A 140,903-nucleotide genomic window follows, 5' to 3' on the forward strand; every position below is an offset into this window, starting at 1 on the left:
TGATTTCTGCAGGCGAGTGTTGGCAGGTCAGTGGTTTCATGGACGCCCTGGGAGCCCTAGGGAGAGGAGAATTTAGGAAAAGGGGTAGTGACTGGAGAGGAAAATGTAAGAGTCACCGTAGAAGTCCTACGGCCAACCTATACCCGCCTGACTGAGACGCCATGGCTTAAGGATGGAACCCAGGGCCTGCCATGTGAAAGGCAAGCCCCCTACCACTGAGCTATATATACCCCAGCCCTTGCCCCCTGGTTTCTTCAGTCCTTACCAGATACACAACCTCTGCTCTTCTATTGCTGGGTGCACGGGGCAGGGACTTATTCTCCAGCCTCTTCCTCTTTTTATTCAACTCTTCTAAAAATTCATGTGATTAATAGGGGTAACACTGACAGCCACACCGGTCCCCAGGCATGGCCAGCAAGCTGGGCTCTAGGACAGCACTCACAGCAGTCTATCAGAACAAGCCACTGGGGTTGGGTACCTAGTCCACACTGAGATGTTTGACTTCTTGGACCAGGTGTGGTGGCCTTTCATGCCAGCACTTGGGAGCCAGAGGCAGGTGGGTCTCTATGAGGTCCATGCTGGCCAGAGATACAGAGTGAGATCTTGTCTCAAAACAACCACCACCACCAAATTCCCCCAAACAACAACAACAAGGAGATTCTGACTCCTTCTATCCCCTCCCCGAGTCTGTAATGCTAAAGACAGAACCTGGGGCCTGGCACATGCTTGGGCATGCGCTCTCCCGCTAAAGTGCAATCTTTCCCCAGTCCTGAAATCTGACTCAGCATTTCTACAGCCCGGAACAGCATTTCTACCCACCATCACCCCATGAGAAAGAAAATAAAGTTTTCTAATTGGTTCCCTGGGACCCAGGTGGGAGACAGTGTGGGGCTGCTGTGGGAGCATCCCAGGCCGAGCTACAGCCGTCCCAGAGCCCTCCTTGGGGCTTAGGATGGTGAGCGGAGTGCCAGCCTCCTCGTTCGCGCTCACAGTGCACCACTGCTCACCCCCCTGCTCCGGGGCATGGCTTCTCTGGTATCTGAGCCCAGCCTAAGCTCTATGGGAAGTCATGGGGACAGACAGCTGACAGAGGGTAAGACATCCCCTCCCCCACCCTCTTCTGCTGCCCAGGAGAAAAACACACAAAGCTGGTTCTTCTTCTCCTTCCCCTCTCCCCAGGGCAGCCCTGAAAGAAGCTGGAGGGATGTCAAGTGACTGCCTCAGCTGAGCCCAGGGTCCCATCTCGGCCAGTATGGGGCAGAAGGGAGCAGGATGAGGGGGGATTCCGTATCCACAGAACATACACACACACACACACACACACACACACACACACATATATGGCAGTCAGGGTCACCTCCCTTACCTCCTTCCCAGCTTAGGGACAGCGAGACCTAAGAACCAACTGTAGCCCAACAGGCAGGCTCGGAGTAGTGAGACGGGCCCAGGGTGGTGAGGCTGGTGGTCATGGGTATTTCTGGCCAAGACTTGGCTTGTCCAGGCTTGCATGTGACCAGTGATGGGACACACCTAATAACAAACTTGGCATGGCTGTCTGAGGGCTGAAGGACCAGACAGACCCAGGAGGGTCACAGGTCACAGGTCACAGGGTTCTATTGAACAGGATTGGCTCAGGGCCTTAGGAACAGAGAGTCTCTCCCTATTGTGTGCTTTCTTGGGAAGAAACAAGCTAACGAGGCGCTAAACAGGGCCTTGGGTGAGGGTTTCCTGTAGCCTCCAGCGTGCCTGGAGGTCACTTCTCCATGCCCAGGAGAGGCCAGGGCATGCAAGGTCGGTGTCTCCTGTGTCTCCTGTTTATTCTCACCGCCACCCCCACCACCCCCAACTTCCGACTCTTTGCAGGCCTCTCCAGAGGACGGTCACCTTTTGTAGAAGGAAGCCGTATGACTGACTGCTAGGAGCGCTCAGGCAAGATGTGAAACACATTAGAACTGGCAGCCCCTCCAGCAAGCCCCACCTAGCCAGAAGGCCTGTGCCACGGGCTGCCAGCCTTGCCAAAGCACTGGAACCCACTGCTTTTGGATCTCTCCTCTCTCACTCATTTTCAGCACAGGCCCTTTTGACAGAGAACCTTGCTCTCTGGGCAGGCCTGTGGGAGTCCGGCTGCAAAGCCAGAGCTGTGGCAGCCTGAGCCCAGGAGAGAAAAACACACTGAAAGCTCTTTAAGAAGGGTAACGGGGGCCAGGCCCAGGGGAGGCAAAGGTGGATTGGGACTAAGGAGGTTAAGCCAGCTTCATGGAGGACACGGCACCCATGCTTCCCTCCCTCCCTCCATTCAAAAACATTGATAAGGGTTGCCGGTGTGCCAGGCATTGCTCTGGAAGCTAAGGTACAGGAGAATAGTCTTACTCTTGTTTTGTTTTTCAAGACAGGGTTTCTCTGTGTAGTTTTGGAGCCTGTCCTGGATCTCGCTCTGTAGACCAGGCTGGCCTCGAACTCACAGAGATCCGCCTGGCTCTGCCTCCCGAGTGCTGGGATTAAAGGCGTGCACCACCACCGCCAGACTCAAAGTTCTTCTCTTGTGTGGCCATATTTAGGTGAGAGGAGTGAAACAGTAATCAAAGGGACAAGTCAACACACAGGGCACATCACGTGCTGTCACCTACTGCTGAGACTAAAGCTGGCCAAGGGGAATGGGAGGGCAGGGCCGGGGACAATGCCATACGCAGATGAGGCGGTCACAGCGGCGCAGGGCGGGCCTCCGGAACAGGTGGATTCGGCGGAGGTAGAACGGTTTGGAGGAAGGACTGGCTGGGAGTGTTTGACAAACGGTAAAGTAGTTCCTGTGGCTGAGCAGTGAGCAGGGCACAGAGAGCCAACTTTACCAGAGAGTGACATGTTTCTGATTTTTTTATATGTAATTTTGGCTTCTTACAGTTACTGTGGGCCTGCTCCTGTGGGGAACTCAGAGGACAACTTGCAGGAGTCACACACTCCAGTTATGAGGCTTGAAATCTTGTTCACTGAGCCCTCTCAGTGGCCCATGATTCTGACTTAAACCAGCAGTTTCAACTGAGAGTACTTAGGGATGCTGCCAGCTGCGGCTCCCACAGCCCAGCTCAAACTGATCCAGCTGTGTATCCCATAGCCCAGCTCACACTGATCCAGCTGTGTATCCCACAGCCCAGCTCACACTGATCCAGCTGTGTATCCCACAGCCCAGCTCACACTGATCCAGCTGCGTCTCCCACAGCCCAGCTCACACTGATCCAACTGTGTATCCCACAGCCCAGCTCACACTGTTTGATCCAGCTGTGTATCCCACAGCCCAGCTCATACTGTTTGATCCAGCTGTGTATCCCACAGCCCAGCTCACACTGATCCAGCTGTGTATCCCATAGCCCAGCTCACACTGATCCAGCTGCAGCTTCTACAGCCCAGCTCACACTGATCCAGTTGTGTATCCCATAGCCCAGCTCACACTGATCCAGCTGCAGCTCCTACAGCCCAGCTCACACTGATCCAGCTGTGTATCCCATAGCCCAGCTCACACTGATCCAGCTGCATCTCCCATAGCCCAGTTCACACTGATCCAGCTGCGTCTCCCACAGCCCAGCTCACACTGATCCAGTTGTGTATCCCACAGCCCAGCTCACAGTGCTGCCTCTTCATCTAGGCCACAAACAAAGGGTTCTTTACTCAAGGGTCCTCATGTCGGGGCTTTAGGCCACCCTTGACATTGGGTCAGTGGACCCTACCGGCCCAGACAAGAGCCTTCCTCTTTCAGAATGGTAAAAATAAAGTTCACCGGGAGGACAGTGGATTTGATCACATGGCAGGGGGGAGGGTCAAGAAAGATCTCCTGGGGATGGGGCTGGAGAGATGGCTCAGTGGTTAAGAGTGCTTGCTGCTTATTGAGAGGACTGGAGTTCGGTTCCCAGTGCCTTTATCGGGTGTCTCGAAATCGTCAAACCCCCAAAAGGAAAGAATGTGAAAGTGTCTCGCCTCCCCTCAACAGGCAGGCTCTCCACAGAGCTCTGCTCTGCCAAACCCTCTCCACTACCACCGAGGAGGCAAAGGCGCAAAGGGAAACTGAGGCTGATGCAGAGGCCCGAATGAGGGAGTCTTATTCTCCAGATCACAGGCTCCTTAGCTGCACCCTGACACCCCCGGGAGCTTGTTATACCCTACCCCTGCCGGTTTGAACCCTAGCTCACATCTGTTCACACGGTCCTGTCTCCTTCTGGGCGGTGGGGTGCCAAGCCCTGAATATACTATCCAAGCACCCCATTGCTAAGATACAGTCTTAGCCTAGGAGATCTTTCACTCTTTTTTTTAACGTAATTTTAAAATTTTTATTTATGTGTGTTGGTGTTTTGCCTGCATGAGGGTGTTGGGTCTCCTGGAACTGGAGTTACAGACAGCTGTGAGCTGCCCTGTAGGTGCTGGGAATTGAACCTGGGTCCTCTGGAAGAACAGCCAGTGCTCTTTACTGCTGAGCCATCTCTCCAGCCTCACATCTTTCTTTCTTTTTTAAAGAGTACTTTTGAAAAAATTTGTGTGTGTGTGTGTGCGCGCGCGCAGTGTATACACAGTTACTCAAGGAGGCCAGAAGAAAGGGTCATATCCCCTACTGCTGGAGTTACAGGTTGCTGCCTCACTCTGAAGGTTAGCTGAGGAGAACACTGCCCACATGCTGTTCCCAGGGGTGACTACCAGTCCTGACCTGGGTCAGCTAGGCGTTATGGGATGAGAGAGGGACATAGCATTTCCTGGTGGTGGTCGGATAAACTTAGAAGACAGGTGTGAGAGAACTTAAGTAGGACATGCACCCTCCCTCCTGCCTGTCACAGGCTACCACACAAGCAGTTGCTACCATTTCCAGATCATTTACATGTGGGTTCATTCAACCTTCACAGAAGCCCCCGAAGGCAGACACTCACACCATTCCCCATTTTGCAGGCGCAAACAAGCCAGGCTCAGGAAGGTTATCTGCCCAGTGCCATGTGCTCAGTAGACAGCCGAGCCAGGATACAAACGCTGACTTGTCCAGCCATCCCATCTCCCATAGGCTTAGCTACTCTGTACCCTGTTTCCCAGAGCCCCCAGTGCATGTGCCTAACGTCAGCCCACATCTGGTGGATCTCCCCTCAGCTGAGCCTAGTTATTCTCATCCCTGCATAATGGTGGCTACTGAGGAAAGCCTTTTCTAAAATTAGCATGACTAATGATGACATGAACAGTTCCTCTTTCAGCCACTGCTGAGGATTTCCTCATGGTCCTCCTCACCACATCTTTGGCTTATGGAGGTATGGACTCCTCCTTCCTACAGGCTTGGAGGCACCTCAAAATAACACCTACACATTCGCCCCGTTTCCTGCTTGTACCCCTGCTCCACTCCGAAGGTTAGCGGTGTCTCCCCTCAAGGGACTGCACTGATTGTTTCCCAGACCACAGAGCAGCAGGGTCTGGAAATCCTATTCCAGGCACACCCTACTGCTCTGCAAATTTGGAAAGTTGATTCTAATGCAATCTGGAAATGCAGACAAAGAAAGCCCCATAGAACCACTGAATTCTTTAAAAAAAAAAAAAAAATTTTTAAAGATTTTACTGTGGGGGTTGGGGATTTAGCTCAGTGGTAGAACACTTGCCTAGCAAGCGCAAGGCCCTGGGTTCAGTCCTCAGCTCTGGGGGAAAAAAAAAAGATTTACTGTGAATGGGTGTTTTGCCTGCATGTATATCTGTGCACCGTGTTTGTGTCCGGTGCCCTCAGAAGTGGGTGTTAAAGCCTCTGTAAGTGTAGTTATGGGCAGTTGTGAACCACCATGTGGGTGCTGGGAACTGAGCATGGATTCTCTGCAAGAGCAGTCAACGCTCTAAACAGCTGAGCCATCTCTACAGCCCAGAACCACTTAATTCTGAGTGTGGGTGGTAGTGCACACCTGTAATTGAGCATGGGACTGGGGTAATATGGCTGGCTGCAAACTTTGAAGCAATCCTGGGACATAGCAAGATCCTACCTTTTTTTTTTTTTTTTTTTTAGGTTTTTCGAGACAGGGTTTCTCCGTGTAGCTTTGCACCTTTCCTGGAACTCGCTTTGTAGACCAGGTTGGCCTCGAACTCATAGAGATCCGCCTGCCTCTGCCTCCCGAGTGCTGGGATCAAAGGTGTGCACCACCGCTGCAAGATCCTATCTTAACCCCTAATAATCTCCTCCCCACCAAAAAAAAAAAAAAAAGAATGACAAAGAAGCTCCCCAAAATCAAAATTAAGAGATTTGAAAAACTCCCAAATCCCAAGTCTAGAAATACTCAGACTCTCATGTTGTGATACTGTGATTATTGGCAGTCTGATCCCAGGAATTCTGATTCTAGTTCCTTATGGAAACTCCCATTTTGCCACTTCCTCGGGCCATTTGTATGACTCCGGGCATAACAATTTCGGATGCTAAAAATAGATTTAAAATCCTTTCTCTAAATAGAGCTACGTGATCCTCAGGAATGTTGTGAAGAAAACTAAAAACCCAAACCAAAGCAAATGCATGCACACACACGCACATGCACACATGCACATGCACACACGCACATGCACGCACACACGCAAGTGCCAGGGCACAGCCCCCAAATCTAGTGACTAGGGGGTGTACAGATCAGTGGTGGAGCATGTTTAGCATTCCTGAGGCCCGATCTCCAGTGCCAACCAAATGACAAACAGACCAAACAAAATAAAACCTCTCACCCCCTCCCAGAATCCAGATACAAATGACAATGATAGACAGTTGCAACCCCTGGCCTGTACACACTTGTAAAGACAGCACCTAGGAGGCTAGAGGGTCACAGGAAACCAGCTTGGGATACATAGGGCGGCCGTCCTACCAAGCTAACCAGCTAAACAAACAAAAACTGACACTCATTACTTAATGCTTTTTACAAAGTATTGGTTTGAGCACTATCTAGACTCTGTTCTTCAGCCTCCGGGGCTTTTATATCTCTATTTTTAGAGACTGTGAATGGAGCCCTGAGCCTGAAGTTTTGGGGAGTAGCCGAGGTAGTCTGAGGAGGGAGGAAGGGTGAATTGCACAATGTCTTCTCTGAAGCTCAGAAATTCCTAGGCTTAGGCCCTCCCAGCAATCCGGCCACGGGCCTCCATTCCCATCCTGAGATCACTGTCCCGTAAATTGCGGTTTGAGGTCCTGCCCGATAGACGGATAGACCCTCGGAAGCTTGTCTTCGGGTTTCTTCCCTGCTGCTGACTGCTACGGAACAGTGATGATTGTTATCACTTTTGCCAGGGCCCCTTAAAGGAAGGGACAAAGAGAAGGAGGAGAGTTGGCTGGGAAAAGTCGCTGGAGGTCCGTGGCTGGCAGTTGGGTCAAATTTCACAGCCGTGGGCTTTGGGGGCCGGTAGTGAGAGGCAGAGGCAAGGGCCAGATTGACCTACAGAGTTGAACTTTGCAAGGGACAGAACAATCTACCTAGAGTTGTGGAGAGTTGGGTGATAGGCAGGACAGGGCACACGGAGGAAAGTTGGACGTCCGGAGCATGCTTTTACCCTTGAACCTGCCACGGAGCCCTATATGCTGACCTCTGCCCTGCGGCCAGGTGCGAGCTCTTCCTGCACCAGTTCCCGCACTCCCCGCTTTTCCGGCTCCTTAGGCTCCAGCGTCTTACTCGGCGCTTGTCTCTGGTTCCCCTACCCTGCTTACACTTATCTGCGCCCCTAATCCTCTTTTCCCACCCGGCCCATCCCAATTCTTCAGTCCTCCAACTCTTTCCTTTCCTCCCTCAGCACGAACTCAGGGGCTTCTCCAGCCCGTTTCTCTATCCTTCTGCTCCGGTTTAGGACCGCCTAGTCCAAGCCACCCTAGAACCCCCTTCCGCATCCTCTCTCCCAGCGTGCCCGCCTTCTGGAGCCTTGCACGGATCGGAGCCGGGGCACTAACCCGATTCGGAAGAGCAGCCGCTGGCTGCGCGTCATGAGCAGGCCGTGGAAGCCCCGCCGCGCTTGGCAGCCGCGGGGACTCAGGAGCAGCACGAAGGCGAAGAACAGAAACCCGCAGCCGGAGACCCACAGCCAAGGCGCGGGCCAGCTCTGCCAAGCCATGCTGGGGGCCGGGACCGGGGGCGGGGCTGAGCGTTGCTAGGCGACGGTCCCCGCCCCAGCCCTCACGCGCGGAGAGGCGGGACTCCGGGCACCTGCGCGCTAGGGGGCGCGGACACTTGGCTCCTCCCATTACTTCGCATTCTGACCCGCCTCCTCGCCAGCTGTGGCTTGGCACGCGCTTCAGATCCCTAGTTTAAAGACAGACTGGATCCTCCCCTATCTGGTGAGTCTATAGGCGGAGCTCGAGCCGGCTTAACCGTGTGCTAATCAGGGTCCTCAGAGGCTAAGAATCCTGCGAGAGGACACAAGCCAGACCGCCCTCTTCCCTTGCAGGGGACTCTGGGAGAGGCCTTGGTGTGGTCCTCCTAGTGATGAGAAACGTTAGACTCCTTAACTTTATCAACTGGAAGGAACCCGGGAGTTCATTGCATCTTCTTCCGTTCATTTATCCATACACTAAATTAAAGGCATTGTGCCAGGCTTTGAGGTAGTCAAAAGGCACGTAGAGGTCAGAGATGGGTCAACGGATAAAGACACTTGCTGCCAAACCTGACTGACCTGAGTTTGAACCCTTGGACCCACTTGAAAGGAAAGAACCACTCCCCCCAGTTGTCTGCTAACCTTCCCAGAAGTACCATGGTGCTTGAGCCCACACAAATACACAGTATCCAGGCTGGGCAGTAGTTTGGTGGGGTAGCATGTGCCAGACCCTGGGTTTAATGCCCAACAGGGAGGGTGGGAGCATTCCTGGAGCCTACTCTATGGAATACGGTGACGAGACTAAGTCGGCGGACAAATAATTGCATGTATATGTATGTGCGTATGTGCTCACAAACGTAGAGAGATGTGATGAGAAACTGTGGGGCTGACAAGGAAGCCAATGGGGGAATCACTGATACGGGGCACAGAGGACACACTTAGATGGGGAGGGCACGTGACACTTCACCCGTGTCTCAAAGATGAAGAGGCCACAGTCCACAGAGACTTCATCAAGGTTATGCAGCCATGGCTGGCAGAGCCAGGGTCTAGACATCCTCAGGTCCATGCCCGACCTGATTTCTACATCGATGTCTCCTCACCCTGTTCCGACTGCCTTCCTAATGACTTCTAGAAGCTGTTCTGGTCAGCCGGGTGGAGGTGGGTGTGAGGAGCAAGTGTGGTGTAATGTACAAATGGAGCCAGGGCTGGGCTGTCTGGATTCGGTCCTGCCTAGCCCTCTAGCCCTCTGCAGGAAGGGAAGGAAATCCTGCAAAGCTCCTCATCACTCCCACTGGGAGACAGGCAGGGGGAAGCAGGTGAGGCAATACTCTGTTTTCCTCTCTGCTTCCTGTGCTCAGCCTGAGAGCCCCAGATAACCAGACCCCCACATCACGTTTTCCATCGCCCTCTGTGGGAGTCGGTCTCAGTGCCCACTGTGCAACTGGGGGTTCCTGGGTACAGTCCATACACTCATTAACAAATTTGTAGATAATAAACTCAAGACGCTGTTTATGGAATCCTTAGAGTCATGGCAAGGCTGGGGATAGGGAGTGAAGGGGAATGTCTGCGCAAACTCATGCAGGCTCCGGGAGTCATCCTCTCCTACTCTGGACTGTTTGGGAAGATATTCCACAATTGCTCCAAATCGGCTGTGGTTCTCTCTCCTGCCCATGAGAATCTGCTGTTCTAGCAAGCTAGATGCTATTCACGCCTTTCCTGCATTCGGCCCTGCCATGTCTAGCTACTCGTGGCTTCTAGAACTCACCATATTGTTTTGCGCTCCCACGCTTTTGTATGCACTATGTTTTCTGCCTGGAGTGCCGTTCATTCTTTGTTCCATAGACTCCGATCTCACGTGCTTTCCTGAACAAGCACACACTTGTGCATACAAGTGCCCTTCGGTACAATACTAATGCCATACCTTTCCACTTGCTGACTCTGTCAGGCTGTACTCTCAGGCTTCTCTATCCTTCTTCAGAGTGGAAACTATAATTGAATGTATTCATCTGCAGCTTGCCAGCGTCTGGCATATTAAATACTTACTAAATGTTCTTTGAAATGTCAAAGTCCCATCACAGCCCACAGGGCCTCTGTTCAATAGCTGAGCCTGTCTTTAACCTCCTCCAATGGCATTCTTCCCCCCATCACTTTGCAACAGCTCCCTGGTCCCTCAGATGTACCAAGGTCATTACCACCTCAGACCCTATGAAAGTCAATCTCTGTTGTCAACTCTGTGAGTTCTGGAACCACCTGGGAGGTGGACCTCTTTGCCTGTGGGGGATTGTTTTCGTTAGGTTAATTGAGGTGAGATGACCTGACCTCTCCGGGCACATGTGGGTGGGTGGCATCATTCCCCGGGCTTCAATCCTAACTGTAGAAAAAGGAGAACAGGCGTTCATCACCCTCTGCTTCCTGGTTATGGATGCAATAGGACCAGCTGCTTGCAGGTTTCTGCGATCTTAACTTCCTTGCCACGATGGCCTGTTCTCTTCAACTGTGAGTTAAAATGACACCCCTCCTTTTTAGACTCAGCATGGTGGTATATTGTTTTGATCTCAGCCCTCAGAAGGTAGAGACAGGCAGATCTCTGTGAGTTCGAGGCCAGCTTGGTCTCTATAGTGAGTTCCAGGCCAAGCCAGAGCTACATAGTTCAGACCTTGTTTCAGAACCAAAATAAAACCTTTCTCCCTTGAGTTGCTTTTCTTGGGGCGTCTTTATCACAGCGACAGGAAAAGAAACCAAGACAGGCCTTTTGCAGACAATCCTTCCATTTGGAAGCTGAGAAGTAATCCACATCTTGAGCAGAGGGGTAGCTACATCCTATCCACCAGGGCTCCCAACTACACCTGGGTGGAGAGGATGCTATAGCATCTTGAAGTAGATGCTTCAGGTCCTGATGAAGTCCTGCAATACCTAGGACAAGTCCACCACAAAGACTTGTATGCCCCAAGATGACTGTAACACAAAGCCTGAGAATGGGGCACCTACAAATGTAAACTCACTGTTAGGGTGTAAGGTATGCAGAACAACAGTAGTCCTCCCAGAGGCCTCTGCTGCCCCCCCCCAACACTCTATTATACCACTTACATTATTGTGGTGGTTCCAATGAGAATGGTCCCATAGGCTCACATGTGTGAATGTTTGGCCCCCAGCTGGTGGTACTGTTTGGGAAGGATTAGGAGGTGTGGCCTTGTTGGAGGAGGGGTGTCACTGGGGTTGGCTTTGAGGATTCAAAAGCCCACGCCACCCACAGTTAGTGTTCTCTCTCTCTCTCTCTCTCTCTCTCTCTCTCTCTCTCTCTCTCTCTCTCTCTCTCTCTCTCTCTCTCTCCACCTCAGGGTTGTTGTTTCAACATGTAAGCTCTCAGCTATTGCTCCAGCCCCATGCCTGCCTGCCTGCTGCCATGCTCTCCACCATGATGATCATGGACTGACCCTCTGAAACTGTAAGATAAATGCTTTTGTTCTATAAGTTGCCTTGGTCATGGTGTCTCTTCACAGCAATAGAAAAGTGACCAAGATAATTACTCATCTATTTCCTTCACCTTCAAAGCACTTTTCACAATTGGACATGGTCTTGTGATTCCCACTGCCATGCCCTTTGGGACATAAGCCCCATGAGTTGGTGGTATGTATAATGCTGGCCCAGAGAAAGCATTAAGTTAAGCATTTGCTGAATGAATGAACGAATGAATGAATGAATGAATGATAGAAGCAAATAATGGCTGAATGACAATTCATTGCTGCAGAGCACTGTGACAGTCAGGAGACCAGAACTCTCCTGTCCTGACCAGTAGGTTTGGTCCCTGCAGCACAGTTGTCTCCCATACAGAACAATCCACGTCAGGAAGCTGCAGGAGAGCTGTCTCTGAGGCACTCACACACCCGGGCCTTCAGCCACACAATCCTTCCTCCTCGAGCAGCTCAGAGGTACTGCCAAGGCTAAAGTTTGCCTCTGTGATTCTCCAAGAGAGGCCCATTAATAATATAAAGCACAGCCATGTGTGATGGTGCACGCCTGTAAGTTCAGCAAAGGAAAGGCTGAGGCAAGAGGTTCATGAGTTCAAGGCCAGTCTGGGGTACATAGTAAGACCCTGTCTCAAAAGCAAACAAATGCATGCCCCAAACAGCAACAACCAAAGACAGCTAGGCATGGTAACCCCTGTAATTCCGGCACTAGTAAGTCTGAAGCAGGATTGTGAACTCACAGGCTAGCTGTGAATTCAAGGCTAGTCAGTCTACACAGCAAGACCCTGTCTCAAAATGAAAAACAAACAAACAAAAACAAAACGAAACAAAAAAACAAACTGGGTCATGGTGACACACACCTTTAATCCCAGCACTTGGGAGGCAGAGGCAGGTGGATCTCCATGAGTTTGAGGCTAGCCTGGTCTACAGAGTGAGTTCCAGGACAGTTAAGGCTACACAGAGAAACTCTTCCTCTGAAAAACCAAAAATAAATACAACAAACAAACAAACAAATAAATAAATAAGAAAAAAAAAACAGATAAAACCCAAACCACCAAACAGGGCTGGAGATATGACTCAGTGGTTTAAGAGCACTGGTTGTTCTTCTAGAGGACCAGAGTTTGAGTCCCAGCACCCACATGGCAGCTCATTCTGTAACTGGAGTCTGTAACTCCAGTCCCAGGAGACCCAACGCCCCCTTCCAGCCTCTCCAGACACTAGGCCTGAAAGTGGTACACAGACATAGACGCAGGCAGAAAACTCATACACATAAAAACAACACAACACACACACACACACACACACACACACACACACACACACACACACCCCAAAAGGCAACTTTTCTTCTAGGTTCCAGGGATAGAGGCAGATGCTCTCATGTTCTCATGTCCATTCCTTATTCCAGGGGCCAGCCAAAGCTGTGTCCCTTGGAAAGGCAGCCTGACTTCACCTTTGCATTCCGGCTCAAGCTGGACACCTGGTGCACAGCTGACTTACAGGATATCATGGATTTGTGATGATCATGATAATGATGACGTCAATAACACCATTGTGGAGGAGCTGTAGTAGATGGAGCTGTTTCAGTGTTAAAGAATAGAGTTATCAGGCCGGGCGGTGGTGGTGCACGCCTTTAATCCCAGCACTCGGGAGGCAGAGCCAGGCGGATCTCTGTGAGTTCGAGGCCAGCCTGGGCTACCAAGTGAGTTCCAGGAAAAGGCGCAAAGCTACACAGAGAAACCCTGTCTCAAAAAAACCAAAAAAAAAAAAAAAAAAAAAAAAGAATAGAGTTATCAGCGGGCATAGTGGCACACCCTTTCATCCCAGCACTCAAGGAGGCAGAGGCGGATCTCTGAGTTTGAGGCCAGCCTGGTCTACAAGAGTGAGTTCCAGGACAGCCTGAGCTACACAGAGAAACCCTGTCTCAAAAACAAAACAAAAGAATATTTGTCTAAGTTTGGGTTTTCATTGCTGTGAAGAGACACCATGACCACGGCAACTCTTATAAACAAAACATTTCATCGCGGTGACTCAATTACAGTTTCAGAGGTTCAGTCCGTTATGATCATGAAGGGGAACATGGCGGCATGCAGGTAGACGTGGTGATGGAGCTGAGAGTGTTACATCTTGCAGGCAACAGGAAGTCAACTGACTGTCACACTGAGGGAAACTTGAACAAAAGAGATCTCAAAGCCCACCCCCACAGCCACACACTTCCTCCAATGAGGCCACGCCTCCTAATAATGCCACTCCCTTCGGGGGCCATTTTCTTTCCAACCACCACAATATCTTATTGGACCAAGTGGCAAAGTCGATTTTGTTTAGAAATGTTGACCCAATGCAAAAGTGGTGGCTGGACACTCTGGCCAGCCCCACTGTCACCTTGTCACCAAGAGCTCACTGTGCCCATAGTGACCTTCCCTCTGAGCCACTGTGCTGCACATTCTGAAAACGTGGTTTGCTTGGAGGGACTTCCCTGCGGTGTCTCACCTGCCCTGTCTTGACGTCGTCTGCCTCGTGTTTCCTATTCTTTCCTGTCCATCCACAGACCTGCCTTCTGAAGGAGAACCTTCTGCCTTTTCCTAGCTCCGGGTTGGGTATGGCTGTACTATTCCTGATCAGCACAAAGGTTTTGACTTGCTCCCTTTCCAAGCTGGTTCCATTCACCCCTTCTTAGGCGAGCTGGTGGTCCAGATGCCAGCAGACCACCATGCTAATACTAAACTTGGTGCAGATACCTAGTCAGGAAAACACACTAAGGCCAGAACTGCTGAACTCGAGCTATTCTCCTGTCTCAGCCTCCTGAGCAGCTGGGACTACAGGTGTGCACCATCAGACCTGGCTTTTAAGCATCTATTTTATTCTTTTTGTCTGGTTTCTGCCCCTAGGTCACCAACTATCATGGCCCATTTAGCATCTTAACTCAGCAGTTCTGGAGCAATAGGGGGCCTATGATCCACTCTGGGAGCTCAAAAAACGCAGACTGCTACCACCTTCTGTTCTGACATTCACACATAGTAGGTCCACTGGGCCCAGCACCCGGTATTTTGCACTGGTGATGCAGAACTCAGCCTTAGCCTCCGTCCTTGACCTCAATTCCAAGGTCTCCAATGTAGTTCAGCAAGGGCCTGCTCACGGGTCATGACTTTCATTGATCTGGACCACTCCGACTCCGAAAACCCCAACTCTGGTGTCTTCTTCCCTGGCCCCTCATCCCAGTACAACGTCCTCCAGCTCCTCAGATCATCCAATCCCTCCCAGCCCTTCAATCCACTTTTCAGACTGTATCTCTTCCCTCCCAACATTTTGTTGTTGTTGTTGTTTTTCAGTACTGAGGATGGAACCCCAAACCCGGTACTTGCTAAGCAAGCACTCTGCCACTGAGCCACACCCACACCCTCCTTATCTGGTCTGAGGTTCAGCCCCTTGAAACACCCACCCCTATTCTATTCAGCCTTAGCCTATCAGCTTCCTGACCCACAGGTACAAACCTAGTTTCCCCGCTTCCCGTGGCATGGTTATAGGAAAACACTGTCCCCTGCAAACCAGGGCTACTTTGAGTCACGCCTCATGAGAACCCCAATATCAGTGCTTAGTGGTACTTGCATCTTGCTGAGGTCCCATCTTGATGAGGGCCTTTCGTATTCCGCATTAGAAAGACACACTTGTACCCCATATCATACAAAAGCATCTGCATGTGCCTGTCATTCCCGGGTTAGCACGTCGTTCTATTAATGGTTTGCTCATTCTGAGTTCATCCCCTCTCAGCCCAGATGCCCCTGGAGGAGTACAACAAGGTTGACACCAGCAGAAGGCAATGGAACGGCGAGATTCCAGCGCCTTCACCCAAACACGAACAGAATGATGGAAGTGTGAAGGGGATGATAAAGAGAGAAGTACAGAAATCATGGGCCTCAAAAACGGGGTTCACCACCTGACCCGAGGGGAAGCAGTGAGCTAGAGAATGAGGGACGGATTGGCTGCCTTTGTCCCCTGGTCTAGTTAGCGTTCTATTGCTGCCATAAACACCATGATCTGAATCAACATGGGGACGAGAGGGTTTATTTCATCTGATCACTTATAGTCCATCACTGAAGGAGGTCAGGGCAGCAACTCAAGACAGGAACTTGAAGCAGAAGGTGTGGAGGAGGACTGCTTACTGGCTTGCTCCCCATGGCTTGTTCAACCTGCTTCCTTATACCTGGCCTGGACCATCAGCCCTGGGGTGGTATTACCTATAGTGGGCTGGGCCCTTCCATGTCAATTATTAATCAAGAAAATAGGGGGCTAGAGAGATGGCTCAGCAATTAAGAGCACTGGCTGCTCTTCAAAGTGCCAGGGTTCAATTTCCAGCAACCACATGGCAGCTCACAACTGTCTGTAAGTCCAGTTCCAGGAGATCTGACACCTTTACACCAATGCACATAAAATAAAGTTAAATAAAAAAAAATTTAAAAAAAAAGAAAAGAAAAGAAAATGCCCTATGGCCAGGTGGTGGTGGCGGCAGCGAACGCCTTTAATTCCAGCACTCGGGAGGCAGAGGCAGGCGGATCTCTGTGAGTTTGAGCCAGCCTGGGCTACAGAGCAAGATCCAGGACAGGCTCCAAAACTACACAGAGAAACCCTGTCTGGAAAAAAAAAAAGAAAGAAAAAACAAAAAAAAAACAAAAAAAAAAAAAGAAAGAAAGAAAGAAAAGAAAAAGAAAATGCCGTATAGACCTGCCTACAAGAAAATCTGATGAGACATTTTCTCACTTGAGGTCTCCTCTTCCTAGATGACCCTAGTTTGTGTCAAGCTAATAAAACAACAACACAACATCACACAACACAACACAAGAAAAACTCAACCACTTTCCTTCTCTCTACAGCATCTGCTGGCTGGGATGTAAGGATGACAGGTTTTCAGGATGTTGATCTGCTCTCCTCTCAGACTGCTGGCTCCCTGAATCAAAGCACAGTTCTCGCGGGTCTAGTCCTGTCTCCTCTCAGTGACCTCGGCAGGCACCGGCCAGTGTTGAGCTCCAGTACTCCCACCACACTCTCACCACCCACAACTGTCCATCTGGGGGTTGGGGATTTAGCTCAGCGGTAGAGCGCTTGCTTAGCAAGTGCAAGGCCCTGGGTTCGGTCCTCAGCTCCGAGAAAAAAACCAAAAACAAAAAAACACAACTGTCCTTCTGAACCTCAGGCCCCAACTTCATTCCTTTGCCTTCAGCAAATGTCCTTCAAGAACACCAGTTCTGTGGCCACTCAGCCCTCTACACGTGGGCTGCTTACACTGGACTCCTCAGAGGAGTGCGGTGACCCTCTCGTTCATATGTTTGAAAAGTGGCCACCACTTTTCTCACTCTAGGAGCAAATTCAAATTAAAACTTCCCTCAAGCTTTCTGCTGTCCACTCCAGGCTCCTCATGTGGTACTCCGCCCGCCCCCCGCCCCCCCAGCCCTGGCGATCTGACCATGGTCACACTGAGGGTCCATCCTGAAGCCTAAGCCAAGGTGGATGTGTTTTGTGAAGACCTGTGCAGCAAGGAAAGGCATTTGATTATGACCCCATCCTCCTCCACCTCCTCATACAGACAGAAAACCTGCTTGGAGGCTATTTTCCCAAGAAGATCTCAGAGCTGGACGCGTTCTTCAAGGAGCCAGCTCTCAATGAAGCCAATGTGAGCAATCTGAAGGCTCCATTGGACATCCCAGTACCTGATCCAGTCAAGGAGAAAGAGAAGGATGAGAAGAAAGGGGGAGATGATAACAAAGGTCCTCCCTGTGGCCCAGGGAACTGCAGTGAGAAGATTGTGGTCCCCCTGCAGCACCTGAAGCCTGAGATCAAGGATGCCATCCAGCAACTCCATCAGGTCACTACCTGGTTTGTAACGACAGCTACCTCGGAGAGAGGATGGGAATAATTTTGGAGTGGCTGTCCAGGAGAAGGTGTTTGAGCTGATGACCAGCCTTCATACAAGCTGCAGGGCTTCCACACTCAAATCTTGAAGTACTTCTCGGAGAGAGGTGATGGCAGTGAGCAAAACAGCCCCATGTGGGTGATTATTAGCCGCTGTGCATGAGCTGGATGAGACAGAGTACAGATGTCCTGGATGAGCCAGGACATCCGGCTGATGGTCATGGAGATCCCTAATGTTTATGCGGTGTTGTATGACATCAGCCTGAAGAACTTCAAGACGCTCAAGAAGCTCCATGGAGAAACAAAGGGAATGATCTATCGAGCCCCCTCTCTTGTTCTCTGATGGGCACAATAGAGACCTTCCTGCCTTCACCAGGAACTCTAGTCCGGACCCAGTCTTCTTCCTGCTGGGGTTTCTCCCTTACTCTGCCTCCCAAGCACAATAAATATATGGTTGCTCGCCAAAAAAAAAAAAAAATCCCCTCAAAAGTTTAGTACAGTGGTGCATGTATTGTAACACCCAGGAAGCTGAGGCAGGAGGATCTCAAAGTTCAAGGCTATACCCTATGTAAAACAACAACAATACGCCCCCCTGGGGCGGGGGAGTGGTATAGTTCACTGGTAGAGCCTAGCATATACTAGGCCTTAGATTCAATATCTAGTGCTATATACATACATGCACACGTTAATTCATCAATTAAAAACAGGGCTTTGGAGATGGCTCAGCATGTGTACACACATGGAGATGGCTCACATGTGTACATGAGCGTGTACACACACGTGAACATACCTTCATACCACACAGATACACAAAATAAGAAAGAAAAATTCTAATGTCAAGCTAGGGGCATAGCCCAGTGGGAAGAGCAAGGCCCTAGACTCTGTCCCCAGAAAAACAAACAAGAGAGAGAGAAAGAGAGAGAGAGAGAGAGAGAGAGAGAGAGAGAGAGAGAGAGAGAGTTAGAGAGAGAGTGAGAGAGAGAGAGAGAGAGAGAGAGAGAGAGAGAGAGAGAGAGACTAATTCTGTTCAATGGGGTCTTCTCTAAAGGCATAATTTGAAAGGCATGTAAAGATTGAAGGCCACAGAGGCTCAGCCAGGAGAGGGTGAGGTGAGGCTCTCATCAGCCCAGAGGTTCCTCAGCTGGAGGTTCAGCCAAGCCTCTGAAGAACTTCAGAAAGATGTTCATCATGAAAATGTGTGACTGTGGAACCTAAGCCAGAGAAAGGGACCCTATCTCAACTGGGAATAGACCGTACATGAATTACTAGACTTGGTCAGTGTTAATTTCCTGGACTTCACGCTAATTTTATAGTTAAGAAAAATGTGGAAGTTTTAGAAAAGAGAATGACAGGTACAGGATCTCCTGTACTTTTTCAAAAATATTCTGTAAACCTGAGATTATCTCAAAACAAAGAGTTAAAAAAAAGTGGAACACACACAAATAGAATTGTGTTCACAAGCCGGGCGGTGGTGGTGCACACCTTTAATCCCAGCACTCAGGAGGCAGAGGCACGTGGATCTCTGTGAGTTTGAGGTTAGCCTGGTCTACAGAGTGAGCTCCGGGACAGCCAGGACTGTTACAGAGAAATCTTGTCGTCTCAAAAAAAAAAAAAAAAAAAAAAAAAAAAAAAAAAAAAAAAAAAACGAAAGAAAAAAGAAAGAAAGAAAAAGAAAAAAGAATTGTGTTCCCATGTTGAAATAGGTTTGGCTTTTCTTTTCCTTCTTTCTTTCTTTTTGAACATGGGCATGGCAGATTCTAATGGCTGACTAATGCCCTTCTCTAACCACTCCCCATTTTTTTCCCCTCGTTAACTTCTATTTTGCCCAGTCTCCTTTCAACAGCTCAGGCTTTAGCTCTTCTCCAGCCCTGGTGGGTGGGTCTTGATTAGTCTAAGCCAATTGGTACCCTGCCAACGATTGGTTAGACCCAGGAACATGATGCAGTTCCTGCCATGAGATAATAATAGCAAATATTTATATAGCACACAGCAAGTGCCAGGCACTGTTCTCAGCACTTTAAATAGGAAAAAAACCCTGGGCTCTCACTTGACCCTATCAATCAAATACCGAGAGATCAATTCAGTGACTCCAGGTCACACAGCTGATGAGAGGTGGGAGAGATAGGATGGGGACCTTCTTAAAAAGTTTTCATTGTTTGTAAAAGGGATCTAGTGCAGCTGCAGTGTTTGTGTTCCTAATCAAACCCAGGGTCCTTTGTAGACTAGCCATGCTCTCTACCACCGAGATGCATCCTGTTCCTACTGGCAGCTTTTTGTTGTTGTTTGTTTAAGACAGGCTCTCCTGTGGTCCAGGCTGACCTCTTGATTTGCACCAGGGACTGACACTGAACTCCTGATCTCGCTGCCTCCCCTTTCCTGAGTGCTGGGACTACACGTGCTCACCACCCAGCTCAGCTCTGCTTTCTCATGTCCCTTTTCTTTCTATAAAGAAGCCACCTTTGGGGTTGAGGATTTAGCTCAGTGGTAGAGCGCTTAGCCCTAGGTTCAGTCCTCAGCTCTGGAAAAAAAGAAGAAGCCATCTTTACTGCTCCAGGGTGCTGTCATCTGCTTGTGATGTCTCGTACCCCAGCAGCCATTTTGGTACCATCGCAAAGCAGCCAGGCGGCGGTGGCACACACCTTTAATCCCAGCACTCGGGAGGCAGAGCCAGGCGGATCTCTGTGAGTTCAAGGCCAGCCTGGTCTACAGAGCGAGATCTAGGACAGGCACCAAAACTACACAGAGAAACCCTGTCTCGAAACCATAAAGACCTGGAGGTCTGTATAGATAGGCAGGGACAAGGAAGTGAGGTGACTGGGCTAAGAGCCAATGAGAGGGCAGAACAGCAAGGCAATAAAGGCGCGGGTAGACAGGAAGTAGCTCTTTTTGGAAGCTATGGCATGCTGAGTTAAGGTTAGCTGGTGGCTCTCACTATTACCCTGATCTCTGAGGCTTTCACCCCTAAAAAAAAAAAAAAAGCAGGACATTCCAGCATGGCCAACATGGTTCAGCTGGTGAGAGCACTTTCATGGCCAGCCTAACAACCTGAATTCCATTCCAGGATCCCAGGTTAAAGGAGAAAATTGACTCCAAAAAGTTGTCCTCTGACCTCCACATGTACATTCAGACTCCCAAACACATCACACCCACCACCACCACCACCACCACCACCACCACCAATGCGATGTTCCGGAACGCTGCAGATGGCAGACCATAAATAGAGACAGAACCTGTACCTCTGAAGACCTCGTGGAAAAGTGGGCATGGTAGCTCACACCTGCTGTCCTAACATTTGGGAAGATGAGGCAGAAGGGCTATGAATTACGGTCCAGCCTGGGCTACACAGACTCATTCAGTTGCAAACAAATATCCGAGTCTGGAAATAACCAGTCCCGGGGTTTCTAGCCAGGTGTTTCCCTCTGCCTTTTGTTTCTTTCGTGTGTGTGTGTGTGTGTGTGTGTGTGTGTGTGTGTGTGTGTGTGTGTGTATGTGTGTGTGTATGTGTGTGTGTGTGTGTGTATGTGTGTGTGTGTGTGTGTGTGTACACGCACGCGCACATGTGTGAAAACACAAACCTTGAATGTAATCCTCAGGAACACTTTCCACCTCCTTTGAGACAGGGTCTCTCAGTGGCCTGGAGCTCACCAAGAACATGAGTTCCTGCCTTGACTTTCCTGCAATAATGGAACCTGAAACCTGCACTAAAATGAACCTTTTCTCCCTTAAGTTGCTTTTGTTTTTTGTTTTGTTGTTGTGGTTTGAGACAGGGTTTCTCTGTGTAGCCCTGGCTGTCCTGGAACTTGCTTTGTAGACCAGGCTGGCCTTCAACTCACAGAGATCCGCCTGCCTCTGCCTCTTGAGTGCTGGGATTAAAGGCGTGCACCACCACTGCCCAGCTCCCTAAGTGGCTTTTTGCCAGAGTATTTTCTCACAACCACAGACATGAAACTAGGGCAGAAACTTTGTCCATATGCTATTGGGTATCACTAACTTTGGTTCTTTTGCCTTTCAATTCGCCTATGACCTTCTACCATGCGATGCATCTTGATTATTTTATTAGAACAGAAATCTTTCTACTTTTCCCTTTCGTTTTACTCTCTGCTCATGATCTGGACATTGCCGTCACCTCTCCATCCCAACAGGCTGTGTCCCTTGAAGGTCAAACCCACTCGTCAACGTTCAGTCCTTGTCCTGAGCCCCCAGGGCAGCAACTGAGGCAGGGGAGCATGCCTCATCCCCTTCTTGTCCTGCCCTGGCAGTCCACCGTGGTTCTCTCTCCTCTCACACGTATGACCAAGGGCCGCGGCCTCCCAAGTCTGGGATGGGTTACAGGTGCAGGCTGCCATGCCTGGCCGACCCTTCTCTGTCCAGTTCTTGCTTTCCCAGATTTCAAGCACTGCCCACACGCTCTTTGCTCCAAAGAGATATGTCCATGGACCCCCTGGTGAGTGGCCAATCTCAGTGCCCACTTTCCTGCTGGTCACCTCCATGTAGATGCTCCAGGGGCCTTTCCACATTATTTGTCCAAGGCTGACCTCAGCATGCTCATACCTCACCCCACTTGCTTCTTCAATGTCCTTGTGACGCTTAATGTTGACTTTGTCAATGCAACAGGACTGAAAATTAATTAGGAGATGAACCTCTGGCCAAGTCTGTGAGGGAGTTCCTGCACTGTGCTAAGAGAAGATGGAAGTGCCATTCCATGAACTGCGGCTGGAGGCAGAAAGAAAAAGAGGAAGCAAGGACTGGGCATGGTAGACCATGCCTTTAATCCCAGAACTGGAGAGGTGAAAGCAGGTGAACCATTGTGAGTCTGAGGCCAGCCTAGGTCTACACAGGAAGTTCCATGCCAGCCAAAGCTGCATGGTGAGACCTTGTTTCAGAGAGAGAGAGAGAGAGAGAGAGAGAGAGAACTAAGTCCAACTGTTCATCTCATCTCTCTCTGCTTCCTGTTTCCTGGTTATGCGTGCAGTGCGACCCCATGTTCCTGCCGCCATGCTGTCCCTGCCATGTTGGGCTGTACCCTCAAACTGAGAGCCGGAATACATCTTCCTCAAGTTACTTTTTGTCAGAGATTTTGTCACAGTTAGGAGAGACGTGGCTAATACTGTTCCCATCCTGGGAAATGTCTAAGTCACTTTTCTATTGCTGTGAGGAGACAGCATGGCTAAGGCAACTTAGAGAAGAAAGAGCTCATCGGGACCCAATGCCAGGAGCTGAGAGTCCTTGACCCTCGTGGTGGGGAGCATGGCAGCAGGCAGGCAGATGTGGTGCCGAGGCAGTGGTTGAGAGCTCACATCCTTATCAGCAAGTAGGAGGCAAAGAAACTGGGAATGGCGTGGGCTTTTGAAACCTCAAAGCCTGCCCCCAGTGACACACCTCCTCCAACAAGGACACACCTCCTAATCCTTTCCAAACAGTTCCATCAACTGGTAACCAAACATGCAAATATATGAGTCTGTGGGAGCTGCTCTCATTCAAACTGCCACACGTACCATCCTCCTGTTTGTCCCATGAGCAGGTTTTATAAGGCCACACATGTCAGAGTCTTGGCTCCAAGACCTGGCTCTGTCACTCCCTAGCAGTGTGATGTCACTTCCCTGGACCCCGCTTCCTCCTCTGTAGGTCAAATGAGAAGAGTTTACTTTCAAGGGCTTCTGTGGAGCTCAAAGGACATAACAGCTGAGCTCATTCTGCAAAAGGCCTGTCACATGGACACTCAAGAACTATTGACTTGCCCAGTGGCGGTGCCGCACAGTGCACCTTTGATCCCAGCACTCGGGAGGCAGAGGCAGGCGGATCTTTGTGAGTTCGAAGCCAATCTGGTCTACAGAGTGAGTTCCAGGACAGCCAGGGTTACACAGAGAAACTCTGTTTCAAAAAATCAAAACAACAACAACAAAACTATTGACTTGAAACCGAAACCTTGGTTTTCCCATGTGTCCAGCTAGTTTCCTTGTCCCGGGGATCTTGTAGTCTTCCTAGTCACTGAATTGTTCTCTTGTTCCCACTCACTGCTTTTGGCTGTGTTTTTAAAGATTTCAGTTTCTTTCATCAGGCTTCCGTACTCCACAGGAGGCCCTCCACTGACACTCTAACTCGTGAATCTGCAAGTGCATTCCTCTCGGTCCCCAGCGTGCCCCACCCCCTCCTCCTGCATCCCTGGAGGACTCCTGTCTCTCCTAGCTGAGGCCCCAGTGACACTGACTGTGGCAAAGAGCTTCCTCTTCTACCTCCGCACCTGTTTCTGCTTCTTTCTGGAAGCTTCTTCTCCTGCCCGAATTCCCAGCGAACGCCGAACTCACCACCTCCCACGGCTGGAATGAGCCCTCAGTTCCTCTACCAGTCAAGAGTATGCTATGCTGCAAGGGAGCTAAAGACAGGGTACTCAGAGCAGTGTCAGGCAGTGAGGAAGACAGCCTGTGGCAGGGGGCCCTTCCCAGGACCCGGGTGCTCCTCAAGAGCACAGTCCCGTCTGTCTGTCTGTTGCCAGCTGCACTCCCAGTCCGGAGATAGATGGCCCCTGGCACACAGAGTCCTGAGTATGTATCTGTCAAATGGTACACGGACTATTAGGCCAGCTCCCAGAAAAGGCCTCTTCTATCCTGACTCTGGCCTAGGTGATGATGTCCCCTAGTTCCGTGTACTCACTTCTCTGTCACTGGCCTCAGCAGGTTGTGCGGAGTCCCTGGTGCTCCTCAAGGACACCTGGAGTTCCTTGTGGGAAAGGCAGGCGCCAGGCCGACTGGCTGGACTGCTCATTCCACTATTTACTTGGTACCTACTTTGGTTGCAATTAAAACATTATTTTTATTTTTAATTCTTTTTTCACTTTTATGTGTATAAGAGTTTGACTAACTTTTGTATGTGTACCGTGTTTGTGCCTGGTGCACAGAGGGTGTCAGATCCCCTAGAACTAGAATTATATACAGTTGTGAGCTGTGGTGTGGATGGTGGGAACTGAGCCTGATTCCTCTTCAAGAGCAGCAAGTGCTCTTAAGCACCCAGGCATCTCTCTAGCCCATGGTGACAATTTTTAAAAATCTTGTGTGTGAACTGGACATGGTGGCCCACGCCTTTAATCTCAGCACTCAGGAGGCAGAGGCAGGTAGGTCTCTGTGAGTTCAAGGCCAGCCTGGTCTACCAAAGGAGTTCCAGGACAGCCAGGGCAGTTTCACAGAGAGACCTTGTCTCGAAAAACAAAAACAAAACAACAAACAAACAAAAATCCTGTGTGTGCATGCATGTGTGCATCTGTGTATATGTGTGTGTGTGACGTTTGTGTGTATTTGTGTGTCCCCGTGCTTCCTCCAGCCAGCCTGCACCGCCTGCTGCCTTGTGTCTCCTGCCGCTCAGCCTTGGGAGAAATCTTTCTTTTCTTTGAGACAGGCTCTAATATAGCCTCAAAGCCCTTATGTAGCTGATGATGACCTTGAACTCTCGATCCTCCTGCCTCCCCTTCCCAAGTGCTGGGATCCCAGGAGTGGCTACCTTGCCCATCTGAGAAATCTTTTAAAGGAAATTTCTTCAGGTCCCGGGTGCCTTCTGCCCAGCCCACCCATGGGATATGCTAATACTCCCAGGAGGAATTAAAGCTAATTAAAGCCCCAGCTCCCAGTCTGGGGAAATCAAATAGACTGGGTTTGTGTGTGTGTGTGATTCAGTCCTCAGGGAAGCTGCTGTGCCTCTCTTGCAGCTGAAAACAAAATCAACAGGCTGAGGATGCTGCTTGGCTAGCAGTAGCACACTTTCCTGACACATAAATGCCCCGGGTTTGATGCCCGGCATTGCAAAGTAAAGAAATTCAACTTCCTTCTTGAAGGTATTTCTGGTCACAAGTGTTTGGCTGATACTTCATGTCCACCTGGGGAAAGTGTCACGTAATAGTCAGAAATGAATTGTTTGAAAAGTTGCTACTCTTGACCTTGAGGTTATGGGGGAATTGAAGGGAGCCACTGTCGCCTAAGTTTGGAACCTCCCTCTCTGTAGGCAGGAACCATGCTGCATGCTTCTTTCCTGGTACCCACCTCACCACACCCCCAGCTCCCACCACCTTGCTCAACAGAGTGTAATGAATGTTCAGTTGTGGGAAGGGAAAACCAAGGGTGTAGACTATGCTAAGTGGAAGGCCTGCATGAAACCCTTGTTTTTCATCACATAGCAGCTCTGTAAGGAAGAAAATGGCCTCCTCTCTTTTAGAGACAGAGCAAGCTGAATCTCAGACAGGGTAAATGACTTCTACAGGGCTAGAAAGTGTCAGAATCAGAATTCAGTTCTGTTTTGTTTTGTTTTTTTTTTTTTTTGGTTTTCCGAGACAGGGTTTCTCTGTGTAGCTTTGCGCTTTTCCTGGAACTCGCTTTGGAGACCAGGCTGGCCTCAAACTCACAGAGATCCACCTGGCTCTGCCTCCCGAGTGCTGGGATTAAAGGCGTGCGCCACCACCGCCCGGCCAGTTCTGGTTTTACTGGACCTGAAATCTGTACTTTCCACTCACACCATGCTGGCAGCTGAGCCACCATATGGGTGCTGGGAATAAAACCTGGACAGTCCCTTCAGGACCATCTGATAGACCGCTTCCTAGACATGGTAAGTCATCTAGCCTCTGATCCTCCAATATATTGAGTTCAAGAGTTTAAGGTCACCCTCAGCTACATAACAAGTTTGAGGCCAGCCTGGACTACATGAGTCCCTTTTTCAAAATAAAAGCACCAAGGGGCTGAAAAAATGGCTTAGGAATTAAGAGTACTTGCTCTTGCAGAGGGCCCGGGTTTGGTTTCCAGCACCCACATGGTGGCTCACACTTACCCCAGTTCTAGGAGGATCCAATGCCTTCTTTTGACTTCTCTGGGTACCTGGCATACATGTGATGCTACATATATACATATACACACATGCAGGCAAAACACTCATACACATCAAGTTAAATAAATAAATAAATAAATAAATAAATAAATAAATAAATAAATACAAATAAAAACATCAAACCAAACAAAACAACACAACCCCAAAATAAAAATCAAAACGTAACAGACGAAGAGCTGTGTGGAGACAGCACCTGCCAGGAACGATGCCTTTGGACGATGGGATTCTCCATGGTCTGAACCCAGTGAGAGCTGGAGGACCAAGTGGCCACTGCGGTGTCTGTGTGGACCAGCTCCAAGCACAGTGGAGAAGGACAGAGTGGGTGTGACAGACGGACAGAAGGAATGCAATGGCAGTGGGCATGTTTGACTCTTCAGAGTGGGAGCTGGCTGCCACTGCCTTTTGGCCTGTGACGACTCAGTTACTGGATTTCTTGCGCTCAGGCTCTAGCCCCCCACCCCCTAGTCACAGCTTAGAGTAGCTTTTCCTGAGGGGGGGCCCATGTTTATGTTCTCTCATCAAGGACCTCTCCCTAAAGAGACCCATGAGGTCCAGAGACCTGGCCCTAGCCATGCCTGGTGCCGGATCCTCTCTTTGAAGTTTCTGGAACACTCAGGTTGTCTGGAACACTAGCTTCAAGCTTATCTCTATCACCTTCGCACATCCTGGACCCTCACTAACACCTTCAAGAATGGGGACCACATGCTCATGTGAACACACAGAGAGATCACCCCACCCCACGGCCACTTCTTCTCCAGTCTCGGGTTACCCTTACATGCTATATTATCATAGAAGCTTTCCCTGAGAAACCCATTTAGATGAAGTCCCTCTCTTAGCATATGTCCATTTTTCTTCAGTTTCTTTTATAATTAACTTTTTTTTCTTTTTCTTTGGTTTTTCAAGACAGGGTTTCTCTGTGTAGCTTTGCGCCTTCCCTGGGACTCACTTGGTAGCCCAGGCTGGCCTCGAACTCACAGAGATCCGCCTGGCTCTGCCTCCCGAGTGCTGGGATCAAAGGCATGCACCACCGCCCGGCTTAACTTTTTATTATGGAAGTTTTTCCTCTCTACAGACAGGGCTCACTACCTGGCAGACCTAGAACTTGATTTGTAGATCAAGCTGACTTTCAGTTTACAGAGATTCACTAGCCTCTGCATCCTTAGCGCTGAGATTAAAGGTCTATGTGACCATATCCAGCGGAGAATTTATTTATTTGCTTGGTTGTTTGTTTGTTTATCTTTGGTTTTTTGAGACAGGGTTTCTTTTTTTTGTTTGTTTGTTTTTTGTTTTTTGTGGGTTTTTTTTTTTTTTTTGAGTAAAACCAAAACTTATTCTAAGCCACAGTCATCCTAAGGTCCCCCCTGCCATATAGCCTCCCTGGTTCTGTGGGTTGCAGTCTGATTGTTCTTTGCTTTGTATCTAGAATCTACTTATGAGTGAGTACATACCATGGTTGTCCTTCTGGGTTTGGGTTACCTCACTCAGGATGATATTTTCTAGTTCCATCCATTTGCCTGCAAATTTCATGCTGTCATTGTTTTTCTCTACTGAGTAGTACTCCATTGTGTATATGTACCACATTTTCTTAGAGACAGAGTTTCTCTGTGTAGTTTTGGTACCTGTCCTAGATCTTGCTCTGTAGACCAGGCTGGCCTCGAACTCACAGAGATCTGCCTGGCTCTGCCTCCCGAGTGCTTAGATCAAAGGCGTGTGCCACCAGCGCCCAGCTCGAGAATTTATTTTAAAGACAGGATCTTACTGGAAGCTCAAGTCATTTTCAAACTCATGGCAATCCTCCTGCTGTAGACTCCGTGTTGTGCACCACTGTGTCTTGAACCGCCCCCCTCCAGAATTTAAAGCAGCTAAAAACAGTGAGAAGTCACGACTGGTGACAAAGACCTATGATCCCAGCTTCTAGGGAAGCTGAGGCAGGAGGATTGCAAGTTCAAGGCCTATGTGGCCTATAGATGGGTTCAAGGCCATTCTGCACAATTTAGTGAGATCCTATCTCAAAATAACACAAACACAGAAACAAACGGAGCTAACCTTGGTTGCAAACTGGACACCCTGGGAAGAAGGAACCTCAATTGGGGAATTACCTCCATCTGATGCCCATCCTATGGGCATGTTTCAGAGGCATTTTCTTCTTCTTTTTTTTTTTTTTTTTTAAGATTTTTTTATTTATTACGTATACAGCATATATAACTGCAGGCCAGAAGAGGGCACCACATCTCGTTACAGATGGTTGTGAGCCACCATGTGGGTGCTGGGAACTGAACTCAGGACCTCTGGAAGAACAGCCAGTGCTCTTAACCTCTGAGCCATCTCTCCAGCCCCGAGGCATTTTCTTGATCGCTAATTGATGGAGGAGGGTCCAGCCCACTGTGAGCAGTACCATTTCTAGGCAGGTGGGCCTGGAGTGCATATGCAAGGTAGCTGACTTCTCTGAGCTCTGAGCTGGCTTTCTGAGCAGGAGAGCTAGTTGATGAGCAGGATTCCTCCCTGGTCTCTGCTGCAGTTCCTAGCCAGGTTCCTGCCCTGATGTCCCTTTCCTCCCCAGGTTATTTTGGTCATGGTGTTTCTACCAAACAACAGAAAAAGCAGGGAAGAAACCAAACAGGCTTTCATATACCTGTCACCTAGCTTCAATGTCTCATCTGCAGCTAGCAAACCAGAGTGATTTTCAACCTTTTTGGCCATGGATCTCAATAACACACATGTTATAGGCTATCCTCCCCCTACTCTCCCCAATAGCTTTAATTAAAAAATTAAGCCAGACAAAACCCAGCCTGGAGGGGGGAGGTAGATATGCAGTCCCACTCCCAGCTGAGGAGTTATTGGCAATTGATAGCAGCTGAGAGAGCCGGGCGGCAGTGGCACACACCTTTAATCCCAGCACTCGGGAGGCAGAGACAGGTGGATCTCTGTGAGTTCGAGGCCAGCCTGGGCTACAGAGTGAGTTCCAGGACAGGCTCCAAAGATACACAGAGAAACCCTGTCTCGAGAAAAACAAACAAAAAAAGAATGTCGCTCCAGGTAGACAGGCCACACTCCAGTGGAAGGCCATGCATCTAAGAGAATACAGGCTACACAAATTGGACTTGATAGGTTAGAAGAAAAAAAAAAGGAAACAAAGTTGGCTGGATAGGGAAGTGGGGATGAATCTGGGATGGATAAAAATGATCACAACACATGAAATCCTCCAAGAACTAGTAAGAAAAGAGAAAAACCTATGTAATGTGTGTGTGTGCTATGTAGTGCGAGAGCGTGTCCCGTGGGCCACAGTGCTCCTGTGGAGTCAGGGGACCACATGCATGAACCAGTTTGCTTCTTCTAGCACGTGGTTCCAGGGATCAAACTTTGGTCGAGGTTTTGCAGCAAGCCCTTTACCTGCTGAGCCATCTTGATGGCCCCTTGTAGCTTTTGAACATGAATCTCCTCCCAATACGATGCTCTGACAATGTTTGGATTGAAGGGGGAAAAGTTACACTTAGATCCACACTAGACATAGAGAGTAAATAAACTAGAGATGAAGTGACACTGAGCAAGACTCCCACCTTATTTAGTCTGTTTTATGATATTATATTTGCTCATTCTGGCTGCGATTCCCTAACTGATGTTGGACACAGCATCAAAAGCACCGAGTTAATGGTCTTCCACCCGCGTCTCTGCCAAGTTGCTGGAGCCCACTTCTTGTCGAGCATTGATAGCCAGATCACGCCATCTAGTGGTCATGCCTGGGATTTGACAACGCCTTTCTCTTACCTAGATGGCAGGGGTGGGGGGTTGGGGGTGCTCATGGGAAAGACAGCAAACTCAGTAAAAAGCACTGGCACAGGGCTGATCCAAACCAAACAAAAACAACAACAACAACAAAACGCAACAACTCCAAACTACTGGCTCAGTTCTTTCTTTAGCTAGCTACTCTGGAGGGAGGCCAAAGATGAACTATGACCTACACCCTGGCCTCCAGATTTTTGTTCTATTTTTATCTAATTACAGATCAAATGATTTTTTTCCCTCCGAGACAGGGTTTCTCTGCGTAGTTTTGGTGCCTGTCCTGGATCTCGCTCTGTAGACCAGGCTGGTCTTGAACTCACAGAGATCTTTCTGACTCTGCCTCCCGAGTGCTGGAATTAAAGGTGTGTGCCACCGCTGCCTAGCAATCAGATGATTTTTTTGAGAGACAAAGAAGAGGTGCTGAGGGCGTGGTACAGCTGCGCAGTAGATCACTTGCCTGGTTTGACTCTCCAGCACTGGGGGAAAATGTGCTATGATCAATACATCATTGATTCTGATGCAGTCACACAATTGTCAGAGGCAGGGTCCCAAGAGCTGGAGAGCTGGGAGATGGTGGTAGGAACTTGGGATACCTGGAACATGGTGCCGATCTGGTAATGTGAGGCCTGGCCTGTGGTAGCTACCCACCAGGCTGGGGGTGAGAAGTAAGTGAATATTGACTCTTCTCTTCTCGGGGAGCAAATTTCTTAGATATACAGGAAAAATGTAAGGGGGAGCTTCTTGACCGGGAGGCTGAGGTCGGGGAGAGGCAGGAGGTGGACAAAGTCCATCCATAGTATAGGGGCAGGGGATGGAGTGTGTGGTGGGGTGGGGGTGGGGGATCAGATGCTGAACTCTCCAAACAGGCCAGATGGCTCAAGAGGCCAAGGTACAAGGTGGCACTGGGCATGGTACAAGGGTCCAGTGTGATCCTGGCCCTCCTGAGAATCCTAGCCTGACCAAATTCATCCCTACAGGTCCTGTTCACTACTGAAACACGAGGCTGAGTTCAAGTTCATCTCTGAGTCACTGGGCTGCTGGCTCCAGACCTGTAACAACGGACTTTTTGAAATTTGCCCCAAGCACTGACAACTACTATTTTTAATCCTTACAAACAAGATCTATTATTACCTCCCTTTGTACGAACAAAGCCACCAAGGCTCAGGGTAGTTAAGGACTGTCTCCAAGGTCCCCCAGCCATGAGAGATTTGAACTTGAGATTGCTAGTGGCTCTTTCTGGGCCTCAGCTTACAGCTGGCTTCCAGGTCTGAAGGGAAATATCCTCCCAGAGGATCTGCGCTTTCGTTCACAAGCACATCAGTTGATTTCAAAGGTCAGAGGAGACGGACAGGGTGCCCAGGCCCTGAATGTGCCTTGGTGGATACCGAACAGATTCCAGCTTCCTCATCCCACAACTCACTTCTATTTCCAGTTGGGTCTGGGGTACACAACACCACAGGGCTGTTTCTAATGCCTTTTGTATAAATGGAATCACCTAAGGCTTCAATAACCAGAGGGGGAAAAGCAGTCTGGTAAAATCCATTTGTAGATGAAGGGGAGCCGGGCCTAACAGCCCTGTAGGCCAAGCCTGGAACCAAAACTCTCCCTCCTGGAGGACACTCTCTAGTCTTCCCAGTCCGTTCTCTCTCCCTCCTTCCTTCTTTTCTCCTCTCCCTCCCCCCACCTCTCTTTTGAGACAGGGTCCCGTGTAGCCCACACTGATCTAACGCACTGTGTAGCCGAGGATGACCTTGAGTCACAGATTCAGAACCTAGGGCTTCTCGAGTGCTAGGCAGGTACTCCCAGAGCCACATCCTCAGGGTTTCCTTTTTCAGAGTCTCAGTAACGCAGGCTGGCTTTGAACTTTTGATCCTCCTGCCTCAGCAACCCTAATACCCGGGACTGTCAGTGTGTGCAGTCTACTATTTCGTTAGGAAAGTGGGAAGTAATGTTTATTACCAAAAATGTTAATCTTTTGTGGTTGTTTTTGGAGACAAGGTCTCTCTATTTTGTAGCTCTGGCTGTCCTGGAATTCAACATGTAGACCAGGTTGGCCTTGAACTCATAGAGATCCCCTTGTCTCTGCCTCCAATTGTAATTTCTAACTTACAATCAATGCAGCTTAAATTTTAAATTCAATGAAACCTGACCTGGAAAATTGTAATTTCTAACTTACAATCAATGCAGCTTAAATTTTAAATTCAATGAAACCTGACCTGGAACCTGATATGTAGACCAGGCTGGCCTTGAACTGATACAGATCCACCTGTCTCTGTTTCCTGAGCATAAGGATTAAAGGTGTGATTTATTAACAGGATTTTTCCTTCTGTTCAACATGGAGTGATCACTTTCAATTAGTTCTGACGTCTAATGCCTGTTGTCTACTTGCTAGGATGCACTTTTTTTTGTTGTTTTTTTTTTGTTTTTTTTTTTCGAGACAGGGTTTCTCTGTGTACTCTGTGTAGCTCTGTGCCTTTCCTGGATCTCCCTCTGTAGACCAGGCTGGCCTCGAACTCAAAAAGATCCACCTGCCTCTGCCTCCCGAGTGCTGGGATTAAAGGCATGCGCCACCACCGCCCAGCTAGGATGCACATTTTTATCGTCACCTGACATCAAACACTGCCTGGAACATAATAATTGCTCGATAGACATATTTTTCTTTTTCCTTCTTTTCTCCCCACCCCCATACCCCAGACAGGGTTTCTCTGTACAGCCTGGGGTGTCCTGGAACTTGCTTTGTAGACCAAGCTTGCCTCAAGCTCAGAGATCTGCCTCTGCCAGGATTAAAGGGTTTTTTGTTTGTTTGTTTGTTTTGTTTTGTTTTTATTGAGACAGGGTTTCTCTGTGTAACTGTCCTGGCTGTCCTGGAACTCATTTTGTAGACCAGGCTGGCCTTGAACTCTGAGATTGCCCTGCTGGGATTAAAGGCATGCACCAGGATGCTTGACCCTAAAGGTACTTTTTGTGAGGTAAAACCCAAGGCTAATTTGTAGGAGAAAGACCCTCACCGTCCCTTCCACCCCATTTCTCCTCCTCTCTGCATCATTTACGCTTGTGCTTCTTCCTGCCCCACCTAAGAGCTGCAGGGCACTCTTGGTCCTTCAGGTGATGGGGCAGGGCCGGCAGGGTAGAGGAGTGGCCTCGTCTCTAGTCGGGGAGAAAGTGGAGTGTTCTCTCCATCAGATAACTACAAAGCCCTTTGGAGGAAGGCATCTTCTTTGAGGAAGTAGCTAGAAATACCAAAACCAAACATCTCACAGGGGTGGAAAACTTCCGGAGATCTGCCTAGGTAACCACAAAGCTATGGAAGGAATTTGGGAGCCTGAAGCCAGGCTGGAGGGGGCAGAGCCAGAGTGAAAGTTGTGGGCCCACCCTTCCATTCCTCCCTCCCTCCCTCCCTTCAGGTCCCCTGGAGCCTCCCCTCCCTACCAACCTCTGGGCTTCGTCCGTTCAGGAACTTCAGCCCGATATCTTTCACTCTCCACCCTTTCCTCTCTTGACTTTCTGTTCCAGTAGGATTGTGGGGTTACCAGAAAAAAGCCAGACACTGGGTGAGTTTGAATTCCAGATAAACAATGAATACTATTTTTAGGGTATTCCAAAATGTTGCCTGGGACACTGGGGGCATACTTACACAAAACAGAATTATTTGTTATTTTTGAATCTTTGTCTCTTTTTTGTTGTTTTGTTTTGACTTAGTTTGCTAGGTAGACCAGTCTAGGCTTGAACTGTCTATGTAGTATAGGATGACCTTGAACTCCTGGACTTTTCTGCTTTCTGCTGGGTTTACAGATGTGGGTGGGTCACCTATCCAGCTCTCCACCAATGGCTTTTAACCAAGAGTCTTGCTTTTCCAAAGTCTGCAGCCTTGCCCCAGGGCACAGCAAAAGCCCCACTAGTTTCCTTATGTAGCTGAGGCAAATACACACACACACACACACACACACACACACACACACACACACACACACACACGTCTGTGTAGCCTTGGCTGTCCCGGAACTCTCTATGGAGATCAGACTGGCCTTGAACTCGAGATCCATCTGCTCCTGCCTCCTGAGTGCTGGGATTCAAGATGTTGCCTGCCAAACCTTGCAGGCTGCGAAACTCACGTAGGATCCTATCCTTGTAGCAAAGGAAAGACCAAAACTGGGCAACAGAAATGTGCTTTTTCTGGTGAATTCTTCTTAGGGGAGGAGACTTCCTCAAAAGAGGCCTACAGGCAGTGGGCACTTGGAGTTGGAGTAGTCAGTGAAGCTAGCCCAGTCCTCCTATGTAATTTCCATCTAAATTATACCTTGCTATACAAATAAATATGCATACTGCCTGTGTGAGTGATGTGTGTGTGTGTGTTTGTCAAATTTATTTTATTTTATTGTGTGTGGTGTATGCATGTGTGTGTTGGGGTGGGGTGCACTTTCCTCTGGGCTGATGTCCAGTGTCTTCCTCTATTACTCTCCACACAGAGAGACACAGACACAGAGACTTTTTTTTTGGAGACCGGTTTCATTCTTCTGGCCTGTCTCCACCTAACCAGCCACACGGTTATAGGCATGTGCCACTACAGCTGGCTTTTATGTGGGGGCTGGTAATCTAAACTCCATTCTCACGTCTGTGCAGGAAGCACTTTACCCACTAAGCCCTCTGATGTGTCTTTAAAGTTGACTCCAGCGGTGGGGAGACGGCACTGGTGGTATAGTGTTTGGGATGCTAGCATGAGGGTCTGAATTTAATCCTAGTGCTGGGGAGGTGGAGACGGGTCCTTGGCACCAGCTGGCTATGCAGCCTAACCTACCAGCAAGCTCTTGCCTAAATGTTGCTCTAGCCAAGGGTGGGGTGTGCCGGGAGACACAGTAATTGAGTAAGAAATGCCTAATGCTGGCGGTCAGGAGCTGCTCCTGAGTGCTCAGTCTCTACCTGACTCAGTTTCTAGCTGTGCGTTCACACTGTAATCCTTGTCTGTTCAAACAGTAAAGCTGAGTCTCGGGTGGTGACACATACCTGCAATCCCAGCACCTGGGAGGCGACGGTGACTCCTTGAAGTCAGTGGAGGTGTCACGTGGCCAGCAGTCATACACACACACACACACACACACACACACACACACACGCACACGCACACGCACACGCACACGCACACGCACAGACACACACAAAATAAATAAATGTAATAAAAACAATTTAAGGGCTGGAGAGATGGCTCAGCAGTTAAGAGCACTGACTGCTCTTCCAGAGGACCCGGGACCCACATGGCAGCTAACAACTGTCTGTAACTCCGAGATCTGACACCCTCACATAGACATCCAAGCAAAACGCCAATGCAAATAAAATAAAAAGAAATAAATTACTAAAAAAAAATTTTAAGAAGGCTGAACCGGGAGGTGGTGGCACACACCTTTAACCCTATCACTTGTGAGTTTGAGGCCAGCCTGGTCTGCAGAGCGAGTTCCAGGGCAGCCAGAGCCATATAGTGAGGTCATATCTCAGAAAAAAGCAAAAATAAAAGAAACAACAGAAAAAAATTAAAAGGGGAAAGTATCAACAAGCTGTGAAAAACACTTAGAGGTGATGTTGATCTGCAGCTATTAGAAGAGATAAGCACTTTAAACATAGGCACTCTCTTACCCAGCAGCCTTTGTGCCTGCAGAAAGTGGACTTTGGAACCACACAACCCAGGTAGCTGCTCCATATAAAATGGAATACTACTGAGTGGGTTTTTGTTTGTTGTTGTTTTGTTTGAGATAGGGTCTCACCACGTAGCTCTGGCTGGCTCAGTACTTCTATGTAGACCAGGCTCGCCTCAAACTCACAAAGATCCACCTGCCTGTCTTCTGAATGCTGGAATTAAAGGCATACACCACCACACCTGGCCAATTGAACTTAAAATAAAACAAAACAAACAAATAAAACCCCTCTTTAAATCATATTAATTAACTGATTGATTTTGTGTGTGTGTGTGTGTGTGTGGTGTGTAGTCACAGGACAACTTACAAAGTCTGTTCTCTCCTTCCTATAAATGGGTCCAGGGTGTTAATCTCAGGTAGTCAGACTTGGTGGCAAGTGCCTTTACCCACAGAGCCATCTTGCCAAACCCCTTGTTTTTCTGTTTTTTTCCCCCTTGAGACTGATTCTCACCTTGAGGTCTGGAACGACTTCAGGCTCAAATTTAGATACTGCCTTCTGAGTGCAGGGATTGTAGGTGTGTGTCACTCAGCCTGGCTTTTGCTGCGTTTATCATGAGTGATAAGGGCTGGAATAACAGGAGCTAAATCCCCAATCTAGCAATATCAAAATGTAACTGCTATGTAAGTGGAAGGCATTAAGATTTTACACCAGACGGGCGGTGGTGGCGCACGCCTTTAATCCCAGCACTCGGGAGGCAGAGCCAGGCAGATCTCTGTGAGTTCGAGGCCAGCCTGGTCTACAGAGCGAGTTCTAGGAAAGATACAAAGCTACACAGAGAAACTCTGTCTTGAAAAACCAAAAAAAAAAAAAAAAAAAAAAAAAAAAAAAAGATTTCACACCCTTAACACAGTAGTGGTGGCTAACACCTTTAATCCCAGCACTCAGGAGGCAGAGGCAGGTGGATCTCTGTGAGTTCGAGGCTAGTCTGGTCTACAGAGTGAGCTCCAGGACAGCCAGAGCTGTTACACAGAGAAACCCTGTCTCAAAACAACAACAACAAAAAGACTTCACACCTTTTTGAAGTGCAGCCGTACACCACATAATGAGGTTGAATGGGCTGAATATATGGTGGTAGGCCCATGAAAATCATTTTTTTAAGAGGGGGGTTTCTCTATAACTTAGGCTGGCCCCAGACTTGCTGTGTAGCTGAGATAATCCTGATCCTTCTCCTTCTGAATGAAAGTTCCTAGAAAGAAACTCCATGTTCCCCAGAACCTTAAGCAGGCTGACTAGAACTTCAATGACTGTGTAGAAACTTCAATGGCTGTGTAGAGGTTGGAATGTTGCCAGGCCAGAGCCTAATTACAATTTCTCTTGTTTTATCTTCAGCCCCCTGAATAGCCATCCCTTGCTTAACCTCTGTGTCTGACTTAACATTTAGTGACTAACAGATAAAACCTTTCTACCAACCCAAAGGCTGAGTGCCATCAGAGAGGCTCTGAGGCCTATAGGGGAGATGTCTACATTTTGCTGTAACTGCCTGCTTAGTTTTTCCCACAATGCATTTGAAAAGTGCCTTAACTTAGGACTTCTTTTTTTTTTTTTTTTTTTTTTTTTTTTTTTGGTTCTAGCAGTATAAAAACTTCATCAAGCTTCATGTGATTGTGCATACCCTTAATCCTAGCACTCCAGAGGCAGAGGCAGGCAGGTCTATGTGAGTTCCAAGGTAGCCTGGTTTACATATTGTATTCCAAGCCTACCAGAGTTACATGGTGAAACCCTCAGAACAAAAACCAACCCCCCAAAAAACTTCATCAAACTGTTACCATGTTGGAACATGGGATTTGGATATTCTAAATCTGTGTTCCCTGACCATGGTCTCGTATTTGGCTCCTCTTAACCCCTTGAGGGAACAGTTATTTTAGTGTTGACATCCCCAGAATATCTGGTAACACAGGCTTACACCACTTCACACTGCTTACGCAGTGCTGGGGGCGGAACCCGGGCCTTCTTGCATCCTAAGCTGAAGTAAGACTATTTTTACTTTCCAGTGAATCACAGTGAGTAAATACTCCACGAGGAGGATTGCACAATACCGAAATTCCCTAACCTAAGGTGTCTCTGTCATTAAGGGACACAAGACTGATTCCAAGCCAAGCTTCTGAGTCCCATGTCTGTTTGTATATTTGAAGTTTTAAAATTGAAAAGGGCCTATTTAGCTTAAAAGCACAGAACTGTCAAATATTTATCACAGATTTGTTTATAACCAAAAATGATCATGTAGGATGAAATTGATGTAAACAGCACAGCCATGTGATACAATATTGTGCGTCACTAAAACTATTTTTTGTTTTTGCTGTGCTAGGAATGAAACCCAGCTGGGTCTCTCACACAGAGAAGGCCAGAGGTCTACCAGTGAGCTAAGCCCCTGGCCCTAAAGCTGTGCCGAAGACCATTTAGTGACAGAAACAAACAAACACCCACACCCACATCCACACCCACTCTCTCTTCACGATAATACATTAAGTGAAACCAGGGTGGGTAATTGCAACACTCGGGCTGAGGCAGGGTGACAGAGCGCTGGAGGCCAGCCTGAGGTACTTAGCAAGATCGTCCTTTTCCCCCAGAATAAAGCAAACACAGACAAACAAACAAACAAAAGCGGCAAAAAGCAATAAACACAACTTTTAGGACGACAGAAATCGCTCTAAAGCCCCTAGCGCTAGGCGCTGATACACAGGCGCATCAACCCGTGCTTCCTGCTGGGGTGGGGTCTGAAACTGGTGGAGGGAAGTTATTTTCTTGCAGTGGGTTTGGGTTTTGTCCACGTCCGCGAGCCGGCGTTGCTTCCTGTAAATGTGAACCACCCACACCTGGCTGGTGGTCGGGGTCTGGGGCGGACCCCGGGGCTTTCTCCGGCCCGGGGCCGGGCGGCTCCTCCCCACTGGGCGGCCGAGAGAGGCGGGGCGGGCACGGAGTCCTAGCGCAGCCCGGCCCAGCCCAGTCCTCGCAGCCTCCCAGACCCAGGCGGATCGACGGTCCCCAACAGCGCAGGCAAGTCCGGGGGCTGCGGCCGGCGGAGGTGGGGACCCGGGGCCGGCGGGGACTGGGAGCGGACTGGGGCGGCGCTGCGCCGGGCTGCTCAAACTTTTCTGGCACGCGCGGCCGGCCGGCCCGCTCCGGTGGTGAGCCGGGGCCAGAGTGGGGTTCTTTCGTCCTGTGGTTCCGAGTTTGGCTTTCCCTGGGCGCCCAGGCAGGGCATGTGGCGCAGCAGCGTGCGCTGCGCACCCGAGAGCTGGCCAGCATCTTGCAGGGGGCCCCTCTCAGTGGCTGAGAGGCCTGTCTGTCGCAGGGCGTGTCCCCCCACTTCGGGGCCCCAGAGTGTCTGTGCGGCGAGTGAGATGGGGGCTATCATGGTCCTCAGCTGGGAAGAGGAAGGGAGGGAGCCAGCCCGGAGCCTGGTACCCACCTGGAGCTGCTCCTGTGTATCCTGGCGCCGCCAGGCTGGGCACAGACAGGTGACGAGGATCTAAGTGGGGGGTGGGGTGGGAGGAGGGAGCCCCTAGCACAGTGACTAGGGTGGAAGCCAGTGGGCCAAGCCTTAGGTCTAGAGAAGAGCCCATTCCTACCCATAACCTGTTCTGCTCCCCAGTCTCTGCTCCCTTGTTCTGTGGTTCGGGAGCCACCCAGGAAGTACCTTCACAAACTCATGAACTTTTTTTTTTTTTTCTGACGATTTCACTCAGTCCAGTGTAGCTTTGAACTTGCTGCAATACTTCTGCCTCAGAGTCTAAGTGCTGGAGTGTAGTACAAGTGACAGCTGTTAGGCCTGCCGCTCATGACCTCTTTAGGTCTGAGTAAAAATAAAAACAAAATAGGGAAATGGGAAAAGGGAAAGCGGGTCAGGGAGGACTGGGAATGAGCCAGAACACGAGAGGGAAGGAAGGCTGTCTGCCAGGTAGAGCCTGGACTCTTCACCAGGACCTGTCCTTTGGGTACTCCTTCCCTGCCACTCACTCCACTGTGGACTGTGCGTGGTATCCACGAGGCTTGGGGGTCAGCCTGAGTACCCTCAACACAGGAGAAGTGGGGAGAGCTGTCATGGAAGGTCTGTCCGGTCGGTGTCTGGTTCTCTGGGACTCTGAAATATTTATCTCAGTGCTGAGCTTTGGTTTCAGAGCTGGTGCCCTGGGCCTGGCCAGTGGTGGCAGGGCAAGGCAGGTGCTTCTTGGGGCCCCCACACTTCCTCTCCATTTCACTCACTTGTTCTCCTTACCTCTCCTGGCGTGGGGACCTGGTCTTGGTTCATAGTTTCAAGGGAAGTGAGGCCAGTGCTTTAAGGGCCCTGATTTCCTGTCTGACTTCAGGGCTGCTCTTGTAAAACTGGGCAGATCAGAGGGGTAATGACAGGTTAGTTGAGCACCAGGAGAAGCTCATGTCATCGGCTGGGTAATAGGCATTTGGACTCGGCCTCTTCCCTGAGCATGGGGGAGCCTCAGCTAGGAACCATCTACAGCACAGCACCCCTGACCCCAAGACCTCTCCTGGGAGAGGGGCTTAAAGAGTAGAAGCACCAGGAGTGAATGTGTGGTGTGCATGCCTCTCATGCCAGAGGCTGAGTGGTAGGTTCAAGACCAGCCTAAGCTACAGGGGAAGGCCCTGCCTCACAAAACGAAATACTCACAGCACTGGGGCATGGGACCTCGTTCTGCTTAGAAGACAGGAGGATTGCAAGCCAGGCTGCAGACTTGAGGCCAGCTTGGCTCCAGAGTGAGACCTTAACTCAACAAGCCACAGTGAGGGGACAGGCATTGTCTTCAGAGTGCCTTCAGTTCTCTGGGGAATGCTGAAGAAGAGCTGACCTTGACAGGGTCTTCCAGCCCTAGCCTGAGATTTGGGGACTTGTTTTGAAGTAGGAACAAGATGCAGAAGTCCACAGGCCTCTACTTGCCCTGGACTTAATGCATTGGTTAGGGAGGAAGGTAAGACTTTCTTATCTAGGGTGATTGGTGCCCCGCCTGTGACACAGGGTGATATTTAGAGATGGTTCTGTGTTGGCTAGAGATTTCCTCCATGCCATGCAAAAAGTCCCACCATGGAGGTTCCAAGAGCAGCTGGAACTAAGAGGAGGGGAGGGCCCTCTGGAAGATCCTAGCACTCAGCTGATTGCCTGAGAACTGGTCCCCCTACCCACAGGTTCATCTTGTGGCCCTAGTCTTGAACTTGGCATCTTCCTGCTTCCACCACCCCAGTGCTAGGATTACAGGTATACACCACCATGCCCTGCTCTTGTGTGGTTCCTTTTAAAAATCCTATTTACCTGATTGTGTGTGAAAGGGAGTGCATGCCTGTGCAGGTCAGGTCAGAGGACAACTTGCGGGACTTGGTCCTCTCCTTTACCACGTGGGTTCTAGCGATCCCACTCAGGTTGTCAGGCTTGGCCGCAAATGCCTTTACCTGGGGAGCCACCTAAACCTTCTGCCTCATTCTTAGGCAGCTGTTCTCTGGAGCAGGCTGGTGGGAGCATAGAGCTTTGAGAGATGGGTAAGGGAGATGGGTTTTTCTTAGGGTTGGGTCCCTGTGTGATAAACAGGTGGAGTGGAGGGCCTTATGGAGACCTTAGGAGAGAGGGAGTGAATGGCCCCTTCTTGCTAGAACATGCCTCTGCCTCTGTATATGTCTTACCCATTACTGGAGGCACCCAGTATGTAGATTCCTGGGGCGGGGCTATGCCATTCTGCTCTGAAACTTTCTGTTCTGTTAGCCTGTTTGTACAGAATCAGACTGGCAGGGCTGAAGTGGATTTTCACCTTTCAGCCCAGGATATACCCATCTAACAGATATAAAATAGAGTCTGGAAGTGGGGAGTGACCTACCCAATTCATGTACTGGAATCAGTGCCAACGGAAGGATAGGAATTAGGTCCCTGCTCCTACACTGGAGACTTGGCAAAGATGGGAAAGGAATCCATATCCACTGTGCACTCAGATTACCAACTCCCCTCAGCCCTGTGCTGCCCCCACCAGTGAGGGTGCCTCAGGTGTCTCCCCCAGCAGTTGTAAAAGCACCCCAAATCAGACATCAAGTTTAAACCATCTCTGCTGTTTGCCTTCCTTGGGCCTTTTATTATTATTATTATTATTATTATTATTATTATTATTATTTTGTTTTTTCCAGACAGTTTCTCTATATAACAGCCCTGGCTGTCCAGGAACTTTGTAGACCAGGCTGGCCTTGAACTCACAGAGATCCGTCTGCCTCTGCCTCCCAAGTGCTGGGATTAAAAAATGTGTACCACCACTGCCTGGCTGGGCCTTTAAATTCTAACGCCCTCCCCAACCCCACCCATTTCAACTTTTTTTTTTTTTTTTTTTAAAGATAGAGCCTTGATCTGTAGCCCTGGCTGGCCTGGTGCTCACTGGGTAGCGCAGGCTGACTTTGAACTTGAAGCAATCCTGCTTTAGCTTCCTGAATGCTGGCTTTACAGGTGTGCGCCACCATTCCCGGCTCTCAAAGTTAGCATTTTTATTGGCAGAGTGATCTTTTGTGAGCATCAAAGGCACCTTAGTTACATTTGGCTTAGTTGCTCTCTTAGGTGGCTCTCTTCCTTCCCCACCCCTCTGATTCTCCACGGGGGGCCTGTTTAATAGTCCTGTTCTCCTGCTGACTCCCCTCCTAACCTGGGCACAGGAGAGGTAAACACAGAGGGGGTAGGTAGGGCCTTCCGGTCAGAAATGGCAACAGCCCTGTTAATGGCTTCCTCTTTTTGTTGTTGGTTCTGTTGTCTCACTAGATAGCCCTGGCTGTCCTGGAACTGCCCTGTAGACCAGGCTAGCCTTGAAACCAGACTATACCTGGCCCTCTTTTTTTATATGCGTACCAGGCCACCCTGACTGGTGACGTAGCTGGGATCTCTGAGATTACAACCCCATGACATAAGTCTGTCCTCGGAGATAAGGGTGACGGACAGGCTGCAGGACCAGGCCTTCCCATACTTCCCAGGACTCAGCCTTCTGTTTCTGTGGCTCCAGAGAGAGGGACTCTAGGGGTAGGTGGGACCTGCGGAGTGGCCTGGAACCTGGGAAGAAAGTAATGGGTGGGACAGTTGAACAGGACATCATGGGGGAACTGGGGATGGGTGGCTTGTTCTGACACCTGTGCCTCTCCTGCTGAGTTCTCAGATACTGGGCCAGGCTGGGTTCTAAATTATTTAAAAAAAAAAAAGTTTCCCCCCTGAGATAGCAGCTCACTGTCATTCCCTGGCTGGCCTGGAACTATGTAGACCAGGCTGGCCTTGAACTCACAGAAATTGGCCTTGAACTCACAGAAATCAGCCTGCCTCTGCTAGAATTACAGGCAGGAAGCCCCATACGTGGCCCAGAAGTTCCAAATTCTTGGCCAGGAGGACCTGTCATGGGCGGGAGCTCTCAAGTTTCCTGGTCCCAGCTGACACTTCAATGTTTGGACCCCCTGTACTTCACCTCTTAATCTTTAGGCCAGACCACCCTAAGAGTGTGAAGTTGATTCTGGGTTCCCTTTTCCCAGAATCCAGCCTGGTGGCCGGCTTAGATGCTCTTGGTTGCTTCCTTTACTTCTGTGTCCTGGTGGCTCTGTGCTGTGGTGGGAGGTGTTTTCTTGAGAAGAATTAGAGGGAAGAAGCTAGGCCTGGAGACCTGGGGGTGGAGGTGGGGCTTCCTGAGATGCTCGCTGAGCAATTCTTTCCATTCTGGTCTGGGCATGGGTTCCTGGCAGTCGGGAGGGCAAGCTGCCTGGACCAGTCAGCTGCTCTGTTCTGTCCTTCCCTCCAACACACACCCTGTTGCTGTAACCCCAGGAGCTCAGCCTTTCTCTAGAGTCCAGAGTCTTAACATTTCATACAGCCCAGGAGAGTCAGAGCTAGAGTCTAACCTCAGCAGGCCAGGTACAAAGTTGCCCCCCTCCCATACAACCCAGGGGTCAGTGGGGAACAGCGTCCCCAGAGTCTACACTGAAAACCTTGGTCACCAACAAATCCTGCTGTTTGGGCCCAATACACACTCCTGCGGCCACCATGACTGAGCCAGGGAGAGGCTCTGGGACTTTCCTGGGATTGGATGGATTACCTGAGAGAGGTACAAGCTGAGACATGGAAGGCCAGGGTGGGACAGAGTCTGGTGTTTGCTCACAGAGAAGCTGGATGCCTCCCGATCTTAGGAGAATGCTCACAGTTCTCTGTAGCCCCGGGATGCCTTGAAGACCTCACAGGCACTGGATAAGCCCAGAAGACCCGAGTTCGTAGCTTCAGGCCACATCTGTGCTCAGTCTCCTCCGCTCTTTTCTATCCTTGTCTTTGGTTTTTCTCTAGTCCTCAGACCTCGACCTGGCTAGGAGAGTGGCTGGCCACTTCCCCTGGGGCGATGCTAGCCCAGACCGCAGCCCTAGTGGAAGGCTTGGTGGTAGGATCCTCATGGAGGCCAGGCAGGAGCTGGGGCCCAAATAGACGCCAAGGCGGGGGTTCTGGGTTCCAGAGGTTCCTGCTGGTCTGACAGGTGTTGTCCTTGCCATGAATGTGGCAGAGGTTGGCAAACTCCCCTGCCCCCAGGGTCAGACAGCCAGGACTGCAGTGTGGCCTAGGCTCAGCTTGTTGTAAGTGGGTGGGGGTCCTCTAGATTCTGACATTTTGAGTCTCCTCCCTTGTGCTGATGAATGGGGCTGGAGCCCACTGTGGGGAGGCTGAAGGGTTGGGCACCCATTCCTGTGTAAGCCCTGCTGCTGTCACTGCCGGAGGATTTGAGACCAGAGCTGTGGTAGATGGATGAGAGGTGGGAACAGACTACCCAAATGAGGGACTCAGACAGAAGGTCACCAGAGTTGGCCTTGAGGGGCAAGCCTTGACTGCATCATACCCAGTGAGGTATCCTGGCCCACCCTGCACTCTCCTAAGCCTCCGAGTCTCTGTAATGATGATGCTCACCTGCTGGGCTACTGTAACGAGTTAGTGAAATCACAGTTAGGCTGGGCATTGTTCCAGAGCTCAGCATGTCCGGCTCTTTTCTTTTTACAGTTCCTGGGGAGGCACCATCACTGCTGCTGAACCCATTTTCCAGGGGAGGACACTGATACATAGCAACAGCTCTGGTTCAAAAGGGCAGGTGGCTAAGGACGCAGACAATTAATTATACTGGGATCAGGCAGGTCCACTGTTAAATTCCTCTGACCACAGCTTGGCAGGGCAGGGCCAGGGAGGGCAGGAGGATGGCCCATGAGTCAGCAGCTGAGCTACTCTAGACCCTGGAGCCCCAACCCAGGCAGTGAGTCACACTTCACCCCCAGATCACTGCAGCCCCTCACTCAGGAAGTGGGAGGGGCAGCTGTCTGCTCTTTCCCGGGGTCATAGACGGCTCCTAGAGCTATCACTGAATCACCCATTTCAGTATGCCTTGTGAAGGGAGGGCCAGGTCATTGTGACATTATGGCTTGGTGGCACTGTTGGGATAGCAGGGCCTTTCCTGTCAGTGCCTCCTGGGACTGTTTAGCCATCAGCCCGAATCACCCCGCCAATGGTGGGTGTCAGACAGACCAGGGTCATTGAGATGAGGGCCGTAGTGAAATGACAGGTACATCTCCACCAAAGGTAACCTGCTTCGACCTCTCCCGTCCACTGGGATGCCATCTTTCTGTGGAGTCAGAAGGGGACCTTGGGAGGGGAGGGAGTAGCGTTTAGGGGAAGAAGCCTTTTGTACAGAGGGTGGAGCAGGAAAAACTGCTTCTTTTAGCTTCCTTGTGATTATTCTGCCCTTCCTTAGCCTCAGGCCTCTCCAAACCAGGTCCAGTGGCCGGGTCTTAAACTCACTCTCCACTATTGGTACCCATCTTCCCAGGTGCCCTGCCCTGCTCACTGCCCGCCTCTCATGCCTGCCTGCCTGCCTGCCTGGCTCACTTCTCATACCCTCACTGTCAAGAAGGGCTTTCTTCTCTCTGGCTTGACACATTCTTGCTCTGGGGAGATGAAGAACAGCTTTCTTCCATGTGGCCAGCTCAGAGACCTGCCCTGTTACTCGATACTGACCACTTTCCCTTGTGAATAAGTCCTGTTGTCCTGAGAGATGATGAGAGGGTCCTCTGTCTGATCTCTGAGCTGCACTGGGTGCCCTGAAAAGAGAAGCCAGGACTCGAGCTTCCAGCAGCAGCTCTGAGGGTGCTGCTGGCCTGGATTTGGGAGTCTTGTCTGTAAGGCAGGGGTAGCTCTCACGGGGTATGCACAGGAAGGGGTGGTTCTCTGAGGGAAGTAAGTACAGCCCTTCCTTAGCTTGTGTGTCCTTGTCTCCACCATCTCAGAGGCCCCACAGGCTGTGAAGAACTTGGCAGAGGAGGCCTAGAGGGTACAGCCTGACGCGAAGGACATATACCAAGACCCCAAAGTGTGACTGTGACACACACATTCAGGGTGTGCTCCTAAGCTGTGCATCTGGGACTGTGGGAGCCACTTCACTGTTGGGGGCCTTCATGCTTGAAGTGAGCCCCGCACCCGGAGTGCCTCTCGGCCTGACTGGAGCTCCCACGAGCTGCAGGGCTCTCCTGTCAGAGGCACTCTGTGCTGTGCCTCCTCAGCTTGCTTTCCTTGACCTTGCCACCGCTGCAGGGAAGAGCCCAGAGACCCCCTTTCCAGGGAGTTCTGGGACCACATCTACTCGGAGGCCAGGCCAGTGAAGGTGCAGCAGGCATAGGCTGCCACGGGCCTCTGGTGGGAACCCGAAAGTCCTGTCTCCTGCCCGGCCCGCCCCTCCCTCGGGGCAGTTCTGGTATAGTGGTGGGATTGTTTTCCTTCCTTCTTGCTCAGCTTCCAGCCTGGCTCCACCCTGTGTCTGGCTCGCAAGCTTGCTGCTCCAGCCAGCTGCTATGGGGGCTGGGCTGACCCTTCCAGAGGGTCCCAGCTGGCCAGCCCTGTGACTCACCAGGAAGCTCTGCCAGGGGCCATTCAGCTTCTTCCCTGGTTCTGCTGTCCAACCACCACGGCAAGGTTTACTTAAGGGAGAATGGGGAGTTCCCAGGCTGCCGTTCTGGTCTGGTCTGTTGCTCAGCAGTGACTACTCCCGACTCCTACTCTGCTGTGGCCAGGGAGCGGGGCTGGGAAGGGAAGGCCTCAGATAAAGGCTGCCGTGAGACAGTCTAAAAGCCAGGGGCTGGCCCAGTGGGTGGTGGCCTGTGGGCAGTGAGTGGCATGTGTGATCTAGAGACACAGCCTGTAAGGGGCAAGGGTGGAGTGAGCGGCCAAGAACTCATGACTGCTTGCTTGTTTCCTATTGCAGGTCCCAGCCGCTGGGGTTTCCTCTCAGCCCTTGAGTGGCTATGTCCAATCCCACTGCCCCACCTCCCTATGAGGACCGAAACCCCCTGTACCCTGGCCCTCCACCTCCTGGGGGCTACGGGCAGCCATCGGTCCTGCCAGGTGGATACCCGGCCTACCCTGCCTACCCCCAACCTGGTTACGGTCACCCTGCTGGCTACCCACAGCCAATGCCGCCCATCCATCCAATGCCCATGAGCTACGGTGAGTCCTGGAGGGTGGCTGGGACAAGGTAGATAGACTTGGGGCCCAAGGAACCCTTGCATTTCCTTCCTCCTGCTATCTCCTTTTCCTCTTCCTGTCCCACCTTCCCCTTAGCCTCTTGTTCCTCCCCCTAGCCCCTTGCTAACCTAAGTATTCAGTATGGAGACTGAGGCCATAAGACATATACCAGAACTTACACCCGGAGAAGGTGGCCGGGTGAGTTAATGGCTTCTAAGTGGTTGTCTAAGGAACCATTTCTGTTCTGACAAGGCTGTTGCCACTGTGTGGGCACCATGTGTTCCTTAGGAACCCTAAGCACTTTTTATTTTTTTTTTAATATCCTAGGGCTGACACATCTCCATCCTTTATTTACAGTCTGATTTTTGCCAACAGTCAAAATGTCATGGTTTGTCAGTGAAGGTGAGGTTAGACTATATAGTAAGCCTCCTTTCCAGGGGGTGGATTTTGCATTTCTTTTTGGTATGGGAGACTGAACTCAAAGTCATTACATGCTAAGCATGTGCTCTGCCTATGAGCTATACCCCAACTCCTTCTGGGTAGATTTTGGAAGCAGTTCTCAAAGAGGCATCCATGGAATGTTGGTGGCTTGCAGTAGCCTCAGTGTCCCAGAGCCAGTAAGGGTGTGGCCAGCTCCTATCTGGACACGTGTTCTGAGGCAGATCTTAAGATATCACTCACAGGTGACAGTTCACGTGCATTGTGAAGCCCGCTAGAGACCACAGACCGTGCCCTCCTGTACCCACTGTCTGAGCACGTCTCCCCTCCTTTTCTCTGGCCCTCTGTCCCCAAGGCTACTGCTCTGCCAGCCAGTTCTACTCCCTAGATGCCAGCTGCTTCCCTAGACGGTGATGCCACTGTCGTACCCCCAATGATGGGGGCTGGGCACAGAGCCGCAGCAGATGCCTGGTGACAGGACAGCTCTTTCTGACCTAAGCCCGTTGGGGTCACTCTGAGGGTGCCCAGAGAAAGAACTCTAGCTTGATAAAGGAGAATGTGAGCGAGAAATGTGTCTTCTGGACAGAGGTATCTAACCTTGAGACAGGGTCGGGGTGCTTTGAGATGGAGGCTACCTGTCCTAGGTCCCCAGTTTGTTTGATGTGATCTGTCTGGTCCCAGGCCATGACTATGGTGGGGAGGAGAGAGCAGCGAGTGACAACTTTGGTCCTGGAGAATGGGATGACCGGAAAGTCCGCCATGCCTTCATCCGAAAGGTGAGATATGGGCTGGGACTTGGGGGAGGCCTAGGCATGGTACATATTCCCATGTAAATGCCTTAGTTGCCCACCTCCTTGTAGTTCTGTACCTCTGATCCTCAGAGGGACCCCCCTCTTTATGATCCCCTTTGCCTTGACTTTGGGGACGATAGAGTCAACCTGGGAAAGTCTACTTGGCTTCTGCTCTTCCTGCCCACCGTTCTGCTAGACGGCAAGCATCTGGAAGCTGAAGTGAACATGCTGCGTCTAAGCCACCACACATGCCTTTTCTCAGCCCTTGTCACAGAGAACCGCTCTCAGGGCAGCGAGAGAGCAGTAAACTCTAAACTGACACAAGCTGGATGCTGGATAGGAAGAGAGGGGCCAAGAAACAGCTGGAGGGAGCAGTGGAGTCATTTCTAGGCCAGTCTGTAGTCAGGCAAGAATCTTTGAGGGCTCAAAAAGTAGTCTTCCAAAATTACAGTCATTCTTTATCTTTATTTTTTAATTTTGTGTGTGTGTGTATGTGCATGTGAGTGCAGTATCTGTGTGTGTGTGTGTGTGTGCATGTGAGTGCAGTATCTGTGTCTGTATGTGTGTGAGCATGTGAGTGCAGTATCTGTGTCTGTGTGTGTGTGTGTGTGCATGTGAGTGCAGTATCTGTGTGTGTGTGTGTGCATGTGAGTGCAGTATCTGTGTCTGTATGTGTGTGAGCATGTGAGTGCAGTATCTGTGTGTGTGTGTGTGTGTGTGTGTGTGTGTGTGTGTGTGTGTGTGTGCATGTGCGCAGTATCCAAGGAGTCCAGAAGAGGGCATCAGATCCTCTGAAGCTAGAGTTACAGGTAGTTGTGAGCTGCCTGATGTGGTTGCTGGGAACTGAACTCAGGTCAATGAGCAATATATGCTCTTAACCACTGAGCCCTCTCCCCAGCCAGAGCCTTCCAAACTAAAAAGAGACCCCTTGTACCACTAACAAGACAAGATGGGGGTGGGGTTGGTGGGTAGGGGCAGGGGCCTTGGTACTGACCCATCCTCCAGGGAGAGGCTAGTATGAGATGTGAGCTGTATCCTTGGCTGTCTGTTCTAGGTCTATTCCATCATTTCCGTCCAGCTGTTCATCACTGTGGCCATCATTGCGATCTTCACCTTTGTGTGAGTCTCTCCTTTTCCCAGCCTGGGTTACCTGCCGGGCTGTCCAGGGAGGGGTGGCTCTCAGCTGGAGGCAGACAAACCATGGTCTGACCCCTCTCTTGGCATCTTCTGTTTCCCAGGGAACCAGTTGGTGAGTTCGTGAGGAAGAATGTGGCTGTGTACTACGTATCCTAGTGAGTGCATGGTGTTGCTGCGGGGTGGGAGGTGGGGGCAGGAGACAGCTGAGCGGCTTTGTTCAGAGCAGGGGTTAATATGCCCTAGGAGAGAGGCCTTCTAAGAGGCTGGTGCCAGTCTCCAGGTGGCAGGGGCACGGGGTAACATCACAGAATGCTAGAACAGGACCAGAGAGGCAGAGTGTGGATTTCATGGTACTGTCCAGTGTCTGTGATCACCCTACACTTCCTTCTGGTTCAAACCCTGTTCCAGGCTTCTCAGTGCCCTGGATGAGAGAATCTTGCCCTTGCTTACTACAAAGAGTAGCGTGTCAGGAAGCCTAGGCTGCTGAGTGCTGCCCATAGGGAGTTAGAAGCAGGCCCAGGGCGGTCTGGCCCACAGCTGTGTCCCCTCTCTCCCCCAGTGCTGTCTTCCTTGTCACCTACCTGACCCTTGCCTGCTGCCAGGGACCCAGGTGAGTGCTGGAGACCCAGACAGGAGGAGGGCGGAAGCGGGCGCGGGACAAAGTGTTTCGAGAGGAAAAGGGGGGTCTGTACAGTGGAGAGAGACTCCCGAGGGGTATGTGTGAGGAAGACGTGGTCAGCGGTTACAGAGTAGTGTGTGACATCTACCTCGCTAGCCATCATCCTTACGAGATATGTAAGAATCACACATACAAGATAAACAGCCCTTCGAGCATGGAACAAACGAGAAAGACTAACAGCGAGGAGGCAGCGAGACAGATCAACAGGTACAGGCACTGTCCGCCATGCCTGATGATCAGAGTTGGAGGCCCAAGACCCACATGCTGGAAGGAAAGACCCGATTCCCACAAGCTGTCCTCTGACCTCCACGTGTCCTGTGGTGCATGTGTACACATGCACAAGTAATGGAAAGTAACGAATCCCTGTCAGGAAGAACTCAAAGAGGCTGAGGAACTTTGTCACAGTCACACACACAGGCCATGTGATTGCTCTAACAAGTCCAGGCTTTGCTGGTTCCACAGGCAGTCCATCCCCGGTTAGTTATCCTTGTGTAAACACTTGAGCACCCTCCCAAGGGAAAGGCCTATTCCTCAGGAACTTCCTTCTGCTGAAGGATCGGCTGAGATTGATGGGCCCAAGGCAGGTTAACCAGGGTCTCTTTCTCTTTGTCTTCAGACGCCGGTTCCCATGGAACATCATCCTGCTGACTCTCTTTGTAAGTCTAGAAGGGGAAGGAGGCCTCTCCCAGAGAAGAGTGGGGGACACCTTGTGGAAAGATGTCCCCGGTTACCTCCTCACCTTACCTGGCCCTGCTCTTGCTTTTCTTTGTGGCTGTTCTTCCCAGTACAGTTACATCTGTCCCCAGCTCTGGCAGGGCCACGGTGGGGCTGGAACCCAGAGCCTGACACTGGCTGTTCTTAACCGTTGGCTTGTTTCTCTCCTTCCCTCAGACTTTGGCTCTGGGCTTTATGACAGGTACCATTTCCAGGTATGTCCAGGGACACTCCTCCATACTCTTGGGAATGTTGTGAAGGGTTGGATGGACTGTGAGCGCAATCCTGGCCAGAGAACTCTACCTTTATGGCTCGATTCTGTCCCTCTCCCCAGTATGTACCAAACCAAAGCTGTCATCATAGCAATGATCATCACTGCTGTGGTATCCGTTTCTGTCACCATCTTCTGCTTTCAGACTAAGGTGAGGAGGGGGAAGGCCCTTCCCCCGTGGCCACCCTGCCCTTTTGCACATACACACCTCTGGGTCTGGCACTTGGGCAGGCCCAGGGGGCAGGGGGCGGAACCTTATAGCCCAGGGATTTCCCTAGCCTAATGTCTTGCTTTCGTGTCTGTACCTGGCAAGCTGCTTTCCGTCTGTGTCCTTAGCATGTCACGGTCACTGCCATGGCCCTGGGAGCAGCACTGATGGGTGCCGAGGATGGCAGTCACCTGACAGGTGCCTCCTTCTCCCTTTCTGCTAGGTGGACTTCACCTCGTGCACAGGCCTCTTCTGTGTCCTGGGGATTGTGCTGATGGTGACTGGGATTGTCACTACCATTGTGCTGGCATTCCGATACGTGAGTGTCCTGCCAGCTACAAGGGACTTCCTGTAGAGCAGGGGTGGGCTCTGGCTCCCACACCCCTCCATTGGCCAGTGCCGGCACCAACACAACACCACCCAAAAAGGGTTAGGGTATAACCGGTTTTTCCCTCGGGCAGATGGTAAGCCACAGCCCCGTGGGCCCTGGGTAGCACCGCTGAATTCCTACAGGAAGTGGTAGGTTAGCTGAGACTGGGTCCTGCGAGGCAGAGCTAAAGGACCAAGTCAGTCCTGGATGTGAGGGGCTCTGGGATCACTGGTCTGATGCCTTCCCTGCTTCCAGTCAGCCGAGGGGAGGGCACAGGGCCGAAGGGGAAGGCGGGGTGAGAGGTACTGCTGCCTGCCCCGCCATAGCTGGTCCTGGCCTGTGCACAGGCACTTGGCTGCGGTGTCGAGCAGGGTGGCAGGCGACTCAAGGCTGCCGAGGGGCCTCTCTAAGCTGTCCCTAAGGTGGGTCGCTGGGCCTGCCCGCCCTGAGCTCGCTCTGCTCAGCTGCCTTGTTTTCAGGACCCCAACAGACACTCCTGTACTTTGACTAGCTTTCAGTTCGGATGAGAGGCGTTGTGACTGGTTTTATATGGACACTGTGGCACGGTCTCTGCTCTCTCTGGCAAATAAGTCACATTATCAGTTTCTCCCAGGATCTAGAGGCAGGCTGGGGGACCCTGGAGGGGTAGCTTCCTTGATTTCCCTGCTCTGCTTGTGGAGTCCCCGGGTCAGCGGGGTCCTGAGGGTCTGCCTCCCTCCTGCTTGGCTTGGCTTCCTAACGCTGTGCTGTGCTACTCCACAGATTTACTGGCTCCACATGGTCTACGCTGCTCTGGGGGCCATCTGCTTCACCCTGGTAAGTCTGCTTCCTGTTCTGGGACAGGGAGCTGAGAGGGTAGGGATGGAATTTAGGCAGCTTGGGAAGTGGGGGGCGGGGGGGGGGAGGAGGCATGGACAATTGTTCTCTTCCCTATTTAGAGGCTCTAGAAGTTTCTGGCATCCCTGCTGTCTTTTGTTCACACTCTGTGTGTGACAATGGTGTGTCAGCCTTCTCTGATAGAGGAGTAAACTGCTCAAGGGCAGAGACCATGTATCACACTACTCCTTAGCGCTTCCATTAGCAAGCAGCATGGACAGCCCAGCTCTCAGGACATCCTGCTGACCAGGGATGGACTCTGGACGCTCAGCTCCTGGGCACTCATGTCTGATTTCCCTGCAGTTCCTGGCTTACGACACACAGCTGGTCCTGGGGAACAGGAAGCACACCATCAGCCCGGAGGACTACATCACAGGGGCCCTGCAGATCTACACAGACATAGTCTACATCTTCACCTTTGTGCTCCAGCTGATGGGGAGTCGAGACTGAGAGTTGCCTCTCCACTGGCCTGGGGCTCCTCACCCTTTTCTGTCGGGCTGGGCCCCAGGTCCCTTCTCCCCTCAAGTAATCTGCCCAGTTTCCTCTCCGTCCTGGGGATGGGAGGGCCTCTGGCCGTGTTATGTGAGAACCAAGGGTGCTGGAGTTACCTGCAACTCTGGCCCTTGGTGGCCTTGGTAAGGACTAGACTGAAGTTGTAGCTCCTCCCCTTTACCCACAGTGAACAGCGCGCACCAAACTTGAGTGTGTGGTGGGGGGAGTGGGGAGCCTGTGAACACAGGAGCTTCAAGGTGAAGAGGCTCCCGTCCCACCTCAGCCGCAGGGCTCTAGGCTAGGTAGCTGGAGCTGTCCCCCTCCTGGATCCAATAAAGCCGGATGCTTTGCCCCCAGCTCCAGGACTCAGAGGCCACTTACCCTGTCTGAACTCTTTAGGCTTAGCATCTCGGAGAGATCTGTGCCCCGAGGTCTCCCTATTACAACCCCATCCTCCAGTAACATGTATAGATTATTTATCGGGGTTAGGGGGAGACAGTGAGCAAAGTTCATTCAGTATGGGGGGGCTAAGAATGGGATCCACCCTGGCTGCCACCCATTCTGCCTACCATCCAGGCCCAGAGTGCCCAGGGCCTTCTAAAGAGGGCCCTCCTACTTTCTCTGCTTAGACACTCAGGAGAAGGTGAGAGGCGGAGGTCGGCAGGGGAGGTGGTTTGTAGGATCCTGAGTGTGGCTGGGAAAGAGTCTAGGGGAAGAGATGGGTGGGGACAGGGCAGGTGCCTTGGGATCCCCCTCTGGTCTGAGAAACACTGAAGCCCACTCTGGTACCTGGAGACCTTCCCTTCTAATAAGTTCAGTCCGTTCTGAACTCCTGCTGGGAGATTTTAGACTAGAACTCCCTCTCCGAGCCAGCTACCGCTTTCTGTATAATCCAAGCACCTCCAGCTGGTACCAGGGTGGAGACAGAAGCCAGTTGATCAGGTGGGGTGGGAAACCTTAGTAGCCCAAGGACATAATTAGAGCTAGTCTGTCCAATACTTGATTCTGAATAGATCACAAAGGGACACAACTAAAAATGTAATAAAGTTTGATGTTTGGCATTGCGACCCAGAGTAGCTGTGGCTTTCTTAACTCTAAAGTGGTGGTTTGGGCCAAAGTGTCCGCTTCCTTTGCACCTCAGGCTGAGTCTCCAGCCCGTTCTAAGTGGAACCGAGCAAATTTTCTTGGAACACTTCTTGGTGATGGGCAAGACAGCCTGCTGAAATGTCAAAAGTTAGCTGGGGAAAGGAGCTCAAATCTGCACTTCTGTGTCATGAACCCTCTGTAAAAGCTCCCTAGCTTTAATTTTCCCATGACGCTGTGTCTTTGCATAACCTTTTTTTTTTTCCAGGCAGGAAAGGGGCTAGACCATGGGTTTAGAATTTCTCTTGCAAACTAGTTTTCTCTTACAAATGAGGAAAATGAGACCCAGAGAGGCTGACATATTTGGATGCTTCCCCGCCCCCCCATCCACGTTTTGAATGCTGCCTTTGATTGTTTTGTTTTTTTGTTTTGAGACAAGGTCTCTTTATTACGTTGCCCTGGCTGTATTGGGAACTATGCAGACCACCCTGACCTCAAACTCAGAGATCCACCTGCCTCTGCTTTCTGAGTGGTGAGATTAAAGATGCCCATGCCTGACTGATTCTAACTAGTTTAAGGCTACATGGGGACCTGCCTTCCTGACTAGTGGCTCTGAAGGCTTGGGTCTCCAGGGCTATTCCCAGGCTTGTTGCGCTCAAGTCTGTGGTTACTTCACTACCCAGCTAGGAACACGGGTCTTCTGTGAGGGAACAGGGATGAGCAGCCAGCCCCACTCTGCCCCTCCCCTCCCTGAGGCTTACAAAGTCAGCCCTGCTTCCTTTCCATGCCAGTATTTAATAACTTTATTTGCTTTTGGCTGGTTCCTCTGTTGAAGAGGTGGGTGCTGGCCGCAGCTGGAGCATCATGCGCCCTCTGGTGGGCTTCAAGGAAATGACCACAATTAGCCACACAGGACTCCAGTCAATGGATTAGTACAAGGATGCAGTGATCCTCACTCAGTTTGGTACCCCAGACCCTGTTTCAGGGAACTGGGCTTGTTGGGAGGGAGCCCTGAACCTCTGGCTCTCATACTCGCCCGTGTTGGCCACCCGCATGTTCTGCCGAGCCTTCATCTGCTTCAAACGGTCCTTGTCCACTTCCTGCTTGGTGAGGACGAAGAAGAGGATACCGCAGGGGAAGCCGATGGCCCTAGGGATGGGGAGATGTGCACCGGGTTTGGGCAGGGACTGGGACTGAGCCAGAGGAGCTGGAAGAATCAGTCCAGCTTTGCCAAATGGATAAATGCTGTGGTGGTGATACTTGTGTCTACCTGTCCTTTGTGCTGGCTGCTGGAGGGAACCCACAAATCTGATCCTGCTACTGCCTGCTTAAGATACTGTAATAGCTCTCTATTATATCCTGGCCAACTCCAGACTCCTAGGCATGGCACTAAAGGCCCAGTGTGGTCCTGCCTACCTTTTTATGGCTGATATTCGTGGGCCTCTGTACTATGTACTACTGTTGAATGCTCATGTGTGACAGTGTAAGTAGCCCTCTGTGAGTTAGGAGAGGTCCTCTCTGCCTAAACTGTCTCACATCCCTTCCCAGACCCCTCTTTTTCTTTTTGGTGCTGCAGATGGAATTTAGGACTTCCAGAATGTTAAGCATGTGCTTAACCACTAAGGTATATCATCAGCCAACAGTCTTAATCTGAGCAACTAGTACTCAAAGGGGGTCTTGGTAGGGGCCAAAGAGCATGAAGTCATGACCTGGTGAGAATCCCAGCCGGGAGCCTCAGTTCCCTCCTTGGTGAGACAGAAGTACATTTACCTCAGAAAGCTTAAAACATTGTACGACGACGTACTGTCATACATCAGGCACTTGCTGGAAAAAAAAATGTTAATTTCCCTTCCTTTTCCTTTTAATGTTGGCCAATGAATGATATGGATTAAAGCCAGAATCAGAAACAAACTCACAGAACCATTTCTAGCTTCTACACAACATATTCTAACACAATTTTAATTAATTACATGGTCTAGCCCCTTTCCCCAGCTCCCAAAAGGATGAAACCAGTAACCCCAAGTGCGAATCGGATCAGCTCAACTCGCTCCACAGAAAAGCCACTGTCTCCCCAATGTTACACATTGTCCCCCCTCCCAACCCCCGCCTCACTCCGAGATTCCATCCCTTGAAGGCCGCAATTCTCTTCCCTTGGATTCAGCTCACCATCTGCAACTTAAGTTTCTAGGTCCCGACATCCCTTCGGTGCAGCGGTGGGCAAAGGGGCAGTTAAAACTCACCAGGCTAGTCCCACAGCTTTCATGGGGTTCTTGCCCCTCTTTCTGGGAATGTATTCCAGCTCAGGAGAGAGGGGCTCAGGTTCCTCCTTGGACTCCGGGGGGCTGTGGCTCTGCAGTGCTCTGGTCCTGTTCTGGGAAGCCTTGTTAGCTGTGGCTCCAGAGAGAATCCCTGTGAATCCAAGAACCGCGGGTCAGGATAGGAGATGAGGGAGGGGAGTGTCTGCAGTTTGGAGTAACAAGTGCTGTGAAGAATTCAAAGAGAAATGGGAAAATCGCCATCGAGGTGACACCTTTGGAAGCTACTTCCACGTCACTGCGGGCTCCTCAGCCTGGTGCCAGGACCGCGAGCTTCGCTGCTGTTCTTTCTATTCAGAAGACAGGTTGAGAAGGACTGCAGAGGGAGTCACCGGAGACATACGTATGAAGGAAATCCGGGGAACTGTTTTAAAACTGCGGCACCTTAGCTATCCGTAAGGTTAGCCAACTCCATTCCCCTCGTACTATAGAAGAAGAAACTGAAGCCCCGAGAGACGAGCTGCTTCGCACAAGGTCAAACTGCTAATTACCCAGAGCTAGAACTCAAGCCTCCAGCAGCCCAGGCTCTTTCCTCTGCACTGCGGTGAGTGTGAAACCCCTGGAACGCGGGACAATAAGGGCTTCTTTGGGACTCCCTCTAGCAGCAAGACCCTAGACATGCTGTGTAACCTGAACGCAGGGGTTAGATTGGGTGACCTCTAGAGCATCTTTCACCCCCAGACTCTAAGATCCTGCAGAGAGGTGTGGGCAGCAATTAGCATCCTGACTTCCTGCTGTCGTGCCGAGTGGGATGTGAAGGGAATGGGATCTTTTAGAGCTCTGCCCTCCCGGGGGTCCCTCTCCTTACCCCGGAGGACGCGGGCATTTCTTGCCCCCCGGCCCTTCAGCGCCGTTGCAGCTACCACCGCCGCCATGTTCAGGTCCCACCCCCCTTCACTGCGCTCCCCGCCGGGAATTGTAGTTTGCGTAAGGGGCCTCCCCCGCGCCTTCCGTCCTGCCTACAGATCAGAAACTACATTTCCCAGAAGTCCGCGCAGAGGGCCCGGGAGAACTACTCCTCCCAGGAGACCCCGGAGGCGCGCACGCTCGCTTGTTTCCCTCCAGCTGGGGGCGGAGTCATGTCGGGCGGAGCTTGGGTTCTCCCGCCACGCCCCGGCCTGGTCATCCCAGTTCTGCCTTGTGATTGGCGGCCCTGTCGGTCCACCTCCGTCGCGATTGGTCGGGATTCCGTCGCTCTTTCGGCCGGGAGTCACCTACGCCTACTTCCTCCCGGGAGGAGGGGCTCGAGTTCCGCGTCGTCGCGCAGAGCTGACTCTGGGAGGCGTTTGGGCCCAGAGAAGTGGATCGGTAGGTTTCGCCGCATGGAGTCGGAATCGGAGAGCGGAGCGGCCGCTGACACCCCGCCGCTGGAGACTCTCAGCTTCCACGGAGATGAAGAGATCATTGAAGTGGTAGAGCTGGATCCAGGCCCGCCCGACCCGGGTGAGAACTGTCGCTCCGGAGGCCATGGGACAGGAGGCGCTCACCCCTGGCCTCTGACCCCTGCTGCTCCCCCCTCCCCCCTTCCCTACCGGTCGTTCCTACCGACATTTCCCTCCCGTCCCTCCTTCCCTACCCCCCACACTTAGTTTCGAGGCCTGGCTGGGTGGGGGTTCCCTGACGCCTCCCCTGGCCCTTCCCCTCACACACCCCCTTCCCATCATGCCCTCTGTCCTCTCTTCCCACACGGTCGCTGGCCAACGCCAGGTCTTCAGACCTAGCCTCTTTCCCCTTCCCCGCCCCCCAAGCGCTCTCCTCCTGCTCGGTACGTGTGGGACGACACCTTAACCTCTGGCCACATGACCCACCCTAGCTAGCGTGGCCCGATTCACTCCTCTTCACCCCTCACCCCATTCCTCTTCTCTCTTTCGAGATCCATCTTTTAACCCTTTCCCCAAAGCAGATGATCTGGCCCAGGAGATGGAAGACGTGGACTTTGAGGAAGAGGAAGAGGAGGAAGACGGCAATGACGAGGGCTGGGTCCTGGAACCCCAGGAAGGGGTGGTCGGCAGCATGGAGGGCCCGGATGATAGCGAGGTCACCTTTGCATTGCACTCAGGTAGGCCTTTGAGGGGATCACCTCAGGTCAGTGCAGATGGACTTTTAAGTATGACCCGTTGGCCCTGGGCAGGATATTATGAGAGACAAATAGGAAAGCCTACAGGAAATCCACAGGAAGGGCCAAAGGGATTAGGCTTGGCAGTGGGGTCAAGTGAGACACGTAGGTTCAAATCCTACCTCTGCGGTTTAACCGTTTATCACCTTTGTTAGCTTTCTGGATCTTGGTGTTCTTTTTAAAAAAGTCATCTTGGCCAATCGGTGGTGGTGCACGCCTTTAATCCCAGCCCTGGGGGTGGGGTGGGGTGGGGTGGGCAGAGGCAGGTGGAGCTCTGTGAGTTCGAGGCCAGCCTGGTCTACAGAGTGAGATCCAGGACAGCCAGGGCTACACAGAGAAACCCTGTCTCGAAAAACAAAACAAAACAAAAAAGTCATCTTGGACGAAAGTGAATGGAGGTAGCCCTAATGGAAATTAAAGACAAGCGACGCTCCATAAGGAACATTAACGATAATCTTCCCAGGAGCTAGTTCTTAGGAAGCCAGTCTCCTGAAGCTCTCGTCACTTAATTCATACCCAGCCTGGTGGTATCCTGTACTCTTAGCTGTGCAAACGGACCCACCTCTTGGCTTGTACCTCAGAGTGGGATGGTAAGGGGAACAGAACAGCAGGGGGGTATGCTCTGGAGGAGGACTTGGAAGGATTTCTCTAACAACCTCATGCTTCAGACAAGAACTGGATATAGCCTTTCCAGGAGAGAATGCCTATGGCTGTGGGGGAAGGGGGTGTGCTTCCCCGAAGGTTCTGAAAGACAGAACTTAGGTGAGAGCCCAGTTCCATCCCCTTTTTCATGGACTATATTTGGGACAGCATCTGTGTTTTGTGTGAGCCTGGACCCCAAAACCAACACCTTGGCAGTGACGGGGGGTGAAGATGACAAAGCCTTTGTGTGGAGACTCAGCGATGGGGAGCTGCTCTTCGAGTGTGCAGGTGAGAGGCTGGGGACATCTGGGCAGGTGGCCTGTGTGAACACCCAGCAGCTGTTGACTAGCCTCTGTCTCAGATTGGATCCAGGAACCCACACTGGAAGAATAAATTTTGCAGGCACTCAGACAGGAAGTGCTAATTGGCCAAAGGAGTGTGGCTAAGGTGGACACAGGAGGAGGTGGTACTGGTGTAGGAGTAGGCACAGAGAAGATTGGAGTCTGGCCTAGGAGACCTAGGCTTTGGGTGGTTGAATTGTGGGGTCAACAGTGTCTTCGTGGGAAACCTGGGGTTCCTGGTCCCTGGAGTGGCAGTGAGTTTGGTGACTTGTTCTGCTGAGGCCCTTCTACCTTTTTTTCTAGTTAGTTGGTTTTAAAAGGTGCCCAGATACATGGGTCACATGTCCCCAGCATTGAGACACCTTTTAATGTTGTTTTTCTGCCACTTTTTTTTTTAAGGTTATATAGTTTGGGTTGGCCTTGGATTTACTATGTAGCCAAGGCTAGCCTTGAATTTGCTACATCTCTCAGGCAGATTTGAACTCAAAACCTGCCCACTTCTCTTTGCAGGCCATAAAGACTCTGTGACATGTGCTGGTTTCAGCCATGACTCTACCCTAGTGGCCACAGGAGACATGAGTGGTCTTTTGAAAGTATGGCAGGTCGACACCAAGGAAGAAGTCTGGTCCTTTGAAGCAGGAGACCTGGAGGTGAGATCGTTTGAGTGGTCCTCAACTCTGTGGGACCTCAAGTAGGGATGAGCACTTCTGGGAGGGGTAGGGGCAGGCACAGCTGTACTGGAGAGGCTGGCCTTGAACCACAGCACCCCAGCTCCAGCAATGTGTCTGTTCACCTGTAACGTTCTTGCCAGCCTTCGAAGCAGGGACACTTGGGTGGGGTTCACGAACTCTTAGTTAGGCTGGGTAGCAGGCCTTGCTTGCTGATCCTTGCTCTCTGCCCAGTGGATGGAGTGGCACCCTCGGGCACCTGTCCTCTTAGCGGGCACAGCTGACGGTAACACTTGGATGTGGAAGGTACCCAATGGTGACTGTAAGACCTTCCAGGGCCCCAACTGCCCTGCAACCTGTGGCCGCGTCCTCCCTGACGGTGAGAGCAACCGCCTCTTCCTGGGGTACAGGTGGATCCGGTGACTTGGGCTACTCCAGTCATCCCAGCCTCCTGCTGCCCCATGCTAGATCTTACCGGTGACTCATTTCGGGGTCCCCTACTTGATTCTCCTTACTTATTACTTGCTGGGTATATCTGAGTGTACCCTCTGTCCTTTGGTCAATTGTGCCTTGGTCCTTAGGGAAGAGAGCTGTGGTAGGCTATGAAGATGGTACCATCAGGATTTGGGACCTCAAGCAGGGAAACCCCATCCATGTACTGAAAGGTATCAGAGGGGGGAGGATGTCGACCTGGGCTTGGGGGAGCCTGAGAGCCAGTACAGTACTCAGTCTGTGTACCCCTGCTCTGTCCTAGGGACTGAGGGTCACCAGGGCCCCCTGACCTGTGTTGCCACCAACCAGGATGGCAGCCTAATCCTCACTGGCTCTGTGGACTGTCAGGCCAAGCTGATCAGCGCCACCACTGGCAAGGTAAGTAGCTTGGGCTTCTGTGTGTACCTTCTGCCCCTCCCCTGTCCTTTTCCCCAGTTAAGGGGCCTGGAGCTCATTTCTGTGACCCTCTTCTCTTACCTGTAGGTGGTGGGTGTGTTCAGACCTGAGACAGTGGCCTCCCAGCCCAGCCTGGGAGAGGGGGAGGAGAGCGAGTCGAACTCTGTGGAGTCCTTGGGCTTCTGCAGCGTGTGAGTGTGAGCAGAGCCTTGGCCTGCGAACCCAAGAGACGAGGGAGGAGGTGGCTTTGCGGAGGGACCCAGGCGTTAGAACCACGGAGGAGGGGAGGTGCGTGGATCTAGAGCCTCAAGAGCCTCTTTGTGTCTCCTGCTTCCCAGGATGCCTCTGGCCGCCGTTGGCTATCTGGATGGAACCTTGGCTATCTATGACCTGTCCACACAGACACTCCGGCACCAATGTCAGCACCAGGTATGATGTCTGGGGCTTTGTTCCTACTCGGTGGGCTGTTGTGCCCGGCTAAGGGGCAGCCTGTCCTCTGTGGCCCTGTGCCCGCCTCTCTCTGAAGGTGGGGACAGTGTCTTCTCTCCCTCCTGACTTTTGCCCTGCTCTGTTACTGTGTCACATTCCGGGACAGTCGGGCATTGTTCAGCTGCTGTGGGAGGCTGGCACTGCTGTGGTGTACACCTGTAGCCTGGACGGCATTGTTCGTCTCTGGGATGCCCGGACTGGCCGCCTGCTTACTGACTACCGGGGCCACACTGCTGAGATCCTGGACTTTGCCCTCAGCAAGTAAGCATAAGGGCTGGTCCCTCCTGAGAGTGGGTCTGGTGGGAGGTAGCACAGGTCCTTGGGGAATGGGAGGCGATTCCTAAGGGAGGTGAGACCCAGTGCCTGGTTGCATCCCGCGATGAATAAATGCCAGACCACCTGTGCAGTCACAGTCCTGGGGTCCAGCCCTATCCCAGACTGGCAGTGAGCTACCCATTGTGAGGCAAGAGACTGGAATGAAGCTGTTCCCCGGGCTCTGAATTGCTCCCATATTGGGGCTTCCTTCGCTGATTCTCTTGTGGTCTTCACGGACGTGCTTGAGTCGGCTCCCTGGCTTGAGGACCAGGTGCAGACTCAGCTAGGGACCTGGAATAGAGGGGATGCTGGAGCAGCTGCCCTCGGACCTCTGGGGGGTGGGCTTGGACTAGGCCTCAGGTTCCTCAGTCCTTTCACCCATTTTCTGTCCACAGAGATGCCTCCCTGGTGGTGACAACGTCAGGAGACCACAAAGCGAAAGTATTTTGTGTCCAGAGACCTGACCGTTAGCGGCCGCAGCTCTGGCACGGCGTCTGGTGTTGAGGGGGATAAAGGGAGGCCCCTGCCCCCACCCCCAGCAGAGGTGCAGGGTGCAGAGGGAAAAGGAGGGAGGGCAGTGGACTGCTTTCCAACCCCTCCAGCTGACCTGTCCACTCCTTGTCCCTGTCTTCCCTGGAGACCCGCCTTCCCAGGCCCTCCCTCCCTCCCCGTCCAGCCCTGGGCCCTTTAGGAGGCCCGCGTGTCTTTCACTTTGATTTGCTGGTGTGAGCCATGGGGTGCGTCTTTGTATGTGGGGGGTAGGTCTTTGAGGTTCCCGTTCTTTCCCTTCCCAACTCTGTGGGGAAGGAAAGGAGGAAGAGAGACTAGTTACAGATTTTAAAAATGTAAATAAACTATACTTCCCAGAGGCGGTGTCTGTGTGCATTTTGTGGTGCCTGGACAGGAGGACAGTGCCTCCGTGGAGGTGAAATCTCCTTGGTGCTCCGTCTGTGTCTGGGTCCTTCTAGAGCAGTCAGCCTGCCCCACTGTGTCTGGGTCCTTCTAGAGCAGTCAGCCTGCCCCACTGTGTCTGGGTCCTTCTAGAGCAGTCAGCCTGCCCCACTGTGTCTGGGTCCTTCTAGAGCAGTCAGCCTGCCCCACTGTGTCTGGGTCCTTCTAGAGCAGTCAGCCTGCCCCACTGTGTCTGGGTCCTTCTAGAGCAGTCAGCCTGCCCCACTGTGTCTGGGTCCTTCTAGAGCAGTCAGCCTGCCCCACTGTGTCTGGGTCCTTCTAGAGCAGTCAGCCTGCCCCACTGTGTCTGGGTCCTTCTAGAGCAGTCAGCCTGCCCCACTCCCGCGTTGAGGTGCGGAAGGAGATAACCTGACATGGCGGCCAGGGATTTATTTGGTCAGGGTGAGGTCTCACGGAGCCAGGGCTCCGATCCAAAGAAGTAGGGCAGAAGAGATGGGCGATCGCTCCCGGGAGGCAGCCGTAGCTGCTGGTTTCCTAATTCAAGTCCACGTCCATGCTGCTTTGGCTGCTGGTGTGGTAGGCAGTGCTGGGGCCCGGACTGTCGCTCTTGGCTCTTCCTCGAAGCACTCGCAGCCATCTTTGGGCAGCGGCCCTCCACGGGGCTGTGTAGCGCTGATCGCCCAGACCCATGGCCACGGGCACAGCTGCGGCGCTGGCGCTGCCCAGTGAGATGAGGGACAACAGAGTGCCAGGCCCGAGTGGGGGACGCCGCTCGTAGGCCAGCACGGACAGGAGGAGTGTGGCCACGTAGGGCCCCCAGCACAGCAGGAAGAGCAGCGTGGCTCCTGCCTGCGCCCTGGCCTGCCTCCAGGCGAGAGCCCTGGCCAGGGTTGAGGGTGTATCGCGGCACACCGCCCGCTCCAGGCGGCAGATATCCTTCATCTGGCGGCGGGCAGTGGCCAACACTCTGACAGAGAGAAGGGTGGCAGCCCCCACGGCAGGCAGCAAGAGCCCATAGACTTCGAGGTAGAGGTAGGGGGCTGGGAAGACAGCTTGGGAGCTGCAGTTGGCACCAGGACTCCAGTGGTTCCAGCCCAGAGCGGGCAGGCTGGCAAAGAGCAGGGGGCTGACCCAGGTGAGCAGCAGGGCTAGCCGCATACTCCCATGGGGCCGCAGTGGCTGCAACACAGCCACATAACGCTCCCCATGCACTAGCAGCAGATTGGCAAGCAGGGAAAGGAAAGAGAAGTTGGGGGCCGTGTGGAGAAGGAGGCAGGACCAGTAGCCCCGGTGGCTCCTGCTCCACAGACCCGGAAGCATGGGCAGTGCCAGCCCTGTGAGTAGCCCGGCCAGTAGCAGGCTTAGGAAGAAGCAGCCGGCAGGTGGGCTGCGCAGGTGGCGGTCCAGGGCGATGCCTAGGGCCAGGAGCAGGTTGGCAATGACGATGAGGCTTGCCAGGGCCAGGGAAAGCCCCAGTGCCCCCGTGGGAATGGAGCTGGCCACCTCCCCAGTGTTGTTGGGTGGCATCATGGGTCTTGGCACATGGAGGGCCTGGAGCTGCAGTCAGCATGCCTGGATGGAGGAGTGGCCGGGGTTAGGTTGGAGCTGCAGACTGAGACTGGGCCATACCCTGTTTTTTCAGTTGAAACTTAAAACAATTACTTAGGGAAGTCATGCTTTTGGTTTTGCTTGGAAATTCAATTCTGGCAACATAGTTCCTTGTATGTTATCTTAGTAGAAGCTGCCTTCAGGCAATAACTACACTGGACAGCTTCACCTTATCTCAGTCATCCTCCAGCCTCAGGGCAGCTGTGTTTATATCTGTTTAGACCGGAAGGCATCCTACCCAAAGCATGTCAACCTTTGCCTGGCCACATTGGAGTGCCAAGAGAGGACAGTGGCCAGACAGCCACTGGGTGAAAGGCCCCTAAAGGCCAGGACTGAGAAGTCACAGAGTGCCCTGGGCCCCCACCCCCACCCTGTCTACACTTGGAACCTCTTACAGCTCAGTGAACAGCCTCCGGGTAGGACTTCCAGCCCATAAACTTGACTCGTCCGCTCCACACTAGCAACAGGCCCTTCCTGGGAACTAGAGGGAAGGGTGGGGAGATGCTTGGCAAGGAATTGGGGGTGCTAAGAACAGAGGAACCCCCCTTAACCTCTAAACAGGCTGAACCCAGGGGACTAGGCGGAACCTCCAGATTGACCCTGCTGCTTTCTTTTACTTGGCTGCCTGGTCTCAGCCCGAGGCCGCATTCAAGGGCCAGTGGGAGGGGTCCTGGATCCTATCAACAGGGGAGCATCTGCTGTTGCTAGGATCAAAGTCAATACGGAAGGATTCTGCCCTCCCCTGCTCGGGCCTCTCCCAGGACCTGCATCAGCTCTCTGGTTACCTTAGGCTGAGAGATGCTCTCCTTCCATCCCTACAGCTCCCAGGACTGAGCTCCTGATGCCTTTCCATCCTCTTGGCCTTATTCATCAGTCCCCCATAATGGCCTGTCTCCCTCTCCAGCTGCCCTCTATGTAGTTCATCTCCTTCCTCACTACACCATCCACTTTTACTACTAAACCACAGAGACCTAGCCTGAGCTGGAGCTCCCAGCCCTTCAATCCCTCACCAACCTCCCTCAGAGTAAAGATAGAGCTCAACATCCAGGGGTAATGTCCTGGTGGGGTGGGAACCGTGCCTCCCGAATACTCCAGTGGCTTAAGCCATTGCAGTGACCTCTTCAGGATCGGACCTGGAGGGGCTGGGGTGTAGCTACTCACATGGCTGGCTGTTAGGAACAGGTGGTGCTTGCTAGCTGGGCCTTCTCCTGGGGATCATAGAGTCACAGCAGCCACTCCTCGGGCCATGCCTGGTGTCCTGGCCAATGAGTGCATGTTGCTTCTATGCTGGGGACAGCAGGAACCAGGCTCAGGCTCTGCCCTGGCTTGGGTTCCTGAAGGGATGGTGGAGTCCAGGCTGGAGGGCCTCAGTCTTGGCTCCGCCTCTGGGGTGGGACTTGGCACATCCTGACGGCTTTTACTGAGAGGCCTCCCCTCCTGTATAAGTGAACCTTCCCTACCCATCATCTGCCACATCATGAAACCTAGGTGGTTTTCCATAACCTGTTGTCATTGCCAGGCTTATCTGGGGAATGCGTGTTTGACACATAGCACCTCCCCACGCCCCACCCCCAGCTAATAGAGCTATTTTAGGTAGTTTAAACCCTGAATGGCCACAGCAGCCCACAAACAGCTACATACACCAAATAGTGTGCATGCAAGACGGGGGTGGGTGGGGTGGTTGAGGGTTGGGGCCTGAGAATCTTCACCAACGCTCATCACTAGATGAGCCTTTTAGTTAAGAAATCCAGCCTTGTCTTCCTAGTCTGGGGTCATCCTACATACCTCTCAACTTTTGCTTTGTTTGAGACAGGGTCTCATATTGCCCAAGCTGGCCTCAAACTCCTACGTAGTATCACCTTGAACTTATGATCCTTTTGCCTCCGCCTCCCAAGTGCTAGGGTTATAGCTTTGTCCCCGTGTCCGTGGACCATATTACAGACAGGTTATAGAACTCAGACCCATTCATTAGATTAGTACTCTATCAACTCAGCTACATCCCCGGTCCTCAACTGTTTTCTCAGTCAAGTTTTGAGGTATGCATAAGGCACAAGTGGATCCGGTGTAGAGGTTCAAGCCCTGTAGTCCCAACATCTGGGAGGCTGAGGCAGGGGGATCAGTGTAAGTTTGAGGCTAGCCTGGGTTACAGTGAGCCTGTTTCAATTCTGTCTGTCTTCTCTCAAATGAAAAGCCACCTATTGGGGTTGTGGTGGGGAATGTCATGGGGTGACACAGGTACCTGTGGACACAATGCTTGACAGTAGCGAGGGGAGGTCAGCTCCAGTGACTGATTCTGCCTCCTCCATGGGGCTTAGAGGTGTACACTGTGGTTGGCATGACGACAGGGCTGGCTGGGCTCCCACTGCTTTAGCTGTGCGAACTTAGGCAAATTGTTGAAGTTCTCTCAACTTAGTTTTTTTCTTTCTTTTTTTTGGTTTTTAAGACAGGATGTCTCTGTGTCACAGCTCTGACTGTCCTGGAACTCACTCTGTAGACCAGGCTAGCCTCGAACTCACAGAGATCTGCCTGGCTCTGCCTTCCGAGTGCTGGGATTAAAGGTGTGAGCCACCACCGCCAGATACAACTCAGTTCATCTGCACAGTGGGGCTCAAAATTGTACTTCCCTAGGTCGGCTTGTGATCCTAGCATTTGTGGTACAGAGACAAGCTGCAGTGAGTTGCAGCTTCAGAAACAGTGAGACCTTGTTTCAAACCAACAAAACCAGACAAAGGAAGGAAATAAGAGACTCCCCCTCCAGCAAAGGAGGTGGGTAACAGGAACTAGATCGACCCTTGGCCCTTGAGTACTTGATTACTGTAAATGCTAACATCGTCCGGGGTCTGCTCCTCTCTGTACCTGTCCCCTCCACACAAGTACTCTGCCGAGCCTATGATACCAAAGGAATGGTACTTTTTCATTCACAGGAAAACTGAGGAAATTAGGTATAGTGAGAGAAGGGCATGTTCACCGTGTGGAAGCCCGGAGTTCTGTGTCTGGTTTGCACTGTTTATCAAGTACAGCTTTAGGGTGATGGGGGAGAGGGGCCCAGCCAAACTTAAGGACCGAAAAAAGCCGAGGCTGCAGCAAGATGGCTGGAATGGAGATGAGACAAACCTCCTCACAGAGCAGGAGATCGTCTGTTCCCTCGGGGAAACGCAGCCCAAAGGCTAGAGGTTTGAGACCTCTAGCATGGTTTGCCCCACAGCACACATTCCTGGGTCCTGGCGAGGCGGGGCTTCTGCTGGGAGACTAAGCAGAGCAGCCTTAACCGCGTCCTCCAGGAAGCCAGTACAGTCTCAGACCCACCAAGTGGCAGGGGGCTCTGAGTCAGGCTCTGGGAGAGTTGTCTGGGGCTGGACCAAAGTGGTGCAAGACCCCTTGGACACGGCGCTGCCAGGAATAAACAGCCCATTTTCTGTTCCCTGCCTCCTTCCCCGGAGATTCAGGATGTCTGTTTCTTTTCTGTTCTATCTAAACACTGTGTGTGGTATGACGTGTAAAGGGGACAGCTCAGGCAGTGGGAGCTGGAGAGCCTGGGTTCTGTCCTGTGCTCAGCTCAGCTTTTCCCTCACCAGCTCATCTGCTTCCTCTCTAACTGTCAAGCCCTCGGCCATGATAGTTTCTTTTACCCTTCCAACCACAGAAGGCGGGTGCAAGTTTTCAGATGCTCCATCTACTGCCTGTGGCCTTGACCCGCTGTTTTTCTGATGGAGAACATGTGCTGGGATGGACAGTCCAGACTGTCTCAGAACCTCCTGGACCTCCCTGGTCCACTTTCCTATTTTAGTTTCCTGATGCATTTGAGACTGGGTTGGTGTGCTTTATGAGGTCTGAAAGCAGTTACTCTGGACCAGCGAGGCAGATGAAGCTTCCCGTACTCTGAATTGCTTTCCCTGCAACTGCTTATCAGCCCCCCTGCCCCCCAAATGGGACAGGGTCTTGGTATGTAGCCCAGGCTAACTCCTGGTCCTCCTGTCTCAGCCTCCCAAGTGCTGGGATCACTGGTTTGCACTACCATACCCAGCTGGCCCATATTTAAAGCCGGTGTGGATTTATCTTCTAGATACTGTAAGACCGGCCAGGATGCTGACTTTGAGAAGCCCCTATTCAGATGCTGAGGGAGAAGACACTGTCCTTAAATCCGAATGGCTAACTAGATCAGACTGAAATAGGAACTAGTTGAGCACTAGCCTAGCCTATGAGACCCTTGAATCCCAGCAGTCCTAACACATACTCTCTCACTCTCACAGTCTTTCAGCTTAGGTTCCAGGGAGGGCTGGACAAGGGTGTGTCAGGTGAGCCCTATATAGAAAGCAACTGATGTCAACTGCCACATATGCGCATCTATAAAGTAGACTGATGTAGACAGGTTAGGGCGTTCTCCTTCTATATCTACCCCGCTCCCCCCGCCTGCCCCCCCCCTTCTTTCCAATAAAGGAGAGTACAACCATGTTAGGGAAGGTCTGGAAAGCCCAAGACATTTGACTTAAATACCACGTATCCAATAGTACCATCTGGGTGCATAAAGGGAGCCAAGGGAGGGCCAGGTAAGGGGCAGAGATGGCAGAGCTCTTGAGAGTATACTGTTCCTGCAGAAGACCCAAATTTGGTTCCCAGCATTCATGTTGGGTGACTCATATCCTCCTGTAACTCTAGATCCAGAGTGATCCAATGCCTCTGGCCCCCACAGGAACCTGCACTCATGTATACATACCCCCCCCACACATTTAAAAAGAGAACAAATAAGATCACATAGCTGTTATAGATCTAGAGTGTAGCTCAGTGGTGGCTGGCAGTATCCTAGTACACACGAGGCTCTGGGGTCGGGGAGGAACTCCATCCAAATACACATGTGTATATATATGTGTGCCTGTATACAGTAGAGATGCCTATGTTGTATAACACACACACACACACACACACACACACACACACACACTTTCTTTTTTCATTATTTTGAAACTGGGAGTACTGGGATCATAAGTATAAGTCACTATGCCCAACTCAAAGTGCATTTTCCTTCCCATTTATATGTATTATCATGATGTTCCATCACATTTTCCTACATATGCATGCAATACATAACCATACTTACTTGGTACCCTCTTGTCCTGATATGCCTGCTGACTCCTGTCCTCTTCCCAACTCTTCTTCCAGTTTTCCTTTTTCTTTTTTTAAAGATTCGGTGAATTTCATTAGAGTTGTTTACAGGAGCATGAACACCTTACCAGTGTCTAAATCACTAAAAAAATGTCTCATCCAGTCACCATGGATTTTTGATGTTGGCAAAGTATTGTACAATTAGACAGAATTTACTATTATAAAAATATTTAATGCCATATTTTTCTCCTACAATTTCTTTCTTCTTTTCTTTTGAAACAGGGTTTCTCTGTGTTCCCTGGCTGTCTTGGAACTCACTGTATAGACCAGGCTGGTCTCCAACTCACAGAGATCCACCTGCCTTTGCCTCCTGTGGAATACCTGCCTGGGGAATACCATAAAAGATGAGGTAGTTTGAACAAAAATCCCATAGGCTCATAGGGATTAGGACATGTGGCCTTTTTGGAGTAAGTGTGGCCTAACTGGAGTAAGTGTGTCACTGGGGATGGGCTTTGAGGTTTTAGAAGCTCAAGGTGTGCACCACCACGCCCAGCTCCTGTAATACTTCTTTAGAAATCTAATGTTTCAGAGACCCCCTAAAGAATACAGATTATTTATCGGGGACTATGGGGGTCCAGCCCCTCGACAGTCCCCTCCTAGGGTCTGGGAAGAATCTACAACCAGCTGATAATTAATCTCTGATGAGAAGAAATGAATCTATGTACATGAAACTCCTTAGTCCATATACTTTATTATTCTGTGTCAGTTACAAGCTTATATTCTGCTCTCATATTTAGCTCATTTCTAGCCTGATTTCTCTCTACACTTGTCTGCGGTCCCCTCTAGGTTCTTTTTTTTTTTTTTTTTTTTTGAGACAGGGTTTCTCTGTGTAACTTTGCACCTTTCCTGGAACTCACTTGGTAGCCCAGGCTGGCCTCGAACTCACAGAGATCCGCCTGGCTCTGCCTCCCGAGTGCTGGGATTAAAGGCGTGCGCCACCACCGCCCGGCCCCCTCTAGGTTCTATCTTAACTCCTTCTTCATCTTGTTTTGCCCCTTCTAGGTTCTCATCCACCTTCCCATATCATCTCCTTTGCCATCTCCTTCTCTCTCCTCATCTTGTTCTTCTCCATCTGGCTCTTCCTCATCGTCCATCTCGTTCCTCTAGTACTGTCTTCTAGCCCTTCAATCTAGTTCTTCCCCATCTCAGTTTGTTCCTCTCAAGTTCTTACCCAACTAGTTCTTCCACTCTCTTTTCTCTTCTCCGTCCTGTGCCCTGAAGTCCCGGTATATAAAGGGAGGGTCCGAGCTAAATTGTGTAAAGCTATTACTTAACGTCCACCTCTCCTAGGCGGTGTCTCCTTGTGGAATTTACCATAAGTCAGGAGACTTGCATGTGGGCTGTTATCATTGTTAGTTCTCGGAAGTTGGGCGCCCACCTGGGTGGTGTTTCCTGTAGTCCTTGAAAGTGGCTAAGGGAGATATCTGATTCCAGAGAAAGCCTTTCCTGAGGCTGTTCTCCAAATACCTGGAATGTGTATGTCCAGAGAGTGATCAGTCTACACTGTTAGTCCTTCTTAGGGAAAAGTCAGTTGGGAAAACTATGAAGGCACACATGATTTTCATAACAGAAGACAGCTGATATATAACAAGCCAAGTAACACCAAAAACTCCTTGGGATTTGGCTTCCTCTGGAGGAATTCCCTGATTCCTCCAGGTAGTGACTTTGCCATAACCAGCTGAGTTCTTATGATATATTCCTGCGGCCTGCAGCAATTATTGCTATTATTATTGGTTGCCTGCCAGAAGTATATGGTAAGACCCTACCGGGGTTTTATTTTGAGACAAAATCACTCCTTGTAGCCTTGAATTGCCTGGAACTCACTGCATAGAACAGGCTGGTTTTGAAATCACAGAAATCCACTTGATTCTACTTCTCCCTAGAACTGGAGTTTATTATTATTAAATATTTATTTATTATATATACAACATTCTGCCTCCATGTATGCCTGCACACCAGAAGAGGGCACCAGAAATCATTATGGATGGTTGTGAGCCACCACGTGGTTGCTGGGAATTAAACTCAGAGCCTCTGGAAGAGCAGCCAGTGCTCTTAACCTCTGAGCCATCTCTCCAGCCTCCAGGGGTTTATTATTTTTGAAAATTGTATCTGTGTGTGGGTACATGTTCATAAGTACAGGTCCCTGCTAAGGGCGGAAGGGTTGGATACCTCTGGAGCTGGAGTTACAGGTAGTTAGTTGTGAGCTGCCTGCCTAATGTGAGTGCTAGGAACCCAAGTCCTGTTCTCTGAAAGAGCAGTATATGCTTTTATTTATTTATTATTTACCAATTTTGAGATAGGGTTTCTCTGGTACCTTTGGCTGTCCTGAAACTCTATAGACCAGGCTGGTCTCAAACTCAGAGATCCACCCGTCTCTGCCTGAGTGCTGGGAATAAAGGCGCCAGTCACTACTACATGGCTTTTAGTCTTTAAGTTCTTTCCAAGTCCTGACCCTATACTGAAGACACTACTATATACTTTGTTTAAAGGACACAGAGAAATCAAGGAACTAAGCCAGAATGATCTTACCCAGCTAAAGACCACGTGTGCTACAGCACTGATCAGCAAGACATGGGATACCAGTATAACAGAGGCATGACTACCGTGGGGGGGACCAGCTGCCTTGTAATTGGCTAGAATGCACTAACGTGGTAACATAAATCTGATGGCCTAACAGGGAACACACCATGGTTGCTTCCCCTAATGAACATGTTGTCAAACTGTTTTCTAAATATTTACACCCACAGGCTATTAAGCTCTCAGCTGGGGACAAAGATGCACATTTTTGTAGAGTGATGGTTAATGCAGAGGCTTGAATCTGGCCAAAGTATTGAGAACAAGTGACTGATGAGTGCCCAGCCTTAAACTGGACGTCTCCATCAATCCCCGCCTCCTTCCTGTGGCCAAGGCCTGGGGAATACCACAAAAGATGAGGTAGTTTGAACAAAAATCCCATAGGCTCATAGAGATTAGGACATGTGGCCTTTTTGGAGTAAGTGTGGCCTGACTGGAGTAAGTGTGTCACTGGGGATGGGCTTTGAGGTTTTAGAAGCTCAAGCCAAGCCCAGTGTCATTCGCTCTTCCTGATGCCTGTGGATCCAGATGTAGAACTCTCGGCTACCTCTCCAGCACCATGTCTGCTGGCCAGCATGCTGCCGTGCTTCCTCCCAGGACATTAATGGACTAAAACTCTGAACTGTAAGCCAGTCCCAATTAAATGTTTTCCTTTAGAAGAGTTGCCGTTATCATGGTGTCTCTTCTCAGCATTAGAAACCCTAAGACAGAAGTGAAGGCAAAAAGAATTCAAGACCTGCAAGACGGACGGGAAGAGTGTCACGAAACACTGCCATCCAGGTATGACACTGCCACTAGAACCACAGACACACAGCAGCTATGGGCACCTGCGGAAGACTGGGCCCTCCAACGTTTTCGTGGACAGAGGAGGTGCCCATGAAGTCCCATCCCCTCCTTAGGGAACTAATGACTGTTGTTAGTTGCTGGGAGAGATGGTACCGTTTTAATAGTCTAACCACCAGGAGACTAAGTAGGAAGAAATAGGGTTAAGGGGGAAAGGAAGGGATACCAAGGGGTAGTAGCGTGCATGCGCGCGTGCGTGTGTGCGTATGTGTGTGTGTGTGTTTGTGTGTGAAAATAAACTAAAAAGAAAAAAGCAAGCTGCCACTATTGCCAAGACTGCATAGGGAGATCCAGAGTTCTTGTTCTAAAATCAGCAGAAAGGCAAATGCTAGCCAGAGTTGGGTGGGGCGAACCTGTCATCTCAGAACTTGAAGGCCAAGGCAGGAGAGCGCTATGAGTTTGAGACCAGACTGGACAGGGTGATGATCTGCCAAACAAACAAACAAACGAACAGTGGGATGAAAACAAAGGAGTTGGTCAAGGCAGTGCACACCTGTAATCTCAGCACCTGAGGCAGAAGCCAGCCTGGGTTAGATAACAGGATCCTATCTCAAAAACACATCCAACAAAAACAAAAACTCTATCAAAACTACCTTTGAAACTCTCTTAAATATCTCAAGATACCTTTTTTTTTTACGTCCCAGAAGTAGGAGACCAGGAGAACCTACAGGTCCCTAGAGCCCCATTTCAATGACATCGAACGATGGAACAACCCGCAGTGTTTTCAATTTGACAATGGACGTGGTCAACAGTTCTCTAACCCTGACCCCGCACACGCATGAACACAATCTCCAATATATACCGTGTGTGCTACAGTGACTGCTCTCATCTGCACTGTTCCACTTTTAACACAAACGCTGCTGTGCAGAAAACCAGCCAACAAGAAAAATGCACACACACACACCCACAACAAAGGTACACACAAGTGTTAAATAAAACTGGTTCAATGTGAAGAAAGGGGACACATAAAATATGTCATTTTACTAGTGTGATCCTAGGCTACAATTCCTCAAGCTGTCACCACTGGGGAGGTAACAGGACCTTGCTTTATTATGTCTAACACGCACACAAACAAGTGCATCACTATCTGAAAAACAAATGTGTAGAAAATAAAAGTGCTGGTCACATACAGTGAGGTGACCACGTAATTCACTATGACTGTCAAATTAGTTTGAGACACACTGCTTGAAATGGGGACAAAAGAACAGCCTTCAAATCACTGTGGGTACCCTCAAATTCTCAGGACAAGACCTTACCAAACAAATTTATTTCTGGCACCAGTATCTTGCTAGGGGACAGCATGTTTTGGTAGGTTCCTAGGTATCTATGTGGCAGGCACCTCCTACAGTGAGCTTTGTGGAGTACACCTATCTGTTGGAATGTGTGAGGGAGTGTGGCTAGTCAGTATGTATGAGCTCCACTCTGGAATAGCCATCAATGTCCTGCAGAACCACCTTTCAGGAAATGCCTTTATTATGTGACTGAAGAACAAGCAGTTTTAATTCCAGTGCTCACTCAGAAGCAGAAGCAGGTGGATCTGAGTGGGAACAGCTGGACTACACAGTGAGACCCTACTTCAAAACCAACGAACCCTCACCCAAATCCCAATCATCTCTGATATATACACAAATGCACACACACAGCCCAGATAGAAAGCACTTTTTTTGGGGGGTGGGAAAGGGTGTCTCACATGTAGCCCAGATGGGCCTCAAACGCGTGTTTGCACATAACCCTAAACTTCCGATCCTCCCGCCCTCACCCTCCAAGTGCTAAGAATAAAAGGTACATGCCAGAGCCAGGCAGTGGTGGCATACACCTTTAATCCCAGCACTTGAGGCAGACAGGTGATCTCTGTGAGTTCAAGGTCAGCCTGAGTTCCAAGACAGTCAAGGCTGTTCAGAGAAACCCTTGTCTCAAAATCTCAAAAAACAAACAAAAAGGTGTATACCATGGCAGATGAAGGGGTAGGCTTAGTGGTTAGCACTTATTGCTTCTGCAGAGAGGTTGGATTGGTTCTAGGACCAGCAGAGCAGCTCAAAACCACCTGTAACTCCAATTCCAAAGGATATGATGCCCCTTTCCTTACCTGGTGCGCAAGCACGGTTGTGAATGTGCATATCTGCAAAACATTTATGCATTGCACATAAAATAAAAAATATTTAAAGGTATATGCCAACAAACCTAGTTTATACAGTGCTGGTGATTGAACCAAGGGAACTGAAGTTCATGCCCCCACCCCAGAAAACATCTTAATTTGCATATCGCTCTAAGGGGGTTTCTTGGCTACTCAGCTGGGCAGCGCCAGCTACCAAGCTTTACAATGCAGGCAGCATGTTCAAACAAACAAACAGCAGAACAAAGGCAGCTCGCTCCTGATTCCCAGAACTCAGAAGCTGAGGAGTGAAGATTGCTGGAGAGTTCGAGGCCAACAAAGACCAATAGGGGAGGGGGAAGGAAGAAAAAAAAAAAAAAAAAAAAAAAAGGACCAATAAAATGAACCCCAAACAAACAAGCTCCCACTACCCCCACTTACAGTTTGCCAACCAGCCCTTCCTTCCTGTAGAGAAGAGAGGCTCCCAACTACTGGGCTAGCTGGTTCAAGGGCAGTGCAGGTCCACCCTTTTCTCTTTTGGACTCCTAGTCCAGAAACTCAGTAAATCCTCAAGTAAGATAGAAAGATTTTCTTTATTAATGACCCCAACCGTATTTCTTTAGATACAGGAGTTTTGAACTCAAATACTTAGAAGAAAACAAGTTAAGATTGCATTATCTGCAACTCATTACCAGTAACATATTGCAAAGCAAACAGCTTGGAAAAGGGTGAAAAGGAAGGGGAGTGAGGGAGGGAAAAATAAAAGGAGGGAATTAAGTTGATCAAGTGGAATTTTTTTCTTTGTTTAAATTCTGGGAACTATGAAGTCCTTGCAAGCACAGCTCGTTTCTGCAGGTTATTTGCCAAACTCGTACAAAACGGAACCCAAACGGAGAATCCCTAAGAACCTGGAGAGGTGCAACATGAAGGGCTACGATTATCCAGTAGCAAGCGGTCCAGCCTTCCGTCAGCAGGGCTTCCTCCTCAGTTCCCAAGCGTTAGCGGGATGAAAATGTCTTCCCCCTTCAAAAGCAGAGATGGTGTGAAGGCCTGTTCCATACGTCCTTTCCTTCTTACCCTGCACTCTAGACATGGGGTGGAACGCCCAAGGGACACCAAACAGTGAGGGAGGAGAGCCTTCAGTCAAAGGTGCCGGAGCCCCGGGTCTCAGTCAAGACCCAGCTTTCACAGAAGGGCTTCACTTCCTTTCTTCTGACTCAGCAACACCAAGCTAAGTCCTTAAGGGCATTAGATGTTCCCAGCAGATGGGAAAATTGTCTCTCAATTTGTTTTTTTGCAGTGTCTGACTATGTGGCCTGGAACTAGCTATTACACAGGCCTGCCTCTGAGGCCTCCTGAGGATGCCACCACACCCACTTTTCTCTAGTTTTCAGATAGCTTATATGGACCTGAATTTCCACTCACTGAGGCTCCTTCTACCCAGGCGATCCCATTCAGATCACAATTCCTTAACCTTTCAGCAGGAGGTAGGGAATTCAAAGCCATCTTAAGAACTTAAAAACAACAGCCAAGTGTGGTAGTCCATGCTTTTATACTCAGGAGGCAGAGGCTGGTGGATCTCTGTAAGTTCCAAGCTAGCCAGGGATATATAGTGAGATTCTGCTGTCTCAAAAAAAAAAAAAAAAAAAAAAAAAAAAAAAAAAGTTAAAGGTTAAGGACATTTCTGTTGTCACATTGTAAATACACTCTGGCTCACAGAACACTTGGCTGGTTCTGGTTTTCTGAGCTGTGGTGTCCTCTTCTACAAAGTAAATCCCCAGAGGAACCGTTATTAGAACCCCAAAGACTTACAAATGGTACCTACCCCAAGAATATCTGGCCTGGAATTAAGAACTGAGAACTATATGGCAGAAGAGTAAAAACAGAGCTCTCCATGTCTTCTGCCCATCCTAAATCAAACTATCTGACGGCCCTTTCCCCACAAGACAAGCAGAGTACTGTGGAATGCCGACTCCACAGACAACTTCTAGTTCAGGAGCACACCTATAGCAGGACCGAATTATTTTAAATCTGTCCACTTAGCAGGATGGAGGTTTTTGAACAACTCAATTTATTCTTGTAAAGGACTCATCTTTCCTCGGGTCCTCCATCAGGGCCGGGATTAATTCCTGCCTCTTTCTGTCCAATTTGGCAGTAGGCACCAGGAACACGTGCTGGCCACAGAACAGATGAAGACGGGACAGTTATCAGGGTGAAGGTAGGTGATGCAAGCAGTCCCAAGACTATTTTAACATCCATCCCCTTTTAACCTTTCTGTCTCTCTCTCTCTTTTTAATGTACATTGGTGTCTTGCCTATATGAATGTCTGTGTGAGGGTGTCAGATCTTGGAGCCAGAGACAGTTGTAAGCTGTCATGTGGGTGCTGGGAATTGAACCCGGGTGCTTTGGAAGAGCAGTCGGTGCTCTTAACTGCTAAGCCACCTCTCCAGCCCCTCGTTCTGTTTTTGTTTGCTGTGTGTCTGTGTCTGTGTGTGTGTGTAAAGGCCAGAAGTTGACAATGGGTGTTTTCCTCAATTGGTTTTCCGTTTGTTGTTGTTTTTTGAGACAAGGTCCCACTCCATAGCTGGATGGCTGGGAACCTGCTATGTAAACCAGGCTGGCCTTGAAATCACTGAGACCACACCTCTGCCTTCCACGAGAGTCCTGGGATTAAAGGTGTGTGCCACCATGCCTGGCTCTTCATCTGATTTTTGGAAACAGGGTTTCTCACTGAGCCAGGAAGTCAGTGACTGGTTAGAGGCGGGCCAGAGAGCTCCCACAATCCACCTGTCCCTGACCTGTGTGTACTGGGTTAGAGGAACGGGGCACCATGCCTAATTTATACACGGGTGACAGGGACCCAAACTCAAGTCCTCACACTTGCACAGGGACACTGCATCACCTGAGCCACCTCCTAGCCTACCTGCTTGTTTTTGGAGATAAGACCTTGCTAATGTTACCCAGGCCAGCCTCAAACTCCTGGGCTCAACTTATTTTCCTAATTCAGTAACCAGCAGCCTCAGTAGGGACCACAGGCTGGGTCTGTATGGTTCTGAATCATCATCCAGAGCAAGTTCCCCTTTCTACCCCAGGTCACACCTATAACGGCGGCTGGGGGAAAGCACTTTTGTATAGACAAGGAGGAAAGGAGAAGTTGCAGGCACCTGGAGCCTCCCTGGGCATAACCCTACTTGCCCACCTTGTCTACAGCTTTGCATTTTTTAGCCATGCACGCAGCTGCCACACCGTGACATGACATCTGGTTCCATCTCTCTCCAGGTCAGATGGAACCCCACCTTCAGGCTGTAGGTGGCAGCACAGAAAGTCGGAAGAGACTTCCCACCAAGCACACAGATGCCTGATGGTGCTGTACTGAAAACCCTTACCTACTTCTCAGTACTCAGCGGAACCTTCCAATGTCAATGGAGTCGAGGTTGGTACAGCTGCACACGGCAGAAGGAGCTGAAGGTGTTCTGACTGCCACCCACACTGGCGTGAACTCTCGGTCTCACACCATGTTGGCCTTTTGAGCAGAGCCACACTGCTTACTGCTCTGCCTGCCTGGTGTCTTTCCCCCCGACAGAGGCAGCCTTTGCCCTGCACACCTGTCCTGCAGAGAGCAGGGCAGTAGACACAAAGAACAGGGAGGTGCTGGCTCCAGGCCTTTTCAGATAACTAAACATCCTAAAGTGATTGACTCCACCTCTCCAGGAATACGGAAGGAAGAGACTCGCCTTTTACAATTCAAGCCCATAGAGAACAGATTCTTCGTCTTTTAAAAAAAGGGCCATTTATTTCCTTTCCCTAACTGTCGTTCTTGTAGCTCACAAAGACCGTGGATCCCATCAGTGGCAAGGCCTTTTCATTCACTCTCACTCCGGTAGCTCTAGGCTTGGCTCTGCTGGCCTCTTCAGTCACCTGGGTGCAGGCCCCAGGAGCTGCTACTTCTCCAGAGCTGAGGTGGGAAGGTGGTTCCTCCTACTTACGTGATTGTTTTCATTTCTTTTTTCTCGGCATCTGGGCGTGCACGGTTGAGCACCTTAAGGAAGTCAGATGTTTTTGCTCGCATTCGTGTATGAATATAGGCCTAAGAGTAAACACAGGAGCAGCTGAAACAGGATCACGTTCCAGAGAAACAGCTCTGCTTTCACTGGGATACACTGGGGGTACGTAAGGGAGGTGGGATGGGTAGGCAGCAATACCAGAGATACAGATTCCCTCTACTACAGACAGGATGAGGGGAAGGGAGAGCGTCATCTCTCTCTTACTGTGGGGGACAAACTGTTGCATGGGACATGCTAGGCCACCGCTCTACCACTGGCTACACCAAGAGATGATTTCTTAAGGCCTCTGGAACTTTTTACAGATTTTTAAAATTTAGTATACATGTGCCTGTGCCCGCATAGATTCTATGTACATTATGTATGTGCACGTGTCCATGGAGGCCAGAAGAGAGCATCAGGCCCTGATACATATGGTTGTGAGCTGACATGGGCACTGGAAACTGAACCTGGGTCCTCTGAAAGCACAGCAGCACTCTTAATTGCTGAGCTCCCCCTCCTTTCTCCCCTTTCTCTCCTCCCCTCCAGCCCCATGTGGAAGTGTCTACTCAGAGTCAATCAATGGCCTGGTAGAGGTGCCGGTGCCCCTCACCTTAGAGCACTTAATGTGGTAGTGCAGGTAGTCCCGGAAGGTGTGGATCAGGTTGATGGTGTTGTCTCGAGCAGTGGCATTGGTGTGGCGAGGGAAGAGCACTAAGGCACAGAAACAGACAAGCCATTATTGGTGGCGTGTGTGCTACCATCACAGACAACACTATCAGGGAGTGCCGATGAGTGCAAATAGTGAAGCTCAGGACACAAAACCCAGGAGTGCCCGGATTCCACACTGAACTCTAGCTTCCCGTGTCCTTGGTGCTGAAGCAGAGACTGTCAGTGAAACTAGGTTCCAAAGAATACTCCTCTCCTGACCATGAGAACCAAACCTAAGACAGGCCCGGCAGGGTAAGCTGCTTTCCACCCACAGGCTTAGGCTGCCGCACTGGGCAGATCTGCCTGTGGACTCCAGTTCTCTCCATGTTTGTTTCACTAACACCAAGAGCCCCGAGTTCTACCAACTGTGCTGAAAAAGAATGGCCGGTAAGAAAGGTAGAACTCCGGTTCTCAGTTTACCCTGGCTTGAAGGAAAAAAAAGTGAACATCAGGCTAGGAAATGCATTCTATTCTAAGTTTACCACGATTTATGAATCATAAAGAAACAAATGCCGTCAATGAAACTGACATGCTATCAACTGTAAGACACACCTCAACTGCAAGAAGCATATGGAAGGAAAATGTAGTCACCAGCCACACACAGCTACACCTGTAGTTAAAGGTGAACCTAAGGAGACAGTCCTGCAGCATGCAGCAGGAAATGGGCTGTCAGCTGTCATGATCGGCCAGCTCACAGGGCTGACATGAGTACGCCTAGTATCTTCGGTGGAAAAGAAGACTCAGCGAATCACGGCTGAGCTCAGGTGTTAGAAGCAAAAACCCCAACACTGCCCCACGACAGAGAACTCTACTCAGCTGCCAAGCAATGCTGACACGGCCTGTCCCTAACTCCTGACACCAGAGCTTACCGTTTCCCTTACCACTTAAGAAAAACACAAAGAACCAGGAAATGATTACTGCAGCAAAACAGCGCCCAGCCTGCTTTGTGATCAGCGCCCTGTGACACGCCTGTCACAGCACAGAAGCGGCAACCCAAACATGCCGGTATGCCTGCTTCTGCCACTAAAAAAGTTAGCTAAGGCTGTCGGGATGGATTTGGGCACGCTGCCGTGTGAAGGAAGGCAGCTCCACTTGCTGAGGGAAAGCTTTGGGTTGTTCTCTGCAGTGCTGAGGACTGAACTCAGGGCCGTGTGTGTCTAGGCAAGCACTCTACCACTGAACTACCTCTCCAGCCTCACCGAAGGTGATGTAGCCAATGTTGTCACCCACGGCAGCGTCTGTGTCTTTCAGCTCTAGAGGAGGTTCCCTGTGGCTAAAAAGGACCTGGGGGGCTGTGTGGCTGGCTCTTCGTCCTTCTTTGAACTCCTGTGGAGATAGAGCAAGAGAAAAATTCATGAGTTGAGCGGCACTTTCTCCATACTATGTGCTCAGACCTTCACAGTCCTTTAGACCAGCAGATAACTAAAAATGGAACTGTCAAACTTCAGCTACATGTCCGGCTGGCACTCGCCTTTAATTGCAGCAATCAGGAGGCAGAGGCAGGCAGATTTCTGTGAGTTTGAGCTAGCCTGGTCTACAAAGTGAGTTTAGGCAGAGCTGTTACAGAAAAACCCTGTCTTGAAAAACCAAACCAAACCAAACCAACAATAAAAAACCCACCCTACCTACAAGTGCCAGCTGCTTCCACTGCCCTCCAGACTCAACAGGGAGACACTACAGAGCCCCGAACAGACCCCATCTTCAGCCTGTGATACAAAGTGTCGCAGTACAAGCCCTTTCCCCTTTCTCGCTTCATTTGGCCTAACATGGCAAGAGGATCAACCTGAGTTCCAGACCAGTCAGGGCAGAGTGGAAAGACTGCTCCAGAGAACAACACGGAACTTCAGGTAAGCACTGCTGCTTACTACTCCCTTCTGTATAATGGGGAAAAAAAGTTTAAAGAAATCTTTAAAGTTTCATGATGACTAGTACCAGGCTTTAGCTGGAGTTTAAAAAATTTTTATTTATTTGTATTTTTATTTATTTGTATGAGTGCTCTGCATGTACGCCTGCACACCAGAAGAGGGCATCATATCCTATTACACATGGCTGTGAGCCACCATGTGGGTGCTGGGAATTGAACTCAGGACCTCTAGAAGAGCAGCCAGTGCTCTTAACCTCTGAGCCATCTCTGCAGCCCCCCTGGAGTTTTAAATTCTATACACACAGGGAAAACTTTATAAACTGAACAATTTCCCCTGGCTCCCTTGGTTCCCAGGGCTTTGTAGTTTCTTCCATGCCTTCTCCCCTGCCTATGGCCCCCTTACCCCCACATGAGAAGGGGCTTCATGTAGCTAGGCTGCTTTTTTTTTTTTTTTTTTTTTTTTTTAAAGATTTATTTATTTATTATGTATATTATGTATACAGCATGCATGACTACAGGCCAGAAGAGGGCGCCAGATCTCATTACAGATGGTTGTGAGCCATCATGTGGGTGCTGGGAATTGAACTCAGGACCTCTGGAAGAGCAGCCAGTGCTCTTAACCGCTGAGCCATCTCTCCAGCCCGCTAGGCTGCTTTTAAACTCACTACATAGACGAGAAGGACTTTTGGCTGAGCTCTCTCTCCAGTTGATGAGTTTAACTCCTGATCGTCGGCCTCTACGACCTCAGCACACCCACACCTGACCTTTTACTTCCAGTTTCATGAATGCTATGCTTTTACTGGGTGCTGGGCCTTTGATTGTACTGTTTAACTACGAGATCTTTACCTGTTATTATTTAGAATTCATCAATCAAAATTCTAAAGCAAATTTAACCCCGCCCCGGGGACTAAAGGAGACAGATTGAAAGAAGCTAAGTTATCTTAAGAGAGTAAGGTAGGAGAATTAAGTGAAGTCTAGCATGGTTTACATAGAAAGACCTTCTCCCAACCCCTCCTGCCCTCCGCAAAAACAAACCCTAACAAAACTCTAGTAAGCCATTATGGCACATGCTCATAATCTCAGAACTTGGAAGGTGGAAGCAAAAGGATCAAGAGTTCAGGGTTGTTCCCCGGCAATTCACGGCTAGCCCCAGCCTACAGAAGAGTGTGCATCAAAATATCAAACCCGGCGGTGTTGGTGGTGCACACCTTTAATCCCAGCACTTGGGAGGCAGAGCCCGTCGGATCTCTGTGAGTTCGAGGCCAGCCTGATCTACAGAGCGAGTTCCAGGACAGGCTTAAAAACTACAGAGAAACCCTGTCTTGAAAAACTACACACACCCCCACTAAAAAACCCAAACCAAATAATCCCCCCAAAATAAAAGAGCTCATGATCCTTAACAAAAGCACAGTGCTTACCAAAACTATTAAAAAAAGGACTAAAGTAGAAAAACAAAACAAAACAAAACAAAACCCAGTCCATTCCTCTTATGCTCAATCCCCAGGCCCGCCCATATGCATTCCTATACAAATAGATGAGTGACTATGACATTCCTCTCCTAGAGTTCCCAGCAATGACAGCAACACATGAAAGGCCCTGAATTCACTCCCTAGAAACCCCTCCCTTAAAAAGACTCAAATCCACTGGGTAGAGCGAGTGGGTCTTCTGAAACAGGGCAGGTGCATGAAGCTAAGGACAGTGTCAGGGTTAAGACACTAAGAGCATGGTCACACAGCCCTACAATCTGAAGTGTGGCTGCTCTTGCTGCTCACATACCACCTCTGCTATAGTCAGCCTCCAACAGCAGGGACAACTGGCTGCTCTGGGAGCTCCTATCTCTTCTCTGCAAGCATTTCTATGATACTTCACTATTCATTTGGGCATCTGGCTTCCTTCCCTGCCAGGCTCAGTTCCTTAGGCCAAAGCTCCTGCTGTACTTCAGGTTCTACTGTCCTTCAAAGACAGCACAGTCCTGCTGAGTAAAAGAAAACACCCCTGCACCTGCTGATGCAGAACCATTGTAATGAGAGGGCAGGGACAGGGACTATACTTCTATTTGCAAGTAGGAAGAGACCACGGTGTGGTGGCTTCAATGAAAATGGCCCCCAAAGGCCCATAGGAAGTGGTACTATTGGGAGTAGGTGTGGCCTTATTGGAGGAAGTGTGTCATGGGTGGGCTTTGGAGTTTCAGAAGCTCAAGCCAGGCTGCCCGATACAGATACAGATAGAGATACAGAACTCTCAGCGACCTCTCCAATACCATGTGTACCTCACCTGCCACCATGCCTCCTATCATGATGATAATGTACTAAACCTCTGAACTGCAAGCTAGCTCCAATTAAATGTTTTCCTTTGTAAGAGATGTGTGGTCATGGTGTCGTCACAGCAATAAAACTCTAACTAAGACACACTGATTATCAAGTCCTAAGCAAAATACAGATCATGTGGGATTCTGCTTGTTTTATACACTGCTTCTAAGCTAGCTCTGTGTGACTGTTAAATGGTTATGGAGAAGAGAAAGGGTTTCTATGTGTTAGGTTAGCTCCCTTCCCAACATACCTTGTTCCCTAAAGGAAAGACACTTTGAGACTGGGTACATGCCTATAAAGCCAGCACTTGAAAGAAGAATTTACGATCAGTCTGATGTAGTGGTACAAGTCTTTAATTCCAGCACTCAGGAGGCAGGGTGGGCAGATTCTCTGAATTTGAGGCCAGCCTGGTCTACGTATACAGAGTTCCAGGACAGCCAGGGCTATACAGTAAGACCCTGTCTCAAAAAAGCCTCCCACAAAGAACAAAATAAAACAGATAAAAAAACAAACAAAAAACAAAGAATTCAAGATCATCCTTGGCTACATGAGCCGCTTTCTCTTCCTCCTTCTCCCCATTCCCCAAGAGATTTGATCAACACTATTTCTACAGCAGGAAATAACCTTTAGACAACTTGATGTCTTGGCTTCTCCTTGCTCTCTCTTGAAATAGCAACAGAAACCAACCCCTCCCAACAGACCCCTTGTCTTCATTATTATCTGTCACACAGAAACCTACCAGACTGTTTTTCTTCTTTCTGGTAAGATGTCTGCTGAACACCAGGATACTATTCCTTTTTTAAAAAAAATTTAAGCCAGGCGGCGATGGCGCACGCCTTTAATCCCAACATTCGGGAAGCAGAGCCAGGTGGATCTCTTTGAGTTCGAGGCCAGCCTGGTCTACAGAGCAAGATCCAGGACAGGCACCAAAACTACACAGCGAAACGCTGTCTCAAAAAAACAAAAATAAATAAATAAAAATAAAAAAGCATTTATGAATTTAATTTACTCTGTGTGTATGTGACCATCTGTACCACTGCACGTGTGTGGAGGTCAGAGGACATCTTTACTTCTTTCCTTCCACTAGGTAGGACCTGGATGTGGAACTCAAATCAGGCCACTGGGCTTGGTGGCAAGTGACCTTTACCTGCTAAGCCCATCGCACTGTTTTTTTCTTCCAACAAAGTACAATTTATCCTAGGGATAAACTGCATATGATAAAGGTAGCATCTTAAATCAGGGTGTAAGTCAAGTTGGGCACCTAGAACTCGGGAGAGTAAGACAGGAGGATCACAAGTAGCTGCCAGCCTAGGCTGCAGAGTGAGGCAGTAAAAAAACAGAAGTGCTACCTGAGTGTGCACACACTAACACTGGACTATACAGGGAAGATCAGCGTGGTCCACGTGTAAGAATGACACGTCAATTCCTAAAGTGAAGTGGTCCAGGCTTTTCTTATTGGACCCACTACAACATGGTGTATACCTTTTCTTTCTCTCTCTCTTTTTTTTTTTTGTTTTTGTTTTTGAGTTCTGTGTGTATTGTGCTAGAACATTCTTTTTATTGCAGTTTTTTCATTTGTTTAGTTTTATTTCATGTGCATTGGTGTTTTGCCATGGGTGTCAGGTCCCCAGGAACTGGAATTACAGACAGCTGTGAGATGCCATGTGGATGCTGTAATTGAACCTGGGTCCTTTGGAAGAGCAGTCAGTGCTGTTAACCACTGAGCCATCTCTCCAGCCCCATGGTGTGTACCTTAACATAAGCATGTGCTAGCTGTGGTAGCTGGCCCTGTAATTCTAGCACATAGGAAGCTGGGAAAGGAACTGCTCCAGGTGTGAAGACAGCCCAGTAAACATTGAGTTCTGGGCTAGCCTGGGCTGCATGTTTTAAGAACAGGCAAAATAGGAACTAAACGAAAAAGGAAAAAAGAAAAGCCAAACAAACTAACTTTTCCTGCATACAGGAAAAATTTCAGGTGATTTATTTTGGTCTCTATGGTTATTCAGAGTAAATCATCCTAGCCTCTGATCTGGAGAAGGCGTCAGAGAAGATGGCTTTGAGTCCTACACAGCACTTGGGCTGCACATCTGGGGATACTCATCAATTAGAAACATTGGCAGAACAACAAACAAAAACAAAAACCACTACGATAGGTTTGTCTTTCCATTTAGATAAGTGTCTTGTCACATGCACTTTGAAGGAATTGTCTAAATTCATACCCCCTCCACAAAAAAATCCTACAGAGCAAACCTGCAGTAAACTCTAGGAGGTAAGATTTGTCTAAAGTATAAAAATAAGCTGGGATATTCCTGGAACAAAGTATAGCAAGACTTTAAAAAAAAAAATTACACACACAAAATCCCCAAATCAAAATTTATACTTCATAGCTTTTAAAATTAGTTTGCTAGCCTAGATTTAGTCCAATTTCTTAACTACTGCATTTAATTCCCATTAATTCTGCAGAAAAATATTATGGGCTGTCTGTCTAGGGCTTACTTTTAAGAGTTATGTATACAGCCGGGCGGTGGTGGCGCACGCCTTTAATCCCAGCACTCGGGAGGCAGAGCCAGGCGGATCTCTGTGAGTTCGAGGCCAGCCTGGGCTACCAAGTGAGTCCCAGGAGAGGCGCAAAGCTACACAGAGAAACCCTGTCTCGAAAAACCAAAAAAAAAAAAAAAAAAAAAAAAAAAAAAAAAAAAAAAAAAGAGTTATGTATACATACCCTGTTTTCCTCATGAAGCCCAGTACTATCAAACGCCAAGGTGTCACCATTTCACTTTTTGGCAAAGGGACTCCCAAACTAGAACCTCTGAATAGTCAGTCCCAACACAAAGCCATCAACAAGGACAGCATTCTGAAATTTTTCCTGGCTAGGTAGAAGGCTTGTACACAAAGCCTCACTTTGATAAGCACACAGCTCTCTTTCAAGTCTATTTAAAAAAAAAAAGAAAAAAAAAAAAGAAAGAAAAGGAAAGGAAAGAAAAAAAAGATTTTGCTTTAAAATTTTTTTTGAAAGAAAAAAACTGAGGCAAGTCTTACTCTGTAGCCTAGGCCATCTTGCAGGAATCCTCCTACCTCACACTTCTAAGTGGTTGGATTTAGAGGCTGGGCCACAAGCCTGGCTGCTTCAGAATTTAAAAAACAACACTCATCATTCTGCCAGGGAACTGAAAAATGTATTAAAACTTTGTATTACATTTTGAATGCTGACCCACCTCAGAAGGCAGCAGCCTGAATACCTCCTGATCAATGAGCTTTCATGTCCGAGAGCCAGTGACTGTCCAGCAGACAAGATGACACAGCCACAATGGGTCTACAACATGCTGAGTCCCACTGCACCAGAATCCCAATGACAAAATGTTCTTCTAAATCCCATTACTCTTTCTAGCAGGAGGCAGTCTATGGTGACTCATTCCAACTGTGGCAAGGCTCTCCTATCGTCAGGCCACAATTCCACCTACTATATGTTATCTCTTACTTTGGATTTCATTATTCACCATCCTGAAAAGACATGGGGACTAAACCAAGCCAAGAACAGGCCTTGCTATAAAACTGACTAAGCACAAGAGATAAGGAAATAAGACCGCACTTTAGATCAAGAACTCTGTCACAGGAAGGAAGGACAGTTAATATTCAGTCAAAATTAATTCTCCCCTTTGCCTTGTCTACAAAAGGCTAGAACCATGCAGAAGAAATAGAACATTCATGGAAGTTTGGTAGGGCCATGCTGGTTAGTTTCTGTCCACTTGATACAAACCTAGACACATCTGAGAAGAGGGAACCTCAGCTGGCGAACTGCCTCCATTAGACTGTCATAGAGGCATGTCTGTGGGGCATTTTTCTGATTAATGATTGATGTGAGGACCCAGCTCACTGTGCACGGTGCCACCCCTGGGCAGGTGGTCCTGGGTTGTATAAGGAAGCAGGCTGAGCAAGCCACAGAGAACAAGCCAGTAACGAGCACTCCTCCAGGGTTTCTGCTTTAGTTCCTGCTTTCAGGTTCTTGAGCTCCTTCAGTGATGGACTGTGATCTGGAAGTCTAAGGTAAAACAAACCCTTTCCTCTCCAAGATGCTTTTGGCCACAGTGTTTTATCATAGCAACAAAGAAGCAAATCAAGACAGGGTTGGTCATTACATCTTCAAGTTCCAATGTTAACAGAACTTTGTCTTTCCTATGCTATGGCATACATGTATGTTCTATTACCATCTTCCCAGGTACTGGGGATTGAACCAGGGACCTTGTATGTAGTAGGCAGATGCTCTACCACTGAGCTACATACAACCCTACCCCATATGGTGGCTATGTACACAGTGTGTAAAGATTTAACTATCTACAGCACAATGTCCCCTGAAGATTTTTGCTCCATACCTGCATGAAGACCTTTCCGATGACCACATCGTCGTCATCCTTAAACACCGTGCTGAAGACTACTGTGACTCTGTCTTTTTTAGATTCAACATACCTGAGGGAAACAAACTCAGGAATGTAAGTAAGTACAGCATCAGAAGATTCTGTCACTAACTTTATCTACAAGTGAAGTGGAAGGGTGAAGTCCAAAGTCTCCAACTCAGTAAAACAAAGGTGTGCCAGAGACTAGTACCTGCAGTCCAAAGTCAGGGCAGTAAACGCATTCCCAAGAAGGAAGTGGAATGAACAAAATTAGACTGTTTATCTTGTCTATAAGGCACAACATGGTGTTTTAAGTTAGTGATTCTTAGAATGTCATCTGTAAAAAGTTTCTCTATATATGATAGGATCCATACACAGTACACAGATAACTTAGAGTTGCAACAACAGCATCAATGCTCGGCCTCTGGTGCCTGATTATGTGGCCATCTTTAAAGTTTTCCATGTATTTATTCAATATGTACAGGTGTTTTGTCTGTATGCATACCTGTGCATCTGTGCCTGGTACCCAAAGAGGCAGTCAGATGCCCTGGATTGGAGTCACAGATGATTATGAGTTGTCATGTGGACTGAGAACTGAACCCAAATCCTCTGAAAAGTAGTAAGTACTGTGAAGGGTTGAGTATCTCCTGAGCCCATGGGAAACTCCTTTGAAAGAACTCAAAAAAGATAGTGCCTTGGCAGAGATGGCTCACTGGTTAAGAGCACTGGCTGCTCTCCCAGAGGACATGGGTTCAATTCTCATCCTACAAAGCAGCTCACAACCATAAAATACCAACACACATAAAATAATAAATAAGCCTAAAACATAAAAACACAAAAAAACTCCTAGAAGCAGTGCCTTAAAGGACAGTACAGGATTTCTTTTCATCTGGCTGACACTATATCTCAGTCAGTATCATATGGAGGCCACCCTCAGGCCAGAGCTGAAGTCCACACTTACATGGTCTCATCGTCCCGGTAATGGATAACCGCTCTGTTCTCTCCCTCTTTGCCCTCTTCTTGGAACTGAAAGTATTTCTCAAAGACAGAGGCAAAGCAATTTCGCTTCAACATGCCAGCCTGATGCACAATAGAATCCTTGGATGCAGGCAGATTTTCAAGGTCATATAGCAAAGAAACATTGTATCCTGGTGGGAGGAAAAACCATCCATAAGTTATATGAAAAACCAACCAACAAAAGCTATATGAAAAACCAAACAACAAAAGCCAAATCAAACCTGTATCTCCCAAGCAAACAGTGTAGAGGCACTTTCCCATCTCTATCTACTCCATATCACATTATGTAAATACTTATAGCTAGTTAATAAATCCCAAGGAGTATCAAAGATGAAGTTATAAATATGTGAAGGGAAGAAATAATAATCTGGAACTTTAGGGTCCTAGAGACAGTTGTGAAGGAGGACTATATGACCCAAGCTGTACAAGTCACATATTTTCTCCAATGGTTAATACACACCCACATGGTCAGCAGGTGGAAGCTTCCTGGGAATAAAATCTGACCCCCTTACACCACTGCAAACCCTTTGTGAGAGAGGGCAAGGTAGAAATCTGCTTCTCACACACACACTTCCCCAACAGTGTCTATCTGAATGACTATGTATTTCCAGGGTTTTCAGAATTTTACTTCTTTGAAGATGTCAGGACAGATAACAGATAACAACATATCCTTGTTTAGAATGGAAAAGCGGTTCAGAGAAGCAGCGCCTTGTTGACGACAGCAGGACACACAGATACAGTGCTCTCCATCAGAAGTGGGTCTAAATTCTGGCCTCACTGTGTGACCTTGGAAAACTGTCCAGTCTCTACAATGCCCTCATCTTTCGGAGGTCTGGGGTGGTGGTGGAAGATGTAGTATAGAAGGGAGAGATTCAAGAAGTACAGTATTTAAGTTAGGCATGGAGGTGCAGGCCTACAATGCCAGCACTCAAGAGACGGAGCTGGGTGTCTTGACTTCCAGGACAGCCCGGGCAAATAACAAAACTATCTCTCAAACAGCCACAGAATTTATGAACAAGGTCATCAATAAGTAGAGCAGAACAGGGACTGAGAATCATGTCTACTGACCACTAAGCTACCCTGCCTCCTCCTATGAATGTCAGGAAAAGGGCTAATCAAGTCATTAACAGTGCTCCAAAGTCTATACATGTTTTTTCACGAATACCTTTAAATCACTGGGGATCATTTAAAAACAGTAACTAATGGGAATATGTTACCAGAACCATATGGATCTCCCATTCCTAAATATCTATAGCCTCTATAGTATTTATTATTATAAAGTTATTCCTTAGGCCCTATTTTCCCTATTTATCTCTTTGAGAGCACAGGCTACTGAAATCTTCATTTTTGTCATGTTAATATTAAAAATAATAACAATCACTATTCAATTTTGGGAAATCTGAAAAACAACAACAAAGAGTTGAAGTTTGCTGTTTCTCAGAGTCCACATAAAAAGTGAAGTATAGCTGATGTTTGACCTCAACTGAGACTTCAGATAGGAGCAGAACATACCAATGGATGCAAAGGATGCAAAGTAACAATCAAGGGCCAGGGAGACAGCTGAAGGGAAAGCGTTTGCTCTAAACCCTGTGATGGCTTCAGTTCACCCCAGAACCTCTGTACAGGTGAAAGGAGAGCACTGACAATAAGCTGTCCTCGGGCTTCCATAGGCATGGTATGGTGCACTACCCACATCTCGGGCTTCCATAGGCATGGTATGGTGCACTACCCACATCTCGGGCTTCCATAGGCATGGTATGGTGCACTACCCACATACACACACAATAATACTTTCCAAAAATTACCAACAAAAACAATCAATCTTATGTGGCTGGATACACTTTCCAAAACTGCCTAAATAAACTGATAAACATAAGGTGCTACTTTTACATGGTTATTTACACTAGTGTTACCAGAGGTTGTTGAGTGGGAACCAATGTTTGTCCATTTATTTGTCTGTGTACGTATGTGTATGAATGGAAACTAGGGTGCAATCTGGGGTGTTTCCTCAGGAGTGTTCATCTTATATTTTTATGTTTTTAAAACAAAAATATAAAAAGTAATCACTTTTTTTTTTTGGTTTTTCAAGACAGGGTTTCTTTGTGTAGTTTTGGTGCCTGTCCTGCATATCGATCTGTAGACCAGGCTGGCCTTGAACTCACAGAGATCTGCCTGCCTCTGTCTTCCAAGTGCTGGGATTAAAGGTGCGCCACCACTGACCGGCTAATAACTGTTACAAAGTTATAAATGCTAGTGAATTGCCATGTTGGTGCTGAGAATTGAACCTGGGTCCCCTAGAAGAGCAACCAGTGCTCTTAACCATCCTGTATTTTGAAAATGAATCTCTCATTGAGATCTAGGACTCACCAATTATACTAGACTGATCACCTGTGATCTTCCCAGGACTGGGATTGCAACTGTACATTACTTTTTAATTAGGTACTGGTGTTCAAACTTAGGCCCTCATACTTTTGAGACAACTGCTTTATAAGCTGAGCTATCTCCCCAGTCCCCCAAGAGCATTTTATGACTTTGCTCAAAGGGCACTTGCTCAGACAAAGGAGGCTCCTCTGTTAGAAAAATCATTTGGGGTGTTAATAATAACATGCCTACCAATTCTTAAGCCATTCTGTATCTCACTGATTAACGGCTATAGAGGGAGCTGACTCAATAACTGGGCTCCCGCAGGCGTAGTTCATAGAGTGAAAATGTAGCTTAAAAAAGGCCTGATACAAACAGGACATGGTGCTTTGTGTCATTCCACAGCTGCTAGCATTCTACATACCTGATTCTGGGTTTACCAAGAAACTCCCGTATACTCTCTTTAATAACTGGAGAGGAAGAAAAAAAAAGAGTTAATCCAAAGTCCATAGTAACTTCATTATTTTTGAAATACACAGTACTTGTGATAAACTCTTCTTAAACCAATATGCTTAATTTTCATTTGGTGGGTGGCAAACTAGAGGGGAAGTGAATTCACTGACTGACAAAACAGCTCTCTCATAGAATTGGATTACAATCCCAAGGTTAGTTCAGGGGTTGTCTCTGGAACCTGACCACACCCCTCCCATTTTTACTCTTTTCAGATTCTACACTGCACTCAGGTCTTTCCTCTTTAAGAGTAGAAAGAAGCAAGTATGACAAGAGATTACATCTATTATCAACTAAGCAAAGGCTGAAAATATAACCTAGGTGAATGAAGAGACAAAAAAAAAAAAAAAAAAATTTCGGCTGGGCGGTGGTGGCGCACGCCTTTAATCCCAGCACTCGGGAGGCAGAGTCAGGCGGATCTCTGAGTTCGAGGCCAGCCTGGACTACTAAGTGAGTTCCAGGAAAGGTGCAAAGCTACACAGAGAAACCCTGTCTCGAAAAACCAAAAAATAAAAAAATAAAAAAAATAAAAAAAAAAAATTTCTGGGCACTGACTTCTGTCAGTGTGTTAATCTTTTATGCTTTAAAATGACTTAGCTTGTAGCTGGCTTTAATGCAAAGGACAATGGATAATAGAATCTCAGTCGGCTAGTAATATCAGTGTGCCCACACAATGGTGTCCTAGCGAACTGGATTTCCCCACCCAACACCTTACTCTGCTGACTATATTCCAGCTTTTGGAAGCAGAGCACCAACAAAAGCCCCTTTACACTCCCCCTCATTTTTCTCTAACTGGTGAACTCTCCTTCAACTGACATCCTACTTAGGAAGGAACCAAGCTCACTTAAGTGTGTAAGGAACACATTAAGTAGTGGAAAGGAATATATCTGGAGACAGAAACGAAGTATGTAGTAAAATCATGAGCAATCTGAGCAGCTTTTCAGGGCTTAGCAGACTTTATATGTTCAACAGTTGGACATAGACATGGGGCTGGGTCAGGTTGTCCACGCTTGTAATCTCAACACTCAGGAGGCTGCAGCAGAAGCATCTCCAGTTTGAGATCAGCCCGGGCTACACAGGAGAATGTTTCAAAACCAAAAGTAAAAAGTCTCAAACCTCTAAAAATAAAACAGAAGTAAACCCCCCAAACACAAAATCCTAGACCAGACTCATTCACTAACCCTCACTAAAAACTTAGAGAGAGAGGGGCACCATTGCTCTACAGATGGTAACAAATACACTCAAACCCCAGCAGTGTAGAAAGAAACGGCTTCCCTTTTTATGGAGATAAGGGATCATGCAGACCAGGCTGGTTTGTAACTGATTATGTAATTGAGGATGGTCTTCCTGTCTCCACCTCCCAAATTTGGGGATTCCAGGTATGTGTCCAGGAAGATACAGGTTCTGTCTATAGGCATCCAGTCAAGTTCTAATGCTTACCACAAATAATCCTTTAATAGTCTACAGTATCACCAAGTATCAGCTACGCTGTTATCAAATTACAAAGGCAAAACAAACTTTTGTCTTGTTGGTTAAGAGTTACACATGCCATTGGAGAGACGGCTCAGTGGTTAAGCACACTGGTTGTTCTTCCAGAGGACCCCAGTTCAATTCCCAGCACCCACATGGCAGCTCACAACCTTCTGTACCTCCAATTCCAGGAGATCTTAATGCTCTCTCCTAGCATGTGGTACACAAAATATACATGCAGACAAAATACTCATACATACACACAAGACAACTTAATTTTAAAAAAGAATAGAAAAATAGAGTTTTAGTAGTTAGGCACCAGGGTCCAGCTCCATAATGGCAGAACCTGTCAGGCTTACTGCTGTATTCAGAGTCAAAACAACCCTATATATACATTCAGTGACTGTCCAAATGTGTATAAATGTTCTTTTTCATTTTATAGTTAATGAACTTTCTAGATAGCATTAAAATAAACAAAAACTAACAATAAACCATGTTTATGTTCCATCTGAAAACCCTAAAAAACAAAAAAACAAAAAGCCATCAAAGGCCCTTCACTCCCAACCCATTCCTTTTCTTGGTGATGCCAGAGACCAAACCTAGGGCTTGTCCATGCTCAGTAAACACTTCCCCGTGGAGCTATACCCTCTAGGGGCAGCCCCTCAAATATTCTTTAGAAATGCCTTAAGTCAAGGAAAAAAAAAAAAAAAAAGAAATGAAATGTCTTAAGTAAAGTCATGGAAATAGTTCACTGAATAATTTCCTAATATTTCTATACTTGATCACTTCAGAAATCTCATCTACAGAATTTAGTAACAGTGTGAACCCCAAAGTGTGAATTCATGATCACACTTGTTTATAGAAAGAGAAAAGCAAGAAATGTCTGGTACAGTTCCTCAGTGGTGATCACACAGCAAAGTGAGCTTTTCCAGAAGAGGAACTTCAGGGAAGGTTTCAAGGTCACAGAGGAGTTGGTGGCACATGGGAATTTTGACCTTCAGGTGCTCCATGTACCACTTCTCTAAGAGTCTGGGGTAAAGGGAAAAAAAGGAATATTGGCATGCTCCCTTAGCTACAATCCTAAACCACTGGTACTTGAAGAAAGGGGGTATTAGACATGGGGGAAACCAAAGCCCCTTCAATATGGTTTAACTCTAGTTTTACCAAGTGAATATTTTGAAACCTATGAAGTACTCAAGAGTCATGTTTACAGTACTTTTAATTCCTTTGCTCTTTCTTTTTTTTTTGTTTTTTGAGACAGGGTTTCTCTGTGTAGTTTTGGTTCCTGTCCTGGATCTCGCTCTGTAGATCAGGCTGGCCTCGAACTCACAGAGATCTGCCTGGCTCTGCCTCCCGAGTGCTGGGATTAAAGGCATGTGCTACTGCCACCCAGCGCTCTTTCTTTTTAAAAATATTTTTTGTAATTTATGATTATCATCATGTGTGTGAGTGCTGTGCCAAGTGTGGAGGTCAGAAGACAACTTTTGGAAGTCAAGTTTTCTCTTCCACCACGGTTCCAGGGACTGACCTCAGGCCATCAGGTCTGCACGTCAACTGCTTGTACCCACTGCGCCACCTTGAAGGCCCTTCTCTGTTCCTAGCACAACCTTTGAACATTTTTCTGCTATTCCACTGGCATCTGTTTTTTTGGGTTGGCTCTTTCTTTTTTTTTTGAGACCAAGTTCACTGTGTAATCCACACTGGCCTTGAACTCATGATCCTCCTGCCTCCACCTCCCCATCGCTGAGATCACAGTTGTGTGCCACTGCACCACACTGTTCACTTACACTTCAATCATGATTCACTTTTAAATTTGTGCTTCTTTTTCAACCATTGAGAGAAGAATGGAGGTGACCTGTCTACTTATAATTAACTATTAGATCTGCCTACCTGAGCACCAGAGCCGTCTGCCTTTAAAAGGGCCTGTGAAACAACAAGCTTTCCATGGTTATCCCAGGCTGGTCACTGTTTAACCCATCCAGGGAGTCACTTACTGCTTACTCTACTCCACTCCCACACTGGGAATGTTACTTTCTCTACCTACTTGTGTGGCAGCTATGAAAACTGCAGTGTGAGCCGGAGCTCACTAGCAGGCCAAGTACAGGATGGAAAGAGTCTAAGAAACCCAAGCCTGGTCTGGCTGTGAGCCGCAGACCAGCTCCTCTCCTTCCGATGATGAAATTACTTCACATTCCCTGAGTTTCTTCTCTTCCTTGAGCAAATCAAAAGCATCTGAACGATAAAAGACTCAAATCCCTACAGTTCCTAGTATTCTGTTTTCTAAGTCTGATTTTAGTAAAAAATTATAAAGTTTGGGATCAGATTCCTTGATAAACAGCTTTCATTACAGAAATCTGATGTTGTTCAAAAGCCACCACTTTACAGAAAGAGACAGAAATGGTTTTATCTTCAAGTAGCAGATAAGGGAGAGCCTAGTTTGTTAAAACTAAGATATTTGAAAACTGATTCAGGAACTGAGTCATACTTCCTGCTTTGAGACCCAACCACAATGTGCACACACTGGTGTAACAGCATTTTCTTTCTTCCATAAATGGCTCTCCCCAGAGCAACTGCAGTTCAACAGGAACCAAACCTCCTACTCTAGCTACCCAAAGCCAGGGCACAAGGCACAAGGCCTAGACAGCCCTTTTTACTTCCCCCAAGGTAGTTATAAGGAAGAGATGGTTGGAAAGGTTAGCGCTAAAGAATATTAACAACAACAAAAAAATTATAAAGCAATTACTTATGCCTCAACCTTCAACATGAAAACCCAGATGATAAAGTTTAATAAGCTACAAATTACATGCCTGCCTCGATAAGATTCTAAATATGGAACAGAACCTGTCTTATTAATGGTTACCATAACTATTTTTGTACTAGTGAAGAAAATATTCTCTGTTATTTCTGGAGGACTAGCTGTTCTGTTTCCAATATTTTTTAAAATCTGGATAGCCCAAATAAACTGAAAAGAATAAATCCTGAGTTGGGTGTGGTGGTACACATCTGCAATCCTAGCACTTGGAAGGTAGAGACAGAAGAAGCAGGAATTTGAGGGCTTCCTCAAACATGTAGGAAGTTTAAGGCCAGCCTGGACTACATGAGACCTTAAAAAAAAAAGCTTTTAATATTTGCTTGGGGGAGTTGGGGATTTAGCTCAGTGGTAGAGTGCTTGCCTAGCAAGCACAAGGCCCTGAGTTCGGTCCTCAGCTCCAGAAAAAAGAAAAAAAAAAAAATTTGCTTGGGGAACATCATTATTTCTCCAGGATAAAAGCAAACAAACCAAGAGTCAAACTCTTATCTGGAACACATTTTTCTCACATCACTGTGGGAAATGGAGCCCTGGGCTAGCTGTGTAAAGTAGCCTCATCTGGAAAAGTGGTTCAGCCCACTCTCTGGGTGGCAAGGGGCCAACAGAAAGTGAAGAATAATTAAGAGCCCCAAGGAAACCAATGAGGGACTTACCTCATCAGCACCATGTGCCTGAAGCTCCTTGTAGAATTTCAAAGAAATACTGACCATCACTTTTGTTTTGTCTCCATTAGGATTTGAAATATGATAAAGGACGCCATCAAAATCTGTGAATAAAGCAAGAAAGACTGCTTACTCTGGAGATGGGAGTAATCTCCCAGCACTTACCACAGGGCTGGCCAAGAGACCTGTGACAAGAGCGTGCAAGTAAATGATGTTCACTTTGATTTTGCTGGGAAGCTAACAGAAAAACTGCTATGGAATTAATTGCTCAGTGGCCCTCTTTGGTCTTACTTAAAATTACAAAGCTATTTTTACCGTAACCACACTTTGTGCTAAAATAACCTTAAGAAAACTTTCATTGTGACACATTTTCAAGAGAAAGAGCTATAAACAAACTTATCGACCTATGCAGCATTAACGCTGATCAGCACAAGGCACTTCTTCTTTCAGAATGTACTTGCTCCCACCCCGATTCACTACAAAGCAAATCCATACACACCATTTGATCAATATATACTTCAGGATGTATCTCTGGGAGATAATTTTACATCAACATAACCACAATCAGTCATGCTCAAATTCAAATAAAAAAAATTCTACTTTAATATTAAATACCTGGTAACTTATTCAACTATTACCTACTGTCTTGAAAAAAATTATGACCCCTCTTATCTTAAATATTTGAACTAGGATCTAAACAAGATCAAGACAACACAGATGATTATCTTGTCTCTGTTAATCTCTAGGCCTCTCTTTTTAGGCTCTCTCTTCCTGCACTACAACATGAGCTGAGCTCATCTGTATCACTGCTGAATCTAGGTACCCAGGGCCAGAATGCAGAGAACTTGCATGGAATCACAAGAACCACGAGGACTGGGCAATGCTAGTGACTAGGAGGCACGGATGGGAACCAACCGCCTCAGGCTACAAGTCTTTTCACGTCGTCTAGACCAACACTTGCCTTTCTAGACGGTACTTAGCTGTCAAATCTCCGAGGTCACGTATGAGTAGCCAATTATTATTATTTTTAAAACAGGGTTCACTCTGTAGCTCTGGCTAGCCTGGAACTCTCTATGTAAGCCAACCTGGCCTCAAACCAACAGAAATCCACCTGCCCCTGCCTCCTGGGTGCTGGGATTATAGACTGGGCCACCACGCCTGGCCATCAGGGAATGGGAAGCAGTATCACTGCTCTGACTTGACAAACAAGCTCTAGCACCTTCCTACCTCGACTCTCCCAAATGCTATGCAAACTTACATGATGGCTACTAGATTTCCAAAGTAGAAAGATGGTTCTTTGTATAATACAAAACCCAAACCACTAAGATATGTAAGGTAGCTTTACATAGTTTACCTAACTCCAAAGTCAGTTAGTAATGTTATAAACACATGAAATAGTCCTCGAAAGCCTCAAAAAAACTTGACACTCAAAACTTTTCTTTTCAGGGATGGAAAGCTGGCTCAGTATTTAGGAGAACTGGCTGTTCTTCCAGAGGACCCAGGTTCAATCCTCAGCAGCCACACGGCACCTCATAATACTCTGCAACTCTAGTTCCAGGAGAGCTGATGCCTTTTCCTGGTCCTCGGGCACTGGACACACACACATGGAGCACAGACAACCAGGCAGGCAAAACACCAATCCACCAAAAACTGGTTTCTTTTCTATTACATCCTCTCATAAAAGAGATGAGATAGGACACTTACCTGCAAATGTTACTTCTACAGCTTCTGGTTTGTTTCTGTAAAACAACAGAAAGGCCCTCAGTAAGATAATTGTAGGATAGAATGGCTTAGTGGATGGGGACACTTGCCAGCTAGGCCTGAGGACCTGAGACCTGAGTTGAATCCCTAGGGTGAAGGGAGAGAGCTGACAGCTGACTCATGCTGTCTTCTGGCCTCCATACACAAGCTGGACATGCACATCCACACATATACATGAATAAACAGATCAAATGTAAATGGGGAAAACAATCATACTGTTGCTTTCTTTTAGGGGGAATTGGAAAGGCTCCTGATTTTTACTTAAAACTGAAGCATTCTATATAAACGCAAGGCTTACAGATGAAGAGAGTAAGCATTCATTCTCTCATGGGCCTGAACCTTTAGACTTCCTTAAGGTGGAGGATCAGACAGAGGACACCTACAGCTTGTTTCCAACTGTTGTTCAATCGCTTGCCACAGCTGGTGCTCATTCTGGTTAAGACCTCTCCCACAGGACAGTGCCTACGGAAGTAAAATACTAGACAGAAAAGTGGCTAAGTATGATCATGTCCAATGGTTCTACTCTGTTTAAGGTGAAAGGATGATCTGAAGCCATCGACCAACAGTAAGTGCTATTCCATCCCAAAGATCATTTGTAATCCTTTCTATGCATATTTCCTTTTTCCTCACATCATCAAAATACCTGCCACACTCCATCAAGCTTGCTCTGGTTCTATCATCTAGATGGGGCTAGATGATACTTTATCACTTGGGAGGTGGTTACAAGAGGATCAGAGGTCTTACATACTGAGAAGTATGGCACAAAATAACACTTGGAAAAAAAAAAAAACCAAGTAGAGCCAAAGCACCCGTTTTCCAATTTTATCTTTTTCTCTAGGCTTATGCTCTGGGACAAATAATTCCTACATCCTTTTTCTCATCTCATTCATAAAATGGGAGAATACAAATGATCTCGCCGATATTGCATAACTACTAGAGACAAACAAGAAAACAGGCCTAGAAGACCTTCTTCCGGTATGCAACAGCTACTCCATGTTTTAGTCAATTAAATTAAACCCCTGGGAAAGTTGTATTACATCCTTCTCTTCAATACCAATGGCAGAAAACTCTACTGTCTTAACAGCTTGCTAAGAGTTAATTCAAATGATTCTAGTCTTTCACATGTGGCAGACAAAATATCCACACTCCCACATTTTACCCCCTTGCCCAAGACCTCTTAAGTGAGAATCTTCTTCTTAAAAAATATTTTATTTACATGTGAAGGTATATACACCATATATGTGCAAGAAAGAACCTTAGAAGAGGGCCTCAGATCTCCTGGAACTGGAGTTATAGGCAATTGTGAGCTGCCACCTAGGTGCTGGGAACTGAACTTGTATTCTCAGTAAGAGCAACAAGTGCTTTTAACCGCTGAGTCATCTCTCCAGCCCTTGAGTATGAATCCTTTATGTCCTCTCTTTGCTCCCTCACTTGTGAAAGGACCAAGATGTCTTCCATCTCTGCTGGGAAATAATGGACTATCTAACGTAGTTTATGACTGTTAAATGCTGATAAAGAGGCTAAATGACATCCTTAAACAAACTATCTTTTTATTAAGTGTATGTGTTGGAGAAAAACCTACCCATAGGAAACATATCCAAGTTTACTCTGCTTCTGCAAAGCCACCCAGTGTGATGACTAAAGGCCAAGCATGGTGGCTCATGTTTCTATTCCCAGCATTTGGAAGGCCAGAGTTCACTCTCACAAGCTTGAGGCCAACCTGGTCTACACAGTGAGTTACAGGCTAGTCAGGGGTATACAGAGAGACTCGCTCAAAAAACCAACAAACAAAAAAAGGAGATGGGGCTAGATGATATTTTATCACTTGGGAGGTGGTTACAGGAGGATCAGAGTTCAATCATCCGTGGCTGAATGTGTGAGCTGGAGGTAGATCCTGACTCAACAAATGAATGCCCTTTCCAAAAAAAGAGAAAGCTTAAATTGCTCCTAAGCTTTCACTTTCAAACTGTAGCCAAGAAACAAAGGCAAGAATGACAATAAACCATTCTTTACCTCTAAAACACAAGAATATACATAATTCAAAAGAAAGAAAGAAAGCAAGCCCACTTAAATCAAATACTAAGATGATGCCCCAGGTAGAGGAAGCACGTAAACACACCCTCCTAGAGGGCTCCTGGCAGTCCTGGAGTCAGGGACCATACTGCCTGACTTAACTGGGTGGGGTGGGGTTATTTGGGGGTGTTGTTTTCCCCTTAGCCCTCAGGCTTGAACTCAATCAGGAAAGATAGAGTTCCTCGCTTTACTACTTCATCAACAGACCTGAGAAAAATCAACTTAAGAAGAACCTTAACTAACGTTCTAAATCATAAACACGGAAGGTCTGAGTCTCTCCAGGCATGAAAGCACCCCAAGCCTGGATCTCCACTGGGAAAATGGCTAAGATCCATTCTAAGAACCTTGCTGTATGACTTGGGAGTATCTATCAAACCAGAGCCATTAATATTTTAGTTCACCCTTCAAGGCTGAACAAAAGGTTCGGAGTAGAAAGGCTGCTAAGGTACTGGGCTAGAGAACAGGAGAACAAGCCAGGCAGTGGTGCACGCCTTTAATCCCAGCACTCAGGAGGCAGAGGGAAGTGGACCTCTGAGTTTGAGGCCAGCCTGGTCACAAAGCAGGTTCCAGGACAGCCAGGGCTACACAGAGAAACCTGTCCTGAAAAAAACAAAAGCAACAACAAAAAGAATAGGAGAACACACACATGTAGAAGTTGGAGGTCTGTAAGCTCTGAGCTACAAATGATCCTTCTGCTTTCAGCACCACAAGCCGGGGTTACAGGGCACACCACACACCAAGCTTGTTCTGCCGTTTTATGGTTTAAAATCATGGTAATAGAAGGGTCCATTTGATAGACCAAAAAGATGAAGCATTTACTGTTTTACCATCTGCTCAAGCTTCAGGTTCAAGGAAGTTTGGAGAAAAGGCAAGTCCTGGGTGCTGGCAAAATGGCTCAGTGAGTAAAGGCACTGCTACCAAACCTAAGGACCCGAGTTCAATCCCTGGAAGTCACATGGTGGAAGGTGAGGACTGCATCCTGTGTAAGTGACCTCCACACTCGTTTCATGATGGGCACAGACACATGTAAATGAGTCCTTTGGAGTTGAGTGTAAGCTCTCTCAGATGTGGCTGTCTCTGAAGTTCCTCTTTTACAAAATGGGGACAAAAGACCCATATTACAAGACTGTCATGAAGCTTAATTGCGATGATACACACACACCTCATATTTCCCAACAAGTGCCTTATGACTAATTTACAGGTTATGTTAAGACAATAGTTCCTATAGTTCTCACAGTAGTGAGTGGCAGGATCTTAATAAAATGTGCCACAGGGGGCTGGAGAGATGGCTCAGTGGTTAGGAGTACATGCTGTTCTTCCAGAAGACCGGGGTTCAATTCCCAGCACCCACCTGGTGGCTCACCACTGTCTGTAACTCCAGGATCTGACACCCTCACACAAACATACATGCAGGCAAAACGCCAATTCACATAAAATAAAAATTAAACAAACAAACAAACGTGCCACACAAATACCACTAGGTTCTGTTTGTGCCCCACGATAAATCTCGGCAATCACAGTGATGGAAATCAAGCACAGTCCTTAGCACACAACAGTCTACTAGCTCCCCAACTCCCAAGACACAGAAGTCAGCCTACAGGCTGCTCCTGGAACTCACTTTGAAGACCAGGCCAGCCTTGAGCTCAAGAGTTCCACCTGCCTCTGCCTCCTAAGCACTGGGATTAAAGGTGTGCGCCATCTGCCAGCTTGTTCTTGGATTCTTAAAACCCTGGGTTTTCTCAATGCTAATCTGTCACATAGGCACATACTGAAATTAAATGAAGCTGCTTTAAAACATATAGGTGGTGCGCATTCGCACAAGCACACAAAGGACAGCACAGTCCCTGGCTTACAGAAGACAAATCCATACATTAGGCTTTTCTTCCAGGTGGATTTAGAAAGGACCAGACTCTGAAGCTGTGGTTGGAAGAGTTTTGGGAATTGTGAAAGCTTTCAAGATCAGGAACTATTTACCCAGTCCAAGGAGAAATAGGATTCCCATTAGCATCAGACTGTTAAAATGACTGGAATTTGTGACCAAGCCAGCTGGATGGTCCTTAGGGTTATTCACTGGACAGCCTAAGACACTGAGACATTACCCAATTCACTCAGATGGGCTGATTTCTTTTTTTTTAAAGACAGACTCTGTAGCCTAAGCTGGGTTATCCTTATGTATCCTAGGCTGGCCACAAACTCATGGCAATTCTCCTGCCTCAGCCTCCCAAGTGCTGGGATTACAGGCATGAGGTACCACATCTGCCTTTGAGAGATAATTCTTAAAAAGGGGAGATGGCTCAGCAGTTAAGAGCATTGGCTGCTCTTCCAGAAGACTTGAGTTCCCAGCATCCACATGGCGGCTCACACTGTCTGTATTCCAGGTCCAGGGGATCAGACATCTTCTGACTTCCACAGGCACTAAGCTTTATATGGTGCACATACATGTAGGGAAACATTCATACACATAAAGTAAAAACAACTTTTTCTTTATATATTTATATATTTTTATGTGTATTGTTGTTTTTGCCTGTGTGAGTGTGTCCAGTCCCCTGGAACTGAGTTACAGACAGTTGTCAGCTGCCATGTGGGTGCTGGGAATTGAACCTGGGTCCTCTGGAATAAAAATAATTCTTAAGCCGGGCGGTGGTGGCAGCGCACGCCTTTAATCCCAGCACTCGGGAGGCAGAGCCAGGCGGATCTCTGTGAGTTCGAGGCCAGCCTGGGCTACCAAGTGAGTTCCAGGAAAAGGCGCAAAGCTGCACAGAGAAACCCTGTCTCGAAAAACCAAAAAAAAAATAAATAAATAATAATAATAATAATTCTTAAAAGAAATCCCTTAGGAAACTCTTTCTTTTTTTTTTTTTTTTTTTTTGGTTTTTCGAGACAGGGTTTCTCTGTGTAGCTTTGTGCCTTTTCCTGGAACTCACTTGGTAGCCCAGGCTGGCCTCAAACTCACAGAGATCCGCCTGCCTCTGCCTCCCGAGTGCTGGAATTAAAGGCGTGCGCCACCACCACCCGGCGGAAACTCTTTCTTTAAAGATTTCTTTTTATTTGTGTGAGTGTGTGTCTGTGCTAAGTTTACAACAACTGTGTCTGAGTGTCTGTGGTGGCCAAAAGAGGGCATCAGATCCTTTGGAGCTGGAGTTAACAGGCAGCTGTGAGCTACCTGAAGTAGGCTTGGAACTGTCCAGTACTCTGTAAGAACAGCAAGTGCTCTTAAAACTGATGAGCCATCTCTTTTGCACCCAAATATTTTCTTAAAACTGGGTATGGTAGCTCTATACTTTCCTAAAAGAAGCTTCTAGAATGTCAACAGTAAGTAAAGTACTGCTAGCAACTATAGTACCCCATTTTTTGTGTGTGAGTCTTTGGAGTTTTTATTCCTAAATGCACCCTGGAAACAAGTCTCCACTGTGGCATTTGTGACCTTCTCTGGTTATCCCTTCCAAGTCCTGAATTAGAGGAATTACTTTGTTGTGCTCACTAAAGATTTTTGATTACTTTCTTTAAATCCTCTACAAGGTTCCAACTATTCTTTCTGAGCAAAGCCCACAAAACAGATTGTATTAGGTAAGAAATGGTCCTTTTCTTTGCTAAACCATATCTCAAAATACAGGGAATAAAAAGATACAAAAGCTGATACACACTCTCAGAAAAGTGTAACAAGCTGGGTGTGGCAGGATGTATAGGAAGCTGAGGCAGGAGGAGCACAGGAGTTTGAAGCCAGCATGGGACACAGTCCCAGGACAGTCTGGGCTGCAGTGGGAGACCCTGTCTCAGAACAACAGAAATGCTAGAGAGATGGCTCGGTAGGTAAGAGCACTTGCTGAGCAACCAAGAGGATATGAGTTAGAATCCCCAGCATCCACAGAAAAAGCCTGCAACCTCAGCTGAGCCAGATGACTGGGGCCCACTGACTCTCAGCCTATTCCAGGTTCAGTAAGAGACCTTGTTTCAAGGGAATGCGGCAGGACACCCAATATTTTTCATCTTGCCTTTCCATGTACACACACACACACACACACACACACACACACACACACACAGTCCTCTCCCTCTCTTTCTTCCTAAGGACTCTGAGGAAATAAAGATGGCTGAAATGACAGTCCGAGCCCTCAATCTAGTCCTGTGTAGCTCTGCAATTCACATCCCAAAGACAATGCAAAGAGTCCAGATGACAGGCAGCAGAGTATCAACCATAATGCCCGGTAAAAAGATCAACTAGATCTTAACTGTCAGCGAGTACATTCCATGGCATCTATAGGCCTAAACAATGTCCTATTTCTGAATCTCTTTAAGCCAGCCTGCCTCTCGGAGGACATATGTGGCACATTTGGGAATGAGAACAAGGTATCAGCAAGACTTAATTTATTCCTTTCTCAAATGTCTCCTCCCACAGTCCTCGCCCACCCCACTCAGCACTACTTGCTTACTGAGTTCTTCTCCCCCTCACAGAACCGTAGCTCCCCACAACATGCACAGGCTGTGGTAAGGAGCCAGAAGGCACTTTGAATCAACAGCAGCTCGAATCTGACAGCATGTCCTCAGCTCTGGACTGCATGGCTGCAAAGGTGACAGGCCTGAGGACGAAAAGGTTCTGGGTGTGCGTGTAGTAACAAAAGAATTCAATTAATTTTCCAGATTACTTCTGCTTTAATTGTGGTCTGGGCAAGAATTCCTAAATGAAAAGGCAATGCTGTTGATAAGCCCTGTGCAGGTCATTATTTACAGTGTTGGGCGTAACTTTTTAATTAGTCATAGTGTGGAGACTGTCAGGAAGGTGTTTTACTGTATCCCTTTGTGAAGACACACAGACAGATCCAATAAGCCACGGCTAAGGCTCCGGTGCGAAGGGAAAAAGTGGGAAGCTTTGTTAAAATTGCCTTTAAATTACAAGATGGCTATGGCCAGCTGTGTGCTTAGAGTTTTTCTTACAGAACTCTCATCCAGATGCAAGTTTAAACTTTCATCTGATGCTACAGGCAAAAAAAAAAAAAAAAAAATCCAGCAAGATGACCCAAGGGATCATTAAAAATAAATAAGATAAAGTAAAAAGGCGAAAAGGGAAGCTAATGCAACTTTATTCTGGTGCATATACTACAAAACTACTTTGAAGAACCCCTCATGAGAGCTGGGAGGCAGTGTGATGGGCGCACTCACCTAGCATGTGCAAGGCTCGGGGTTCTGAAACACACACCCCAAAAACCAAACTACCTCATGTTTTCATTTTGAGTAGGAAGAAGAGCACTGTCCAACAGAACTGTCTGCAGTCACGGGCATGCACACTGTGTAAATGCAGCACAGCTCATGCAGCTCAGGAAACCAATTCTAGTTTTACTGCGCCTTTTTACTTAAATCTAACAAGCTACATGTAGTGAGTGGCTATGGTACAGGACACTGCAGAACAGAAAGACTGACTCTGGCAAAGGCTACCATGAACGTAATTTCTCTGATTAATTTGTTCTGAGAAGTGCAAAGAGCAGGACAGAGCTGAGCCTCCCAGCTTTCTGAACAACACAGCCTTTCACCTGTCCAGGGGCTCTCCTCTGGCCCATTCCTCTCTTTAAGGGCATTATCTTCTCCTAACACAGCTTTTCTAGCAGTTCCCCCCTAACTTTGCTAACTGCCTCTCTTCAAAAGGCGCCGTACACCCCCCCCCCCCCCCCCCCCCCCCCGTTTTTCAAGACAGGGTTTCTCTGCGCAGGCTATCCTAGAACTAACTCCTCTGTAGATCATGCTGGCCTCAACTCAGATTGCCTCTGCCTCCTGAGCTCTGGGATCAAAGGTATGCACCACCACCATGCTCAGCTTTTTTTTTTTTTGAGACAGAGTGTCACTATACTAAACATCCCTGGCTGGACTCAAAGTTGTGTTGATTCTTCTGCCTCTATTTTCCGAAGGCTAGGACTATAAGAGGGTGCCACTACACCCCGCAGAACAGGCAATCTCAGGAAAGTCCTGCCTTCACTAGTCTCTTTTCAAAGATTTTCAAAGTATTTTTAAACAAAATGTTGTGAGCATATTTGTTAAGTCACATCTCCAAGGTTAAGACAAAATATATTACCTCCTCAAACATTAAACCTGGCTACAGTGAGCATCTTTACAAAAAGAAAAAGAAATGTCTTGGAAATTTCAATTCATGTCCTCCCCATTTAAAAACCTATTTTAATCTCTCCAAAGGGTAAACTTTTTATTTGTAACAGAGTAGCCCAAGCTGATCCTCCGCTTCCACCTCCCGAGTGCTGTGATTACAGGCACACCACACCCAGTTGGCACTTTTTTTTTGATACAAGCTCTCACTAAGTCCTGGAACTTTTGCTCCTGTCTCATGCTCCTGAAAGTTACAGCTGAAGTGCTTGGACTACAAGCATGCACCACCAACTCCAGCACTCTTGGAGGAAAGTTTTCTAAACAGAAAAAAAGACTAAATAAAGTTCTGAATAATGTGTCACATTTTGGAGTCACAAGTTATTAATACACAAACGTGGAAGTCCTCCAGCATTAAAAGGCATGCCTCCACTTGAGCACACACGGCCATTTACCCTTGTAACCACCCAGGACTCATTCTTTGCCAGTCTAGACTTGAGAATGTATATATTAAGATCAGTTGTGAAAATGCAGAAGTTATTTTAACTTCCTCCTTTGTGCTACGCTACTCAAAAAAAGTACACACCCAGCACCTACACTGAGTCCCAGGGCTGACTCACTTCAAAACTTCAAATGCAAAGAACTGGTATGGGAGGCTGAAGACAAGAACCAAGACTTGCACATGTACTCAGCTGCCGCTCTGGGCAGGAAGCAATAGGCCCACCGAATGCACCGAATCAAGAAAAGTCCTGTTTTGTTTTGCAGATAAAATCTGTGACCTTACAAAAGAGACAGGACAGACAATACATTCGATGTAAGCAGTGGGTTCATGCTTTTCCAATTCCGTGAACCACAAGTTCATTATGAATGTGTAGAATTTCCCCTCTCCCAATCCTTCCTTCTGGGCATCTACAGGCAACTCACTTTTCTATTTCTAGTTCCTAGTTCACAGAAAACAGCCCTGCACTTATTTCCTGACTGCGAAACCAAAATGGGAAGCCCCATCCTTACCAATGAGGAAATGAGGCAAAGGAATGGCCACAGGCCACCATAAATTATAACCTAAAACCCAATTCCTCTGCTCAGGTTTGAAATATATTAGAGAGGCAAAGCAGCTTTGGGGGAGGAGTTTGCCTTTTTGTGTGTTTGACAGAGAAGGCTTGAAACACGTCCCGGATATTAAGATGCCGATGTTTAAAAAGGTTATCTAAGAACTTCATAGATTCTGGGAGCAGAAGCAGCTATTAACCGGGTCCGCATTACCGTATAAGAAATCAAAGACCAGGGGTCTTGGATAAGAATTTAAGACACACAACCAGATAAAAGCTGGTCTCCAGAGAGCTAAGGAGGGTGTGGATGGAGGACTGTTGGCTTTGCCTGAGAAATATACAACAAAATGACTAGTTTCTCTCACAGGTTAGAGAGGCAGGTAGAGATCACTGGGGTTTTTTGGGGGTTTTTTTTTTCCTCCTTTAGCTTCCGAGGCTGGGTCTACTTTCAGTCTTGCCTCCTGCTTCTCCTGGGGGGGGGGGGGAGATGGGGGTGGGGAAACAAGAGTGCCGGCGGGCGATCTCGGCCTGCCTGTTCTTCCCACCTCGCCCTGGGAATTCCTGAAAACTCCATTCCATCCTGCTTTCCCAAAGGGGGGTGGTGGTGTCTCTCTGGGTTCGGAACAATGACGGAGAATATACAGAGGGAAGTGGGGCCCCTCTCTTTCTCCCACAGGGCAGTGGGCTCTTGGGCGTGAGTCCTGCTGGCCTTGGCTGCCCTCACGTCCCACAGGTCTCCCGCTCTCGGGCACGCCTTGCTCCTGTCCACTCGCTGCTTCCGCATCCCCGTCTCAGCCTCTCCCCACGCCTCTCGGGCTCTTTTCGGCCCGCCGCGCCCCACCGCCTCCCGACGTCCACCCTTGCCCGGTGGAGCCCCGAAGCCGCGCCAGGTTCCCGATCTCTTCCCCCCCCCCCCAACCCGGCCCCCTCTTAAGGCTTGGGGAACTGGACGCCACCCGGGATTAGCTAGGGTCAACTCGGCCTCCTCCCGGCGTGCGTTCGCTCGCTCGCTCGCTCACCCGGCGGCCGCGTTCTCGAACTTGAGCGCGAGCGTCTCCTCGATGATGCGGTTGTTCACCTCCAGCAGGATCATGGCGGCGGCTGCCCCGGGCAGGGGAAGGAGAAACAAGGGCGGTGAGGGTGGGCAAGCGAGGGCAAGGACGGAGGGGAGCGGCCCCGCTGCCCCTGATGAGGGAGGCTGGGTGCGGTAGGTGAGGGGGAGAAGGGAACGGGGAGCGGGGCGGGGAGAGGCGGACGCGCGCGCTGGCCCGGCACGCGCTGCCCTGCTGGAGGCAGCCACTACCCGACCGACCTGGCCCCCTGAAGCTTCAACCCGCCTGCCGAGCCGCCGCCGCCGCCGCCGCCGCCTCCGCCTCCGCCGCCGCCTCACCGACGATCCCGGTCCCCGCCCAGCCCCCGGCTCCAGCCGGCCACTTCCGCTCTCACACCCACTTCCGCTCGCCGCCCGGGCGCGCGGCCCCGCGGCGCCATTTCCGCTTCGACCCCGCGTGCACGCGCCCGCAAGCGCGCCCCGGGTAGGAAGCGGGCAGAGGGCACGCCTGCGCATGTGCGGCACGCCGCCCCGCCCCTCCTTGACCATTGGAGTCCCACGCTCACCTGTCTGTCATTCCTCGAGGTCGCCCTTACTGTCCTGCTGCTCCTTCCCGGCCTAGTCCAGAAGCCCGACTCCACCCTTCCGGTTTTATTTCAGACGCCCCTTAAGAAGCTTCCCCTTGGGGAATTCCTTGCTTCCAACTTGTGGATGCCCTTTGCTCACTCCGTACTCAGGGCTACCCTGGGGCACCATCATGCCTTCTTTTCGCCCGCGACTGTTTAGTGGGCATCTCTCCTTCCTGGGGATCCAATGATTAACGCAATACATGAGGACCTGCCCTCCTAAAGCTTATAGTCTGATAAAGGAAACACAATAAAGTTTCAAGGAACTACACATTATATTACATGGCAATAAAGAAAAGGAATCCAGATGGGCCTTCCTGGATTCCTGTCATACCTCCATTTCTGTGCAGAAGTGCCGCATCAGGTGATCCTCACTGTCCGGTACCTCTGCTAGAATCGGAATTTATCACTACGATCCACCCATTCTTGCTGTCTGGGTATCAAGTTTCCATTTTTTTCTCTCCCATGGATAATATAACAAATTTAATTAAGTCTTTTTTATGCAATGAAAATGTTTCTTTACTGTTTGGTATTGAGAGAAATATTTTTTATTTTATTTTATTTTTCGAGACAGAGTTTCTCTGTGTAACAACCCTGGCTGTCCTGGAACTCACTCTATAGACCAGGCTAACTTCAAACTCACAGAGAGATCCGCCTGCCTCTGCTTCCCAGGTGCTGGCTGGGATTAAAGGCATATAGTCACTACTGCCTGGCTTATTGCTTTTTTTTTTTTTTTCCGAGACAGGGTTTCTCTGTGTAGCTTTGCGCCTTTCCTGGAACTCACTTGGTAGCCCAGGCTGGCCTCGAACTCACAGAGATCCGCCTGGCTCTGCCTCCCGCGTGCTGGGATTAAAGGCGTGCGCCACCACCGCCCGGCTATTGCTTGGTTTTAATCATCTTTAAATCATCTTTTTTTTTTTAATCATCTTTTTTTTTAAGCCAGGCGGTGGTGACACATGCCTTTAATCCCAGCACTCAGGAGGCAGAGGCAGCTGGATCTCTCGAGTTCGAGGCCAGCCTGGTCTACAGAGTGAGTTCCAGGACAGGCTCCAAAGCTACACAGGGAAACCCTGTCTCTAAATATATATATATATATATATTTGCTGCTTGTGGGGATACATTTAATCCCAGCACTTGGGAGGCAGAGACATGCAGATCCCTGTGAGTTCCAGGCCAGTCTGGTCTACACAGCAAGTTCCAGGCCAGCCAGGGCTGCAAGGTGAGAACTTGTCTCCTGTCTCAAAACAAATGAACAAACTTTTAGAATAGAAAAAAGAAAAAAAAATCAGTTTTACTTCTAAAATTTATTATTATTAGAGAGAGAGAATATATGTTCACCATGGTGCTTGAATGGCAGCCAGAGGACTTTTAGACATTGGTTATTTCCTTGTACTCTGGAGTCCTGGATGGAACTCAGGCTGTGAGGCTTGCCCAGCAAGTATTTTTACCTGCTGAGCCAACTCAAGCCCCAAAGCACCCATTTTAAGGGCCTGTATATGGTAAGCAATAGGTTATCACAGTAGCTTTGCCATTAGCTTGGCCAGAGACGACACCTATGAAGTAAGGATCTTGGTAGTCTTTGCCTAAGGTTTTTTTTTTTTTTTTTTTCTTTTTCCGGGAAGTTGAAGGCAGCATCTGTCTATCTCAAACTGAGGTCATAGACCCCCTAGGCTTAGGCAAGTGTCTGCTAGCTGACCTGTTGCCCACAGATGGACAAGACTCCACCCTCGGAAGGTATTTCCCCTGCCCTTCCCCGAGCGAGCGAGCACGCTCTGAAGAGCCACAGTTTGGTTTGGAGAGTGCAGACAACTGGTGTGTACTTGTTTTTCTTGTTTTAGTCGCCTTTGCCCAGTCCTTAGAATCTTTCCTTCTTCATCCCATAAATATTCCTGAGTCCTGTGCTCAGAGAAGTGGGTTTTATATTCCTCTTCCGGTCCCCATGCTGGGCTGCCCAAGGAACAGACTTTAGAAAATAAGGTCAGGTCAGAACATCTGCAAACTTCGCATGTATCACCTTACCAAGCAAACATCCCATTCCACAACACAATTATTTCTGGGAATAAAAATCCTTAAAGATGGACATGGTGAGTCATGCCTGGGCCTTCAGAAGCTGGGCAGGAGGATCACTGTGAGTTTGAGACTAGCCTGGGCTAAATAGTAAGCTCAGGATAGCCTGGGCTGCAGTATGAGAACCTGCCCCAAATCAGTAACAACAAACATTTTAATTATATAATTTTACACACATACACACACACACACACACACACACACACACACACACACACACACACACACGAGCGCGCACACACACCCCATTATATATTTGGCCTTAGTTTTCAGTGGTGTCTTTTTTTTTTTTTTTTGGTTTTTCGAGACAGGGTTTCTCTGTGTAGCTTTGCGCCTTTCCTGGGACTCACTTGGTAGCCCAGGCTGACCTCGAACTCACAGAGATCCGCCTGTCTCTGCCTCCCGAGTGCTGGGATTAAAGGCGCAGAAGTGTCTTTCAAAGTAACAGAAAAGAAATGAGAAGTGTGTACATGTGCCAGTGTATGAATGGGTGATTCACAGGCCTTAGTGCATGCACCTACATCACACATGTACCTATTGGATCCCCTGGAACTGGGGTTACAGATGGTGTGAGCCATCTTGTGGGTGCTGGGAATCAAATCCTGGTCTTCTGTAAGAGCAACAAGTGCTCTTAACTACTGAGACATCTCTCCAGGCCCCCAAATCAGATTTCTTATGGGCAGTGAACTTCAAGATATTACAGACATTCTCTACCACAATATTCCAATGTTTTAACATTAATGTTTTTGAACTAAAGTAACACATATACAGAAGTTAAAATGTGTGTATAGGGGATAGGGATGTAGCTCTGTTGATAGTGTACTTTCTTAACATTCACTAAACCCTGGGCTCATCCTCAGCACTGGCCCTGGTGGTGGTGTCTGTTCTCAGCACTCAGGAGGTAGAGGCAGGAGGAACAGAGGTTTAGGATATCCTGGAGCTATGTATACTATGTAGCAAGTCTGAAGCTGGCTTGGACTATATTCTGACACTTGGTTTGTAGTTACGCTGATATTAGAGTATGAAAGGAATTGTCATTGTTTTGAAGATATCCATCTTCGTCACACTTGCAGGGTTATATTTTAAAAAGTGTGATTCCTCTTCCAGATCCCTTGTGTGTCCCATCCCCCCATCTCCCGAAGCATTAAGAGCTTCTCTTTAGCCCGTTGCTTGGAAGTTTTATAGTGATGAGGCTTGCTTTAATACTTCCTTAATGCTTTGCACTGAGCACTCATTGAGAGTGGAAAGTGGTACTTCAGTTTTAGAAGTTTTCATTAGTATCATCTCTCATTCGTTTCCTGGGTTGATTCTCTAAATTTCTAATTTAAAAAAAAAATTCTTAATTTTAGAAAGATTTATTTTTATATTATGTGTATGAATATTTGCCTGTATGCACATGTATGCAACACATGTGTGCCTGGTACCTTCCCCGGTGAGGAGAGGGTGGGGGACTTGAGTTATAGACTACTATGAGCCACCATGTATGTGATGGCAAATGAATCTTGAGTCCCCTGCAAGAGCAGCAAGTGCTCTGATCTTCTGAGCCATCTCCCAGCTTTAATAAAAAAATTAAAGAAGAGGTGCACAGACAAACATTCATACAAATAAAGTGGATTCCCAGGAGGAGAAATAAAAGGAAAGAACCAACTCCTGAAGGTTGTTCTCTATACCCGTCTCACACACACACACACACACACACACACACACACACACACATACACAAATACACATAGATACTCTTTAAATATTAAAAAAACCAAGCAAACATAATTTGCATTTGAACAAAATCCAATAAATTTTTTTTTCAGTTAAAAAAAACTTCTAAAACAAAAACTTTGGAGCTGGTGATATGGTTTGGTGATTAAGAGCACTTACTGCTCTTGCAGAGGACCCAAATTCAGTTTCCAGAACTCACATGGTAACTTACAACCACTGGTAACTCTAGTGTCAAGGGATCTGACCACCCTCTTCTTGCATCTGTGAACACTAGGCACATACATGGTACACATACATTCATGAAGGTAAAACACTCATCAAATGAATCTAAAATACCTAAATTAAAAAGTATCTTGTGTGTATCTGTATGTAAATACCACAGCATACATGTAGAGGTCAAAGGACCTCCACTTTTGGGAATCAGTTTTTTCCTTCCACTATCTGTTCCTGGAGTCAAAGCCAGGTTACCAGGCTGACATGGCAATCACTTCTACTCACTGAAGCATCACCCCCATCTCAGTCAATGTTCTAGACCATGGCAACTCTTATAAAGGAATGTTTAATTGGGGCTCAGAGGTTTAGTCCATTCTCATTATGGTAGAGGGCATCACAGCATGCAGGTAGACATGGTGCTGGAGAGTAGCTGAGAGTTCTACATCTGGACCCACCAGCAGCAAGAAAAGAGAGACATTAGGCCTGGCTTAGGCTGTAGTGAGAATCCTAATTGGTGTTAATAATAAAAACCCAGAGTTAGATATCAGTGTGAAGGCTGAGAGATCTGAGAAACAGAGCAGCCAGCCACTAGAAAGACTTCTTTATCTCTAGGAATCCTCAGACTGAAAGGGTCCAGCACCCGTCTCCACCCTGCTTTATCATTTCCTCTCTCTGCCCAGCCATATCACTTCCTGTTTCCTCATCCCAAGTGCTGGGATTAAAGGTGTGTGCCACCACAGCCCGGCCTCTAGTGGCTAGCTCCACACTCTGATCTCCAGGCAAGCTTTATTTGTTAGTGTTGTGTCCTGGGCGCAAGAAGCGCTGCGCCCCCCCCCCCCCCAAGAGACCACCAGAGACACGAACTCACCAAAATGCAAAAGCAAGGTTTATTGGAGCAGTTCAAGCAGCAAGGCAGGGACCTCGCCTTGCGGCAGGCACCTCATCGAGCACCCCGATGCAGTGGAGGCTAGAGGAGGTGCCCGCCCCTCTGCAAGCTCAGGTTTTAAAGGCAAAAACCACAAAGATTACATCAGTTAGGGGTGCTAATATGGGTACAATTCTGATTGGCTCGAGTTTTAGGGACTTTCCAGAATCTCTGTGTTATCTTACTTTGTAGTTTGACTGGTTGTTTGTCAAACTTTATAGACTATCTCCGGCGTTGGGACATACTATGGTTAATCAGTTGCTACCAGATGGCCCCTCAAACATCCTGACTTTGTACTTTTGGGCTCCTGGGACCTATGTCAGCAGCTCTAAGAATTTTGAAACTCCGGCCTGTTTCAAGCTGGGGTGAGGGGCTTGCTTGAAATGGTGGTGCTTTGATTCTTCAGTTAGAGCACAAATAAAAATATCACCACATTTCCCCTTTTTTGTCTAGAGTAAAAAAGAATATTATAACTAATATAAGAAAAACTATATACAATAAGTACAATAACTATATACAATATACTGGCAATAAATACATCAACAATGTCTAGTCCATTAACAATTGACAAATTCAGAGAAATGTTCCATATCTATCCTATCTTGGTGAGTCCAAAAGGTTGTATCTAACTCACTTTCTATTCTAACTTGTATTACCAAAACTGTCTTTTAATGTCTCTCAAGCTTGCCTGGCGATCAGAGTGCAGAGCTAGCCACTAGAGGCCAGGCAGTGGTGGCACACACCTTTAATCCCAGCACTCGGGATCTCATACCTTTGATCCCAGTACTTGGGAGGAGGAAACAGGAAATGATATGGCTGGGTGGCGGGAGGAAGTAATAAGGTGGGGTGGAGACATGAGCTCAGCCCTTTCAGTCTAAGGATTGATTATTAGAGGTAAGAAGTCTTTCTAGGGGCTGACTTCTCTGCTTCTTGGATCTTTCAGCTTTCACTCTGATATCTGACTCTGGGTTTTTCTTTATTAAGACCAATTAGAATTCTTGCTACATTGGCCCTTTGAAACCTCGAGGCCTACCCCTCAGTGACACATTTCCTCCAACAAGGCCACACCTCCATATCCATCCTATAGCGACCATTCTTATTCAACCCCTCACAAAAGGAGCCCTTGTAGTTTTCGTTTTTTATGCTTGTTTATATTTCAATTAAAATGTTTAAATTTTTTTACTTTCTAGTTTTCTGTCAACTAGAAAAGTCTTGACTAAGTTTAAAATACAAAAGCAGATGATATGAGATTCAATTTCTCTTTTTTTTTTTTTTTTTTTTTTTTTTTTGGTTTTTTCGAGACAGGGTTTCTCTGTGTAGCTTTGCGCCTTTCCTGGGACTCACTTGGTAGCCCAGGCTGGCCTCGAACTCACAGAGATCCGCCTGGCTCTGCCTCCCGAGTGCTGGGATTAAAGGCGTGCGCCACCACTGCCCGGCTCTCTCTTTTTTTTTTTTTTTTTTTTTTTTTTTTTTGCTTTTAATACTTATTGTACTATATTATAGTGCCTGTGTTTTGTTTATTTTTTACTTGGATTATTAGATACACCGTAGAGTATTACATCAGAGTTCTGATAAGCATTCAGCTCTGGAAGGACTGAACTGCTTCCAGTTGTATGTCTTTCACTTCATTAAGTGTTCTGTGAAGGACTGAGTATGTAGCTCTGCATGAACAATGCCCTGGGTTGGATTCCCAGCATCACACTGAAACCTGGCATTGTGGCACATGCTTGTAATCCCAACACTTGGGAGGTATGAGGCATGAGATGTGAAAAGTTCAAAGTCACCCTCTGTAACACAACCAGTTCAAGGCCAGTATGGGTTGTAACAGACTCTGCCTCAAAAACCAACCAACCAACAAACAAAAAGCACAAAAGAACCATGTGACATAAGGCATGGCGTGGGGGCACGCACCTGTGATTACAGCACTCCATAGGTAGAGAGAGGCTGGAGGATCAGGAGTTGAAGGTCATCCTCAGCTACATAGTAAGTTTGAGGCCAGCCTGGACTACATGAAACCCTGTCTCAAAAAACAAAACCGGAAGAATCCTGTGGATAGCATCCTATTAACTTTGAGAAGTGCAGGATTAATGGGCTTTTTGCTGTACAGTGCACAGAAAATGTTCCCCAGGTTGAGAGTCAGCACGGGGCATTGAGAGTCACCAGGAGACTATCTGGGGCTTAGAAACCGAAGTGTTTGCTAAGGAGGAGAGAATGCTCCAAGCCCCAGCAGCTTGTGCCTCCCACTGCCTTCTGCTGGGCTAAGGTCTATGGAGAAACAATCCCCAGTGGTGGAGATGGAGGAAGGAAGGGGCGGGGGTGGCTGGGTGGCTGGGTGGCTGGGTGGCTGGGACAGAGCCTACTCACTGCTTGGGGACCACGAATTCTAAAGGCTTTTAATACTGACTTTTAGCCAGCTCTCCCACACACTTGGTCTTGCTTTTGGTCTATTTAAACTTATGGTTTAAGGGAACAAATATTTTTGTACCTACCACCCAGCTTTCTTGAAATTTAACATTCATAAGCTTGTTTTGGGTCTTTTTTTTTTTTCTTTTTCTTTTTTTGAGACAGAGTTTCTCTGTGTAACAGTCCTAGCTGAACTGGAACTGGCTTTGTAGACCAGACTGGCCTCAAACCTGGTCTTTTTTAAACAAATGAACAACTGAAGTCTTTTGTCGGCCCCACCTAAATATATTCCTTTCTCTTTTTCTTCCTGGAAATCTCTCAGAAAATAAAACCATGATCTGGCATTTGAGATTTACTTTTCCCATTCATGTTTTTAATCTGTGCTCATATTCTATATGCACGTGTCTATGAACAGTATATAAAGCTGGGCATGTTGGCACACACCTATAATCCCAGCACCTGGACAGTGAAGGCAGGAAAATGAAGAGTTCAAGGCCAGTTTAAGCTCTACAGCTAGTTCCAGGTCAGCCTGGCCCAAAGACTCTATTTAAACAAACAAACAAACATACAACAAAGAAACAACAAGGAAAACAAAAAGAAAACAAAAGCCCAACTCTCTTCCAAGCAAAAAACCAAAACAATATTTTCGTGATTGCCAGCTTAATAGTATCAAACTAAGGCCGGGCGGTGGTGGCGCACGCCTTTAATCCCAGCACTCGGGAGGCAGAGCCAGGCGGATCTCTGTGAGTTCGAGGCCAGCCTGGGCTACCAAGTGAGTCCCAGGAAAGGCACAAAGCTACACAGAGAAACCCTGTCTCGAAAAACCAAAAAAAAAAAAAAAAAAAAAAAAAAAGTATCAAACTATATATCTCTACTTGAAAATTTTTTCTTTTAAAAATTTTCATTTTAATATTTTTATATTTATTTTTACTCATTTTTTGCATGTATGTGTGTGTGTGTGTGTGTGCCTGAAAGTACGTATGTGTAATGTGTACTATATGCATGCAGGAGCCCTTGGAGGTCAGAAGAAAGTGTCCAGCTCTTAAGCCTGTCTCTTGCTAGCATTTGATGCTGCCATACTTTGAAATGGATCAATACGATAAAGTGTCTGGTTGTTATAAAAATAGCAATTAGCCAGGCCTCTAGAGAAGCATGTACCAGTACTTACAGGGAAGAGAGCATGATGTCACCCAGGAAAGGAAACAGACTAGTAAGTTACAGGTAACGGCTGCAGGGGAAAATACTCAGTTGGACAGCTGGGGTAGCTAATGCTCAGAGGTTGAAGGCAGCCCCCACTGGCTGCTGTTTTAAGTGCTTTCCCTGTTCTGACTCATTAAATCCCTGCCACAACTCCGAAGTAGGTGCTCCTATACCTCATCTTATAGTTGATGAAACTGAGGTGCCGAGAGCCTGAAGCGTACAGCTACAGCCCTCCATGTAACTAGCTGTTGAGCTGGGAGAACACTATGCAACACAGGCATTCCATACAGAACTGGATAGCTCTGCATTTTAAGGCATGGTAAAACCGGAGCCTTCAAAACCTCTGTCATTATCTTCCTAAAAATAATGCCAAGGCCGAGCTGAGGAGCTGCTGGCAATTAAGGGCACCTGGGAAGGGGGAGTAACTTTCTTTTAAAATGTGTTTTGCTATGTGTTTGTTATTATTACTATGGGTTGGTGTGTATGTGTGTGCATGCTCATGTGTGTGGAGGTCAGAGGTCAACCTTTGGTATTCTTCCTCAAGATCTATCCCCTTTGTTTGTTGAGATGGAGTGTCCCACTGCTCTGGAGCATGCTGATTAGGTTACTCTGGTTAGCTAATGAGATCACCCAGGAATCCATCTGTCTCTGCCTTCTCAGTGCTGTGATTACGAGTGTGTGCCACCACACCTGACTCTGTGTGTGTGTGTGTGTGTGTGTGTGTGTGTGTGTGTGTGTGTGTGTGAGAGAGAGAGAGAGAGAGAGAGAGAGAGAGAGAGAGAGAGAGAGAGAGAGAGAGAGAGAGAGAGTTCTGGGAATCAAACTGAGGTCCTCCAACTTGAGTATTAAGCACTTTACCAACTGAACTATCCCGTCAGCCTGGACTCATTTTTCTATGTGGTATAGCCAGTCACTGGTAAGTTGGCCATGTGCCACTAAATCACCCCCTGCTCATGCAAGCATTAAATTAAATTTAGTGGGCTGTACTGATTAGTTTTATGTCAACTTGACACAAGCTAGAGTCATCAGGGAGGAGGGAGCCTCAACTGAGAGAACCCCTCCTCAAGATCGGCAAGCCTTAGGGCATCTTCTTTAATTAGTGACTGATGGGGGAGGGCCAACCCCATGGTGGGTGGTCCTGGGTTCTATAAGAAAGCAGACTGAGCAAACCAGGAGGAGCAAGCCAGTAGGAGCACCCCTTCATGGCCTCTGCATCAGCACCTGTCTCCAGGTTCCTGCCCTGTTTGAGTTCTTGCCCTGACTTCCTTTGATGATGAACTGCTATATGGAGCTGTGAAGAGAATAATGCCTTTGCTCCCCAGGTTGCTTTGGTCATAGTGTTTCATCACAGCAACAGTAACCCTGACTAAGGCGTGGGCCTTTACGAAAGAAGCAGGACAGAAAAAAAAAACCAAAACCAAAAAACAGAAAAAGTAGGGATTGGAGAGATGGGTCCGTGGTTAAGCACTGGTTGCTATTTCAGTGGACCTGGGTTCAATTCCCAGATGACAGCTTTAAACTGCCTGTGACTCCAGTTTCATACACAAAATCCCCAAATTTGATGAAATACATGAACCTATACATCTTATGCAGGTAACAAACTTAAAGCAGAAAAACCCTGGAGATTTATAGAGATGTTATAGTCAAAAACTTGAAAGAATTGCATGGTGCTGGTAGCACATGCCTTTAATCCCAGCATTTGTGAGGCAGAGTCAGGTGGATCTCTGTGAGTTCAAGGCCAGTCTGGTCTACAGAGCAAGTTCCAGGACAGCCAACGCTACACAGAGAGATCCTGTCTCAAAACACCAAAAAACAAAACAAAAAGCCTAAAGATGACAAAGAGAAGATCTTGAAATTAGCAAGAGATGGTTGATTTGATTTATTTTATTGAGGGAACCTCAGGAAGAATTAACAGTTAATTTCTCACCCAAAACCATAGGGGCCAAGAGGTCAGTAAGAAGATGACATCTTTAAGAAGCTGAAAGAAAAAAAACTGTCAATCTGTACTGTATGAAGAACAAAGAGAGCCAAAAAGTAATCATAAGTAACAAAATTTATTATAATTGTATTCTAACATCATGCCTCTACTTCTTATATGAGTTAAAGCATAAATGCATGAAATAATTACAAATCTGCTACATTAAATATAAAGGTGTCATTTGGGCCAATCATATCAGAAAGGAATGGATGGTTCTGGGATAGCTGCAGAGTTAACACTTGTTATTGAACTAAGTTGGTATCAATTCAAATTGAATTTCTCCAAGTTTAGGATGCCAGCTGTAGTCCCCATGACAACCACTAAGAAAAAGTTAAAATATACAAAGGAAAAGGAGATGTAGAAGGAATGGAAATTGTAACATTACAGAGCTGGGTGTGGTGACACATGCTTGTAATCTGGCACTTGGGAAGTGATGGATGGAGAATCAGAAGTTCAAGGTAATTCTCAGGTACATAGCAAGTTCAAGGTCAGCCTGGATTACATGAATCTTACAAAAAAGCATTACACATTAGAGAAATTAAACACAAGGGTCTGCAAAGATTGCTCAGTGGTTAGGAGCAGTGGCTGGTCTTCCAGAAGACCTGAGTTTGATTCCCAGCACCCACATGGAGGATTACAATCTTCCAGAACTCCAGTTCCAGGGGACCTGAAGCCCTTTTCTAGGCAACCCAGGTACCAGGCATGCAAAATGGTACACACACACACACACACACACACACACACACACACCCCACACACAGAGTAGGCAAACCATCCATACACATAAAATGAAAAAAAATTAAAACACAAGGCAAAATATGGTGTGTGCCTATAACCTTAATACTCAGGAGGCTGGGGCTGGAGAGATGGCTCAGTGGTTAAGAGCACTGGCTGCTCTTCCAGAGGACCTGGGTTCAATTCCCAGCAACCACATGGCAGCTCAAAACTGTCTGTAGTTCCAGTTCCAGGGGAATCTGACACCCTTACACAGACATGGAGGCAAGCAAAACACCAGTGCATATAAAATAAAATAAATAAATCATTAAAAAAATACTCAGGAGGCTGAAGCAGATGGGTTACAAGTCTGAGGCGAGCCTAGTCTACACAGTAAGTTTCCAGGCCAGAAAATATTAAACTGCACCCAAAAGAATACATTAGGAATACATTTAAATAAGGAGATGAAAGACTCCTGCACTCAATCTATAAAGCTCTGGTGAAAGACACTGGAAAAGATCTTTATAAATGGGATGACACCTCATGTTCATGGACTGAAACAGCTAATGTTACTAAGCTATTATTATTATTTAAAGCGATTTATAGCTTCAGTGCGATCATTATCTAACTTGCAATGGTTTTTTTTTTCTTTTACAGAAATTGAAACTGACCTTCAAACTTATATGGAGCTGCCAGAGCCTCTGAGTAGACAAAACAATATTGAGAAATAAGAATAAACTCGGAGGGCTCATACTTCCTAGTTTCTTACGTATGGCAATCAAGACAGCGTTATGCTGGCTTGTGGCTAGATGTATACAGAACAATGTAGTAGATCTAGTGACAAACCAAGACATTTGCAACTGATTGATTTTTGACCAAAGTGCCATTTAAATGGGCATAAAATCAACCTCTTTAATAAACTGTAGATAATTAGATAATAGGACAATGAAAGAATGAAAGTGTGCCCTGGCCACATTGTTCTTTTCTTTTCTTCATTCCTCTGCTAGGACTTGAACCCAGGGCTCATGGATACTTTAGAAGTGTTCCCTGGCTGAGCCACACATCCTTCCTCATTCTATATATAAACGCCGATCCATACTGGATCGACGCCCTCAATATAAATGCTCTAACTCTAGCATTATTAGATAAAAATGTAAGGGCAAATACTCATGACCTCAGAACCAGCCCTAAAAGCATAATCACCAAATAAAAGATAAACTGCTCTTCATCACAATTAAAAACCTGGGATTGGCATATACAAACTGTTCTTCCAAACCCTACTGGAGTCCCTCAAGAATTACCCTTTCCTGCAGCCAGCTGAAAGTCTGCAATGACCTGTGTTTACTGGAAATGGGGATTTATCAGTTTGTTGTTAAAACATTAAGAGACTTAATGTGCCTTCCAGGAAGCTGTCTACTTTGCAGAAATCACAAGTATTGAACGTCTCATTTTGGCATAAAAGCAGAAGCATACTCCTTTTTATTAATAGACTATCAAAAGCTCCCGTCTCTACTGAAAGGAAGGCATGCCAAATTATTGGTTTGCTTGGGGGGCTCTGTGTCTTGGCTCAATTCTGTGAGGAGAGGCAGAAATCCACAGTGTGTTCAGTTTGTCTAGGTGGAAGGTAATGTCAGCTTGCTCTGGGTACAGTGGTGGTGATGGACAGATGTACATCTGTATTGTGTGTGTGTGTGTGTGTGTGTGTGTGTATGGTGTATACATGCATGTGTGTATTCATGTTAAAATGTGTGTGGGTATTCATGTGTGTGATTTCATGTGCACATGTGTAATCTTGTGTGTGTGTGTGTGTGTGTGTGTGTGTGTGTGTGTGTGTGTGTGTAGGCCAGAGATTGATATCAGATGTCTTCCTCAATCACTCTCCATTTTATTTACATTACTATTTCATGTGTGTATGTAAACTTTAATGTATGTATGTAGTTTTTATATCTGTCTGTCTGTCTGCATGTATGTATATACCTATCTTGCTCTGGCTGGTCTTGAACTAGTGATCCTTTTGCTTCAGCCTCTAGAGTACTAGAGATGCAGATATAAGAAGCCACCGTACTTGGCTTGAGGGAGGGCCTTGAACTCAGTTGTCCTATGTTCTCAGATAAACCCAGAGCTTACCTGTTTGGCTAGTCTTAACTAGCCAGCTTGCTTCGGGGACCTCCTGTCCCTACCTCCTAACTGCTAGGACTACAGTTGGGTGGGCTGCCTTGTCTGCCTGGGGATCCAAATTCCAGCCCTCACATTTGTGTGGCAAGTGTTTCATACACTGAGCCATCTCCCCATCCCCAGAAGTGGGTTAAAACAAAGATGAATTCCTTTTTATTTTATGTATATGGCTGTTTCGACTGCATACATGTCTGTGCACTGTGTGCATGCAGAGCCCTTGGAGGTCAGAGGAGGACATCAGATCTTTCTGGAGCTGGAGTTACAGATGCTGAGTCCCCTGCAAGAGCAGCAAGTGCTCTTAACCGCCGAGCCCTCTCCCCAGCCCCCAGAAGGCTATTTTAAGAGCGTCTTTGATGAATCGGAGAGGTGCTGCACTAGTTTTTTATGTGGAGTAAAAAGCTGCCACAATTTAAATCCTTAAACACCATTTACGATCTCACAGTGTCTGTGGCTTAGGAGTCGGACGCAGCATATCTGGGTGACCTGCTCTGGGTGCCACCAGATTTTAATCCAGTTGTCGACCAGGGCTGTGGTCTATCTCAGGTTCAACTAGGGTAATTATGTATTTCTCAGCTTCCTCAGAATGTTGGTAAAATTCAGCTCCCTGCAGCCGTAACACTGCTATGGAAACACCTTAGTCCTTAACAAACACGACAGCATGCTTCTTCAAAGCCTTCGAAGGGCTGAGGCTGCAGCTTACTTGGCAGAATGCTTGCTTAGCCAGCTGCTAGGTTTGATCCCCAGCACCACTTAAACCAGGCAGCAGGATTAGAAGTTCAAGGCTATCACAGAGAGTTTGAGCCCAGCCTGGGCTACATGAGACTCTGACTCAATAACAAACAAAAACAAGTTCAAGGGAGTCTCTCATGCCAGTCTTCAAGAGATCGACTTCCTGTTACCCTTACCTTACACAACCAAGAGGGCTGACAGCTGTCTCCCGAAAGCTGTTCCGGTGATCATCACAGCTGTTGGGCTGATGAGAAGCAAGTCACTGGTTCTGCTGTCTCTCTCTTTGTGCATGTGTGTGTGTGTGTGTGTGTGTGTGTGTGTGTGTGTGTGTCCCTCGTAGGCTGTAATGTTCAGATTTCTGGTACGGATGTGGATAGAAATTGCGCTTTTTATTGAGATAAAAACATGGAGGATTTTCAAAAAGTTATATATATATTTTTTGCCACCACCACCCGGCTTCTTTGTTATTCTTTTTTTTTTTTTAAAGATTTATTTATTTATTATGTATACAGCATATATGACTGCAGGCCAGAAGAGGGCACCAGATCTCATTACAGATGGTTATGAGCCACCATGTGGTTGCTGGGAATTGAACTCAGGTCCTCTGGAAGAGCAGACAGTGCTCTTAATCTCTGAGCCATCTCTCCAGCCCCGTTATTCTTAATCTTTAAAAAATTTAGCTTTTTGGCTTCTTTCTTTCTTTCTTTCTTTCTTTCTTTCTTTCTTTCTTTCTTTTTTTTTTTTTTTATGTTTTTTCGAGACAGGGTTTCTCTGTGTAGTTTTGGTGCCTGTCCTAGAACTCACTCTGTATACCAGGCTGACCTCAAACTCACAGAGATCTGCCTGTCTCTGCCTCCCAGGTGCTGGGATTAAAGGCACATACCACCGCCACCGGCGGGCAGAATTTCCTACTAAATAAAAGGGAGCTGGAGAGATGACTCAGTGGTTAAGAGCACTGGCTGCTCTTTCAGAGGACCCCAGTTCAATTCCCAGCACCCACATGATGATTCACAACTGTCTGTAACTAGTTCCAGGGGCTCTGGTGCCTTCTTTTGACCTCTGAGGTCATTGCACACACATGATACACAGGCATACATGAAGTCAATGTACCCATACACATACACTACTAATAAAATAAAATAAAATACACACTATAGATAAAAGGGAAGAGGAATCAAGAGAATAGGAAGGATGAAAGAAAAAAATGTGTAAAGCTCCAAGTTTGATTCCCAGCATCACACACACACACACACACACATACACACACACACACACACACACACACACACACTACATAAACAAATGCTTTTGTCAGTTCTGTCTTTAATAATGCCTGCTTGGGCCTCATAACATTACCTCAAAAAACAATTTAATCAAATCCTTATTAACGAGCAGTCCTTATGATCCACCACAAGGATTGGGCTCTGCCCCCCTTTCTGATTCAAAAAGGCCTAGCTGTGATTTTTTTTTCTCTCATTTGTTCTGGCCAGAGCCTGGGTGTGCTTTCCCTGAGATTTTTCAGCTTCCTTATGCTTTCTCTAAAGTTCACCATGCTGCCTTCTTGCTGGCTTAAAATGGCATGCCCCCCTCCTCCTCTCCGTGCTCTTCTGGGCAGCTGCTAAGATTTGCAGCTTGCCTGCCCTGGGGTTTTCTCTTAGACTAATAGAATTGTCTTTGAGATTAATAAACAAACAAACAAACAAACAAAAAACTCTCACTAATGGACATTCAGACTGTTTTTAACTTTCCCAGCTCCTTTTTTCCCTCCTTGAGTTGGTGGTGGTTGCTGGCTGAACCCAGGGCCTGGTTCTTTCAAGGCAAGCGCTCTTCCACTGAGTCCTACGTGCCTCCTGCCCCGTTTCCAGCTTTCCAACATGATGGCCATTTTTGTTCAAGCAGCTTGGCACACCTGTGCCATTAGTTTTTTATTTTTATTTATTTTTATTTTTTATTTTTTTTTGGTTTTTCGAGACACGGTTTCTCTGTGTAGCTTTGCGCCTTTCCTGGAACTCACTTGGTAGTCCAGGCTGGCCTCGAACTCACAGAGATCCGCCTGGCTCTGCCTCCCGAGTGCTGGGATTAAAGGCGTGCGCCACCACTGCCCGGCGCCATTAGTTTTTTAAAATAAATTATCAAGGGAGTCCAAAGTGCATAACTGCATGCTCATTTCAAACTTGGCTTTTAAAAGACCCTCCAGTCGGGCGGTGGTGGCGCACGCCTTTAATCCCAGCACTCGGGAGGCAGAGCCAGGCAGATCTCTGTGAGTTCGAGGCCAGCCTGGACTACCAAGTGAGTTCCAGGAAAGGCGAAAAGCTACACAGAGAAACCCTGTCTTGGAAAATCAAAAAACAAACAAACAAACAAAAAGACCCTCCAAAGGCTATGCCAAGTTAGGCTTCCTTCACAGAACGAAGGGGCACCTGTTTTCTCCCTCCCAGCTAGAACCCTTTAATCCTATCTATCGAAAGAAAATGGATAATTCATTTTAATTTGCATCTCTGTAATTATCAGTGAGATTAAATATCTCAAATGTGAATTTTGGTTTATGGCATGTCTTTATTTTTATTCATTTTTTAAGATTTATTTATATGTTATATGCATGGGTATTGTGCCTACATATATGTGTGTGCACCACACGTGTGTCTGGTGCTCATGGAGTCCAGAAGAGGGAGTTGGAGATTCTAACTGGAGTTATAAATGATTGTGAGCCACCATGTGAGTGCTGGAAATTAAGTGCTCTTAATTGCTGAGCCATCTCTCTAACTCCTGTAGCATGTTTTCTTTCTTTCTGCCTCTCTCTCTCTCTCTCTCTCTCTCTCTCTCTCTCTCTCCTTCCTTCTTTCTTTCTTTTTGTTTTTTTGTTTTTTTTGAGACAGGGTTTCTCTGTATAGCTTTGCGCCTGTCCTGGATCTCGCTCTGTGGACCAGGCTGGCCTCGAACTCACAGACATCCGCCTGCCTCTGCCTCCCGAGTGCTGGGATTAAAGGCATGTGCCACCACCGCCCGGCTCAGCATATATTTTTAACCATGCTTTCCATGCCTTTTACTGCTATGGGACTGAGACTAAAATTTTCTTAGGTATTTAAAAATAATCTGTGGTTTAATAATATCAATATTAGTAATATCATAATTTAAAAATTCTATGACTTTTCTTCTACCTAGTGGTTTGATTTTTTTTTTTTTTTGCTTGTGTCTGTGCGTGTGATGTGCATTCATGCATGTATGCATGTTTGCATGTCTGTGAGTGACTCTGGGGCATATATCTGTGTGTGGGTTCTTGTGTATGTGTGTGTATGTCTAAGCCAGAGGCTGACAGTCAGAGTTTTCTTCCGTCAATCCTACTTTCTTTGTTGAGGCGGAGTTTGGAGTTCTACTGTTACAGGTGACCTGCCACTCCCTCCCAGCACTTAAGTGGGTTCTGGGTATCTGAACCAAGGTCCTTACTCTTGCCTGGGAAGCACGTTAGCTGCTGAGCCGTCTGCTCAGTCCTGTGGTTGAATTAAACAACAGAAAACCAACTTATTCTTCTGTGCTTACTTTTAATCAGATGGCTCAGATCAGTTTCATCAAACCTGAGGACCAGCTAGAGAAAGAGGAAGAGAAATGGACCGTGGACAGACAGCTGTCACACCTCTATGCAGGCATGTGTGGACTCAGGCAGAGAGCAGAGATGGGAACCATATGGCTCCGAAGAGAACACTGTACAGAAGCAACAGCATGCACCCAGCTCTACTCTCACAGGGACAAGATGTACTTCAAGGCCTGAATTAAGGCAGGAGGCAGCTTCATTCTGTGCTGTGCCTTTCTTGTTTTTTTTTTTGTTTTTTTTTTTTTGGTTTTTCGAGACAGGGTTTCTCTGTGTAGCTTTGTGCCTTTCCTGGAACTCGCTTTGGAGACCAGGCTGGCCTCGAACTCACAGAGATCCGCCTGACTCTGCCTCCCGAGTGCTGGGATTAAAGGCGTGCACCACCACCGCCCGGCTGTTTTTTTTTTTTTAAAGACAGCGTAGAACTCTCTAAGTAGACCAGGCTAGCCTTGAGTTCACAGAGATCTGCTTGCTCCTGCTCCTGAGTGCTGGGATTAAAGGCTTGTGCCACCTCTCTTGGCCTGTGCCCTGCTCCTTATGAAGGCACAATGCAGACAGCTTGAGGGACATTGTCACCAGGCATGCGAACCGCACCCCATGCTATACAGGTTCCTTCCAGGAAATCACACCTAGCCCATGTCTCCTCTGCACTTGGACCTTGAGTTAACCAGCTTCCCTTTCAGAGGATGGGTCTGTTATCTCCTGTACTTATTACCTGGGCCTTGGAAAACACTGGGTGCTGTCTACTATGTGTATGCATTGCAGCTCGGTTGGAAAGATATTCTGGCAATCGGGAGCCAAGGAATACCACAGAGTCACTGTAATGGTAGCAGCTTAGAGCTCTGTTCCAGGGAGAGGTTTTCCCAACGCAAGTGTAACAACTCTGCTCCTCAGGGGAAGGTTTTCCCGGTGAAGTTGTTACAGCTCTGCTCGGCTCTGCTCTGGAGGAGTGTTACAGCTCTGCTCTGCTAGGGGGAAAGTTTCCCTAGCAAAAGTGTTACAGTTGGGCTCCACTCAGGTGAAAATGTCACATGGCACAACCTCACTCAAGAGATTTATTGGAAAGGAAGTATCCAGGAGGCTGACTGCCTCTAGGAGAGAAGCAGCAGCCAACTGAACAGGGTACAGAGCTTATATATGGTTTCCTGGGAGGTGGAGCTCTCCAGGGTGGCTTGGGATTGGTGGGTTTTTGTAGCCTGATTCTGGGGCAAGCTCAGTATTGGTGGGATTTCACGCTAAGGTGGTCCTTGGGTCAAGTCAGGATCAGGGTGTTTTTCCTTGGCCCTTTTCACCCTACGCTATGGCCCTTTCTCTAGACTCTATTCCATAGGATAGGGATCCCAGCGCATGCATGGCAGGTATTGTAGACACTTGAGCAGTGGACAGAATCGGTCTTTTCCTGGTCCCTCAACAGTCTAGGCTACTGTGTCCTGGAGGTATCTTTCTAAAGCGTGCTGTGGTATTTGGTCAACCCGTACTCTGTAGCAAGGCCAGTAGGATATGATTTGGTTCTTAGCTGCTCTCCAGCTTTACTGGTCCTCCTTGGGTTGTCTGTTATACTGTGGGTCTGTTTTCTCATTGCTCGGTGCCTTTGAGTTTATTCTTCTTTCTGATTGCATGGCCATCCTTCCCCAGGTCAATCTAGAGAACTTCTATTCATCTTAAGAAAGAAAGAAAGATGGCCGGGCGGTGGTGGCACACGCCTTTAATCCCAGCACTCGGGAGGCAGAGCCAGGTGGATCTCTGTGAGTTCGAGGCCAGCCTGGGCTACAGAGTGAGTTCCAGGAAAGGCGCAAAGCTACACAGAGAAACCCTGTCTTGAAAAACAAAAAAAAAAAAAAAAAAAAAAAAAAAGAAAGAAACAAAAAACCCAGCTCAAGTGTCCTTCCAGGATGCTTTACTTGCCATCCTTAGTAACTTGAAGATGTTGTTATATTTTTATTATTATAGTTAATCTCCTTTTGGCTTGTCTATGCCAGAGACATGCTTAACCCACAGTACACAGGTTTGCAGACATAAATGCAAGCAAAACAGGAACGTACATAAAAATAAATAAAAATCTTGAGGAAAAAAAAATAACGTTCTGCAGCTGACCCTTGTGGTGTACACTATGTATTAGGCCAGAGAGGTCCTTGTATGGAAGCCCGGCTGGGAGGAATCTGAACAGACTGGCCTGTCTGGCTTCACCACTCAGTCCCTTAGCAATTCTATCAGTGCAATGACATGTCTGTAAACACCTCAGATGACAGGCTTCGGGGGACTTCTGGAGAGCTGAATGCTGGGAGGTTCCTGGAGGGCAAACCTTCCACATTCCCTCTTTTCCCCTTGTTCTGGGGATGGAACCTGAGGCTCCATGCTGGCTAGGCAAACATGCTAGCAAGGAGCTGTGCCCCCAGCTCTTTATGCATAACTTTATCTGTAGCCTTCTCTATCCTCTATAATATAGTATAGTATTATAACACAAATAGTACACCCCTCCAGCTCCCGCGAGTCACGCAAGAAAATTAATCAGGCCCAGGTTGGGGACTGTTAGGAACTCTAATGTGAAGTCAGTCTTTTAGAACTATAAGCAAAAACACAGGACTTATGCAGGGGAGCCTCTTCCGGAGACAGAGCCCCAGCCTGGGGGACCCAACCCTGCCTCCAAGTGGGCAATGCCGGCCGAAGGGGAATAGGAAGACTACCAGCGGTTTCTGCTGCTTCTGAATCCATTCTTTGTTTATCAAAGCTGTGGCAGGTGGCACAGGGGTACAGTGCTTGCCTGACGAACTCACAGCTCTGCGTTTGACCGCCCATACTGAAGGAAAAACAGCACATGGGAGGTGGAGGTCAAAGGGTCAGCAGTTCAAAGGTTAGCTTTGGATACAGAGTAAGTTTGTGGCCAGCTTAGGCTGTGCAAGACTGAAAAATGAAAAAGAAGTCTGTGTTCCAAGAATACTGTAGGAAGAAGAGTCTGAGTGTGGACTTAAAAACTATTTATTTAGATTCTGTATCCTGGGGCTCGTCTGGGTAGCTCTCACCATTTCTACAGAAGTAGGTCGTATTTATGTATCTAGGAATATTATATAGAAACACACATATATGTATGTGTATATATATGTATGTGTATATATATGTATGTATATATATATATATATACACACATTTATCTATAACAGTAATTAAAGATAAAGGAGCCAGGAATTTGAAAGAGAGCAGGGGGATACATGGGAGGGTTTCCAAGGACGAAAGAGGAAGGGGGAAATGATATAATTATATATAATCTCAAAAGCTATTATTAAAGAATGAAATAAACACATATGTAGTCCTTTATCTCATGTGCATGTACGTGAGGTACATGTGTCAGAGGAGGACTTCAGGTGGGTAGCCTTCTCTCTCAGACCGGGCCTCGTTCCCTTGAGACGGGACCTCTCACTGAATCTGCGCTCACACTGTTGAGTCCGCAAGCCTCTTTGTCTCTGCCCCGCCCCCCATAGCCTCGGGGTCCAGGTGCCTGAGTGGTGAGTCTATCCAGCTTTTTGCGTGGGTGTCAGGCTCTGAACTCAGGTCCTCATCCTGGAACAGGCGCTCTTGCTAGCTGGACCGTCTCCCCTGATGGAGCTTGGACTTTAAGAAAATATACTTAAATTTTTTTTTTTTTTTTTTTTTTTTTTAGCTGAGGACTGAACCCAGCGCCTTCTAGGCAAGCGCTCTGCCACTGAGCTAAATCCCCAACCCCAAATTTTTTATTTTTATTGACCTCTGTATATAGGCACATCTGTGGAGGTCAGAGGACAACTTTTGGGAGTCGGTTTTCTCCTTCTACCGATTGGGTCCTGAGGGTGGAGCTCAGGTCATGAGGCCTGGTGGCAGTCATTTTTACTCCTAAGTTGAATTCAGGGCTTTGTGTATACTAGGCAAGTATTCTGTTTTACCATCTGAACTGTATCCCCAGCCCAAATGATTTTTTGAAATTTAAAATTATTTTTTACATTAAAATATATAATGAGAACTCTATCAGTTCATCCCAAAATATTAAAAGCTACCAAGGAGCTGAGTACAGCGGCCTACATCTGCAAATATCAGCACTTGGGAGGTGCAAGCAGGAAGATCATGAGTTGAGGGGCAGCCTGGGGTGAGACCCTGTCCAAAAAAAAAAAAAAAAAAAAAAAAGCAGCTATTAATGAGCAGTCTTTCCCACCTGCCGCCCATCTGCCCAGTTCCCAGCTCCAGCCCTCCACCCCCAGCAACCATTTGTGTGGTTTATTTTTACCGCAACCAAGGATACTGTGTTGACAGGCAGTCTGTCAGACAGAATGTTGACTCTGCCGGTTGGGACACACAGGGTAGAACTCGGGATTGTTGGAAGCCTGTATGAGGAAATAGGCAAGCCTACACCAGAGACAGAAGTGCTCATTAGAACTCTCTGGAACCTTCCCAATATGCAAAACCCAGCCCACAGAGAAGGGGATGGTTCTAGTCAAACTGCTGTGGTGCTTGTCACAGAAGGAACGTTTGCCCCCCACCCCCCAGAGTAACGCAGGGGTTGAAGCCCTAAACGTGTTGACATCCCATTAAGGAATGAAAAGAAGATACTTCCTCTTGCAATGGTTTAGTTTTGGTTGTGAGCCTTGCCTTTAAGGACTGAACCACCTCTCCAACCCTCTTGGAATAGTTTAAATGAGTGGTTCTCAACCTGTGGGGTCATGACCCCTTTGGGGGTTGAATGACCTTTCACAAGGGTCACCTAAAACCATCGGAAAACACACATATTTACATTAGATTTATAACAATAGCAAAATTACAGTTATGAAGTAGCAATAGTTTATGGTTGGGGGTCACCACAACACGGGGAACTGTATTAGAGGGTCGCACACAGCATTAGGGAGGTTGAGAATCACTGGCCTAGACCAAGAGTGAGCCCGAAGGTGAACTCTCCACTTCCCTCCCTGTGCGTTACATCCCTCTGTAGTTTGTAGTCTGTGCCCTGGCTGTAGTCTGTCTGTTGCGTGAGCTTGGTCTGTCTACCCCTTTGCCTCTCTCTCTTGGGTTTCTGGCATCTTTCCCTGTTACTCGTCCTCAACGAAGGGCTTTGTCCTGTGTTTACTGAACAACACGGGAACCATGGTACAGGAAAAGAAGGAGAAATTCTTTTGCACAGAAATCTTTAATAGAGTTTTACAAGGAAAAAAAAAGGACTCTGTGGACTCCAACTGACTCAAAACTGCACACGGTGGGCTGGAGAGATGGCTTGGTGGTTAAGAATACTGGCTGTGCCGGGCAGTGGTGGCACATGCCAATAATCCCAGCACTCAGGAGGCAGAGCCAGGTGGATCTCTGTGAGTTCAAGGCCAGCCTGGTCTACAGAGCGAGATCCAGGACAAGCATCAAAACTACACAGAGAAACCCTGTCTCGAGAAAAAAAAAAAAAAAAAAAAAAAGAAACTCTTGCTGCTCTTTTAGAGGTTCTGGGTTAGAGTCCCAGCACCCACATGGCAGCTCATAATAGTCTGTAACCGCAGTTCCAGGGGATCCGACGCCCCCTGCCCCCTTCTGGCCTTCTCAGGTCCCAGGGAACACACGTGGTGCACAGACATATATGCTGATTAAACACCCACTAACATAACATAAATAAATCTAAATTTTTTTTTAAAGCTGCAGAGTTTGCCAACTAGTATCCACACGTGCTGCTTCCAATGCTCATGGGATATTTGTTTTATTTAAGGATAGTTTCCACTTCTCGGCTGCTGTCAGCCAACGACTACCACAACACACATCTACACACACATTCTTCTGAGTCAGGGGTATAGAAGAATACATAATCTAAGATTAGAGCTACGCATTAGCTTAAGTTGGAAAAGCTGATGGTAATGGCAAAGTCAAGGCACAGTTAAGTTGGTTACAACGTTGTTCTCTGGGTTGGGGATTTAGCTCAATGGTAGAGCGCTTGCCTAGCAAGCGCAAGGCCCTAGGTTCGGTCCTCAGCTCTGGAAGAACAACAACAAAAAACCCACAACATTGTTCTCTTTCTTTCTTTCTTTCTTTCTTTCTTTCTTTCTTTCTTTCTTTCTTTCTTTCTTTCTTCCTTTCTTCGTCCTCCTCCTGCTCCTCCTCCTCCTCATCCTTCTTTTGGTTTTTTTGAGACAGGGTTTCTCTGTGTAGTTTTTGTGCCTGTCTTGGAGCTCGCTCTGTAGACCAGGCTGGCCTCGAACTCACAGAGATCTGCCTGGCTCTGCCTCCTGAGTGCTGGGATTAAAGAGTGTACTACCACCACCCGGTGGGAAGCATTTTCTCCGTTGAGATTCCCTCTTCTCAAATGACTTTAGTTTGTGTCAAGTTGACATAAAACTGTCCAGCATACAAGGTTTTCTGGAAAGCTCAGTCTCTTCAAAAGAAAGAGGTATTTTCCGAAAAAGGTATTACCACATCCAAATACTCCAATTATGCCAACGTGATGGATTTTGGAGGAAAGACCTTTGAGAGGGTGTTGCGTTTTGTGGCAGTCAGTCTTTTAGGGGATGCTATAGTCTTCTTATTGATGTATAAACTAGGTGTTGGGGATTGAACCCAGCGTATACCAGGCGAGCACTCTATCATGGAGCTGCTTCCCCAGCCCTTGTGAGAGTTCATCTAGATTGTTAACTTGATTGATCGGTAAATGCCGCTAGGGTTGGTTGTCAAGGTGTTTCCAGAGAGGATTGACTAAGTGAGAAGCCTGAGCCGAGGGACCAGGCATCATCCAATAAAGGGGCTAAAAGGGGAAGGAGGGGGCAGCTGCAGCTGCTTCTAGGCCACCGTGCTGTGCTCCACCATGTCCTCACATCAGCACAGACGGAGGCATCTGAAACGGGAGCAAGCCTTTCCTCTAAGATGGTTTCCACAGGTTTTGTGTCCTAGCGATGCCTGTCATGGCATCAATGTGCTTTGTACAAGGAGGAAAGGGCTGGGCACGGTGGTGGGTGCTGCTAGTCCCAGCTTGGGAGGCTGAGGCAGAGCATTGCACAAGCCCAGGCATCCAAGGGCAGCCTGGGTGACACAGTAAGACCTCCAGTTCTCTTGGGGGAGAACAGGATGCAGGAGTTAGCTTTGGACATTCTAGGCTTTGGACATTCTAGGCAAGTGCCCTGTCACTGAGCTACACTCCCAGCTCCAACCCTGACTTGTGAAGAAGAAGAAGAAGAAGAAGAAGAAGAAGAAGAAGAAGAAGAAGAAGAAGATCTGAAGGAGGAAAGAGCAGAGCTCCCCTCTCCCCCAATAATCAAGAAGGCAGCCTCATCTGTAAGCCACACAGGTACCTCCCTGGTGATGGAACCCAGGGCTTTGTGCATGCAAGACAAGCACTCTACCCACTGAACCATGTTCCCAGTCCTGAAGCTCGATTTCTGTGCAGACTTTAATTGCTTTGATGAAGAAGAAAGTGGGTAACCCAAAGGCTGAACCTTCTGGAGAAAAAGCTTTCGGGGGCCGCCGAAAGGAGTCGATCTTAGAGACAAGACTTGTGCTTGAATCCCACGACAACACCTTCAGTAACTCCTGAGCACCCATGGGTACTGTAGCTAGATTACTCACGCTCTGCTAATCGCTGAACACTTGCATGGGAGAACTTAGAGGAAACCGAATGGGTGTCAAAGCGTTTCAAGCCTTAAATGGTGGCCTTAGGTTCCAGCTATGGTGCTGTTTGCCATGGTTTCATGAGATCATGGCAGTTATGTGATTTGCTTTGAAAACAATGTTGCCCTCTGCTGGTTGAGCCTTGCAACTACGCCTTCCAACCTTCAGTAGTAGATTTCTCTCTCTTCCTTCCTTCTTTCTTTCTTTTCTTCCTTCCTTCCTTCTTTCTCTCTCTCTTTCTTTCTTTTTCTTTCTTTCTTCCATCCCTTGCTTGATCTGAAGAATTTCTGAAACATTTCAGAAATGCTTCCCTGAATGTCTCTGTAGTGTGAGTTCCCAGAGCCTAGGGTCAAGAAAAACATGGAGGAAAATCAATGACGGTAGCCGGGTGGTAGTGGCGCACGCCTTTAATCCCAGCACTCGGGAGGCAGAGCCAGGTGGATCTCTGTGAGTTTGAGGCCAGCCTGGGCTACCAAGTGAGTTCCAGGAAAGGCACAAAGCTACACAGAGAAACCCTGTCTCGAAAAACCAAAAAACAAACAAACAAACAAAAAACCCCAAACCAAACCAAACCAAACAAAAAACAAACCCAATGCCGGGTCTCCCTGTCTTTTTTGTTTGTTTTTTGAGACGGTCTGAAGTAGCCCAGGATAACCTTGAGTTCTTGATCCTCCGTCCTCCACTCCTCAGTTGCTGGGGTTACTGGTTACACACCAGGTGGGCTCTCCTAGTCTTTAGAATCCATCTTTCTGTGGACTTTAATTCTGTAACACTTATTTCACCATCCCCTTGCCAAGCTGTCTCCAGAGTGCGTGAGACAGGGTGGTCGAAACACCAAAGGATCCAGGTCTTTCTCCCTGCCGCTCACAGTCTCAAGCGGGTGGAAATCAGCAATCAGCTACGTGATGAATGAGCCAGGTGTGGAGTGGGTCCTGAGTGGTCAGTGGGAAAGGACATCTGGAAGGCCTGGAGAGCTATCAACAGGTGGGCAGGCGCTGGTCAAGTCCCAGGCTGCAAGTTTGGGGCAAGTCAGGGCCTTACATCCTGGTCGAGGCAGGCAGGGCTTTCTGGACAGAGGAAATAGTAAGTCAATGGCTAAACCGGAAGCGGTACCCCAGGGCCAAAGCCAGAGGCTACGGCCGATGGCTCCTAGATGCAAAATTGTGTTGCTGCCTTACCAAGTCCTTTGTCCAAGACCTAACCTTGGGACATCAGAATGTGACCTCATTTGGAATTAGGGTGTTGAGGATGTGGTTAGTTCAGCTGAGGATATTAAAGGAGCCCCACTCTTCTAAAACTGGAGTCCTTATCAAAACGGGTTATGTACCTAGGAACCCACGAACAGCAAGACTGTGGAGGGTCCATGGGGACATGAGGACAGAGACTGAATTATGCCACAGGCCAAGGAACTCCACCTTTTCCCAGCAAACTACAGGGCCTGGGGCAATGTATGGAATAGGTTAGAATACCTATCACTGCCCTCAAGGGGAAAAAAATCTTGCTGACATCTCTATTTTGGATGTCCAGATTCAGGAACCAGGATACATTAGGTTTCTAGTGTTTAAGTCACTCGGTCAAGGCAGTCTGAGCAAACAGCTACAGAAGAGGTACAAGGTGAAGCAGGGACAGAGATCGAGGGGGATGGGGCAAAGCCTTGAAGGCCATTTGTGTGGCTAGTTTTTTATTTTTATTTTTGGTTTTTCGAGGCAGAGTTTCTCTGCGTAGTTTTGGTGCCTGTCCTAGGTCTCACTCTGTAGACCAGGCTGGTCTTGAACTCACAGGGATCCTCCTGGCTCTGCCTCCCAAGTACTGGGATTAAAGGTGTGTGCCACCACCGCCCGGCTTGTATGGCTAGTTTTATGTCAACTTGATACAGCTAGACATCTGAGCAGGGAGACTTGAACTGAGAAAACATCGGTACCGGATTGGCCTGTGGACAAGTGTGTGGTGCATTTTCATAATTATGATCAATGTGGGAGGGCCCTGCCCAATGTAGGTGATGCCACCCCTGGACTGGTGGTCCTGGGGGTTCTCTAAGACAGCAGGCTTAGCAAGCCTTGGGGAACAAGCCAATAAGCATCACTCCTCCGTTGCCTCTGCACTGATTCCTGCCTTCAGGTTCCTGCCCTGTTTGAGTTCCTGCCCTGATTTAGCCTCAGTGATGGGCTGTGATGTGGAACTGTAAATGGAAATAGACCCTTTCCTCTCCAAGTTGCTTTGGGTCATGGTGTTTCATCACAGCAACAGAAATCCTAACAAAGACAACACCATTTAAGGGCTTCAGCTTTTATTCCATTTTTTTTTTTAATTTAGGAAATGGTATTTATTCTAAAAGTCCAAGCATCTTTCAGCATTAGGAAACTACCAACACAATTCATTTACTAATCTATTTTGAGGGAAACAGTCATATAATTATCTACATAATGGGCAAAACTCAAAACCCATTCTTGATTAGAAAAATAAGCTCAAAATAGGAACAACTATTTAATCCAGGCGGGTTGCTCACACCTGTAACACTAGCACTTGGAAGGCTAGGAAAGAGGAGTGCCACATGTTTGAAACTTGCTGCAGGCCGCAGGGATATATCATAACAACTCAGCTGGTTATGGCAAAGTCACTACCTGGAGGGATCAGGGATTTCCTCCAGAGGAAGCCAAATCCCAAGGAGTTTTTGGTGTTACTTGGCTTGTTATATACCAGCTGTATTCTGTTATGAAAATCATGCGTGCCTTCATAGTTTTCCCAATTGACTTTTCCCTAAGAAGGGCTAACAGTGTGGACTGATCACTCTCTGGACATATACATTCCAGGTATTTGGAGAACTGCCTCAGGAAAGGCTTTCTCTGGAATCAGATATCTCCCTTGGCCACTTTCAAGGACTAGCAGTAGTAACAGTCCACATGCAAGTCTCCTGATTTAAGACAAATTCCACAAGGAGACACCGCCTAGGTCAGGTGGACGTTAAGTAATACCTTTACACAATTTAGCTCAGACCCTCCTTTCTTACAGCCTTACTAACTTTATAGACCTCTAACTCCTTATCTAACCACTTCTAGGAATATTTGGATAACCTTCTGCGCTGACAGCTATGCTCAGCCAGAACCCCAGTTCAAGGGAGCTGTAATTATCATCATTGGCAGCATCCGGCCAGGTCCATCCCCAGATGGAGGAGAGTACTTTATCAGAGATACCTCTGTATTCTCTAAGAACAGACTTAACCATCCAGGCTACCTGTTTGAGAAGGCCTGGCGGATGTGCCAATTAAGCCTTACTTCCTCCTTTCCCGAACCTTACCTCCAGTTCCAGATCTCCCTTTAACTATCACCAGAGGCATCTAGCTGTATACTGTTTGCCTAGCGACTGAGCACAATTTCCCCCACCCTGCAGAAAAATGGCAGATAGCTTGGACAGATAGGAGCCACAGGAAAAAAGAAGACAGTTTTATTTTCTCCCATTGACCTAGCAACTTATAGATTCTTAACATTTTCTACCAATCACGTTTAAGATTATAGTTGAGCACATAAGAGCCCTTTTCTTAGATATTACCTGAATTCAGCCTTTAGTTAATTCATTTCCCCATTGGTCACTTCCCTTTGGGGTTGCAAATGATAATTAACAGTTATTGCCTCTCAATGTGATTCTTATCACCCCTCCGTTTGACCCTGGAAGCCTGGCTTCATATACCAGGACTTCCAGGGCATGGAGGGACAGAGAAGAGAAAAGAGAATGGAAGAACTAGATGGGTAAGAACTTGAGAGGAACAAACTGAGATGGGGAAGAACTAGATTGAAGGGCTAGAAGACAGTACTAGAGGAACGAGATAGAAGATGAGGAAGAGCCAGATGGGGAAGAACAAGATGAGGAAGAAACAGATGAGAGAGAAGGAGATGGGAGAGGAGCTGATAGGGGAAAGAACTAGATAGATGAGAACCTAGGAACCTAGAAGGGACAGAACTAGATGAAGGAATTAAGATAGAACCTAGAGGGGACAGTAGATAAATATAGAGAAATCAGGCAAGAAAGGAGCTAGACATGAGAGCAGAATACAAGCTGTGTAGAGAGAGAACTATCACAGAATAATAAAGTATATGGACTAAGGAGTTTCGTGTATAAAAATTCATTTCTTCTCATCAAAGATTAATTATCAGCTGGTTGTAGATTCTTCCCGGACCTTGGGAGGGGACTCTCGAGGGTCTGGACCCCCATAGTCCCTGATAGAAACTAGCCTGGGCCACAGAGCTACTCTGTCTTTAAAAGAAAAAAATTGTGCCGGGTAGTGGTGCTGCTGCTGCTGCTGGTGGTGGTGGTGGTGGTGGCGGCGGCGGCGGCGGCGGCGGCGGCGGCGGCGGCGGCGGCGGCACACGCCTTTAATCCCAGCACTTGGGAGGCAGAGGCAGGCAGAGCACTGTAAGTTTGAGGCCAGCCTGGGCTACAGAGTGAGATCCAGGACAGCCAGAGCTACACAGAGAGACCCTGGTCTGGAAAACACAGAATAAATCAACAAAGTTTTTGTTTAGGGTTTTCATTGCTGTGCTGAAGCACCATGGCCAAAAGCAACTTGGGGAGGAAAGGGTTTGCTTAGCTTATGTTTCCACAGCACTGTCCATCACTGGAGGAAAGAAGTCAGGACAGGAACTCAGACAGGGACCTGGAGGCAGGAACCGATGCAGAAGCCATGAAGGGGTGCTGCTTACTGGCTTGCTCCTCATGGTTTGCTCAGCCTGCTTTCTTATAGAACCGAGGACCTCCAGCCCAGGGATATCACCACCCACAACAGGTATTCTCAGATGACTGTAGCCTCTGGGAAGTTAACATAAAACTTACTCAGCACAATATTCTTACTCAAAATCCCCAATTACCTAAACTTTAGGTTTGATTTAGATTTACCCACTGTTTCCATGATCGTCTCTCTCTGATTCAAAATCTGACTAGGGTATCAATCAGTGTGGTTGTCGGGTCTCTTTTGGTTCTTGGACTCTGTGACAATATCACTCAGGCCTTTTCTGTTTTTTTTTTTTTTTTTTTTCATGACCTGACTGTCTTCAGAAAGAGGCCAGTCAATGTTCTTATGAAAAGTTCCCCAACCTGGACTTTGTCTGGTGTGTTTCTCATCATTAAATTGTGGTTTTGAAGAGATCTTGTCACCTTACATTTGGGGGACATGGAATCCACATACCAGCCATACTGAAATTAGCCTGAGGCTCTCGTGGCTGAAGGCAAGTATTTGCCAGATTCTATGCTGTAAAGTTATTTAAAATATAGTAAAAAAGTTTTAGATTTATTTATTTTCTTTGTATGGGTATTCTGCCTGTATGCATGTCTGTGCACCATGTGCACGTCTGGTACTGTCGGAGGTCAGAAGAGGGCATCAGGTCCCCTGAGCCTGGAGTTACTGGTGGCTGTAAACCACCATGTGTGTGCCGGGGACCAAACCTGGATCCTCTACAAGAAGATCACGTGCTCTCAACTACTGGGCCATTTCTCCAGCCCAATGCTTAATATTTTTTTTCCCCTTGGTTCTAACAAGAGCAATCGGGTCAAAGGAAGAAAGAAGAGAGAGAGATAGAG

At 48.0% G+C, this 140,903-nt stretch overlaps 6 protein-coding genes and 1 pseudogene across 12 annotated transcripts in view; 3 read left to right on the forward strand and 4 right to left on the reverse strand.

The window, feature by feature from the left end:
- Positions 1-8,064, reverse strand: part of LOC131923543 (probable hydrolase PNKD) — a 23,407-nt gene extending 15,343 nt beyond the window's left edge. Inside the window, exon 1 of the mRNA XM_059278645.1 lies at positions 7,904-8,064. Coding sequence (XP_059134628.1) covers positions 7,904-8,064 — 161 coding nt within the window. The remainder of the gene's footprint in view (positions 1-7,903) is intronic.
- Positions 8,065-16,969: 8,905 nt separating this feature from the next.
- LOC131923170 (proteasome activator complex subunit 1-like) lies at positions 16,970-17,757 on the forward strand (annotated as a pseudogene).
- Positions 17,758-38,615: 20,858 nt separating this feature from the next.
- Tmbim1 (transmembrane BAX inhibitor motif containing 1) lies at positions 38,616-54,272 on the forward strand. 5 transcript variants are annotated; one of them, XM_059278647.1, is made up of 13 exons: positions 45,065-45,294; positions 45,999-46,175; positions 46,970-47,211; positions 48,349-48,443; positions 49,513-49,577; positions 49,697-49,750; positions 50,155-50,205; positions 50,891-50,930; positions 51,166-51,203; positions 51,323-51,410; positions 51,691-51,786; positions 52,600-52,653; positions 53,017-54,272. In XM_059278647.1, the coding sequence occupies exons 3-13, from the start codon at positions 47,010-47,012 to the stop codon at positions 53,161-53,163; spliced, it is 930 nt and encodes a 309-aa protein (XP_059134630.1). In that variant the 5' UTR covers positions 45,065-45,294; positions 45,999-46,175; positions 46,970-47,009; the 3' UTR covers positions 53,164-54,272. The 5 variants fall into 5 exon arrangements, with proteins under 5 accessions (XP_059134631.1, XP_059134630.1, XP_059134629.1 ...); XM_059278646.1 differs by having other exon boundaries at positions 45,066-45,294; positions 45,999-46,462; XM_059278648.1 differs by lacking the exons at positions 45,065-45,294; positions 45,999-46,175 and adding an exon at positions 38,616-38,735.
- An 801-nt stretch (positions 54,273-55,073) lies between these two features.
- Positions 55,074-57,728, reverse strand: LOC131923546 (probable hydrolase PNKD). The gene is made up of 3 exons (XM_059278652.1): positions 57,412-57,728; positions 56,529-56,697; positions 55,074-55,437 (listed from the first exon to the last, which is right to left on the reverse strand). Exons 1-3 carry the CDS (start codon positions 57,476-57,478, stop codon positions 55,245-55,247), a joined length of 429 nt encoding a protein of 142 aa, XP_059134635.1. The 5' UTR covers positions 57,479-57,728; the 3' UTR covers positions 55,074-55,244.
- Positions 57,729-57,826: 98 nt separating this feature from the next.
- On the forward strand, positions 57,827-62,930 carry Aamp (angio associated migratory cell protein). 2 transcript variants are annotated; one of them, XM_059278643.1, is made up of 11 exons: positions 57,827-58,046; positions 58,504-58,662; positions 59,530-59,649; positions 60,213-60,352; positions 60,605-60,749; positions 60,952-61,035; positions 61,125-61,240; positions 61,346-61,449; positions 61,597-61,687; positions 61,854-62,008; positions 62,458-62,930. In XM_059278643.1, the coding sequence occupies exons 1-11, from the start codon at positions 57,926-57,928 to the stop codon at positions 62,531-62,533; spliced, it is 1,311 nt and encodes a 436-aa protein (XP_059134626.1). In that variant the 5' UTR covers positions 57,827-57,925; the 3' UTR covers positions 62,534-62,930. The 2 variants fall into 2 exon arrangements, with proteins under 2 accessions (XP_059134626.1, XP_059134627.1); XM_059278644.1 differs by having other exon boundaries at positions 57,828-58,046; positions 58,507-58,662.
- Positions 62,931-63,508: 578 nt separating this feature from the next.
- On the reverse strand, positions 63,509-64,504 carry Gpbar1 (G protein-coupled bile acid receptor 1). Its single transcript, XM_059278866.1, has one exon. The coding sequence runs from the start codon at positions 64,502-64,504 to the stop codon at positions 63,509-63,511; it is 996 nt and encodes a 331-aa protein (XP_059134849.1).
- An 11,321-nt stretch (positions 64,505-75,825) lies between these two features.
- On the reverse strand, positions 75,826-109,800 carry Arpc2 (actin related protein 2/3 complex subunit 2). 2 transcript variants are annotated; one of them, XM_059278013.1, is made up of 11 exons: positions 109,675-109,800; positions 109,382-109,463; positions 99,100-99,134; positions 97,387-97,499; positions 92,369-92,414; positions 89,528-89,714; positions 88,546-88,639; positions 81,202-81,328; positions 79,905-80,005; positions 79,238-79,338; positions 75,826-76,274 (listed from the first exon to the last, which is right to left on the reverse strand). In XM_059278013.1, the coding sequence occupies exons 2-11, from the start codon at positions 109,453-109,455 to the stop codon at positions 76,250-76,252; spliced, it is 903 nt and encodes a 300-aa protein (XP_059133996.1). In that variant the 5' UTR covers positions 109,456-109,463; positions 109,675-109,800; the 3' UTR covers positions 75,826-76,249. The 2 variants fall into 2 exon arrangements, with proteins under 2 accessions (XP_059133996.1, XP_059133997.1); XM_059278014.1 differs by lacking the exon at positions 109,675-109,800 and having other exon boundaries at positions 109,382-109,625.
- Between the last annotated feature and the right edge of the window lie 31,103 nt (positions 109,801-140,903).

The sequence above is a fragment of the Peromyscus eremicus genome, chromosome 13, assembly GCF_949786415.1.
Source record: "Peromyscus eremicus chromosome 13, PerEre_H2_v1, whole genome shotgun sequence".
In the NCBI taxonomy this organism is placed as follows: Eukaryota; Metazoa; Chordata; class Mammalia; order Rodentia; family Cricetidae; genus Peromyscus; species Peromyscus eremicus.

Bases quoted from the DNA above. Each gene is read 5' to 3' on its own strand.
- Arpc2 (XM_059278013.1), bottom strand. From the start codon at position 109,455: ATGATCCTGCTGGAGGTGAACAACCGCATCATCGAGGAGACGCTCGCG. The intron at 88,640-89,527 runs GTAAGTGTGGAC...TGTTTCCCTCAG, and splicing joins TACCGGGACGATGAGACCAT to GTATGTTGAATCTAAAAAAG. The intron at 79,339-79,904 runs GTGAGGGGCACC...GTTTACTCTTAG, and splicing joins ACCACATTAAGTGCTCTAAG to GCCTATATTCATACACGAAT.
- LOC131923546 (XM_059278652.1), bottom strand. From the start codon at position 57,478: ATGGCGGCGGTGGTAGCTGCAACGGCGCTGAAGGGCCGGGGGGCAAGA. The intron at 56,698-57,411 runs GTAAGGAGAGGG...TTGGATTCACAG, and splicing joins AAATGCCCGCGTCCTCCGGG to GGATTCTCTCTGGAGCCACA. The intron at 55,438-56,528 runs GTGAGTTTTAAC...CCCCATCCCTAG, and splicing joins AAAGCTGTGGGACTAGCCTG to GGCCATCGGCTTCCCCTGCG.
- Gpbar1 (XM_059278866.1), bottom strand. From the start codon at position 64,504: ATGATGCCACCCAACAACACTGGGGAGGTGGCCAGCTCCATTCCCACG.
- Aamp (XM_059278643.1), top strand. From the start codon at position 57,926: ATGGAGTCGGAATCGGAGAGCGGAGCGGCCGCTGACACCCCGCCGCTG. The intron at 59,650-60,212 runs GTGAGAGGCTGG...TTCTCTTTGCAG, and splicing joins GCTGCTCTTCGAGTGTGCAG to GCCATAAAGACTCTGTGACA. The intron at 61,450-61,596 runs GTGAGTGTGAGC...CCTGCTTCCCAG, and splicing joins TCCTTGGGCTTCTGCAGCGT to GATGCCTCTGGCCGCCGTTG.
- Tmbim1 (XM_059278648.1), top strand. From the start codon at position 47,010: ATGTCCAATCCCACTGCCCCACCTCCCTATGAGGACCGAAACCCCCTG. The intron at 47,212-48,348 runs GTGAGTCCTGGA...GTCTGGTCCCAG, and splicing joins TCCAATGCCCATGAGCTACG to GCCATGACTATGGTGGGGAG. The intron at 49,578-49,696 runs GTGAGTCTCTCC...TCTGTTTCCCAG, and splicing joins ATTGCGATCTTCACCTTTGT to GGAACCAGTTGGTGAGTTCG.